The sequence below is a fragment of the Perognathus longimembris genome, chromosome 3 (assembly GCF_023159225.1).
Source record: "Perognathus longimembris pacificus isolate PPM17 chromosome 3, ASM2315922v1, whole genome shotgun sequence".
Taxonomy (NCBI): Eukaryota; Metazoa; Chordata; class Mammalia; order Rodentia; family Heteromyidae; genus Perognathus; species Perognathus longimembris.
In genome coordinates this window covers 58,830,560-58,962,678 of record NC_063163.1, presented here as the reverse complement: position 1 = coordinate 58,962,678, position 132,119 = coordinate 58,830,560, and the positions used below count along the sequence as shown (strand labels likewise).

The 132,119-nt window shown below is 35.9% G+C and overlaps 2 protein-coding genes across 5 annotated transcripts; one reads left to right on the top strand and one right to left on the bottom strand.

Moving 5' to 3' along the window:
* The first annotated feature begins 28,024 nt into the window (after positions 1-28,024).
* Cdk8 (cyclin dependent kinase 8) lies at positions 28,025-129,088 on the top strand. 4 transcript variants are annotated; one of them, XM_048341614.1, is made up of 13 exons: positions 28,025-28,152; positions 67,418-67,493; positions 73,561-73,671; positions 85,304-85,444; positions 110,418-110,475; positions 112,717-112,848; positions 117,793-117,906; positions 120,472-120,541; positions 121,233-121,305; positions 123,539-123,636; positions 124,316-124,394; positions 124,515-124,673; positions 127,232-129,088. In XM_048341614.1, exons 1-13 carry the CDS (start codon positions 28,025-28,027, stop codon positions 127,355-127,357), a joined length of 1,365 nt encoding a protein of 454 aa, XP_048197571.1. In that variant the 3' UTR covers positions 127,358-129,088. The 4 variants fall into 4 exon arrangements, with proteins under 4 accessions (XP_048197571.1, XP_048197570.1, XP_048197568.1 ...); XM_048341613.1 differs by having other exon boundaries at positions 117,763-117,906; positions 124,518-124,673; positions 127,232-129,087; XM_048341611.1 differs by having other exon boundaries at positions 117,763-117,906; positions 127,232-129,086.
* On the bottom strand, positions 85,817-86,085 carry LOC125348406 (60S ribosomal protein L39-like). The gene has a single exon (XM_048341616.1). It carries the CDS (start codon positions 86,027-86,029, stop codon positions 85,874-85,876), a length of 156 nt encoding a protein of 51 aa, XP_048197573.1. The 5' UTR covers positions 86,030-86,085; the 3' UTR covers positions 85,817-85,873.
* Positions 129,089-132,119: the final 3,031 nt, after the last annotated feature.

Here is a 132,119-nt window from a genome sequence, read left to right as displayed (position 1 = left end):
TACCTTCTTGCTGGAAATTAAGTCCCTTGGTCTGAGGCAGGACTGTGTGAAATCATGTGTCAATAGGTCAGGCATTCTTTGAGTCCTTCGGTATTGGGACTGGCTGAGGAAATGAGGGCCAGGATGGCAACCACATACTTGGAAAACATGTCAAAGCCAGTCATGATAAACTGTTACTCTCTGCAGGTTAGAAGCTGCCTGGTACAACTGATGTGCCACCCAGTGGCTGTTTGGCCTCTTGACAGTCCATTAACACTCCACTGTTGATGGGTCAGATGCTCAAAAGCAAGAGCTGCTATAACAGCTTTGGTGTAAGTTCAAGCTATTGGACCCATGCACAGTTTCAACCTCTGCCATGGATACTCTGTCCACAAGCCCAGTGTGTAAAAATTAGGGTAGCCTCCATAGGAGGAGCCTGCAATGTGCTAACCTAGTCAATTTGTCAATTGATTGGTTAATGCTTCTGCTACAATGGAAAGTCTTTGTGCCTTTTCCACAGGTAAACCCATCTGCTTATACACTAGTCTACTCCATACTTTCTTTTTCAAAACCCCTGACCAACAAGCTAGGCTAATATTTGCCATTGCCCATGAATATTTCTTCTTTTCTTTTTATTTTTTCCTTTTCTTCTAGTTCTAGAGCTTGAACTCAGGGCCTAGGCACTGTCCCTGAGTTTCTGTGCTGAAAATTAGTGTTCTACCACTTTCAGCCACAGCTCCACTTCCAGTTGTTTTGGTGGTTGACTAGAGGTAAGAATCTCATAGACTTTCCTGCCATGGCTGGCTTTGAACCATGATCTACACATCTCAGCCTCCTGAGTAAGCTAGGATCACAGGTGTGAGCTACCAGCCCCCGACTTCAGTTGTTCACTTCTTAACAGGACCCAATACCATGACAGGATCTGGTTTTCAGGTGGTATGTTATTCTCTGTAGCAGATGATGCATTTACTCCAGAGCCCTATAGCCTGAACAGTGGCTCACCAATTGGTGCCGTGTGATCTAAGTATCCCATTGTACCTTTCTCTAGTAACTTGGGATTCATAAAGTGGAAGGACTACTTGTATCCAAAGATCTACCTATTACAGAATCCTTTACTATCCCTGGCTTTACTAAAAGCCAATAGCTTTCCAATTTATTAAAGCCAATAGCTTACTAAAAGCCAGTAGTTTCCAATTCTACCAAGCATTATTCTTTTCTTCTTAGTTGTAGGAATGCAAGGTAAAAGAAATTGTCTTATACTTTGAAGAGGATGTTGCAGAAATCTTAGGCTCTTAAAAACCATTTGAAACTTCATTTATGTGTCAGTCTCCTATATCTTGAAAGCTTTGTTTCCTACTTTCTATAGTTCCTAGAGTATTTGACAACTCTGGGTCTTGAGATCTGACTAATATGATATCATCAATACAGCACACCAATGCAATATTCTGCTGGACATCCAGGTGAGTTAAGGCCCTGTGGATTATTAAGACAGAGGGCAGAACAGTTAACGTTTCCCAGGGAATGTAATACCATGTCCATGCCATTGGGTACACAGTTTCTTATCACCTTCCTAGTGAATATAGAAAGAACACAATGAAATCCCACTCCCACAAATGTGTACATTTGACAAATTTACAATTTTAACCTATTTTAATGTTTTAATGAATGTATAACTTACATTCAAATTTGTTTAACTTTTAAGTATATTGTTTGTCAGTTTTTTAAAGTGACCTACAACCATCAATAAGGACATGGAACATTTTAACATTGTAGGACACTTCAACTCCTGCTGTTTCCTAACCAATGCCCTCCAGTGTTAAACACTACTATGAGATGTTATTATAGCTTATTTTTATCTGATTCTGCACATCATGAAAATGTACTTATACAGTAGATAATGTATTCTTTTATGTCTTGATTCTTCACTCAATATTATGTCTATTTTATCTTCATTGCTTATTTTTCATTTTGTTTATTTTTCATCATATAGCATTTCATAATTTCCAGTTATACTGTGAGGGATATTTGAGGTGTTTTCTGTTTGGATTTATTATTTATAAACTACTATAAACATCTCAAAGAATGTGGTTTAGGGGTTAAAAAAGGAACATGAGCACATTTGCAAATCAATAGTTATATACATCTACCAATCCTGTATTAACATGCTCTAAGAAAGACATGAAATCAATCAAGGCAACTTCAAGAGACCTAATATTTGGTTATGTTTGTGGTTGTCATACATCTAAATCCATTTAGGTTCTGCAGAGTCAGATTGGTAACTTAAATAGGGTTATAATAAGAATCAGTAGGCCTATATTCTTTATGTCTTTGAGAGTGGTGCTGATCTTCCATCCTAGCCTGAAATTTTGTTCTTTTAAATTTTTTTGCTTTTGTTTTTTGCCAGTCCTGGGGCTTGGACTCAGGGCCTGAGCACTGTCCCTGGCTCCTTTTTGGGCAAGGCTAGCACTCTACCACTTGAGCCACAGCACCACTTCTGACTTTTTCTATATATGTGGTGCTGAAGAATTGAACCCAGGGCTTCATGTATATGAGATAAGCACTTTACCACTACGTCATATTCCCAGCTCCTGAAATACTGTTTTTGATCTACAATTTTGTGAGAGAGAAGTTTAAGGACCTCGACTTGAATTTTCACATTGAAATAATCTTTGGTCCGTTGCCCATTAAATCAATGTGATGAGATGAGGAGTCTTTCAACTGCTAAGTATCTCCCTTCTGTGAGGAAATAACCATCAGTTGGGTGCACAGACTCAGTAGATATTTTTTAGATGAATCTGGGCCAGAACTCCCGTTATTACCTGGCTCTTGTTAAATTGTAAAAATTGTAAAAATTAAGCTTCACTTTTAATACATTGCTTCTGAGTCTGGGAAATGACCCTAGATCAGGAACGTGGACAAGGGGTCATAAATTTCCATTTCGCCTTCTGCTAAATCATGATTTTTAATGATCAGTTACCCTGTATTTATATACATTGGGAACAGTTCTTTCTGGTTACCCATTGGTCATATTCCTAGAAGCCCTGAATCCTATTATTCCTCTTCCCAAAGGTTGGACCTCACAGATAACATTATGACATGGCTTCCCATTGTAGTAATTAAGTGATACTAATAGTTAAGTACCTCTGATAAATAATTGCTTTCATCTAGCTCCTGCTATTCTTGAATTCTCTAGTCCCCTTTGCTACCAGGAAGCTTGGATCTATGATAGAATTTCTGATAATAATCATCTTTGATGATAATCAGCCTTAGCTGCAGAGGATAGCTTCTTGGTTTTGCTAGAATCACTGCAACCTGTGAATTTCTTGCTACCTTAGTTTTCTTAGGACATCCTGAGAAACATAATCCCTGGTGTATTTTTCTGGTCATATCTAGAAATCCATTCTGACCTGTTTTTCTGAACTTTTAAAATGTTTGCTTGTTGTTTGTTTTTGTTTTGTGCCAGTTCTAGGGCTTGAACTCATGAGTTCAAGATCTGAACACTATCAGTTGTATCACAGCTCCCTTTTTTTACTTTTACTTTTATTATCTTTAAGTAGTTGTGCAAAGAAGTTACCATTTAACAAAGCAGTTTGTGAATAAAATGCACTGTGATCAATATCACCCTTCAACATTCTCTCCCATCCCTCCCCTACTCATACCTTCCCTCATTCTTCTTAATTTTATAAGATATACACTTCTTGACTTTTTGTGGTTAATTGGAAATAAGAGTCTCATGACTTTCCTGCCTGGGCTTTGAAATATGATTCTCAGATCTCAGCCTCCTGAATAGCTAGGATTAAAGATATGAGTCACTGGCACCCATCTCTTGCTGAGAGTTTTGATCCTATGTTAGTCATGTCTCTATTTCTGTAACAAAATACCTGAGATATTCAACTTATAAGAAGGAAAGACTAATTTTGGCTCACTGTTTTAGATGCTTCAGCCCATGATAACTTGGACCTGTTTGTTGCCCTCAAGCCTGTGGTGAGACAGCACAGCATGGTGAGGAGCACATGGTAGAGGAAACTCTTCACTTCATGGCAGCTGGAAGGTAAATAAAAAGAAACAAAGGAGCCAGGGTGGCAACGTCCCCTCCATGACCAAACCCCAATGACTGAATGACTTCCTGTTGTGCCCTATCACCTAAAGATTCCATCACACCCCAGTGGTACCCCACAAACTTATGGATAAGCTTTTAATACATGGCCCTTGAAGGACATTTAAAATCTAACCTATATCTGATCCTTTTCTCTCAGGCTGCCATAGTAATTCTGACTTCTATTTCCTTTAATGTATTGTAATAATGTAATGTAAGCATTCTTGGGGTGCTTTACAGATGATTAATTCCTGTACTATTAAAGCATGGCTCCATCTGTCAGTTGGTCCCTAACCCAGCCTTATGTTCTGCCCACCTTGGTTCAGCACTGTCATAGTTCCTTCCTACATCTTTTGCTGTTCTAAGTTATTTAGCTTCTATAATGCATTTGCTTATAGTACTCTTCCACTCTGCAAGGCAAGTACAACCACAACTGAGTCATAGTGAAATGTGACCCCAAGCTTTATATGGTATCCTACATTTGGAAATGGGAGGAATGCAAACATGGTCTTACAAAAGTCTTCTTCCATCACTTTTTAAAATTATTATTTTTTCTTTATTGTCAAAGTGTGATACAGAAGGGTTACAGGTTCATATGAAAGGCAGTGAGTACATTTCTTGTTCTACGTTCTACTTGTTACCTCCTCCCTCATTTCCCCCTTCCCCTCTCCCCCTTCCCCTCTCCCCCCCAAGAGTTGTGCAGTTGGTATGGTTTACACCAAGTGGTTTCTAAGTGTTGCTTTTTGAATGGTTTGTCTTTTTGTTCTTTTCCATCACCTTTATAATAAAATAATGTTAAAGACTTTTTTATTTGAGACTTTTGCATGCTGAACTATATTACTCTATTTTTGTTTAATAAGATAGAAAAAATACTCTAACTTTATAAAAGAGGTATATTTCTATCACAGTCTTAAAGTCCAAGAGTAGATAGTGTCCCAATCATATTATCTCTGGTGAAGGGCTAATGGTGGATAGCATCATACCAACAGAGATGTAGGTGGATGAAATATATCTGGAAACTCACAGAGATTCAGGAGTCAAGCTCAGGTTTTTATTTATTTTTTAATCACTCAAGAACTGGCTCCAGGAAATCATTATTCCCTTCATAAAGTAGCATCACCACCACCTACCCATGATGAACCTTTCCAGCTGTCCTCACCTCTTAAAGAGCCCACCACTTCCCACACTGCCACATTGAAGACAAAGCTTCTAACACATAAATCCTTGAGGGACAACCATGTCTGAGAGATAGCACATGAGAGGAAAGCATTATCTTCTAGCAAAGGAAGAGGACTATTTCTGAAGCACTATTTGTTTAGGCAAACAGGTAGGATCAAATGCTGAATCTTCTGCTATTGCTACCAGGGACCATTGCAATGCCATCATGATCTTCATGGTCAGTTCTCTAGAATATGATCCAACTTTTGTCTCCTGAATCTCTCTGTTTACCAATTATCTTGAATTAAACTCCCTAGACACATAGTCTGATCAGTGATTGAAGAGCAGGAAAATATTCCAATGTGAGGAAAGGACATAGAAGAGAAAGCAGAACAAGAGTTTGGCAAAGTCCAGCCCAGGTTTGGGCCTTTTATTTGGAAAATTTTATTCTGCCAACCTTGGCCTGATTAATACTTTTGAAAGTCATCAACCTCTTTCAGATGATTCACTGACCTTGGCCTTGGTTACATTTTTCTTCTGTGTGATTTTATAATCACTGGCAATAAAATTTTCTTTCTACTTTTTACTTACTTGAGAATAGGCAGGAAATAAAGAGCCCTAAAAACATTACACATATGTGGACACACATACACACATAAACTCTCCAAATGATTATTATATTTTCATAGCCCTACTCAAATATCCTTAATGTCCAATAGCCTAATGGTACTCAACTGTGGGTACACATTATAATTCTTTTTTTTTTTTTTTTTGGCCAGTCCTGGGCCTTGGACTCAGGGACTGAGCACTGTCCCTGGCTTCTTCCCGCTCAAGGCTAGCACTCTGCCACTTGAGCCACAGCGCTGCTTCTGGCCGTTTTCTGTATATGTGGTGCTGGGGAATCGAACCTAGGGCCTCGTGTATCCGAGGCAGGCACTCTTGCCACTAGGCTATATCCCCAGCCCTACACATTATAATTCTAATAACCTACCAAAAATACTGATGTATCCAGATTTAATGGGGATTTAAAATAAACCACTCAGATAATGCCGGTGTGCAAATGGGACTGAGAACCACTAGAGTAGACTATGACGTTCATATGACAAACCTCTAATATTATCCCTCTAGAAATATTTCCAGGGCCTGCCTCAGTATCTGCAGTAGGCATAAAGTAAATACTGGATACATTTATAAAAGAGGTAGACTGATCAGTGTAATTTATCTCTGCTTATGATCTGACATTTAACAGTAATAAATCACATTCATAATCAACCTGAGTTAGTTTTCCATTTCAAAGATTAAAATTCCCTCTAGAAGCATGACCCACAGAGAATCCTGTGTCAATTAGCTTTGATAATATCCACATAACTCCTTACCTTCCCTGGCTTCCAATCACCAAAAGCAGTTATCTCTGTCCTGTATGCATTAAATAGAGGCCAAGAGTTACCAGGCTGTACTCAGACTTACTTAAAAAAAACTGCTTTGGCAAAAGAGTTAGAGAATAAAGCATATCCATTTCACTAAAAGAGATGTCACAACAGGTTTGGACAAGTTCACATGAAGGTCAATGTCAGTTGAAAAAGGAAAGTAAATGTTTATACAGACCTACCACACAGCAGATATCAGAGCAGATTCAGAGAAACAAGTGGGGCATGGTATATCACATGAGCTCAGAAAGCATTATCAGTTGTTAGCAGAGTGGTCATGGAGTGAAGGACAGAGAAAGGGGAGCAGGTAGTCCATGAGAGCCAAGAGGGCCCAATCCTAAACATGAATGATAACATTTGGAAGAGACTAGAGCGAACTGGGCTGGGAATAGGAATAATAGGGGACAAAAACAAAAAGCTGGAAGTACAGAATGGCAAATAGGAAAATAAAGAACAAAAACAATGTTATGCAGTTCAGAAAGTTACACCTAGGACTGAGCAGCTGCCTAGTCCTAAGATTCAAAGTTTAAACCATTATACTGTCATGAACTACTATACTAGGTCTGTAAATAAATGTTATTCGATGTGCTATTTTTTAATAAATCCTCCTTTTTTTACTTCAGAAGAAGTCACTGATTCTAAGTGTCCTAAGCTAGACTCATCAAAACTCCTTCAGGGAATTATTATCATTATCATTACTAGTAAACATAACTTCCTAAACATTTAGCACTAAGCCCTTTAATTGCAACCTTCCAACCCTCATATCATCTTGGAAAATTCCCATTTAACCAATATGAAAACTAAAGCCAAGTGAGTTTGTGTAACTTGCACAGGACTCCACCAATTAGTGGGAAGCCATTACTCAATTTTGGATTTCAGGGTCAAAGAGCTAAGAAAAATAAATAAGTTCTGGTCTGCAATTTCTTTCTTCCTATAAACCATTCTAGGTAAGTAGGTAGGGAGAGAACAAGAGACAGACAGAGAGATAAAAGAGAGAGAGACAGAGACAGAGAGAGACAGAGAGACAGAGAGAATATGATTGATTGCTATAAAATTGAAACATTAAATGTAAGAACATAGAAATTGCCAGACATGGTGACTTGAACCTGTACCCAGGAGGCTGAAGCAGAGGAATGAGTCTGAGGTCAGTCTGGGGTATATAATGAGTTCAAGGCCAGTCTAAGGTACATAGTGAGATGTTGACTGACAGAGACAGAGACATATAAATTCATAATCTCCTTAAAATAAAGCTACTATGCAAAAGTTCTCCATTTCTACATAGTACACTTAATAAATTAATTCTTTTTTTTTTTTTTTTTTTGGCCAGTCCTGGGCCTTGGACTCAGGGCCTGAGCACCATCCCTGGCTTCTTCCCGCTCAAGGCTAGCACTCTGCCACCTGAGCCACAGCGCCCCTTCTGGCCGTTTTCCATATATGTGGTGCTGGGTAATCAAACAGAGAGCTTCATGTGTAGGAGGCAAGCTCTCTTGCCACTAGGCCATATTCCCAGCCCCAATAAATTAATTGTAATAGGAAGCATTTGTGCATTAGAACCTGTTCCAGAGGCTACTATGGCAGTTTTCAGGAAGTACAAATATACAAATTTAATCTGTAGTGTAGAAAAAATATCAGTTTCCTAAATATGGGTTTTTACTTCCAGGCATAAACCATAAATACTGTAAAGAAAGTACTGTGGTGGAAGAATGAAGCAGAAGACAAAAAGTAGAAGAGCAGAAAGAGAAAAGAAAGCATTGTGATTAAAATATAAAACATGCACACCTGAACTAAAACTAAAACCTGAGCTAAAACTAGTGCAATTACTATAAACTAAGAATTAATGACAGAAAAGTAAAACAGGCTCTGTTGGATTGAGATATCAATCGAAAGGATAGGGGGAATGGAGAGGGTAAATGAGGATGAATATAGTCTATGTACTTTATTTCCATATCTGAAAATTGAACAATAAGGCCTGGTAAAATTCCTTTAGAAGTGGAAAAGAGTTATGGCAGAGTGATCAGCTGATAAGTTTCATCAGATACATTGTATACATGTATGGAAATGACACAATGAACCCCCCTTGCATAAGTAGCTTATGCTAATAAAATTACACTAAACAAAGAATAGATAAATTTTCTAAGTCAACTGGAAACAGTAATCTTAACTATAAATTGGGTGTATAATCAAGGTCTATAAATTGCTTACTGCAATTCAAAAATCATTTTGTCAAAAAAGAAAAGAGACAGTATACATGATAGTTTCGTGGTTTTTCAAACGAGCCTATTAATTTGGTTGACATTTACTTTTTATGTCAATTGACCCCCTACTGTGCTTTCCATGTAGGTATTTTTTCCTCTTCATTTTTTATAGTTTTTCCTTGTTATTTGCATGACCTTGAACAAGTTACTTGTGCCCTATATGCTTCCATTTCCTTATCTAAAAATTGACCATAATCATAGTACCTATGTACCTAATCCTATGAGCAAAATGAGTTAATGACATACACATAAAAACATTCAATAACTAAAAGCTATTCCTGTTATTCTCACGCTAAAATCATATGTCACAGGTTGGTGCATTCGTCTGCTTAGTGTTGTCCACTATAATAGCTGATAATGAATATTTAAAAGAAAAGTGGTTTACTGAGTTCACATTTTTGGAGGCTGAATGTCCAATATGGGGTGGCCTATCTTGGCTGGGTGTGATGGTTTGGATCTTGAATGTCCTCTAGAGAGACATGAGCTAATGGCTTGGTCCAAGTGTACTACTATTGAGAGGCAGAAGACTCTGAGAAGTAGGACCTTGAAGGAGGTCCTTAGGTCGTTGGAGGCATGCCCTCAAAGGAAAGTGTAAGACCTTTGTCCTTTTAAAAATGCTTTTATTTCCTGACCATGAAAAGAATCATTTTATTGCCACATATATTCATCATGATGTGTGTCATAGCAAACAATCAGGACAGCCAATCATAGACTAGAGCCTTTAAATCTGTGAGCCTAAATGAAACTGTTTTTCACACTTCAAATATCTTGAGTATTTTGTTATAATGATACAAAGCTAACACAGAAATGGCAGAAGAACTAGCCATAAGCAGGAGAGGCTACTCATATACGTTGGCCTTGTTTTATAACAATCTGTCTGAGAAACTAGTGCACTCTTAGACTAGCAATAATACCTTCTGAGAAAGTATAGTGCTTCTATGACCTAATTACTTCCACCACATTTTACCTCTTAAACTTTCCTCCACCTCAATGTTGTCAAATTGGGGACTAACTTCTGAGAACACAATTTTTTTAAGCTTGTTAAGTCCAATTTTATCCCATTTTTGTGGTTAATTTTTCTTTTTTCTTTTTAATTGCTAGTATAAAGTGATGTACATAGGATACATTTGACTTTATATGTCAGATAATGAGTAAATTTCTTTTTTGGACGATGATACCCTTTTTTGCCTAGAATGTGAATCTTTAGGGAACACTCAGACTGTGTTCAAATGATCGCTAATCTAGTAGGCTAACATTCCCACCACCCTTCCCACCTCGCAGACTTTTGGGAACGATTAACCTAAAAATTATTTATTTAAGATGAGTTGCTTGGAAAAGCCAATATGGGAGTGGTAGGATGGAAAAAAGAAGTTAGAGAGCCTAAGCAAGGGTGCATTTTCCAGCTTTACTCAGGCTCAGAGGGGATACAGGAGACAGAGTTCTCCCAATCAGAGTTTATGAGAGATGAAAAATATTTTACCTGTAGTCATTTAGTTAAGGCGGGACAGGCTTAATTCCCAGGTACTTAATCTCCACCCACCCCCCGTGTGTGTGTGTGTGTGTGTGTGTGTGTGTGTGTGTGTGTGTGTGTGTGTAAAGTAATGTGAGTTCCAGAAGCTTCAGAGAAGTACCATAAAAAATAAAGAAATCTGAGGAGGTAAGTCAGAGTGCTAATGATATCTGCTACATTATTATCATCACGAACAACAACCATAAAACACATAAATGGAACATTATGTTATAGGCACTCTGGTAATTTCTATAGGAACAGTTGTAAAATTTAGCTCCTGCCCTTCTGCACCTTAGAATCTTACTAAAAAGCCAGGATAAACACCCAAATATAAAAGATGTGTGCTAAGTACCAAACAAGTACAAAGCACATGCTATAAGAGTATATCATTATTGTGCGGGAAGGAAAAGATCCTCTAAATACTGTAGGTAGAATTTAGAGAGGTAAATAAGAAAAGGGAATTGTTGATGGGCAATGCAATGGAATAATAAGTGTTGTAGGGAAAGTAATACTTGTTTTTACTAGGTCAGAGAGGTTCTCAACTCTGAATGCACATGAGAACAGTATGAGGAATATAAACATCCTACTCTTTACTTCCAACCAGAACATTTACATCAGGATTGCTGGTTTCAGATCTGACATTTAACTGTTTAATCCACTTTAAGTTAGTAATTGTATATAGCATAAAACAAGGGTCCAATTTTATTCTTTCTGAACCATTTGTTGAAGAGACTTTCCTTTCCTTGTGTATTTTCTTGGTGCTGTTATCAATTAGTTGGCCTATGTATGGGTTATTTCTGAGCTCTCTATTGTGTTTCATAGATCTATATCTATCCTCATGCTAGTACCATACTGACTTTATTGCCATAACTTTGCAATATAGCTAAAGTCAGTTTTATTCTAATGCCTTCAGGTTTATTCTTCTGTGTTAAGATTTCTTTGGGTCTGTATAAGAACTTACCACAATACAAAGCAGTAGTTTATCATCTGTAATAGGTTATGAACTCAAATGTCTTTACCCTTAGTGGAGAAGAGTCCCACGCCATAGTATCTCAAGCACCATAATCAAATATTTATCAGGTGAAAATTAGCTTGCCAACCCATATGCTATCACTCAATTACCACTCCATCTTACCAAGACAGTGGGAACTATTAGCTGAAAGTGCAAAGGAAATCGCAATCTTAGTAAATCCTGGACCTAGATGTGAACAAACAGGATGTAAGTGAGAATAAAGAAGGAAAAAGTCCAAAGAATGGGTCCACTAGAACAATCACAAGATTATTGAATGAAATCAAAGAACCGATGACTAAAATCTAGAAGAATTCAAAGAAAATTACAACAAACACCAAGAGAAATAGAACAATAAACCAGGGAAGTGAAACAAGCAACAAGAGATATAAACAGATGAATAAAATAAAAAAGGCAATAAAAAAGGATATTAAAGAAGAATCAATAAAGAGATGGAGACCTTGGGGAAAAACAAAGTGAAATGAAGAGCTCTGCTCAACTAAAACTTCAGTAGAAAATATGGTTAATAGAAGGGAAGAAATTGAAAAAAAGGTTGAAAAAGTTGAAGATAGAGGTGAAAACAAATACTTAGGAGATACAAAGAGGAATCTTTCCAAACTCAGGAGAGAAAATTTACAAGTTATTGGGATTGATAAGAAAGAAAACAAATTAAAAATAAAGGCCCTGGGAACTTATTCAACAAAAATAATTGCATGAATCTTCATCAAAAGAGAGTATCATCCATGTAACAGAGATGTACAGAATTCCATACAAGCACAATAAGAGAAGAAACAACCTAAGACACATTATATAAATCCACATACTAAAGAAAGAATATTGAATGCTGACTAAGAAAGTAGACAACTTCCAATGTGAAGGTCATTAGAATAATAGCAGGAAGGCATGCAAAGACTGAATGTCGGGAATATGGCCTAGTGTCAAGAGTGTTTCTTGCCTTGTATACATGAAGCCTTGGGTTCGATTCCCCACCATCACATATATAGAAAACGGCCAGAAGTGGCGCTGTGGCTCAAGTGGCAGAGTGCTAGCCTTGAGCAAAAAGAAGCCAGAGACAGTGCTCAGGCTCTGAGTCCAAGCCCCAGAACTGGCAAAAAATAAAATAAAATAAAATAAAAAAGACTGAATGTCTTTCCAAAGTTTTTTTCAAGACTGAATGTTGATTGAGTTTTCATTCAAACTCTGAATGACAATAATTACCAATCTAGACTGCTTTACCCAGTCAACTAGCTCATAAAGTTGATGGAAAAATAAAAACCTCTTTGATAAACAAAAGCTAAAGAAATATATTACTATTGAACAAGCACTGGAAAAGAAACAAGGGAATCCTGTCTACAGAAGAAAATTAACAGCAGAAGATGCCAGAAAGAATAAAGTATAAGTAATACAAAAACAATGAAATGACAGCAAATATGGTACACCTCAATATTAACATTGAATGTTCATGGTTTTAACTCTCCAGTTAAAATATACAACACAAACTTGGATCAAAAAAGCAAGATCTAGAGTAAAGGGGTGGAAGGAAGAAGGGTGAACAAATCCAGCAGTGGTACTCACTAGACACCATGCTAAAAATGAACTTGTAGGTGGGGATGAGGGGAAAAACTGAGAGTGAGGAAAAGGGTGACATTGTCCAAAAAGAAATGTACTCCTTACCTGACTTACATGACTATAACCCCTTTGTACATCACTTTCATAATAACAAGAAGATTTAATTCAAATAATTTATACAGACCAGGTGCCAGTGACTCATGCCTGTAATCCTGACTACTCAAGAGGCTGAGCGCTGAGGATCGCAGTTTGAAGCCAGCCTGGGCAGGAAAGTCTTTGAAACTCTGATCCCTAATAAACTACTCAGAAAAAGTCAGCAGTGGTGCTGTAGCACTATCCTTGAGTAAAAGAAGCTCAGGGATAACACTCGGGCCCTGAGTTTAAGCTCCAGGGCCAGCAAAACAAAACAACACAACAAAACAAACAGTTTATAGAGAAAGCAAAACAAGATCCAACCATTTGTTGTCTAAAATAAATACATTCAAGGAAAGGGAAAGAGATGTTCACAGGATTAGGCTGTTAAAGAATGGAAAGACCTTTCAAACAAATGGACCTCACAGATAAGAGTAGATATACTTACATATGATGAAATAGATATCAAGTTAAAAAAATCATTCAGAAAAGACAAAGAAAAGGGCATTACATATTAAAAAGTAAATAATGCATAAAGAAAATTGCAGTTACCAGTATATAGTTATCAAATAGCAATATGCCATGTTCATTAAATATTTGTGGACTTAAAAGTGTTGATAGACCTTAGCCCAATAATAATGAGAGAATTCAATACCGTACTCTCAGCAAAAGATAGATCATCCAAACAAAAATTTTTGAATTAAATGGAATCATAAATTGAATGGACTTAACAGGTTGTAGATACAACATATTTGACCCAGTGACAGAAAAATACACACTCTTCTCAGAATCTTAAGGAACTTTCCTCAAAATAAATCACCAGTCTAGGACATACAGCAAGTCTAAGTAAATACAGGAAACTTAAATAATTCCTTATATTCTACAAACCATGAGGAATTGAACTACAGCTCACAGCAAAGGGTATTACAGAAAATATTCAAGCACATAGGTGGAACAATATCTTGTTGAATGACCCATGGATCACTGAAAAAATAGAGAAATGAAAAAGTTCCTGGTAAGTAATGAAAATAAAAAACACATTCTACCAGAATCTCTCGGAAGCAGCAAAGAGAGTATTGAAAGGAAAATTCATAGCCATAAGTGCCCATTTCCAAAAAAAACAGGAAGCACCTAAATAGTCTTATGATGCAATTAAAACTTCTAGAAAATAAAAACAAACCCAAAACAAGTAGATGGAAATAAATAGCAAAACTCGGGGCAGAAATTAATGAATTGGAGGCTAAGAAACTATAAAAACAGTAAATTAAAAAATTGCTTCTGGCTAGGAATGTGGTAGAGTGCTTGCCTAGCATGGATGACTGGGTTTGATTCTTCAGTACCACATAAATAGAGAAAACCAGAAGCAGCCCTGTGGCTCCAGTGGTAGAGTCCTTGACTTGAGCAAAAAGAAGCCAGGGACAGTGCTCAAGTTCAAGCCCCAGGACTGGCAAAAACAACAACAGCAACAACAACAAAAATCTCGGGGAAAAATTGCTTCTTTGAAAAAGTAAATAAGATTAATAAACTTTAAGGTAGGTTTATGAAGAGTACAAAAGAGACTAATCAATAAACTGAGAGATGGAAAGAGGACTACTACAACATACCAAAGAAACTGAAAGGATTATGACAATGTTTAACGGCTGCACACAAATAAGCAAGAAAATGTAAAAGTAATGAATACATTCTTTAGATACAAAAAAATTGAGCCAAGAAGTTCTAAGCCACTTAAGCAGACCTGTAACAAGCAATGAAATTGAAGTAGCAATAAAATGTCTTCCAACAAAGAAGTGCCCATGGCTTTATAGAAAATTCTACTAGACCTTCAAGGAAGGACTAATACCAATTTTCCTCAAACTCTTTCATAAAATAGAAAAGAAGAAACACAACAGAAGCAAGCATTATACTCATTTGAAACCAGTCAGAAATGTAAAAATGGAGAAAAAGAAGCTATAGACATTAGAGAATTATAGACAGAACATTGACACTAAAGTTCTCAATAAAATTCCTGCAAACCAAATTCAAAACACATAAAAAATCATATACCATGAACAAGTTAGTGTCATCTGAGGATTGATGATTCATAAATCAGTTAAGGTATGTGATAATCATCATATTAATAAAACCAAAACTCACGTGATCATCACAATAAGTCCAGACTCTCTCTCTCTCTCTCTCTCTCTCTCTCTCTCTCTCTCTCTCTCTCACACACACACACACACACACACACACACACACACTATGGAATATTAAACCAAGGAGGTAATACCCAGCCAGCTGTCAGAGAAATAGAAAATAGCAGAAAGAAAGAAAAAACAAAGAACTAGAATAGAAAAAAAATCCAATCTGGAGCAAGGACATTAAGGAAGACAAGGAACACATGCAGGAAATGCTGGGGGCAGAAAGGTGTCTGTAAGGAAAACCATCCTTCTGATCTCTCCTGTGCCAGCCCAGGTGGAGGACTTGCCCAGTGTGGCAATCTCCCTGCATTTCTGAACCCCCTTTTACCTCCCCTAAAAAGAAAAGAGGGGCTGGGAATGTGGCCTAGTGGAAGAGTGCTTGCCTAGCATGGACGAAGCCCTGGGATCGATTCCTCAGCACCACATATACAGAAAAAGCTGGAAGTGGTGCTGTGGCTCAAGTGGTAGAGTGCTACCTTTGGACAAAAAGAAGCCAGGGACAGTGCTCAGGCACTGAGTCCAAGCCCCAGGATTGGCAAAACAACAACAACAACAAAGACAAAAGAGAAAAACAAAAACAACGAAAAACCCACCTGTGTTTCCATGTCTGGGTATCAATTTCAATAAATAGTATTTTAAATGTTCAGAGGAGTTACTGACTGTACATGAATGCCTAGAGTCCTGTATAAAGAGAAGCACCATTTTATTGACTAGGAAGCTGCTTATGAGAAACTGGTTAGGAGCTATATTGAGATGTAGAAGAACTCAGATTATGAAACACCTACTTGAGTTTATTATTTTTAATCTAGTTCAACATTTCTATTCAAATTACCTTGGATTATTTTCATAAGCTACAAGTAAGTAAACACAGGACCTGGTTTACTAACCAAAGGAGTTTGAATTTTATGCCGTTAGGTCATTGAAGCATTTTGAGCAAATGAATGATGTAAGTAAAACAACCTTTTAAAATTTAAACAGGATGCAGAGTTTCAGAGCCAGAAGGACAATATCTGATAGAAATTGATCTTAGCTGAGTTGGGGAAGAGCTACGAATAGAGTTAGTTCCAGAGGTTCTGGGCATGAGATGGCATAGAAGCAAATAGCCTGAGGTATCAAATAACAGGTCTTTGCAGAGATGACCTAACCATGTTTCTATGTGATAGGAAGAAAGCTATGTGGCTCACAAGAGAGAGAGATCATGTTTGCACAGGAACCAGCCAAAAAAGACTCCACTTTCTTGGTGGTGGACCTGACCAGTACAGTCCAACGAGATAGAAAGTGAAAAAAAAACAAAAACCAAAGTCAGAGAAATTCATGAATTCTTGAAGCTTAATTGTGTTCCTGTAGAATATTTTATACTCTCTGTAGTGAAATACAATTTGAATTTAAAATATAGAAAGTAATACAATTGGGCTGGGAATATGGCCTAGTGGCAAGAGTGCTTGCCTCGTATACATGAAGCCCTGGGTTCGATTCCCCAGCACCACATATATATAGAAAAGACCAGAAGTGTCTCTGTGGCTCAAGTGGTAGAGTGCTAGCCTTGAGCAAAAAGAAGTCAGGGACAGTGCTCAGGCCCTGAGTCCAAGCCCCAGGACTGGCAAAAAAAAAAAAAGAAAGAAAGTAATACAATTATTTCAAAAAGATATTTATTAGAGGAATGAAACCATTGTAGTACTGAATATAAATTTAAATTAAATATTAAATTAAATTTAAATTTCTTAATACTGTAGACCATGAGAACAGAATTCATCATTAACATACTTGAGAGATCTCAGCTGGGAATGTCTTTAGCAGACATAAACATGAGAATTTCTTAGTGAAGAAAAAGAGAAACTATTTTTAATCCATTACTTGTATTGTTTCAGCAAGCCTTACTTAGGATTTGTTTGATGAATTTGTCTTGCCATGGATATTAGGGATGTTAAGGAATACATTTAATTCTCTTGCAAAGTATTAAATGAAAAAATCCAACTAGTGTTATAATACAAAGGGGAAATCCTGTCCTCATTTCACTTCTTATCCAACTTAAATGTCACGGTCTGTCATTTTTACTACTCTCCTGCCAATAATCCTAACCTCCCTTGCTCTATTTCCCTTTCATCATATCCAGCTGGCAGGGCTTCAACCCTGGATGAATCCAACATCTGTCTTTTCCCAGTCTCCACCTGGACTGTTGAGTGCTAGTGATGAAAATCACACAACAGGGCAGATGGATATTGACAGAAATGCATGGCTGCACCTGCAAATGGGCCCTACACTTTGGCTAGAAGTCTTGAAATGATTTACTGACAGGCCTCTCTCTCATTCTGCCCAATAATTGTCTGAAACCTATATGTAGTCTTTTCAGATATGCCATCATTGTTTTCTCTTCCCATAATTCCCTTCATTCACAGCAGGTGAACATTTCTTCTACTTTACAAAGTAAATAACTATGTGAAAAGAACTGCTTCAATTGTAATCAGATGTATGTGTATCAAACTCTGGCATAGATTGAAAACCATAGCTATGAGATCTTGTACTTCTTAATATCAAGAAGTAGTTGTCAATTCCTTGAGTTGGTCTTGTGACTTACTTTAACAGGATGTGGTGGAAATGATATCACATTCATTCCTAATGAGCCCTTTCCACTTTCACCTTTGCCTTTTTCTATCGTGCTCATATGATAATAAGGAAGTGTGTTCGATTGTTGAATGAAGAAATACCAGATGCAAAGAGATACCCAGCACTAAAGCCACAGACTTGTAAATGAGGTCAGTTTAGACCCTCTAGCTTTAGCCTAGCTATTTCTCATAGGGTTATGGGTAATGTCCAGAGATGCAGCACCACTTACTGGACACAACCAACATATGGAATCATAGGAAAGAATAAATCATTGTTGTTGTATACTACTATATTTTGGGGTTGTTTGTATGACAGCAACTGATGTCAAAACATCGCTATACTTTTCTTCTTCGTGCCAGTTAAGGTTAGATGAGATCTATCTTCTGTTCAAGTTGATTCTTCCACTGTGCTCTGGAGCTCTTTTATTTCCCTATTTTTAGATATATGGGCTTATGCCAGTGGCTTACACTTGTATTCCTATCTACTCAGGAGGCCAAGGTCTGGAGATCATAGTTTAAAGCCAGCCCAGGCAGGAAAGTCTGTAACTTTCTCCTCCTCCCATCCCCCATTTCTCTCTCTCTCTCTCTCTCTCTCTCTCTCTCTCTCTCTCTCTCTCTCTCTCTCTCTCTCTCTCACACACACACACACACACACACACACACACACAGAGCTAACATTGAAGCTGTGGCTCAAGTGGTAGAGTGCCAGCCTTGAGCACAGGGACAAGTACCCAGGCCCTGAGCTCAAGCCTCTGTATATGCACAAAAAAAGGAAGAGAGAAAGAAAAAAGAAAAATGTAATTAATATACTAAATATCTCCCTTATACCTGGTTCCATTTAATTATGAATAAATAATCTCCAGTTTTCCCTGATTAATGTGTCTTTCCATCTCCAGTGATAGTCCCTTCTTTGGTGTTGAATAATATTCTGTAGGCCTTATTTTTCATCCACCCTTCACAGCTAATGCTGTGAATGAGAATAATAACAATAAACATACACAGAATATTTACCATGTGTTAGGCATAATTCTCAGTAGTTTACATATATTATTAACTCTGTTAATCTCAATGACCTTATGAGGTAATTACTGCTATTACAGTTTTATCGATAAGAAAACAGAGTCACAGAACATAAAGCAGCTTGCCCTGTTAAGACAGAGGCGTATCTGAATAACAAGGCCATCCACACGACATAGGCAGTTTTCTTAATCGCTCGGCTATGGATTTACCTACTCTCCTTGTTTCTTACTCCAAACTCACTCTATAATTGACCAACCTCTGCTTCCCCATCACAACACCAATGCTCTTGTAAGTGTTAAACATCATCTATGTATTGATAACATACACATTCTTAGGGTGACAAAAATTGATTCTCCAAAAATCTGAAGATGTTACAATGGTCTGTCACCATTCAAATGGCTACATACAAACAGACATACAGATTTTCTGTGCTATTAGCACTCCATGACGGTAGAAAAGTGGGGAGAAAAAAAAATCTAAAAATCTCCCTTAAAGAACTCTTGTCAGTAATGGGGTTTTGCACTTGCTAGGCAGGAGTTCTGCCTCATGAACAATAACCCTAGCCATTTTGCTCTTGTTATTTTTCTAATAGGGCTCACTCTTTGCTCTGGCTTGCTTGGACCACCAGTGCCTCCTACATATGTATCATTGCATGCAGATTTGTATTAATTAAGATAGGAGTATCACGAACTCTTTGCTGAGGCTGGCCTCAAACCAATATACTTTCCTATTCTCAGCATCCCTCTAAGCTAGGAAGACATACATGAGCCACCTCACCCAGCAGGAGTTCAAAAGTCCTAGGGCTTGAATTCAGGGCTTGGGCTCTATCGAGCTACTTTTGCTCAAGTGCTCTACTACCAGAGCCATAGCTCCACTTACAGCCTTTTTTGGCAGTTAGTGGAGATTAGAGTCTCACTCTCCCCAGGCTGGCTTCAAATGGCTATCCGCAGACCTCAGTCTCCTGAGTAGTTAGGATTACAGAAGTGAGTTGGTGCCTGGGTGGAAGAAAATGATTTTAAAAGGTACTATAAAGCACTGTGATACATTAACATTATTGTCTTTATCTTGATTGATATTTTTTAGTGTCATTCAACATTATGGACCATTCTTCCTTTCCAAAACATGTTCTTTCCTTGGCTTTTTGATATTCTATAGCTTTTCTATATATTCTATAGGTTTCCCAAATTGCCACTTGGCCTACTTCTCTCAATCTTCCCTTTAGGTTTTTTTTCTACTCAACTCATGAATGTTGGAGATGAAGGAGGACCTATTTCTTTTCTCACCTTGTGCAGGTGATCTCATTAATTTTGTTGCTGCTTATTTTTAAACTCAGTGTCAGCTATGATCTTTCCCTAGAGCTTCAAGGAAGCTCATATCCTCATATCCATATCCATACCCTCATATCCACCTGATCATTTAAATACGTTCTCTGAGATTGCCATTTCTCATTGACATTTTCAAAATGGAATTCTCACTGTTTCTCTTAAGCATGTTCCTCTCAGAGTAATACCCATCAACCACCATTGTACCAATACAGGAAGTGGTACCATTCTCAAAAATTGTTTTATTTTCTTTCCCTTTACTGCTCATCTATCAATAAGCCCTCCCTGCATCTCTATATTCATTCATATATTCATTATCAAGGTATCATGCCTCCTCTATTCTTCATGTAGCATCCAGGATATTATTTTCTTTTTTCTTCTTAAAAAAAACTTTTACCTGATGCATAATCATTCAGATACCATGTGGCAATTTGGTATATGTATGAGATGTGTAACCATCAAATTAATTAGCATTCTCATCTTCTTGAACATTTATCACTTTATTGTGTTGAGAACTTTCAAAATCCTATCTTCTTGTTTTTTGTTTTGCTTTATTTTGTTTTATTCCTGTGCCAGTCCTGGGGCTTGAACTCAGGGCCTGAGCACTGCTCATGAGCTTATTTTGCTCTAACACTTGGGCCATGGGACAACTTCTAGCCTTTTCTGAGTAGTTTACTGGAGATAAGAATCTTGAGGACTTTCCTGCCCAGGCTGGCTTCAAAGCTTCAAATGGCAATCCTCAGATCTCAGCCTCCTGAGTAGCTAGGATTAGAGGGGTGTGCCCCTGCCTGGCTTATCTTCTAATTCTTTATAAAATAGATGATTAATCACTTGGAACTTAAGTTATATCCGGAGCTATAAAAAATCAGAATACCTTCCTTTCATATAACTACATGCTGGTACCCATTACCTGATCTCCCTCTTTCATCAAGTGTATCTTTTAGAAGCATGAATTGTGTATGGTTATTCCTTTCTGAAGTTTCTTGACAATAAAATCTAAGTACAAAGGGTCCTGTATGATCTGAACCCAGTCTGCTTGCTTATTTTCCTCTCATATGACATCTCACCTCTTACTCATAATATTGTTGTTACACAAATGTGTGTGACACCCTTTCTATTCTTTCATTCCCAGATGAAGGCTTTTGTATTCACTATGTGTCGGCTCTGCTTGGATCACTCTGTTCCTTCATCTTAGCAGGTTTTGTTCCTCAACATTGAAGTTTCAGCTTATGCATAATTCCTTAGATAGCCTTTATCCATCTACTGATTTAATTGTCTATTGATCCCACTTTTAAAAATCACATTTCTCAGTTTTATTCCCTTTGTAAAACTTAGAGCTTGTTTCTTTTCCTGAAATCCCCTTTCCTAATCTTTCTGACAAAGGAGATCCCATTTTCTTTTATTTCCTTGTCTCTATGGCTACATTTGGTTGGGACAAGATGGGTGTGATCCAGTTGGACCTTAGGATTTTCAAAAGTAAAATGAAGAACTGAAGTAAAGTTCAGCAAAGGAGGAAATGCATCCACAAGAACTAATGATGCTCATATAAAAATTGAGAGCAAAGTAATTTAATTTTAAGAAGTGTTTTTTTTTGTTCCATATGTTTCTGAGCTCTATAGTCTATAAATATTAGAGGTTTAAGGTCTTTTACTCCAGATACCCAAAGAGTTAATTGGGAAACTCTGAACACCAGCATTTTCTCTGAAAAAATTTAAAAGGTTTGAATGTTTATTGAACTTGCCCTTTCTTGTGTCTAATGCTGTGCTCACATGTAGATGCATTGTATATGCTTTTTGATGAAAAACATGCTGGACATGATACTTACAGAGTGGGAAGTTAGATATTCTCTATTGAAACCATGCTATGATACTGAGTAGGAAAACGGAATTCAGTGATATAGAAACTATGAGAAAACCTACTTGAGCTTTTACATTAATATGATCATGAAGCACTAAGTCCTGCTGTAAATTTATGCATTCAGAGGCAGGATGTAAACTATTTTAAAATTACTATCTTTTTTTGTCTTGTTTGTTCATTTGTTTGTCTTTGGGGACTCAGGAGCCACAGAAATGGTGTGACAGGGTGAACAAACACAGTAGTGGTACCCACTAGATACTATACTAAAAATGAACTGTACAATTTGTGAATGGGGATAGGTGGGGGCTACTGGGAGAGAGTGAAAGAAGGGGTGACATTGTCAAAAAGAAATGTACTCACTGGCCTCTCTTATGAAATGATAACCCTTATCAACATCATCTATATCACTTTAATAACAATAAAAATTAAAAAAAACTGTCCCTCACTTTTGTTATTTATAGGCTTATTTCAACCTTTACAGAAATCAATGTAATGAAACAAATTCCAATCAAATATAATTTTGCAAACTATGTGGTTGGCACAATAGATGCAACAAAAATGATTAAGGAAGACTCAATCATTAAACTTATTAAGGGAAGATTCTTAAATGCATTTAAATGACTGACTAGAATATAAGGGAACTGTGTTGTCTCTTAGTGTCTTATGAATAAAATAGTGATATCAGGGCTGGTGTTGGACGTTCATGCTCAAAAAATTTTGCAAGAACCAGGAAAAGTTTCATGATCAAGTTAAGCATTTGACTTGTATCATGGAGGATTGGAAAGATGGCAAAGGTCAGAGAGGATACGAGGAAGCCTTTCAGTTCTCGAGAACAGGACAGAAAAAGGCAGCGCAGATAAGTAGAAAGGCTTAAACGAGTGGAGTTTGCAGTGAAATAAATGTATTATTATCCACTGACACCTCGAATCATAGAAATATGGTCTAAGAGATAGAATGGTGTATTCAGTTTCAGAAATTTTACTTGAAATGACAACAAAATATCCTTTCCCTTAACAGTTAATATATGGAGCTCATTTGGGGGAAGCATGTTAGCCAAGGGAATGTGAAGTTTAGTATTCGAGTAAAATCAAGTATTATGTAAAGAAGTCACAAGCATTATTTGGGTATTAGTTGGAACCTGGACCAGGGAAGTTTATAGATTCTACAATATGGTAGGAAGACATTATGGAGCAAAGAGACATCAGACACTAGTATGATCTGGGGTTGGTAAGTTAAGATGACAACTTCATGATTCTAACATGTTCAAAATAATGAAGTCCCAACTCCATATTACAAGAAGTCCATTTAAAACATAAATTCTACCCCAATTTTTAAATACTAATGTATGCCACAAAGCCCATCCTAGATCATTGCATTATGTCAGCATGCAACTATTTTTCATGGATTATTTAATCTCTGGCTTGTGCTTTCCCCTTCCCTCCAATCAAGGACACAAATTCCAGTGATAAGATCAGGTTGATAGTCTGAGGATCGCTGCTGGAAATTCCCATTATGGAAAAGAAACATTTTAAAGTGGGTGTTAGATATTACTTATCCTAAAGCATTTGTTCCTTTGAAAGGAAACCAGAGACTATCCTTTCTATAAATTCAGCTAATATCACCATATTGATCCAACCTGGAATCTAGGCTTTTGACTAGCTTCAGAGAGAAAAGCAGGCTTTTCTCTTGCCTAGTTAGGGGAAGTTTTCTTTCCTTCCAATGAGTACTCATAATCAGGATACTCAGTTCCTTCAGAAAAAATTTATGCTTTCATTTACAGAGCAGAATTAGCCTCCAAAACCATCAAACAAATTTAAAAAACCCTTATATCTTTAATATTCCAAAATGTCACATGTAGATGGTATAGTAAGTAGGGTATGGACACCCCTATAGGGCTGGCTCAAGCTGAGTCCCATACCTCTTTCACAACACTTTCTCCAGGTGGTGAGGTGATTTTTAAAGCTCTATGAGTAATACTTGGACAAAAAGATATAGCTCTCAAAAACATTGAAATCTTTTTTTTCTCTTTTTATTTTTGTTTGTTTGTGCCAGTCCTGGGGCTTGAACTTAGAGCCTGGACACTGTCCCTGAGCTTCTTTTGCTCAAGGTTAGTGCTCTATCACTTGTCACAGCTCTACTGGCAGCTTTTGGAATAGTTCATTGAGGATAAAAGTCTCCCAGATTTTCCTCCGTGGGCTGGCTTTGAGCTGTGATCCACAGACCTCAGACTCCGGAGTAGCTAGAAATACAGGGATGAGGGGCTGGGGATATGGCCTAGTGGCAAGAGTGCTTGCCTCGTATACATGAGGCCCTGGGTTCAATTCCCCAGCACCACATATACAGAAAAAAACGGCCAGAAGTGGCGCTGTGGCTCAAGTGGCAGAGTGCTAGCCTTGAGCAAAAAGAAGCCAGGGACAGTGCTCAGGCCCTGAGTCCAAGACCCAGGACTGGCCCAAAAAAAAAAAAAAAAAAAAGAAATACAGGGATGAACCACTGGTGTCTGGCTTGACATCATGTTTTTTAGAGCTGGAAGTGGATTTATGGCTCAAGTGCTACAATACCAGCCTCAAGCAACAAAGCCAAGGGAAAACATGAGATCCTTAATTCAAGTTCCAGAACATATATATGTATACATGTATATATATGTGCTCATATATACATAACTAATTTTTTCATGAAGTACATATTTTAAATCTATGTTTAGAAAAAATGTAATATAAATTGTTTTTATATGTTTATTTTCCTTCAAAAGCATGTCCCAGCAACCTAACTTCTCCTACTAGGCCCTACCTCTTAAGGGTTCTACTAGCTTCTAATAGTACCTTTGGCTGGAGAACAAGCCTTTAACTTGGCAGCTTTTGCAAAACACTAAGATCTACACACTCCAACCTTGCTCATTATACTGAGTCATGCTCATTATACTGGGAGGAAACATATTTGTCAGAGATGACCTGCTTCATAGACAACACAAGTGACATTAGCTGGATGAAATCACTTTGATCCCCACTAACATACTGTCACACCATCCTGCCCCCCCCCCCCCCAAATACTGATGGTGAAAGACTTGTGGAGTCTAGGAAGTAGAGAACAAGGTAACAGAGAAGGAAGGAGGCTTAAGTGAGGGGGGCAGTATTTCATTTAGAATGGAATAAATAGGAACACCACTAAAGCCTTCCTTTCTTGCTTGTATGTTTTTGTTGCCAGTTCTGGGGCTTGGACTCAGGGCTTGAGCGCTGTCCCTGGCTTCCTTTTGCTCAAGGCTAGCACTCTACCTCGAGCCATGGCGCCACTTCTAGCTTTTTCTGTTTATGTGGTGCTGAGGAATCAAACCCAGGGCTTCATGCATGCTAGGCAAGCACTCTACCTCTAAGCCACATTCCCAACCCAAGCCTTCCTTTCTTAAAGTAACAACTGTAAGCCTCTTCTTGATTCTAGTAGGTGTGTGACTGTTGGAAAAAGAACTTTGGAAAGAAGTTTGGGTGGTTACTCCTGTCTATTAGAAAGCTAACATTATTGGACCTCATGTAGCAAATGAGTTCATCAGCAAAATGAGTACACCTTTACTCAGAGTATCTCAAACATCAAGAAACTGACCTAGTGGGAGTTCAATAGATAGGATTGCTCTCAGCCAGGTGCCAGTGGCTCATGCTTATGTTCCTAACTATTCAGGAGGCTGAGATCTGAGGATTACAGTTCAAAGCCAGCTCAGGCAGGAGAGTTTCTAAGACTCTTACTTGCTATTAACTACCAAAAAGCCAGATGTGGAGCTGTGACGCAAGTGGCAGAGCACTAGCCTTGAGTAAAAAAAGCCCAGGTTCTTTGTTCAAGCCCCAGGACATGGCACATAAAACAAAAATCACAGTGCATGCACCGAGGATCTATTATCCAGCCTAAAATGTAATTCTTTTACTATGTAAAGAGGAAGTTCTGCTATCAAGTCATCTAATTTACTGGATGTAAACAAATGATATGCCATTTTGTACTTACTCTAATCTAAGGCCTTTTTTAACTTCATTTTGCTAAGAAAAATTCCTGAGACTTTCAGGATACAGTGCTAATAAATGGTAAAGTGGGATTAAAACAAAAAAAGCTTATCTAAACAGAGTCAGAATACTTAAATAATATTACACCAAATAATATAATACTATTATATTAAATAATATAATACTAAATAATATGTAGGTAAAAACATAAATCAGTGAAGTCACTCATTTTATCTAAGGAAAAGTACATATAATCAAAGACATTTGATAGTTTCATAAACTGGCATAATCATCACCATCATAATTACCAACATTATAGTAATATTATCTCTACCTGGATTCTTTTGGTGTAATGTGTTCACTTATTAATTTCACAAATGTTTACTACACATCATAATCAAATTAGGATCTATCTTGTGAAAGATGCAAAATTGGCTCCTATGAGAGTTTACAATGTTTCCAGGGTAAAAATTTAATAAGAACTACAACATAAGTGTGTATGTGTGAAGTGTCTGGAGGTTTTAAGTGAAAAAGGTCACCTTTAGAGAATGGGGCATTCTGGTGAAACTGGTAACAGGTGGAAACCAAAACTGAAAAATTATACACACAAATAAAAGAGGTAAAGCATAATGAGACTATTCCTTCTCCAATAAGGTATTTTAAATTTATTAACTATTTGCTACAGATTTAGATCTATCACTATAATCTTAGGTAAAAATTAGTATCCTTATAGGCAGAAATGCAGCAGATAGTAACAATGTTTAGGAATCACTGTACAGACCTTACTAGATTGTGCACGACAACAGCACGCCAATGGATATACCAAGAGTTATTTACAAATGCATAGATTTTCCCAATAATAATGCCTTTTAACATCTGGAGTCTGGAAATGGCGCAAAATGTGATTCTAATACCAACTGGCCTGCAAAATGTGATTCTAATACAAACTAGCCTGCAAAATGTGATCCTAATACGAACTAGCCTCCCTCACATGTAAATAGCTTTGCTCAAGTTTACACGACGCAAACCAGACTAGCTACAATTGACCGGGAGGGGGAAAAAAACAAATTCCCTAAGGAACCGAAACTCAGCGCAACGTGGACTACTAGTCCCATGATGCAACGCTCTACATACCCATCGCACGGGGTGGAGCGTGGCGAGACGGCAATGGCGAGAGCCGGAGCATTCTGGGCATTGTAGTTTAAGGCCCCGTCATCGATGGGGCGGGTCCACGTGGTGTGTTTGGCGGCAGCTTCGGGCAGTGGCTCTCAGGCAGCCTTCGCACGGCCCTTGGGGGTGAGGACGCCAGCGGACGCGGTCAGCCAGTCTCTTCAGGAGCCGGCTTAGAGGGAGGGCCGGAGGCGAGCCTGGGGCTTCGCGACGTTTTTGCGACAGCCGCGGCCGTGTTCCGCGAGTGCCTTCCCTCCTCCTCTCCGTGAGGAGGCACCGGCTGTTGTGCGGCGCTGCCTTTCTGTGGAGTATATGGGAGAGCGAGCGAGTGAGTGAGTGTGAGCGTGCGTGTGAGGAGTGTGAAGCGAGAGTGAGCCCGCGGGAGGAGGAGAGCCCGCCGTGGCCGCTCCCGCCGCCGTGGGAGCAGGACGCGCGGCCAGAGGGAGCAGCGGAGCCGGCGCCCGGGGAGCCGGCGGGGACCTGGGCCGAGACACCGCTCCCCACCCCCAGCCCTCGTCTCCCGGCTCGCGCGCGCCCGGGGAGCCTCTCGGTGCTCCTCTGGCCGGCGTCCGCCCCGCCGCTCCCCTGGATGTCCCCGGCGCTCTCCTGGGGCCTCCTCCCGCGCCTGCCGCCACAGTCGGGCTGGTGCTGCGGCCGGCGGGTGTAGAGCGGGCGGCTTCCCGGGGGCTGCGGCTGCCCGTGTTCCCCCGGTCCCCCGGCCCCCCGACCCAGCTCTCCGGCCTCGGAGACTGTGACAATGGACTATGACTTTAAAGTGAAGCTGAGCAGCGAGCGGGAGCGGGTCGAGGACCTGTTTGAATACGAGGGCTGCAAAGTTGGCCGAGGCACTTATGGTCACGTCTACAAAGCCAAGAGGAAAGATGGGTGAGTGTTTGTGTCTGGGCCGGGTGTCCGCGCCGGGCGGCACTTTGGCGGGGCAGAGAGGCAGGTAAGCCGTGCCGGGAGAGCGCGCCGCAGGGCTGCCGGGCTCCCACTTCCTCCAAGCTCGTGTTCGTCCCCGCCAGCCGGCTGGGTTCGGGGAGGAAGTGGTGACCCGGGGACCCAAACCGGTCAGAGATCCTGCGTGCTGCGGCTTGCTCTGCAGTGACGGCAGGAGGGTTAGGGGAGCCTCTCTGCTCTTACCTGCTGGTCTCCAGACTCTTCGAGAATATCTATTGGATTAAAGGAAAACAAATCAGATTTTCTCTAAAACGCTAGTCCAGGAAGATCTTTTAAATCGTTTTATTATAGTAATCTTTTAGGGGTGATTTCCTTATTCGACTCTGGACTGACATTCATCAGTCTGGAAGGGAAGCTGTGGTCCTTTCCCCTCACCAGTTTTTGGTCAATTTATTATCATATTGGGATTGGGGGGTGGGGCAGGAAAGAAAGAAGCAAGTGAATGTGGTTCTGGAGAGTTCCTCGTACTCATCGTCTGCAACATAAACGTAGCAGTTGCTATTTAGATACCATTAGCTGTGAGTTTTTACATAGAACAATGGGGGTTTGGTGCTGGGTGGGTGGTGAGAAAAAGCAAGTGACAAATGGGGGCTATATTGTTCAGACTGTTGCCCCAAATTTTAGCAGCTGCCAATAAACATTAAATCTTTTTGTTAAATGTTCTCCCCTAGAAATGATTAAATCTGTGGCTGGTAATGCTCCCAATTTAGTTTCTTAGCAAGCAGTCAAGTGAAGTGTTCATTTTTCCTTTGTCAGTAGATGAATGTATTGTAATATTGACAAAAGGGAAGGCAATTCTTAGTTGGGGAGGAAATATATTTTATTAGCGTCTTGTTTTCCTCTTGTCCAAATGGATGTTTTCTGTCGCTTTTGACACTATAAAAATTATTGGGAAGAAAAGGCCATAGCTTATTATATAATCTTTGAATTTTATTAGAAACAAAAGTAGCTTCACTTGAGTGTTCTGTTCCTTTGATTGGCTGCTGTTTTGATGTTTAAAATAATTACTGTTTTTTTTATATTACATAGGAGAGTATGTTCAGAACTACATTAGTACTAAAAAAATGAAACCATAAAGCTGAAGTAAATTCCCTCAGGTGTGGGGGGGGGGAGAAGGTCATATTTATAAATATTTTAGTATTCTGTATATTGGAAAAGGAAGTGCATGTTTATTGAACATTTTTTAGGGTTACTGAAATATATTTATAAAATACTTAAAAATAGGCTCATGGAGAAAATAATTTAGAATGTGTTTAAGTGCGTTTATGCAAAAGTAAAATTGTACAGATATGAGCAAAAAGGGATTTGAAAACTTTATACTTTGTGTGCGGCATGTATGTAAAAGTACTTTTAGCAGAATGGATAGTTTAGTGACATTTGAGAAATCAGTGTCTGGAATTATTGCTGATTCTGTTGTTTAATTTGACTTCTTATTGAAGTTTTACTCTGTAATGACATGGATTTAAAAATTATCCCTACCAACTTTGTATGTAATGTTTTTCAAAAGGTTTAAACCATCTGCCACTTTTCAGTAATAAGTAATTTTGAACATATTCATAAAATTTCCCGTGAGATTAGGTCTAGTAATATGTTTGGCCAAGCTGTCATCTGTTTTACAAAATTCAGTGACTTTATATTTAATTTCCTTGAAAGAAGCAAGTTTTCCATAAATTATCAATTTAAGCTAATGAACTGTGCAAATTTAGCTTTAATTTCATGTTTTTGTAATTTATAATTTGTATTCACAGGAGATAGTTTAAAACACATTTTATGTCTTGATCAGGTTTTAATTTAAACAATAATTTCAGAAGAACTATTCAATTTAAAAATTATACATATAGCTATATGTATAATATGTATTTCTTAGTTACTTGCAAATTAATACTGCATTTTGGAAAATTTTATTTGTAATCTTTTGGGCTTATTTTCCAGGAAACTAATGATTCTGTTTATATAATGAACTTTTTTGTAATGAATGAAATATCAAGCAAGTTTTAACATTACTTAAAACTTTTTTTCCCCCCACAGGGAAGTATTTTTTTTTAGTTTGGCTTTTTTATAACCTCATTCTGGTAGAATACTGAATTGTATTTTTGAGGTTCTTTTGATCTTATGTCAGTGAATGCAATTTAATGCATTTTAGTCCTGGTAAAATAAAATTTGTGGCAGTTTAATCTTTTATAATAGGATGATCAAATAATCTACCTCTCATATTGATTTACTTTCAAATTAAATTACATACTCTGCAGCTGAAATTTCATAGTACTTTAGTAACTTTAACCGTACACTTTCAAAGAGAATCCTACAATTTACAAAAGAATGAAATATAAGTTTTGTTGACATATTTGACTACTAAAGTGAGTCATGTAAATGATGTATCCATTCAGTTTTCTGGTGAGCATACAACATGAATAATTGGCAAAAGAGTAGACCAGAGGAATTAGCTTCTTAATTTATTAAGTTTTAGGAAATAAAGTAGCTTGATAGATCATTTCTTTTACTTAATAAATTAGTACTACTACCCTGCTAGCACACAACATTTAGAATAAATCAGCACAAGAAGGGTGAAATACTTTGAGGCATTATTATTTACGTAGAAAAAAAGCTTCTTGTAATTGCATTATTTCAGATTTTAATAGTTAAATGTACAATATATTTTGGAATTAATTTATTCTCACTATCACCACAAATAATGTTCTCTGTGTTTCAATGTGAAAATAGATGCATAGGGGTTTCATTTTTCTAAGTCACTTGTACCTCCTTTTTGCAAAATTTAGGAAACCAAACTAAGTGAAAAGTATAAGAAGACATAAAATTTGTCTTTAAATTCTAGAGTCAGTATAGGCACTGCCAATTTGTAGAATTAAAAAAATCGACTTGCCTTCAACTAATTGTTGTTAATAAAAAGATAGTGCTATATGTTATATACAAATATATATTAAATACATGACGTATACCATGTTATATATTCTATATTAACATGTAATCATATATATGTGTGTATATAAAATTTGTAAAAACCAGAATTTAGGAGGCTGTGGTAGGAAGATTAAGAGTTACAGACCAGGGGGCTGGGGATATAGCCTAGTGGCAAGAGTGCCTGCCTCAGATACACGAGGCCCTAGGTTCGATTCCCCAGCACCACATATACAGAAAGCGGCCAGAAGCGGCGCTGTGGCTCAAGTGGCAGAGTGCTAGCCTTGAGCGGGAAGAAGCCAGGGACACTGCTCAGGCCCTGAGTCCAAGGCCCAGGACTGGCCAAAAAAAAAAAAAAGTTACAGACCAGCTGTTGCATAGTAAAGTGAGTCTGTCCTCAGAAACAAACAAAACCGAACTAAAAAAATTAGTGTTATTTTTCAAAAAAGAAAGAAAGGTAAATGATTTTTTACTATGTTATATTGTTTTTTCAAAAGACCCATTGTTGGAATGGTGTGTGTGTATGTATATGTATTTGAGAGAGTGTGACAGGGGTAACAGAGGGGATTAGAAACAAAACTTTCTTTGGGACATTTTTGTAGAAAACCCAGAGATTAGTTTACAGTGATTATGATAGCAACTGAATTATTGAATATTTAGATATTGTGTCTGTGCAAAGCACTTGATGATTATCACCTATTTTAATTCCCACAAGAATAATAAAGCTTTTTAATTTTTGTTTATAGGTGAGGAAAAGGAGGCTTAAGAAAGGTTAAGTAGCTTTTTCTTTATGCCTAACTGGATCCATGTCAGCTAGGATTTCAGAGCTACCTGGGGGTATATTTTACTTGAGAGCCTGTGCTCTTAACCAACAAACCTGTAAACATAAAGCATGCAAGCAACTATTATTTTCAGTCTACTGGTGTAGTTTTTCTGTCCATTTCTGATCAGCCTTTGTGTGTGTGTGTGTGTGTGTGTGTGTGTGTGTGTGTGTGTGTGTATGTGTGTGTGTATGTATCTTTCCTGGGACTTGAACTCTGGGCTTGAGCACTGTCCCAGAGTTATTGTGCTCAAGGGTAGTATACTCTACCACCTTGAGCCACAGGGGCACCGATGGCTCACATCTGTAATTCTAGCTGGTCAGGAGGCTGAGATCTGAGGCTCAGGGTTCAAGGCTTGCCCAGACAATAAAGTTCATGAGAGTCTGTAGCTCAAGTGGTAGAATGCTACCTTTGAATACAAAAACTCTTGAACAGTGCCTGTGCCTTGAGTTCAAGCCCCAGGATCAGCACAAAAACAAAACAAAACAAAAAAACCCCAATGAGTTACATGAATATGTCTATATATCTTCAGGCATAATTACTTACACATAAATTTGTATGTGTGTTGTGTGTATACAACCTCACAATGAAAGGCATGTTAGACATGTTAAGATAAGAAAGTTACCCAGTTAAAAGAATTCTAAAGCCTGGCACTGGTGGATCACCCCTGCAGTTCTATGCAGTCCTAGCTACTCCGTAGGCTGAGATCTGAGGATTGTGGTTCCAAGCAAACCCCTGGCAGGAAACTTTGTGAGACTCTTATCTCCAATAAACTTAAGCTGGAAGTGGCACTGTGGCTCAAGTGGTAGAATGCTCTTCTTGAGCAAAAGCAGCTCAGGGACTGACTGCATCCAGGGGTGGGGGGAGGGAGGGAAGAAGGGAGAGAAGAAGGGGGGGGAGAGAGAGGGAGGGGGCAGGGAGAAAGGGAGAGAGAGTGAGCAAGAGAGCATGGCGCACAGCAGCTAAGTTAGGAAATCTGGAAAACTGGGTTTCACTTCAGACTCTGCTTCTGCTTGGACATTTGCCTTACAACCCCTGCTTTCTCTATTTTAAGGGCAAAGGGTTTCACTAGACCATTTTTAAGGGTCTTTCCTACTATTATGATTTGAAGAATTAAAAGTTACAAACATAAAATGTAATACATTTGCAAGACTATGCAAACTACTAAAACAAAAGTTTTATTTTAGACAGTTCATATTCTTTTAGCCTCATGCTTTAAAACTGGCTCTCATCAACTGCCAGGAAGTTAGGTAATTACTAAAGCATCATCAGCTACTCAACATGTCTGTGCTACCTTGGCATTGGCCTAGTACTGATACTAATGTGAACCATTCATTTGGTTTCTCAGGCTCTTTGGATACAGTCTGCATTAGAGATTTGATTCAATTCTAATTCTTTATGATCAGAACTTGCTTAGAATCTTTTATTTTCCTGAAGGAATAATAGGAGTAAGTCAGGATCCTGTCACCTTTTGCCCTTCTGTGCTGAATCCTGTATCTAAGTTCATTAAAAATTTTTTTCTTTACTTAACAGAAATGCCAGAGGTAGCATGTAATACATTACTTTCTGCTACTGGATAGTTTGTATGTGCAGTGAAGGAGTATTATAACCTTTGGGAACGTGGTAGGAAGGGAAAGCAGAATATATGACTGAAAGGATAGGCAGAGTATTTACTATGCACATCTTAAATGCTTGTATTTGATTATATCTTAGATATTCATTGCACTCAGATTCACTATTTAGGCCATTTTGAGGTTACAAGCTTAGTTTGTTTGTTTTTTGTAGCAAGACCTGGCAAATGAATTCATTTGGGATTTTTTTCTTATGAGTTATTACTTTTACTGTATCTTCCAACATTTGAAGAAATTCAGTCAGCAAATATTTATTGGACCTTTCTGTGTGCCAAGCACTGTCCAAGGTATTGGGGAGGTAAAAATTAATAAGCTATTCCAATATTTGAGAGAAAACATCTACTGGGGAAACAAACTTTGTAAGATTGTAGCAATTCCATAAACTCTATAATAATGTAAGATAATGATGGAATGCAGATCAGACTCTTTAGGGTTTTGAGGAAAATCCTCTCAAAGTTGGTAACATTTGATCTATATGAGAAGATAGGAGTTCTCATCAGAAAAGGCATTCCAAGATGGACAAGAAAAAGATGCTTTTTATTGTTTTCTGCAGACCCCAGTGAATTATGTGGACTTGAACATTTTCTTCCCATGTCTTTTCTCCCCCCTTATTTTTTCTTGGATTATCTTTTGGGTTCTTGCTGCATGTGTGGTAGTATATGCATACACTACAAATGTTCTATAGCAGTCACTGGACATGATGAGTTCTGTTGTAACAACAATGAGAATACATTTATCAGCATAAACCAAACATGTTAATAATGTGTGTGTGTGTGTATGTATGTATGTGTATGTATGTATCTTTCTACCACACTGATGCAACTAGATTCTGAAATTCAGGCATCTGATTTAAGAACTCTTCTCACAGTAAAACTGTCATGGCACAATTTTTGCTTGTAGCTCTGGATAGCAAACAATTTTATTTTAGCCTCACCTCCATAGGGAATAGGGAACCAGAATTTCCTATGTTGCTTAAGTGGTGCCGGCAACAAATTGGGGAGGGAAAGAAATTTCTCCCACAGTTAAGAGTTTAGGAAATAATGGAATTTCTCTTGTTGGAGCTCTGAGTATATGGAGAGATGAGAGAGACAAAGCTTCTGGAATACTCTTTCACTGAGGAAAATAGAAATAATGAAAATTGTAATAAGTTCCAGATCCTTTACAGACATAGCCATTTTGAAAAAAATTGAGTTCAGAAATCTAATTCTCCAACCTTTAGAATATGACCATTTGTTAATTGGGAACCATATATGCCAAATCATTATTGATGAACTTATTCCTGTGGCTGGTGTCATTTTTCTTGTGCCTGTTACCATTTAATCCAGTTCTCATGTTACTTTACTCATATTTTCTGTTCTTAGCTATTGCTAGAAAATGAATATCTTACTGTTCTTTCCTTCTTCAGAACTATTTATAAATTTTTTCCTTTATACCTGCTCAAGAAAGCCATGGTTACTTCTTGTTACTTAGAAGTAATATCAGAACAATATATAAATTTTTCCTTTATACCTGCTCAGGGAAGCCATGATTATTTCTTATTACTTAGAAGTTATTACATATTTTATCTCCTTACGTATTTTTTTGTCACTAAAAGGTGGCTTTTACCTGCTATTCCACCTTAATATTTGAGGACCTTTGGTATCATGATTTTCAATATTCTTTAATACAGTTCTCACAAGTCCAAAAATCAGTCCTGCTACATGGTAAGATGCCTTTACTGAACTCAGTGTTCTTCAGATACATTAAAGTAGAAAATAAGTGCTGAAAACTCCCTTATTAAAATTGAATTGGATGCTCAACTTAGCAGTAGAACACCTGTTTAGTAAGTGTAAGGCCTCTTGGCACTAGGGAGTGCCAAAAAAAATAAAAAAGAGGAAAATGATTGAGATATGTTATGCATCATAAATTCCTGTCAACCTAAATATTTAAGTTGTTTTTTAGTATATTCAGAATACTTACCACATTTTCATCATCTCCTGGAAACAAAACCAATCAACCAAACAAAAAAGCAAAAAAACCCATGAATCCACTTGCAGTCACTATCTAGCCACTAATAACCATTAATTAATTTGACTGTTCTGGACATCTCATATAAATGGGATCATACAATATGTAGCCTTTAAAAATTATCTTTAAGTAGTTGTACAAAGGAGTTGCCATAACAAAGCAGTTATGAATATACAATGCATCTTAAGTAGTGGTCACCCCTTAATATATATGTAGCCTTTTGTTTTTTTTTGCTGAAGGCTAGCGCTCTGCCACAAGCCACAGCGCCACCTCTTGCTGTTTTCTGTATATGTGGTGCTGAGGAATCCAACCCAGGGCTTCGTGTACACAAAGGCAAGCACTCTTGCCACTAGGCCATATTCCCAGCCCATATGTAGCCTTTTGTTTCTCTCTTTTCTTAGTGTACTGTTTTCAAGATTTATTTTCTTAGCACACTTATATGTTGGATTGTGTGGATACATAATCTTTTGTTTATCCATGCATCTGTTAGGCCTTAGAATTGTTTCTACCTTTGAGCTGTTATGAATAATTTTACAAACATTCATGGGTAAGTTAACTTCAGGTACATGTTTTCAATTGTCTTGGGTACCTGAGAGTATTATTTCTGGGTCATAGGCAAAGCAGATAGAACCAGTTTTATACTGACTTTATACTGACTGTGGTTTTAGAACACAATCCTTTTGTTCTTTGTGTACAAGACTTCAGTAGCCTGCCTTATTCTAGGACAGTGCTTATATTATCATGTATCTCAGTGATTCTGAAATACAGATTTATATCATTATACCTCCTCCATCAAATCACATCATTCTGACCATTATCTCATGCAGCACCTAGTTTTGGAACATTTTTTCCTTCAGCTGAATTAGGCCTCTACTATTTAAGCCTCAGATATCCTAACTACTTTGTCTTAATATTCCCTTTCAATCATTACCTCACCAAACATAGTTAGTCCTTCACTGATATGTAATTACCTTCATGTATATATGGTTAATGTTTATATGTTTCGGGTCTTTCTGGTGAGTGTTTATGGGTTAGAGATTATAGATTTATTTTTGGACAGTAATGGTGTTCCCTTCATTCCAAATAGTGATAGGTATACCTTAAAGTCATATTTGAAAGGTCACTCTAATAATCTTGCTGAAATTAAGAACTTGAGATACACTTAGGAGAGTAGAAATGAAAATACCAAGGGAAGCAAAGTTTGATAGGTTAGTAGTATCAGTACTCTCAATTGGCAAACTAATTGCTGAGTCCAATTAACATTTTTTGTTAATTGCCAAGTCCAAGTTTTTGAGAATTGAGTCACTATAAAGTATAACGTATTTTAGAGATACATTTTTCAAATAAATCTGCTTAATTTGGACTCAGGCTTGTAATTTTTTTTGGCTTGAATTTTTTTGTTTAACTTCTATAAATACTGGAAATAGAAAAACGAATTCTGCAGGATTTCACAAATAAGTCTTCCAGTTTTTACTAAGAGATTTATCACTTAATGCCTAAGCATTTATAATGTGATGAACATTTACCACAAATATATGCTGAAGTAGAAAACAAAGAAAAATTACTTTTAACAGCATGACTACAATATATTTTATTTAACATTCCAAATTGTATTTTATCACTTCAAAAGCATTTCCATTATAATGGGAATTATATCTCTTTAAAAATCTTGAAAGGGCTGGGAATATGGCTTAGCGGTAGAGTGCTCACCTTGCTTGCATGAAGCCCTTGGTTTGATTGAGTACCACAGAAACAGAAAAAGCCGAAAGTGGCTCTGTGGCTCAAGTAGTAGAGTGAGCAAAAAGGAAGCCAGGGACAATACTCAGGCCCTGGGTTCACGTCCCAGGACTGGCAAACAATAAAATAAAACAAAAAATCTTGAAAAAGTGTTAAGTAATCTAGAAAGCGCTTAGCAAAGCTCTAAGCCTACACAATGGAATATTATACACTCCAATATAAATTTTCACTTTAGGAGAAAGTGACTGTAAACACTTTAAAAAAAACTACACATGATACTAAGTTTTCTTCTGAACTGTAATGTTTCTGCCATTGTGTCAAGCCTGGGTTTCTAAAATCAATGAAAATAGAATTTATGAACTGTATTTGGCATTTAATTTGGCTAATCTCTTTGGCTTATGTATCATGATTGCTTCATATTTGTTATATGAATAAAAGATAATTTAGGTTAGGTCCATACTCAGCATAACTTAGTTACCTATCTCTTTAGGCAAGCTTTTTAAAATGCCTGACTTTTATTATAGCTAGTGAATTCTAACACATCATCATGAAAAGGAAGTCTGTAATCATGGTATAGGATCTTCACTGGGTCCTGTGCACCTGAAATTATAGTAAACTAAAAGATTTAATGAAAAGAAAACTTTTTAAGCAGTGTTACTGTTTCCATTAAGACATATTTTGAAGAAGATGAAGAATATTGAGGATATTTTTCATAATTATTTTTTTCTTTATCAGATTTTTTTATTTTTTGTAATTTATAAGACATAAGAAAGACAAATCATATGAAAAGCTAAGCTCATACAGAGCTTTATGAAAAAAAAAGTCCCTTTAAGCAAACTCTCCTAGGGCTTTATCATGTGACTCCGTTTGCAAAGCTTTAGTTTATATATAATTTCCAAGAACATGTCAAGCACCGAACATTTATACTTCTAATTGGTTTTGTAATCTGATTTTAACATGGGTGATTCTTTTTTTTTTTTAATTTTTTTTTATCAAACTGATGTACAGAGAGGTTACAGTTTCATACGTTAGGCATTGGATACATTTCCTGTGGATGATTCTTTTAAATGTAAAATTATGTCATTTAAAATTTTGGTTTTTCAGTTTGGTTTTTCAGTTTGGTTTGTCTTTAGTTCTAATTCCTTTTGTAACTTTATGTCCTTGCAATTTATTTGATAGCTGTTTACCAGATATCTGTTATGCTGAGTTTTGTTTATGTGCCAGATATAGGTAATGCATTGGTGAATAGGCCATCCTCTGTCTCTTTAGGGAACTTACACACCTTCACAGGTGTGTAAATAAACAAGTAATTAGAATATAGTAGGGTAAAGGTTGCAAAAAGGAACATTCTGGATTATCATAAAGTTAACTAAGCCCTTGGGGTCTCAAGAATGATATTTGAACTTTGACTTGAAAGATAATTAGAAGTTAACACAAGTGAGGCTATTGTAATTTAGGCTAGAGAGAAGGCTTCAGCTCTGACTCTAGAATTCATTCATTCCCTCTTTCCCTCCCTCCTTCCCTCCCTCCCGCCTACCCTCCCTTCCTTTCTTTTCCACTCTTTAAGGATAATCATTGCCCATGGTTTCATGTGTGTTTGCTTATTAGAACTTTTAAATTTTACCTTATTTTAGCAGATAATTTATGCATATGCAAAAAATTAAATATTCTGTGCTTTGCTCTTTCAGTTTGTATGTTTTAATAGTCTATATATCAGCATATGTAATTCATTTCATCAGCTCATTATTCTGTTTTGTGGATATAATGTATACTGTCCTTGTTTTTGGTTTCTTATGCTATTAAAACAACTGCCCTAAATGTCCTTTCCATCTAGCTTTGTGCATAACATCTTCTGAAATGAAGGTGGAAGCTTCACAGCTCCCAAAGTTCTCCATGTTTACATTTGTGGTGGGTGATACCACTGGCAAGAAGCAAGTTTCCATCAAGGAAGAAAGAGTTCTTGACTATATCAACAGTTTTATCGTTCCTGTCTTCTCTTAACTGTCTGATCACCATGTCCAAGTACCAGCTGGTAGTTTCAGTCGCAGCTCAGCACTTAAAACTGATGAAGTAAAGGTCAACATCACAGGAGTTTTTATTTTTATTTTTTGCCAGTCGTGGGCCTTGGACTCAGGGCCTGAGCACTGTCCCTGGCTTCTTTCTGCTCAAGGCTAGCACTCTGCCACTTGAGCCACAGCGCCACTTCTGGCTGGCTGTTTTCTATACATGTGGTGCTGGGGAATTGAACCCAGGACTTCATGTATACTAGGCAAGTACTCTTGCCACTAGGCCATATTCCTAGCCCAACATCACAGGAGTTTAATAGGCTCTTAGGGGTACTGCTTGTGTCTTCAAAAGGTTGTATCAGATATACTCACATCAAAACTTTACAGTCAAGCTTACCTAGAAAGAAGAAATAGGAATAATTTAAACACTGATATTATTATTATTATTATTATTATTATTATTGGCCAGTCCTGGGCCTTGGACTCAGGGCCTGAGCACCATCCCTGGCTTCTTCCCGCTCAAGGCTAGCACTCTGCCACCTGAGCCACAGCGCCCCTTCTGGCCATTTTCCATATATGTGGTGCTGGGGAATCGAACCAAGAGCTTCATGTGTAGGAGGCAAGCACTCTTGCCACTAGACCATATTCCCAGCCCCAAACACTGATATTATTAAGCCATGGGATTAAATACATTGTGAAATCAGAATTGTTAATAGATTATTCTTTTGCATATTTTTGCATTGTGGATGTCTTGCTTCTCATGGTCCTGAGTATTTTATATTATAGTTGGCCTGGGCACCAATGGCTCATGCTTATAATCCTAGTTGCTCAAAAGGCTGAGATCTGAGGATCACACTTTGAAGCCAGCCTAGGCAGACAAATCTGTGTTATATTTAAATCCAGTTAATCAGCAAAACGCCAGAAGTAGTGGTGTGGCACAGTGGTAGAATATTAGCCTTGAGAGAAAAAGCTGAATAAATGTTAAAGGCCTTGAGTTCAAGCCACGATACCAGCAAACACACTATACACATACATACAGAGCCATGTGCGTACATATAAAGAGCATGTGGATATTAAAATTGTAGTCATCTCATTATTTTTACATCTTACCATGTACTTACTTTTACCCCAGATCTCTTATTTCCTGTTGCTTGGCTTTGGTGCTCTTATTCTCTATCCATTGCCAATCTTCCTCCTCCTGTTTTGTTTTGTTTTTTGTTGTTGTTTATTATTAATTTTCTCCTGCTCTCTCCCTGTGTGGTACTGTTTTTGTTTCAGACTGATCTTGGCTTTGGCCTTGTTCCTTATCTCTTTTCTCAATTGTATTTATCTATGGCTTCCTCTATAGAACAGGAACCTGAGCCCCCACTGCTGCTGGTAGAATTGCTTAACTTTGTCTGCTCAGCAGAGGTAATCAACCATTCCTGGGAGGTAAGGAGATTTATGATTGTTTGTAATATTTGTAATTATTCATAATTTCAAAGAATTTTTTCAAAAGTTTTAAATACTGCTATAAACAAAATTCTTTCATTGTAGAAATAATTGCTGCTCATTAGAAGCTGGAGAGTACTTTGTAGTTAGGAAGCTGATTAAATAGACATTTTTATTTGAAAATCTATTTTAGTTATAAATGAGTTCAGGTTTCATTGGGAATTTAAACCAGATATCCTGGTGCATATAAGGTTACTATTCTCTTGTTTTAGGTGACCTCTGCATTTCTCTAAGTTTGTGATCTAAGTTTGTAAGCATTCAAGTGAAAAACAACATAAGAAGACCTATCAAAGAACACATACTGGGGCTGGTAATGTGGCCTAGTGGTAGAGTGCTTGCCCAGCATGCATGAAGCCCTGGTTTTGATTCCTCAGCACCACATATACAGAAAAAGCCAGAAGTGGTGCTATGGCTCAAGTGGTAGAGTGTTAACTTGAGCAAAAGGAAGCCAGGGACAGTGCTCAGGCCCTGAGTTTAAGCCCCAGGACTGGCAAAAAAAAAAAAAAAAGAACACTTCTCATACTTCCTTTATTTTTTTTTCTCTTTCTTCTTAAGAAGCTAGGACTATTCATTTCTTTTTTTTTCTCTTTTTTGTTTTCAAATTTTTATTATCAAACTGATGTGCAGAGAGGTTACAGTTTCATACGTTAGGCATTGGATACATTTCTTGTACTGTTTGTAGGACTATTCATTTCTAAAAGGTAATTCAGCCTGATAATCTTAAGTACTTGAGGTTTTCAGTACAATTAAAAATACTAATCAGGCTAGATGTATGACTTCAAATATCATTCTCATCTGACTTTGTTCAAAACATTCTCTGAAGTGGAGATGAAACTTCACAGGAATTCTCCATGAGGATATTTGTGGTGGATGATACCATTAGCATGGAACAAGTTTCCATCCTGTTGACTTTATCAACAGGGAGTAAGCAATATTAGCCAAGCAAAATTAAGGCCCGAAGTTCAAACCTAGTACCAGCAAAAGAAATAAGCAACAACAAAAAAACCTAGTCACATGTACTTTTAAAAGCTTCTTTTATATCATCCATTGTCTTTGCCTGATTTTATTGTAGTTTATAACTGACACTGAATTTAATAGACTTTCTAGTTTTCACATCAGAATATAATGTAATTATATTTTTCCTTAGTGAAATTCTGTCCTATAGTTATTTTGGAAAAGTTCTGAATGTAAGATAACATTTCCTATTAGTTGTTTATTTTATTTTATTATTATTATTTTTTTGGCCAGCCCTGGGGCTTGAACTCAGGGCCTGGGCACTGTTTCTGAGCTTCTTCTGCCCAAGGTGTGCACTCTACCACTTGAGCCGTATTACGACTTCTGGCTTTTTCTGTATATGTGGTGCTGAGGACTCGAACCCAGGGCTTCATGCATACAAGATGAACACTCCACCGCTAAACCAGATTCCCAGACCTTTAGTTGTTTATTTTAAAGTGTTTGAAAAGTAATTTTGCTTCAGTTGCAATCTATAAGTAGGGGATTAAATCTCAATTATCTTCATAGAAAAAGTATTAATACTTTTCAAGAAGTTTACAGATCGTAAAGCTTCTGTTATAGCTTTCTTGAGGTGTAATTCACACTGTAATTTACCTTGAAAGAATACTGTTTGATTGTTACAAAGTATTTTACTTTGTTTCATCCAAAGGTTTATTGGTTGTTCTCATGTAATATTTAGAACATACTACTAAAATTATCTTTGTTGTTCTTTATCTGAATTATAGATTTATCTGGTCTTCTTGTATTGCGTTTATTAAATATATAGAGTGAGTCTATATGTATATATTTATTATTCCATTTTGGTACTTGAGTGTTAGAAAAACCAGTGGTATTTGATAATTTTAAACTAACTTAATGGCTAGACGCTGTTGGCTCACACCTGTAATCCTAGCTATTCCGGAGACAGTGATCTAAGGATCATGGTTCAAAGCCAGTCTGGGCAGAAAAGTCTGTGAGACTCTTATTTCCAATAAACTACTCAGAAAAAACCAAAAGTGGCTCTGTGGTTCGAGTGGTAGAGTGCAAGCCTTGAGCACAAAGAGGCTCAAGGATAGTGTCCTAGTCCTGAGCTCAAGCCCCAGGACTGGCAAACCCCCCCCCCCCCATAACAACAACAACAACAGAACCACTTTTAATAGTTTTAAAATTACTTTCTTCTTTTGTGCCGGTACTGAGGCTTGAACTTGTGAGCTGTCAATTTGCTTTTTTCACTTAGGGCTGGTGCTTTATTACTTAAGCCATAGTTCCACTTCTTTTTAGTGGTTAATTGGAGATAAAAGCCTCAGACTTTCTTGTCTGGGCTGACTTGGAATCAAGATCCTCAGATCTCCTGAGTAGCTAGGATTACAGGCATGAGTCTATAAAATTGTGTCTGGCAATTTTACCTTTTTACTTCATTTTTAATTTTTAAAATGGGAATGTTTCTAGTGTTTCTCTGTTGTGTAACAGTTTGTATTAATTTTTATTCTCCTAAGATTGGATTTAAGATTGGCATCTTAGGTATCATATATTAGCCTCATGAATCCTAACAACATTTAAAAAATAATTTTTATTGTCAAGGTGATGTACAGAGGGGTTATAGTTACACTTGTAAAGTAGTAAGTACGTTTCTTGTCAAACTTGTTACTTCCTCCCTCATTTTTCTCCCACCTTTCCTCCTTCCAAATCCCCCCCAGTTGTACATTTAGTTTACAGCATATTATCTTGTAAGTATTGCTGTCTCACTATTTTGGTATTCCCCTTCACTTCCCTAGTTCAACATTTAGCCTTTCTGAGCATTTCGGATTTTTTATCTGTAAAATAAATTCAACCACAGTTCTTTTCTGTAATGTCCTAAGATAGTGCATGTAAAACAAGTTTTCAGAGTCTTACAAGGCCATCTATTACATATGTGTAACATTTATTACATTAATTTATTGTAATTATTTATTAAATTAGAAAATGTGTATTATACATTATATTCATTAAACTAAATGATGTAATATAGTTATTGATCTTATTTAGTCATTAGTGATAGCTATTTCTCCTTTACTAACCAATTAAGTTAGTTTATATTTTTCAAGAAAAGCTTAAGATGTTTATTAGTTGACAATTTTCCTAAACATATTTGTAGGTAACAACTTATAGTTGTTTCTGCTACAGGGTCATTGTTGTGTTTTTCAGAAATCTCTTACTATGCAAAATCTTTTGTGAAAACAGTAGTCCAAGAACCACAAGTTTTTTTTTTATAGGACTTGTAATAATTTCAGTATTTTTATAACTGTAATCTAAAAACAATCCATTGACCAAAATTAACAAAAGCAAACCTAATGCTGCTTTCTTTTTTATATACTCAGAAAATTTGTAGCTTCCCCTCTCATCTTTGTCCTTGACTACATACTTTTGCTTGAGATGTTTGAAGCTGTCAATAGTAATGAAAAGAATAAATGTATGCTTTAATAATAAAACAGTTTTATTCCATATTTGTATCCCAAACATTAAACTAAGAGTATGCCTATTTGCAAGCAACTATTATTTTTTCTATTTATGCTGTGCTCATTCCAGTTGGCACTAAAATGATTTCATGTGCTGATTTTTCTTCCCCGTAATTAACCTGTGATGTTATAGGCTACATTAGAATGCAAAAACCGGAGCTTTAAGAGTCTTGGTTATATTTGCCATGTACAGGTTGAGTAGTAAGTACAGTAAATACTTGATGATTGCAAATGGCCAGGTCACCCATTTCAAAAATTGACTTATTATTGATACTTGTTGTGTAAGTTTGACTTCACAAAATATACTTACTAGATGTTGGTAAAACAGCAATCTTACTATAAAATATAATTATAGGGCGGTTACTTATGACAGAGTTATTGCATTATTTGAAAACAAGAACTAGAACAAATGAGAAAGGAAAACAAAATAATTGAAGGAAAGTTACCACAGAATACAAGCTAACAGACTTTGTTTTTCAGCGTGGAAATTTAAGGCGTATATTTGGAGGATAGAAAACTAGTCATATAAGTGTAAGTTAGACTTGCAATAAATCTCAGTTGGGAGTTGCTGCTGCTGCTTTTTCCAATCTTAAAATAAAAGGGTACAAGATTTCTAGCACTTTATTTTAAAAACTAACAACTTACATAAAAGGTATGTTCATAAATATTTAGTTATATTCTCAACTACTAAATGAAAATAAGGTATTTTAAGGTTTTATCTTTAGTCTTCTGAGATTTAAATTAATGAATATTCCTAGTATCCATATGGGTGCTTTTTCACTTTGCCCTTAATGTGGAAGAGGGACAAATTTTTTTGTGACTCAAGATATAGGTCAGTAATCAAAAATTGGAAGCAAGAGGACACATTTTAATACTGTAATATATGGAGGAACTTTGTGACAGCTAAAAATCTAAACATGGAATGCAAAGTAGACATTGTGCTCTTTCTGCAAATGGTTTCAGCATATGTTGGAGGGACAATTTTTATGTCCTACCAGTTCTGAGATTTTTATATTAGCACACCAGGAACTATTACTAGTGTATACTAGGTAAAAGTTATGCCAGAACCTGAAGATGGTTATTTTAGTTTTAAGATGTTGATGAACCACAAACTTTCTAGCTTCTCTCTGTTGAGATAGAGTGTAGAGTACTTTTCTGCCTGGGCTATGATTTTTCCCAATATCTGCCTCCCATGTAACTTAGGATACAGGTACACACCACTGAGCTCAGGTATGGAGAAGGAAGTCTTGTGCGTCTTTTCTTAGTGGACTGGCCTTGAACTGTGATCCTTTTGTTTAGTCCCCTAAAAAGCTAGGATAACAGACATATGCTACTGGCACACAGCTTGTAACACAAACACATGATTAAAGTTTCTTTAAAAATGAATTTGTTTTGGAAGGTGTATAGATAGAATAGAAGTTTAGTAATAACGTTTGATTATTAATAAGATAGCAATAGCACCCCAATTCTCACTACTCTTCAGCTAGGAAAAAAAGCAAGGGAGGTGTTGCTAATTACTCCCATGTTTCTGATTTGAGTAGATGCATTGACAGTGTTATTAACTGACAGGGCAAGATTTGGAAGAATATGATGTTGTATGGAACAGTCTTACCAAATTTGAATTGTCTTAATTTTTTTGTCTAATAGAATTATTTAGGCTTTAAAATATTTTGTCCTCTACTGACAACTTGAAAAATGTTAGTATTTAAAAAAATGTAAGAGCTGACTGGAAGAAGTTTTTATTGACTAGATTTGGGACAATTTGAACATCAGAAGGAATATAAAAGTTGAGTGCTGGTGGCTCATGCCTGAAATTCTAGCTACTTTGGAGGCTGAGATCTGAGGATCACTGTTCAGAGCCAGCCATGATAGGGAAGTCCTTGCTCTTAACTCCAAGGAACCATCAGAAAACCGGAAGTGGTGTTATGGTTCCAAGTGGTAGAGTACTAGCCTTGAGTGGAAAAAACCCCCTCAGGGATATCACTCAAGCTCTTGAGTTCAAGCCCTATGACCTACCAAAAGAAAAAAATATATATATGGTAAGAAAAAAAATTCCTAGAATAGGTTCTTGAAAAAAAAAGTTTTAACTTAAACCTAATTATCAAGGAACAATCAGACAAATCTACAATGTGTGCTATTCCTAAAGAAAGTCAATATGATGGTGGAGGTAGTGGTGAGTTTAATTAAAAAAACCTCAAAACTAAGGAGGCGTATACAATGCATGGATCTTGGGTTTAACTATGAAAACATATAAAATACATTTTTGTAGCAGTAGAGCACATTAGAGTATAAGCTACACATGAGATGAATTAACATGAATGTTATTTTTTGAAAAGTATGTCAGTGATACTTAGGAAAATTATTCGCACAAGATGTACACCTGAAATATTAGGGATGAAGTAGTTTGTTATCTACAAATTATTTTCAGGTGGTTTAGAAAAACATGTTCATAAAAAGATGTGGTAAAATGTTAATTTAGAATAGATATAAAGTATATAGATGCTTATACAGCCTTCAGTTTTTCATTATGTTTGAACATTTCCAAATATTACATCTTTTATAAGTATGACTTAATTTTTTTTTTCCTTTTGGCAGTACTGGGGTTTGAACTTAAGGCCTACTGTTCTCTGGGCATTTTTTTGCTCAAGTACTGCTACCACACTTGTTGCCCAGTTTTTTGCTGTATAATTGGAGGAATCTCTTGAACTTTCTGCCTGGGCTGCCTTCAGATTACTATCCCCCAGATATCAGCCTCCTGACTAGCCACTGGCATCTGGCTGAGAGTATGATTTTAAGTGACTGCATGGTAAAACCATATGGCTGTATATGATTCATTAAATAAACTTTATATTGCGAATGCTTGAAAATTATTTTATAAATGGTGGGTCAGGATCCTTAAATAAGCTTTCAAATATTCATCATTTCTTTTTGTTGTTGTTGTGGGGCTTGAACTTAGGGCCTGGGTATTGTCCCTGAGCACTTCTACTCAAGGTTAGCACTCTACTACTTTGAGCCACATTGCCACTTTTGGTTTTCTGGTGGTGAATTGGACCCAAGAGTTTTGCAGACTTTCCTGCCTGGGCTGGCTTTGAATATTAACCCTCAGGTCTCAGCCTCTTGAGTGGCAGGGATTATAGGCATGAGCCATCAGTGCCTAGCACCTGGCTTCATAAATTTTTAAAATGCCAGAAAATAAGTATAACCTGGTTGACGTTTCATACACTGGTGAATATTTCAGTCAGGCTCCCTAGAGCCTCATAGTGTCCTTGAAACGTAATCTGTCTCCTGGAAATGGAATTGATACGGAGATTTAGGTATAATAGGGTAGAACTGGCAGTGGTACAGGTCTGGGTTCCATTTTACTAAGTAGCTCATTGTGACTCTCATTAAGATCATAGTAATAAGACTGTACTTTCAGGGATCATTTCTTTATTTTTAATGTACTATGTGAAATTCTTTTTTCTTTCGATTTTCTCTCCTATGGTTTATCCCCTGTTGCTACTGTATTTGACTTTGGTACACTGAATATTGTATATATGTTTATCTGAATTAGGGAAGGGAAGGGGAACATCAAAACGGCGAGACAAAGGACAAAGGGTGAGCCAATGCAATAGCGATACTCAGAAGACAATATGTTGGAAATTAACTGTACAACTTGGGGGGGTAGAATAGAAGGGAGTGAAAGTGGGTGAAAAATGGAGGAGGTAATAAGTTTGATAAGAAATGTGCTCACTTCCTTGTGTTTCCTGCCTATGGCTGAAGCTATTTTAGAGATGTATAATAGTACTTTAAGTGTGATAACTAGTAACTGACTGATAACTAATGAATATGAACATCTTTTCATGTGATTGATGGCTACTTAAATATTTTCGTAAAATATTTGAAATACCTATTTAAGCCTTTTCCCTTTTTTTCCTACTTAAGTGTCTTATCTTTTCTGATATTTATAAATTCCTGTTTTTTGAATTCCCTCTTCTCCCCTGTAAAAGTAGTGTTGGGTCTTTAACTCAGGACCTCTTGCATACTAGGCAGTTGCTCTACCACTGAGCTCAATTTCCAGACACACATTTTTTTTTTAATATCGAAGGTGTTTTCTGTCATTCATTCCATGGCTTGTGTTTTTAATCTTTAATTTTTGTCTGGACAAAGAGAAGTTCTTAATTTTATTGCAGTTTGATTTAATACTTTTTATCAACAGCATTTTTTTAAAAAAGAAATTGTTAGCTCCCTCAATACTGTTTTTCACATTTAGACTTACCATCCATTTTGGATTGCCATAGTGAAGGGATTGAACTCAGGTCATTATGCATGCTAGACAAGAGCTCTGCCACTGGACTACACACTAGTTATGGGGTTTATTTCTGCATATTTTTTTTAGATAGAAGTCAAACTTTATTGTACTTGATGTACACTTGGTGTATACCTAAACTCCCCAATGCATGGCGAACCAAAGGAAATGTTATGAAGTTAGAATGCTCAGCCTTGAGAGATATTTAAATAATTTATTGGTTACATTGAAATTAAACATAGCATACATAGATGCTGTTTGATGTATTCCATGTAATGTTTATACATAATTATCCATGCTCACATATAAGAAGTGCTCACCAAGGCCACCTGACCAATCCTAGACTATGAATTGGAAGAACATTTCTCAGACCATCTCTGTTCACACCTGTGACTTAGGACCTTTAATTATGCTTGCCTTCTTTACCTCTTGCCCCAAGATCTCTGTCAATTTAAGCATATTGCTCATGTTAATATTCTGAAGATGGTTGAAGATGTACCAAAGTGGACCTCCCTGTGGCTGCCATGTACTTTTACCTCACCATTCTCTATATTTTGTGTATAGGGGTGAGTTGCTGGACCTGACATGTGTACTACCTAGATTTGGGCTTGGAATCTAAAAGTCTGTTCTCTCTCCCTCCCCTCCCTCCTTCCCTCTCCCTCTCTCCTTCCCTCCCTCTCTCCTTTTCCTCCCTCCCAAAGTACTCTCTCTCTCTCTCTTATATAAAAGACTTACTGTTATAGCTGGCCGTATCAATCAATTAGAGTAGCAAAAATAAAATTACAACTGCTCAGAATTTTAAAAAGTCAAAACTGTGCTAACTTAAAAAGGTACAGTAGTAGCTATTCTTTGGTGGCTCAAGCCTTTAATCCTAGTTATTCAGGAGGCTGAGATCTGAGAGTCATGATTCCAAGCCAACCCAGGCAAGAAAGTCCATGAGACTCACATCCAGTTAAGCACCAAAAAACTGGAAGTGGAACTGTGGCTTACATGGTACAGTGCTAGCTATGAGCAATAAGGCTCAGGGAGAGTGCCCAGGCCCTGATTTCAAGCCCCAGGACCAGCACTAAAAAAGAAAAGTAAAATATCATTGCAGAGTTTACAATAATAATTTAAAACCTCAGATTTTTTGCCTTACACTTGACCAAGGGGAAAACACCTTTAAATTAAACATTTAAAATTTTCATAGTCATCTATTGGTTCCAAAAAATAGAATATAAAGGATTTAGTTTACATTTTTGTATCATACTCATATGTGCAGATTTCCTTCTCCATACTCATAGGATATCTTCTCTTTAAATTATCCTGTTGTAGAGTTTGATTTCTAGATCTCCATCATTTTTGTGGATTTATTACCTTTCTGAGAAAGGATGTGTTACATTTTTTTAAAAAACTTTACATGTTTCAAAAAACTGTTAGTTGAGGTCACAGATTCATTAGGTTTATATTGTTTATATAAACACAGGCGAAAAGAAGAAAGAAGTTGGGGGCAGTAGCTTTTGGGAATGATAGTTATTCCATATACTTTTTAAAAAGTCAATTTGAAAAGTAAAAAAATGTGTGGGTACATGAATGACTGAAACATTGAAGACATTTATTTCTCTGTCGAATCTAAGCAGTTGAAGGAAGTTTCTCTTGATTTGTATGTGGAATCACTAGGAACCAGGTGATTCCTACCTTATTAATAGTCTATACTTGGTCCTCATTGCCTTTTTAAAGTTTATTACCAGAAACAACTACAGCATCACTTGGGAGCTTCTCAGAAATGCAAAATATCAGGCCGAGGGCAGACCTACTGAATCAGAATCTACGTGTTTTTTCCCCCCCAAAATCTACGTTTATCAAGACTTTGAGTCATTCATAAGTATGTTAAGGACTCTAGAGTTTCCCATTTAGCTTTGTGCTTAACAGCTGTTTTTATCATTCTGTGTTCATAATCTCTAGCCAAGGAGAAAGGAAGGGGGTGTAAAGATTTGTTTTAAGGGCATGAACTAGAAGATACTCACATCATTTTTTTCAGACTTCATTGGTCAGAAGTTTGTCATAGATCTGCATACATTGAGTTACAAAAGAAGCAGGAAAATCTAGCACATTTGGCCCTTCATGTCTGTTGATTGAATATGTTTGGTAAAAGAAATTGCTTCTGTACTGAATGTGTGCAGACTTTTTTTTCTTATTCCCTAAAGAATACAGAACAACTATTTGCATAGCATTTATAGGTGTATTAGATATTTCAAGTAATCCTGAGATGATTTAAAGTATACAGGAACATGTTTTATGCAAATATTGTGCCATTTTATGTAAGGGCTTGAACATCTGTGTATTTTACTATCTTTTGGGTCTTAGAACAAATCTTCTGAGGGGAATTCTATTTCATTAGGTGGTTAAGTGCTCAGCTTTACTTGGAGGGACTCTTACTATAAAAGGAAGAAGAAAAAAATGGACATGATGGAACACTAGCATTGATACTGCTTTGGGGGAGGGTATGTAATTCCAGGTTGGACCTCCTCGCCCCTCCTTTTTTTCCTGGTGCTGGTACTAGGGTTTGAACCCAGGCTGGTGCTCTGTCACTTGAGCCACAGCTCCACTTCTGGCTTAAGAAAAATATTATTATTGTTAGTGCGTAATTGGAAGTAAGAGTCTTACAGACTTTCTTGCCCATGTTGTTAGCTTTGAGCCACAGTACTCAGATCTCAGCTTCCTAAATAGCTTGCATCAAAGGTTTGAGCCACTCACACGTGCCTCAGAAAGGCTTAATTTTTTTTAAATTTTTATTGTCAAACTGATGTACAGAGAGGTTACAGTTTCATACTTTAGGCATTGGATACATTTCTTGTACTGTTTGTTACTGCCTCCGTCCTCCCCCCTCCCCTTTTCCCGTTCCCCCCATGAGTTGTTGAGTTGATTTACACTAAACAGTTTTGCAAGTATTGCTTTTGTAGTATTTCGTCTTTTTACCCTGTGTCTCTCGATTTTGGTGTTCCCTTTCAGTTTCCTAGTTCTAATACCAGTATACACGGTTTCCAGTGTACTCAGATAAGATACAGAGATAGTGCAGGTACAACCACAGGAAGGGGATACAAGAGGATCATCAATAATAGAAGCCATGGTTTCACATCACATGTTGAAAGTAATTACAACAGTGATATAACAGTTGTTTCCAGAACATGGAGTTCCTTTCACTTAGCATCATCTTTTGTGTTCATAAGGGTATAGCTATTGGGCTCTTGTGATCCTCTGCTGTGACTAGCCTAAATCTGTGCTAATTATTCCCTATGAGGGAGACCATAGAGTCCATGTTTCTTTGGGTCTGGCTCACTTCACTTAGTATAATTTTTTTCAAGTCCATCCATTTCCTTATAAATTGGGCAATGCCATTCTTTCTGATAGAGGCATAAAATTCCATTGTATATGTATTTGTATATGTATGGCATCTGGGTTGGTTCCATATTCTAGCTGTGACAAATTGTGCTGCGATGAACATTGTTGTGCTCTTGCCTTTAGTGTGTTCTTGTTTGTGGTCTTTTGGGTAGATGACCAAAAGTGGGGATGCTGGGTCATAGGGTAGCTCTCTCTGTTTAGCCTTCTGAGGAATCTCCATACCACTTTGATCCAAATAGGAAAAGATGGACTTAAACTTTCTCTCTTCACAGATGACATGATCCTATACCTAAAGAACCCCATAAACTCTACTCCCAAGCTACTAGAGCTGATCCAAAACTTTGGCAAAGTTGCAGGATATAAAATAAACCCTCAAAAATCAATGGCATTTCTTTGTGCTTATGACCCAAAGACCGAGGCTGAAATCAGGAAAGCAACTCCTTTTGCAATAGCCTGAAAAAACATAAAACACCTAGGAATAACCTTAACGAAAGCAGTGAAAGACCTCTCTGATGAGAACTTTAAAAACATGAAAAACGAAATTAAGGCAGAACTAAGGAAATGGAAAAACCTCTCATGCTCCTGGATTGGGAGGATTAATATAATAAAAATGGCAATATTGCCAAAGGCTATCTACAAATTCAATGCAATACCCATTAATATCCCAACACCATTTTTTAATGAAATAGAGGAAGCAATCCAGAAATTCATATGGAACAATAAAAGACCCAGAATAGCAAAAACAATCCTAAGCAGAAAGAACAGTGCTGGAGGAATTACAATACACAACTTCAAGCTGTATTATAAAGCTATAGTAATAAAAACAGCTTGGTATTGGCACCGGAACAGGCCTGAAGACCAATGGAACAGAATTGAAGACCCAGAAAACCCACAGAACTATGCCTAGTTAATTTTTGATAAAGGAGCTAAAAAAATAGTCTGGAAGAAAGATAGCCTCTTTAACAAATGGTGCTGACAAAACACATGCAACAAACTAAAACTAGGTCCTTATATATCCCCCTGCACCAAAATCAATTCCAAATGGATCAAAGACCTCAAAATTAAAACAGATACCCTTAAAACACTAAAGAAAGGAGAAGGAGAAACACTTGGACTCCTTGGCACAGGACGGAACTTCCTTCACAAAGACCCAGAAAGGCTACAAATCAAAGAAAGGTTGGACAAATGGGACTGCATCAAACTGCAGAGCTTCTGCAGGGTAAAGAACATAGCTTGTAAGATAAACAGAAAACCCACAGATTGGGAAAAGATCTTTACCGGCCATACAATGGACAAAATATATGCAGAACTAAAACAATTACCTTCATCCAAAACAAAACTGCAAAGAACCAATAGCCCCCTCATCAAGTGGGCTAAAGACTTAAAAAGAGACTTCTCTGATGAGGAAATGAGAATGTCCAAGAGACATATGAAAAAGTGCCCTACATCACTGGCCATAAAAGAAATGCAAATCAAAACAACATTGAGATTCCATCTCACCCCAGAAAGAATGTCCTATATCAAGAAAATTAATAACAATTGTTGGAGGGGGTGTGGCCAAAAGGGAACCCTACTTCATTGTTGGTGGGAATGTAAACTGGTTCAGCTACTCTGGAAGGCTTAATTTTTTTAACCATAGAATTTTGAGTATATTGTTATGTTGTTGTCTAATTTCAGTATTGTTGAAACCTGATGCCATGCATAATCCTGGTCATTTGTTTTTCTTTCTGAAAGCTTTTGAAATCTTGGTCTTCTTTGTAAATTTTCACCTTTCTGAATTTTCATTGTTATGTACATTTTGGGTTTTTATGTATTCTGAGTTCTATATGGATTGAGCTTTCAATTTGAGAACACAGTCCTTCATTTTTAAGAAATGTTCTTATATGGTGTTTTTTTTACATTGTTTGTTATCTTTCTCTAGATTTGTTCAATTCTTTTTAATTTTTTATTTCTGCTTTTGTATATGTTTACTTGTTATCTAAATGTTCTTTTTCTTTAACCTCATTGATATTTTATGGATGAATATAACATCTTCTGCTATGATATATTTGTTTATTTGCCAGTCCTGGGGCTTAAACTCAGGGCCTGAGCACTATTCGCAGCTTCTTTTTTGCTCAAGGCTAGCACTCTACCACTTGAGCCACAGCATCACTTCTGGGTTTTTCTATGTATGTGGTGCTGAGGAATCGAACCCAGGGCTTCATGTATACAAGACAAACACTCTACCTCTAGGCCATATTCCCAGCTCCACATATTGTAATTTTTAAATTGACAAAAATATATTTATGATATATGACATGTTTTAAAACATATTTATATTGTGGAATGGCTAAATCAAGCTAAACCACATTTTTTGTGGTAATAATAAATCTAGTTTTTGATTTTCAGGTATGGTATACATGCTGATTAACTATAGTTGCATTGTTGCATATTAAATTTCTTGGAACACATTACTATTTTCTAACTGAAATTTTGTGTCCATTGACCGACCATCTTCCTAATATTCACATGTATCCCTAATACCCACCAATCTATTTTCTACTTAGTTCAGCTTGACACTTTTAGATTCACCACATTAGATCGGTGGTATTTATTTCTCTGCCTGGTATATTTCACTTAACATAATTTCCTCCAGGTTTATCCATGACAAGATTTCTTTGTGTGTGTATATGCACATGTCACTCTTGGGGTTTAGACTGATTCCTAGATGCTGTTCCTGAGCTTTTTTGCCCCAAACTAGTGTTCTACCACTGAGCCACAGCTCTACTTCTGGCTTTTTGCTGGTTAATTGGAAATGAGCCTTACAGACCACCCAGTCTGGCTTTGAACTGTAATCCTTAGCTCTTAGTCTCCTGAGTAGCTAAAGTTACAGGTGTGAATGTGTCACTAGTACCAGGCAGTATTTCTTTTCTTTCTTTTTCTTTTTTCTTTTTTTAAGGCCAAATATGTGTGTGTGTATGTGGGTGTACACACATGTGCAAATAATTTTCACATATGTTTGCCACTTTATCCATTGGCAGACACTTAGTTTGATCCTAGTCTTGATTGTCATGAATAATGCTTCAGTGAATATGAAGTACATTTATCTCTTTGACACATTGGTTTCATTTCTTTGGGATATATGGTTAGAACTGGGATTGGTTCTGTTTGGTTTTTGAGGAACATTCATGCTGTTTTCCATAATGGCTATTGTAATTGAGATTCCAAGCAACAATGTGTGGGTTTCCCTTTCTGCATTCTTATCATCATTTGTTACTTTTTCTCCTTTCTATAATAGCTAGTGTAACTAGGATGATGATATTTTAATGTGCGTTAATTTGCATTTTCCTGATGATGAATGATACGGTACACATTATTATCATCGTTATGTGACATGGTTTCATTATGGAATCAATTTGATAGTCCTCCTGCCACAATATCTCCAGTGCTGGGATTACAGGTATGTGCCACCACACTTGGCAATATGCAGATTTTTTTATGTATCAATCATATACATATGAATAGAGAGATGTCTATTTAGGTCATTTGCCTGTGATACAGTTGTTTTAAATGCTCATTTCATCTTGGAGGACTGTCTCTGTTCTTCTAAATTATTTTCCTTGTTGGAGGCTTTCCTTAAATGTGCTAATTCCCAGCAGTTTATTAATACTTAAGAATAAAACACTAGTACATTGACTGCTTTAACTTTATTGGTAGATCTTTGCTTATCGGGAGATTAAGTGGGGAACCAGGTGTAAATCTCCTAGATTTTGTTATCTGTACATCTTTTAATTTGGGTTTTCCCAAAAGATGACCAATACATCTTACGACTAAAGCAAAACCTAGCTTATTGCATACTATAAGGGGGGCCTTGTGTCTTTAAAGAATCTTAGTAGTTTCTCAGAGAGAAAAGCAAAAGAGGGATATTAATGAGGTGTGAGGGTTGAATTTAATGTATTACTTTTCCTGAGTGACCTGATTGAGACAGGCAGAGTCATGACACAAAGGACAGGTTTTAAATGAGTTTCAGTAAAGAATCTTGGGTAAGCTTATTTGGATATTGCATTGGTCAGAGGATAGTGACTAGTCTTTTCCAGGTAGGTATATTTTGGAAGTTTCCTGAATCAAACTTATTTGCAACTTTCTCTTGCTGGGTAGGGTTCCTGGAATAGTAGTAATGTTAACCTGAATGGTAAAGCCTAAACGTTAATATAGATATTATATGGTGATATATGGTTTTGGTTCTCTATCCACCACCCCCTCAAACGTTAGCATCTGGGAATATAACCCATCTAATTGTTTATCATTGTCAAGTTTCATTATAGATAACAAGCTAGGGAAGGAGAAAAAGAGATGATTGCTCCAGTTTATGTAAGCATCATGGTTTTCTTACCTTCTGCTGCATGGTTATTGGACAATTTTACTGGACAACAGTTACATAGCGGCATTCAGTGCTCTTAGGTACACACCTGAGCACATCACATATAAATAACTTACGAAAAAGATTATGTTTACAGCCTGTACTCCACTTCTTAACCAGGAGTCACAAAATTAAGCAAGGTAACAAGTTTGACCTCACCCAAAGAGCCAATGAAATCCAATGTTACTGGCACAATCACCCAGTTCTATATATTCTTCTAGCTTTTGCCTGCAGCCTTTAGTAAGGATATCAGAAATATATTAGATATCAGTTTAAGAGGTTTCAAGCACATCCTCCCCTACTATCTAAAGTGGCACATTCTGAACTCCTACCTACCTTCCTATCTACCTGCCTACCTGGTTTAATTAACCTCTTGGGCCTTTTTGGGTTTGTTCACATTATCTAGTTTCTTTGCTGGTCTCTAAACCTTAGCACATAGAATTCTCCTTATTTTCTTGGCCTCTTGCAAAGCTGGAAGTGAAGAAGCTTGCTGTGAGAAGAATGCAATTCAGATCCCATTTAGTGGTTGGGAAATTTGATTCTCAAATTGTTTCCGAGCTGGCAGAAAAACTGATGAGTCAGAAAGGTCTTGGTGATTTTCAGGAACTTCTAAAGGGAGTTGTTGGCTTACTAGGATTAAAAAAAAAATCCCTAGTTTGCAAATAGTAGCCAATAGACTTTTATGCCACAAATTAAATAACTTTTGTGTTACAAGTTTAATACTAGGAACCATCTGATAGTCTGTTAAGAGTAAACACCTGTATTAGGATTGTCCCAAGAGCATTGCAACATGATGTCACTAAGAGTCATCTGGTACCAGTTAATGAAATTTTAGTATTAGTTATCATTAGGTAACTATAAATTTGAAGTGCATAGATTTGAAGTCTAGTGGTCTGTTTTTGCTGTTTGAGGTCTGAGAAACAGCTTGCAAATATATAACTCTTATTCTCTAGTCTTCTTTTGAGGTTTTTGTTTTTTAAATGACACTTAGGTTACAAAAGCTAGTTCCTATGAAAGAGCCATGTGTTATGGTGAAGATAAGAACCACCTTTACTATGAATGACAGATTTGTCAATTAAAAAGATATTGAACAATTGAGTCTAGTTACTAATTACTAGTTACTATTTACAAATCAATTACAAGGAACCAGAAGAACCAAGAGAAGCTTGAGAACTCCTTTAAAGAAAAATGTATATGAGGGCTGGGGATATGGCCTAGTGGCAAGAGTGCTTGCCTCGTATACACGAGGCCCTGGGTTCAATTCCCCAGCACCACATATACAGAAAATGGCCAGAAGTGGTGCTGTGGCTCAAGTGGCAGAGTGCTAGCCTTGAGCAAGAAGAAGCCAGGGACAGTGCTCAGGCCCTGAGTCCAAGCCCCAAGACTGGCAAAAAAAAAAAAAAAAAAGAAAAGAAAAGAAAAGAAAAATGTATATGAAGCTGGAAGGTCAAACTGACTGTATGCTTTCGTCAGATCGTTAAGTGAATTTTAATCAGGTATTAGGCTCATGTTAAAAAGTGGCCAAAAATGAAAAAAAAATCTGTATTGAGAAAAGAAGCTTTTGAAGTAACATAACTAAAAAGATAATCTTAGAAACAAAAAAGAAAAAGAAAAGAGATTAAAGCATGATCATCACTAATCTTGGTCTACAGGTCTGTAGCTGAAGTGTTCTTTTTCCAAAGACATGCTTCTAGAAAACATAGAATCCTCAGCTGAGATCTCTTTGGTTGGGACAATTTTTCTGTGATTCAAGGCCTTTTAAGTTGAGAGACATAAGTCCAAAGAATTCCACTGCTGTATTAGTTGTTAATACTATCTGGTAGGTAAATTTCTATCAGGTTCAAAGACTGTCTTGGTGTTTTACAAAAGAACATGTCTCCAGCTGTTAGATTCAAAGGAGTTGTTAGGATGATCATGAAGACTACTTTACCCACTTTTATGTTGTATATTTGCTTTGTTTGGACTGCTGTAGATGGGGTGGCTTATGAACAATATAAACTTATTTCTAAGTTTCGAATGCTGCAATTCTGAGGTTAGTGTGCCAACCTGGTTGAAATCTAGTGAGCTTCTTGGGGTTGCAGACAGTTGCATTTTATAGAGTTTGGGGTAGGGAAAGTATTTTACTCTAGGGTACTAATTTCATTCATGATTGTCCTAAAACTCCATAACATATGACATTGGGTATTATATCAGCAGTTCTGTGATTCATATATGATTTGACTATCCATCAAATTCACTCCCCATTGTGAGGCTTTTCAAAGGTGGAAATTTAGCTAGGTATGATATTTAGAGTTGGGACTTTGGGAGATACATAGGATTCCATAAAATTGTAAGGATAGAATCATGACAATACTAATGGCTTTCTAAGAAGAGGAAGAGAGACTAGAAGGCACTGTCTTTTGCTTTGATTCCTTGCACTGCTTTGAGACTGGCAATAAAAAGACCATTAACACGTATACATCCTTGAACCTCCAGAAGTTTGGACTAAATAAACTTGAATTTCCAGAACTCTGTACTAAATAAAGCCCTCTCCTTTACAAAAGTTACCCAGCCTCAAATATTTTATATGTAACACAGAACAGACTCAATTAAACAGGCTATCCAAGCATTCAGTATAACACATTCCATATAACAGCAGACAGTATATGTCTGCTCACATTCTGTGTAATCTGTAACTTAAAATATTATTCCTAGGTGTATGGCCTCGCCTACCAGCTCATGAGTAGGAAATGACTGAGCTTATCTTTGTCACTGAGTCATTATCTTAAATCACAGGAGTTCAAAATACTTTAATACTTTTAATAGATTTCAGAATTCTCTTTGCTCTTAATTATTGCACATGATATGGACTTAAGTTTCTGAGTAAGCACTAGGGCTTTTTAAAACTCTTAGTTACAGTTTAAGCAAAATGAGTGTTCTGTGGAGAGAGGTTGGTAAACAAAAAAAATGAATACTTTCCTTTCCCTTTGTGAGAGTCTTGTTATGTTGCTAAGACTGTCCTCATGATCCTCCTGCCTCAGCCTCCAAGTGTTGGTGTTACGGGCATTCAGTGTAACTCCTAGTGAATAAGGTTTTTACTGTTTGAGATGTTGATTTTCAATAAAGAAAATCTTATGTCTGATGTAAGAATTAGCACACAGCAAACAGGTTGTGTTCAAAATACACTGCAGGGGAGCAATTGAATGCAAACCATTAAGTAGTGTTCAAATAGATCTTGAGGTTTAAGTCTGCTTCAATTTTGACTATTTCAGAAAAGGATTATTCTTGAAATGAGAAATAGACCATCACACCCTAACCAATTTTAGTTGTTTTTCTATTATATTAATGTTTATAGACATTACCTACCAATTTGTCCTTACCAGGATATATAATTTCATGCAGCTAGTTTTTTTATTTTATTTCAGGACCATTTATGCCACAAAGAGATTCAGACATTAGAAGTTAACTAAGATTATTTACATCACTATTTCTTAGATACTTTTAAGTGCCAAATACATTAACCTCTCATCTGTAGCTAACTGGCTAGTTCTCGTGAATGAATTGCCTTCATCAGAGTTGAGTATATCACTTCTTGCAAAGGAGCTCATTCTAGGTGTGAGATGAGACTTATTTGAGCATATCCTGGCTCATATTTTCTGGTTTCATTTTTAAAATATGACCTGTTAACAACCAAGAAAATCTGAATTTTTCAGAAGAGTCTTTAGAGCATAGTTTACAAAGATGGATTTCTGCCTTTTCAGGGGATAGAGATGAAGCAGGGATGAGCAAAGTTTCTTGTAAAGGGCTGTAAATGTTTTAGGATAGGCATGCCAGTTGTAGTATGTATCTTTTTGTATATATTATATAAATAAAATAATCCATGTTGTAAATATCTTTCTTTAAAACAACCTTCAAAAATAGAAGCTAGTCTTCATTAGTGTGGTCACTGTGACTCTCTTAGAAAACATAAGGTAATCTTTTGTCACTATGTCCTGACAGCTGTAGTAAACTTTTGATGCCTTATTCCCATGAAGTTAAGTCAGAACACATAGAGCTTGCTCAAATCTCTCATGGATAAATAGGTATAAAAGTTTATGATAATTAGATAAGCTTAGTAAAGAAAAATTCTAAAGTGCTCATTTAAAATTACAAAAAAGTCTATTTCTGTTTATATTCCTGGGGGAAAAGTTTGGTTATTGAGGACTTGGTTAAGTTCTTTAACCATTCATTAGTCTGTTCAGAGTAAATGATACTTAGGATGAATCATGAGTTTCTGGGTGGTGTACTTTCCACATTTTTTCATTTATTTTGGAAGTTTTTTCTGAGTTAAAATAAAAAAAATTTTTAAACACAGCAAAAGCTCCATACTACATTTGAGAAGAAATTGCAGGGAATTGGGTCCTTGATGTTGAAAAATTAGAGTATGCCTCAGTAAACTCCAGGGATATATGTCTTGGTGAATTGTTGAATTTCCCAAAGGGAATTAAGTATTGATTATTTTTATCTAAACCAACAATAAAGAAAGGCATGCATTCACTAGTATGAAATAGCACTGGAGGCAGGGAAGATAAAATGTTTGTGTTTGGTTCTTTAGGTCAGCAGTGGTAAAGAGGTGTTATTGTCTGTTATTGGTACTGAGCAAATCAGGACTATAAACCCATAAATTTTGTTTCCATTTTCCATTTAGTTCTTCTTTCACACAAATACTTCTGTGTATAAACATACCCAAACACCTATACATATAAATGGCATTTCTTTCTTTGATTTTTTTTTTTTTTGGTGCCAGTGCTATGGCTTGAACTCAGGGCCTCGAACTCTGTGCCTATGGCTTGTTTCATTCATGGCTGGCATTTTACCACTTGAGCCACACCTCCAACCAGTATTTATGCTGGTTAATTGGAGATAAGAGTCTCTTCTGCCTGGGCTGGCTGGCTCCAGCCACTGTGATCTTGTGATCCTAATCTCGTCAATAGCTGGAATTGCAAGGATGAGCCACTGGCACCTGCCTCTAATTTCACTCTTTAAAGCTGGATAGTACTCCATCATAAATGTCTACATTGTCGTCATCTTCTTCTTTTTCTTTTCTTTTTTTTTGCCAGTCCTGGGCCTTAAACTCAAGGCCTGAGCTGTCCCTGGCTCCTTTTGTGCTCAAAGCTAGCACTCTGCCACTTGAGCCACAGTGTCATTTCTAGCCATTTTCTACATATGTGGTGCTGAGGAATTGAACCCAGGGCTTCATGTATACGAGGCGAGCACTATTGCCACTAGGCCATATTCCCAGCCCACTACATTGTCTTTATCCAGTCATTGGTTGTTGAGCATCTAAGCTGGTCTATCTTGGCTCTTGTAAATAGTGTTGTTATAAACATGAGTGTGCAGGTATTTTTCCTTATTTCTTTTTGATTTTATGCAAATATACTGTATACATGCATGTATATTGTGTTTCTTTTCTGTGTGCATACATGTTTATCTTTGGATTTTATACTTTTTTCTACGACCTTTTTTTTCAAATTATAGCATATCATTGTGCATCTGTTGTAGTTTCAGTGTATTTTTGTTGTGGTTTTTTTTTTTTTTTTTTTTTTTTGCCGGGAAACAAATGTAGGGCATCACAAATGGCAGGCAACTTCTGTGTTTATTGTCATTTCTTTGTAAAAAAAAAAATTCATTGTAAAAGTGTGATGTACAGAGGGGTTACAGTTACCTAAGTAAGGTAATGAGTACATTTCTTTTTGAACAGTGTTACCTCCTCCCATATTTTCTCCTGTTTCCCTTCCCCCAACTCTCTTCTTCTCCAAGTTGTATAGCTCATTTTCTTTATTTCAAAGTTTTTTAAGTTGCCATTTCAATGCCTTCATTAACATCTGATTTACCTAGACATATATTTCTCTTTAATTTCTCTTCATTGTTGAAGAGCTTAATTTCACTTCAGCTTGAGAACATTTGTTTTATGATTTCAGTTTCTATAAATTTGTTAACTTCTTTTTGTGATTGAGTATATGGACAATTTGCATGTTTTTAGATGTTCAAAAAGCATGTAGTGGCTGAGAATCTGGCTTAGCTGTAGAGTGCTTGCCTCGCATGCATGAAGCCCTGGGTTTGATACCTCAGTACCACATAAACAGAAAAAGCCAGAAGTGGTGCTGTGGCTCAAGAGGTAGAGTGCTAGCCTTGAGCAAAAGAAGCTCAGGGACTGTGGCCAGGCCCAGAGTTCTCGCCCAGGACTGGCAAAAATAGAAAAAAAAATCTTGCATAAAAACCATCTTTTGCAGGCGTAAAACTATAACTTCTCCAGGAAGCCTCATTTCCGTTTCCATGTATGTATGGGTACTGAACATATTTATACAAATAAAGAAATGTGGGAACTGAAGTTTGTGATGTTCATGGAGAGGTTTAGAGCACTAGAAAATGCCATTAACCTAGTTTCTACCTGCTCTCAATCCAGTATATGTAGGTAACTTTCTAATTTTGGAACAAGTTCTATATGTTTATAAGAGTATATTCTGTCCAAAGATAGACTTATCTGTGTCCTTTTTCTTTTTTCCCTTCTTTTTGTTGGTTGTAGGGAATTCCCTTCTTTTTGTTGGTTGTAGGGCTTGAACTCAGGGCCCAGTCAATGTCCCTGAGCCTTTGTGCTCAGGACTGTTGCTCCAGGTTTCTGGTGGTTAACTGAAGATAAAGAGTTTCATATGGACTTGCCTGCTTCGATTAGCTTTGAACAGTGATCCTCAGATTTTAGGCTCCTGAGAAGTAGATATTTTTTAAGTTCATTTGTTCTATACTATAATAAGCAGTCTAGCAAGAGAAAGACTTAAAAAAAAATCCAACTAGGAAAAAAGTAGAATTACCTGTGTTTTGGTCTTATATGTAGAAAACTAAAGATTCTACACACATTTGAAAATTGGTTCAAACTAATGAATTCAACACACCAGCAAATCAGCCCTCAAAAATTAGTTGCATTTCCATACATTAGCCAAGAAGAATCTGAAAAGCAAGTTATAAAAACAGTACCATTTGCAAAAGGAATACATATTGAGGCATTAACTGTGCAGGCAAAAGATTGTTCACTACAAACTGCAAAACATTGAAAGAAAACACAATTGATAGAAACACATTCTATGTCCATTTATTGGAGTTTTGATTTTGTTAAAATATTATAGTATCCAAAGTAATTTACAGATTCAATACAATATCAATATTCAACTGGCAATTTTTTTCAGAAGTAGAAAATCCCATCCTGAAATTTATGTGAAATGTCTACTGACCCTAAATAGTCACAACAGTCTTCAAGTGAGCATGATAAATAAATATCATCAACATCTTCTGGGACACCACTTCTGATTTTCTGCCAAGATACCCCAGCAATTGAGTATTTACTTTAGAGAAATGGGCTTTTTGGTATAGTGAAATATTGAAAGCAGATATACAATTCTGACCTTGGGAAATCAGGCAGAATTGGTGTATAAGTCTATCTTTTACTGAATAGTATGAAATTCAGAGATATAAAAGCTTAATATTACTGATGTAAATTGCTTTAATCTGACATGATACTGTCTTCTGAAAACTTGTTGGCAGTTGCTCTCATTTAGCTCCCAGGAAATTATGCATCATTTTCTATTCTATGAGGCTGCATCATTTTTGATTAAGATATTACATATTTTTCTAAAGACCTTAGTTCCTTTATCTTATTGATGAGGGGTGATAATAAGTGGAAGAAAACAGAAAGCAAGTCAGGCTTCTTCTCCCTAGTTTTTCATTCATGTGAAACTCTGCTCCTGCATCTGGAGCTATTAGTGGTCAGCTGGTGTGAGTTAGTCACTCCTTATTTTTATTTTGAAAATAGTGACATTTATAGTGATGTTTATTACTTAACTAGCTATTGACACTTGCTTCTAAATAGCCTAAAGCTGGAATTTAATTAGGTTTTATTAATTTTGAGTCTTATCCTATTAAAATCCTTATTGAAATTTGGATACATTTTACACAGCTTTGGCATTTGTTACATTTAACTATCCTTTCACTATAATACACTCATCAGAATTTTATTAGGGGAGAGTTCATATTCAGATTACTGTGAGATATCCCAATATTAGGAGAGCAAGTTTTCTGATAAGGTATGGGCTTGGAATAAGTTAATTATAGAGAGACCAAGGTAATAAAAGCATCTCTGAATTGGATAGTAACAGGAAGTGAGTTCAGTTTGATAAAACTGATGTCCTTAGTGTTTAGGTCAGGAGCAGGAGGTTCAAAGCAGACCTGAGACTTTGGGGCTGTGATATAGACTTGGGCAAAACTTTATTTTCTATTGGCCTTGCTACTGGCCTTTCTATCAGTCTGTTTGAGATATCACAATCTGATTATCAGTGGGGCTCATTTTCACTTTCTCAGTCTTTTTTTTTGGGGGGGGGTGTCATTTAGGTCATTGTATAAAATTCCAGTCTTTTCCATTGTTGGAATTCATTGATCAGGAGATTATTCATAGAACCATTGTTGTACAGTTCTTCCTGTATTTTTTATTGTTTGTTAATTGATCATCTAAAGCAAAAATGACTGTGCCTATTTAAGACTAGAGGTTACATTTAAGCATCATAATACTGGCAAATGCTAAGAGGCAGCTAACAGAGTTTATAGTCTGCTTCTAAGCCAAGAGCGTAGTACAAACTTTCCCAGATATGACATCATGGGGGCTATCTGTCCCTTTATTACTGTTATCTCACTATATGAAAAATTGTTTAGAAGTTAGAGAACCTAGAGAAAGTTGAAATTAAAGGAAAGTGGCTACAATTTCAACCATTCAGTGAGCAAAAATTGTATCTTGACGTATTAGATTTACACAGGGAATGATTAGAGATCAATAAAACAATCATTATGAGTATTATATAATAAAATCTTAAAAGATAACAAATGTCTCAACAGTTCTTACATTTAAAGGAGGAAAAAATGAAGAAAATAGTTTGGAATTAAAATAGCATGCAAATCAAAACATAATCTTTGGCCATTTAGATCTTGTTCCATGGGACCTTGGTGGAAATTGTCTCTTTGATGCTTCTTAACTCAAAGGTTACAAACGGTATCTTTCTCTAAGATCATCTGGAAGATCCTTTAAGAATTGTCCTGAGGTCTCTGACTGGGACAGTCTTCCAGGAAATTTGACAGTGTGTTTTGCTGGTATAATTAGGAGCCATTGATCCCCAAGGAGTTTTACTGTTGTAAAGTTAAAAACAGCATATGTCAAAGTTAATTCTATGTAGTGTTCAAATTTAGTCTTTGTAATGATGACTTATAATAGCCAGTCTCTCACCCTCAGAGCATATGTGTAAGTAACTAGGAAGAGAAGATTTCTATTTCCATCTGTGCTATCTCTTGAATTCTGGAAAAATCAAATGTTAACTAGAACCATTAAAATGGAAAAGAATGGATCCTCTCTTGACCTGTAATAATATACAATTGATTAACGAAGATTCGGTCACTGATAACTCATCAAGTTGGAATACATTTTGAATAGTACAGACTTCAACAAACAAGAACAGCCTTGGCCTTTCTGTCTTGTGCTGATTGTCCTTTCTTGACATGAAATCGGAAACCTGCAAACAAATTAATGTGAAACAGTAATTGTACCAGCTTCTTTTATAAGAACAGTCTACTTTTTAATTTACTAAACATGTTCATTGATATGATGTTTGTATATAATGGCTTTATAGAACCATTTAAGTCTCTTAAAAGTTTCTTCTGCCATAATTTTAACAGAATTTTAGGAGCTAGTAAGGTTTCATAGGAGTGTTCAGTACTGTGTTTTATCAAAACCATTCAAATTTGTAGCTACTTCTATATAGTTACTTTATATTTTCACATTGCTACTATAATCTCTTAAAGGCAAGATCATGGTTCACTTACTCCTTTTGGTTTTCTCACCAAACACACTTGCCTTCTGTTTTATTATTGTTATTATTTTAAATGTAATATGTTAGCTTTCTGTTTCTGTAATAGATACCTGATTTAAATCAACTTACAAGAGATATGGTTTATTTTAGCTTACAGTTTTGCAAGTTTTGGTTGATGACCAAGTTTGCAAATTTGGTTGATGGAAAAATGCTTTGGGTCTGTGGCTTCATATATTATTGTGTGAGCACATGGTAGAGCAGCCTGTTCACCCTAGATAAAAGAAAAGGGACAAGAAGAGTTCCCAGGGCACACTCCCTCAGTGACTGGAAAACTTTCCATTAGGCCCCACTTAAAGGTTCTACTATATTCCAGTAGCTCCATAGGCCAAGGACCAAGGCTTATGACTCATGAGACTTTGGGGAGTATTTAACATCCAAGTTGTAACATATTTTTTGTCATACTTGTTTGTTATTAACAGATGTTGAAGTGGAACACACACACACACACACACACACACCACACACACACACACCACACACACACACACACACACACACACACACACACACACACACACACACACACACACGGTTCCTCTTTGGAGATAAGCAGAAAAGACCACTTAGAAGTCTGTCTTGGTATTCCTAAACTCGTTTGTTCCTAGTCTTGCCTCACAGTAGCCATTTCTTTTGTGCTTGTTTCATTGACATTAAACCATTTGTTGCTACTTTGATGTCCATAGCATATTATTTCCAAGCCCTGTAGATAATAGATATGTGCTGTTTTCTTCTTTGTATAATAATTGTACAAATAAGTTGCATTGTAGTATTTCCATACATTCATAGATTATAATTTGGTTAAATATCTCCTCTATTACACTTACTTAGAAGTATTACAGAAGTCAAGTTCTATCTGAATCTGTCCTTCACAAGTAATGTGGAACATTAGACAAATCCTTTGAGACTCTTCTGTCTCTTTTTGAGCTAATCTCTTGAGACTAGCTTCCTTCATTAAATAATAGCACTGACTTAAGAGTATCTAAAAAATTTCTGCATGACATTTTGTGGTTTTATGAAAGTTACAAAATATGATTTGGTAAGTTTAAAAGCGTGGTTTATTTTTAAAGTGCATGTAAACAGATTTATTTGGATTTTATTTTTACAGGAAGGACGATAAAGATTATGCTTTGAAACAAATAGAAGGAACTGGGATCTCTATGTCGGCATGTAGAGAAATAGCAGTAAGTAAAACACTTTCTATTATCATTATTACCAGCTGCCTTATGAGTGTTACTTACATAGGTCTCTTTTATATTGCCATATTAGTTGATACTGATTAATATTTTGTTTGCTTGTTTTTGTTTTGCCAGTTCTGTGGCTTGAACTCAGGGCCTGAGCACTACTGTCCCTGGCTTCCTTTTGCTCAAAGCTAGACACTCTACCACTTGAGCCACAGTACCACTTCCAGCCTTTTCTGTATATGTGGTGCTGAGGAATCAAACTCAGGGCTTCATAGATGCAAGGCAAGCACTCCACTACTAGGCCACATCCCAGCCCCCTGATAATATCAGATATTTATAGAAAATATACTTAAGAGGCAAAGATGACATGTAATTCTGTCAAAAATTCTGTATAAATTCATTTTGGGAAAAATTAATTTTAGTTTATATGAATATGTATGTATAATTTTCAATACATGTCACTAACAGTTATGTTTTCAGTTTTTATGTAAAAATGATTAGTCAGATAAAATACTTCCATTTCAGTAAAGTGGGATTAATTTGCTACTTAGATAAAATTAAAATGAGATCCCATTATTTGATTTCATTTTTACATGTTCATTAGAAGATACAGTTTTCTCAACAGTATTTTATAGTTTTTAATGTCATGATTTTGCACTTTGTTGTTGTATGCATTTATTTTCTCACACTAAACTGGAATTATTTTCAAAATTTTACTATTTGTTCTTGACATTTCTCAGAAATAGAATTTATTTTCTATATTATTGGCGTATTGTATATCTTGATACATCGTTAAGCTCACTATTACTTTTTGGTGATTTTGCATATAAATAATTATGTCATTTATAAATAGTTTTTATTTATCCCTATACCTTCTGTTTCTTTGTTTTTCCCCTTAAGTAATGTTAACCAATTTATATAAAGTTGGAGAGTGGTAACAGTAGGTATCTTTGAATTACTCCCCACTTAGGGAAGGGTGTTTTCAATACTGCCATTCAGTATCATGTTGGCTTCTCATAGACGCTATCACTCGGTTTTAGGAAATTTTATTTAATTCCTGTTTCCTAAGACAATTTTTCATAAATAGTATTGAATTTTTATGGCATACTTTTCTACATATATTTACATGGTATGCTTTTCTATATAATTTCCTTAAATCAGTAAATTTTGTTTATTTTTAATGTTTATTACAGTTTGCATTCCTAAAAGATTCCACATTTGGAGTTGTGTGAAGTGAATCTCACCTGTAATCCTAGCTACTAAGGGAGCAGAGATGAAGAGGATTATAGTTAAAGGCTAGCCCAGATAAAAAATTCAGGAGACGCTTATTTCAACTAATAAAAGTTAGTCATGGTAGTGATATGCCTGTCATCCCAGATACACAGGAAGAATGGATAGGAAGATCAAAGGTTAGGCCAGCCTGAGCATAAAAATGAGACCATATCTGAAAAATAACTAAAGCAAAAAGAGATAAGGGAGTGCCTCAGATTATGATAGAGTTATCTGCCTAATAAGAGCAAGGCCCTGAGTTTAGATACCAGGACCCTCCCCAAGTTAAATTTATGTAATTTGCCCATTTCTTTTAACTTGTTTAATTTGTTAGCACAAAGCTGTTTATAACATTCCTTTACTATCTTTCCTTATGTGTAGATTCTGTCCTGGTATTTCCACTCCGTTATTTTTTTTTCTCACTTTGGATTTATTTTTCTTTATAAAGTGGAACATTAGTTGGGGACCTGTGGTTCACACCTGTAATCCTAGTTACTCAGGAAGCTGAGATCTGAGGATTGTGGTTCAAAACCAGCACAGTCAGGAAAGTCTGTGGGACTCTTAACCTTCAATTAACCACCAAAAATCTGGAATTGAACCTGTAGTTCAAGTGATAGAGTGCTATTGAGCACTCAGGGACAATACCCAGGCCCTGAGTTCAAGGCCCAGGACCAGCACAAAAACAAACAAAAAAAGCAGAACTTCAGTGCATTCAATTTTAGATTTTTTTTTCCAGTATAAGCATCTAAATTTCTCTATACCCCATGTTTTACCTACATTTCACAGATCTTATCATGTTACACTTTAAATTATCATTGAGTCCACATTCTCTTATCCATGTATTACTTAAAAAGGTATTACTTAATTTTTAAATATCAGGCTTCTTTAGGTAAATTACTGTTATTTAGTATTAATTTATTTTCATTCTGGTCAGAGAAAACAGACTATTTTAGGAAATACTCTGTGAAATATCGATAAAATGATACAGTATTTGTAAAGTGATACAATTATTTACTTCATAATTCAGAAGGGAAGGGATAGGTATTGATGTAGATAAATAAAATTGGGTGAATAATGGTATATGTGGGGATTTTGTACTACAAAAGTTACAGGAACTCTCATATTTTCTAGCATATTTTACTAGATTTTCTCTGTCCCTACCATCTACATCTTTTTTTTTTTTTTTGCCACTCCTGGGGTTTGCCTGAGCATTGACCTTTTTTTTTTTTTTTTTTTGCCACTCTACCATCTGCCTCACAGTGCCACTTCCCGCTTTTTCTGGTACTGAGGAATCAAACCCAGGGTTTCATGCATGCTAGTCCCAGCTTTCCATCTAAAGCTGATGACTCACACCCTGTAATCCTAGATACTTAGGAGGATGAATCAAGGTCAAAGCTAAGTAACCTAGGCAGTAAAGTGTATGAGACTATTATCTCCAATTAGCTAGCAAAATGCTGGAAGTGGAGTTATGGCTCAGGTTGGTAGAATGCCAGCCTTGAGTGAAAAAACTCAAAGACAGTGCCCAGGTCCTGAGTTCCCAGCTGGCACCAAAAGAGGGAGGGAAGAAAAAGAAATTTGCTTCCTAGGAATGTAATTTGAGCAAATTATGCCCTCTAAAACCACTGGGCCTTCGGGTTATATAGATATTTCATGAGACTATTCATGATTAAATGTGGTAATACTTACTATATGTTTAATACTGTACTTGGCAGTACTAGGGCTTGAATTCAAGGCCTCATGCTTGCTAGGCAAGCCCTCTACTACTGGACCCTCAGTCCTGCTGATTTTTATTTTAAACATAGAAAGAAAACTTCATATTGGATCTGAAATTTGAAAGACATCTTAAAGTAAACTGTATATAGATTTCTAATTATTGGATCTTTTTTTTTTTAATTAACTGTATTTTTTTTTTTTTGTCTTTTCTTTTTTGGTACTGGGGATCGAACCCAGGATGTTGCACTTGCTAGGCAAGCGCTTTGCCACTGAGCTACATCCCAGCCCTTAATTATTGGATCTTTCATTACAGTTTTTGTGTGTTATAATTTATACCCTGACGTTTTCCAGAAAGGATTTGAAATAGATGTTTAACTTAGGAGAATGTTTTAATTTTGGTGTAGTAGAAACACTGAACTAGAATTAAGATTACCTTAACATCTGTTTTCTCTTTCCCAACCATCTGGAAGATTGTGAGTGACCCTGTGGAGTTGAGGGTCACTCAGGATTATTTTCCTGGTTTATTAAATAATAAATGATGAGTTTTAAATATCGGACTTTAAGTTCCTGAGGATAAGCATATCAGTTCCAAAGTTTACTAAGGTTATTTAAAGTAGAAATATATAACCTGAACTTAACCTTGCTCTTGAAGAAAATAATTATTACTCCTCCAGCATGTAATAATTTATGTAATATTTAATCATTTAATACTTAGTCTATAGACTTTATTGAAGTTTATTTCACAGCCCCCAGGACAGTGTTAACACTATTATTATATTGATTCTTGTTTTGGTGGCAGAATTCTTATAAATGATACTTAAATTTTAAAATCTAAAAATTTTAAGTTCTTGGCTTTCTCACTTGGCTACCCTGAATTTGTAGCAGGGTTGGAAGACAGCTTGTCTGTTTTAAACTGATAAGTACATGCTGTTATCCTTCCTGATGAGCCTTTCTTTAACAATTGCTATTTTTGGTTCTGCTCAACAGGTTAGTGAGGGTGTTTTTCAGTGAGATGGATTATTTTATGACTACTTTGGTTATCGTTAGGAGATAAAAGATTTTAAATAAAAGAACATCCTTTTAGGAAATAAAATGTTAAGTCCATCAGAATATTCTATTTGGATGCTTTTATCTGTATAGGTTTTTAAATTATTTTGTTAGAAAGATTATAAAATTTTAATCAACTGTTCTATGTAATTTAAATGCCTGAAATTTAGTAAAGTACCTGAGTTAAATGTTACTTCTTATCTAATATGTTGTGATTGCAGCTAATTATAATATTTTTATTGATTTTTTTTTTTTTTTTTTTTTTTTTTTTGCCAGTTGTGGGGCTTGAACTCAGGGCTTGAGCACTGACTGTCCCTGGCTTCTTTTTGCTCAAGGCTAGTATTCTGCCACTTGAGCCACAGCGCCACTTCTGGCCGTTTTCTATATATGTGGTGCTGAGGAATCAAACCCAGGGTTTCATGTATAAGAGGCAAGCACTCTTGCCACTAGGCCATATCCCCAGCCCCTTAATTATAATATTTTAAAAAATGACTGCACACCTAAGATTTGTCTTATTTGTTTTGTGATATGAAAACAGTAACTCAGAATATGAGAAAATATTTCTAGATCATATCTGACTATAAAAATATAGACCATAAAAAAATCTGCCACTCAACAGCAAAACAAATAACCTGATTTATAATGGGCAAAGAACTTGAATAGACATTTCTCTCCAGGGAACTATACAAGCGGCCAGTTATCATAGGAAAAAAGATATTTTTAGTTGGTAGGGAAATGTAAGACCACAATTGGTATTACTTCTTACCCATTAGCATTAGAGTGACTTTTTTTTTTTTCCTTTGATGCTGGCTCTGGGCTTGAACTCAGGGCCAGAAAGCTCTCCTTGAACTTTTTTGCTCAAATCTAGCACTTTACCATTTGAGCCATAGCTCCATTTCCAGCTTTTTTGGTAGTTACATACTTTCCTGCCCTGGCTGGCTTCAAATCTCTGATACTCAGATCTCAGCCTCCTGAATATCTCAGGCACGAGTCTTTAGTGCCCAGCTTTAGAGTGACTTTATTAAAAGACAGGTATCAGGGGAAGATTTGGGCCTGTCAATACATGTCTTCAATTCTATGCTTGGGAGATTTAGGCTAGAGTATTAAGACTTTGAGGCCTCTCTGTACTACGCGATTGTTTCAAAAACAGCCACAACAACAAAGGGCAAATAAATGTTGGCAAGGATATGGATAAATAGGAATCATATTATAGATGGAAAAGTTAAATAATACAGCTGCTGAAAACCAGTTTGGTGATGTATCACCAAGTTGAACATACAACAGTCATGATCCAGCAGAGACTCAACATTATTCTTTAGAAGCATTATTCACAATAATCAAAAGGTTATAATAACTGTACTAATTGACCATTCAGGTGAATGGACACCAAGAACAGAATTGTGGGAATCTCCTGAAGTTTGTTTACAATAGGGGAATTCTAAAAGATAGGAAATAGAATAGAGATAGCTAAGGGCTAGAGGATTGTGGTTTAATGGGTACAGAATTTCTGTTTGGTTTGGTGAAAATAATGTTAAATAGTAGTGATTGTTATACAATACTGAATATGTTTAAAAACATGAACTTGTTCATTGAAAAATTGTTAAAATATACTTTTTATGTCATACGACCACAATAAGAAAGTAAAGCAAAGTAGCCAACCAAACAGCCAGATATTTACTTGGCCATTCTTTTTCAGTATCTTTTTCCCCTATATCTTTTTCATTTGTCACTAAAACACAAGGATAGGTATTTCAATCGTATGCATGTTTAATAAGTGCTTAATATCAGTTATCACTGATTTTGTTTTTTTAGAATTAAAAATAGTTGGGTTTGTTTACTGAATGGCTTTTCTTTGAAAGTGAATCTGTCTTTATTGCACAGGGTGCCCTCAAACTTGTAGTCTCAAGTAATCTTTCTGCCTCAGCCTCCCCCTGGGTAGTTGTGACTATAAGCATGTACCATCACACTTACCTGGTGTGTTTTTTTTTTAACATTCTTGTGGTTAAGAAACAATTAACAAATCTCCTTTATCTTGTAGTTACTTCGAGAGCTGAAGCATCCAAATGTCATCTCTCTTCAAAAAGTGTTTCTGTCTCATGCTGACCGGAAAGTATGGCTTCTGTTTGACTATGCTGAACATGACCTCTGGGTAAGGTGAATTGCTTCTAGATATGACCATTGGTTTCAGTTAGGTGGATTTAAAAGTTACTGAAAACAATATGAGATTTATATTTATAAAAGTCATCCCATAGAAGGTAGTTGATTAATTACCAGGGAGAGAATACTTTCCTTGTTAGGACAGGTTGAATATCTTTTACCCAAAATTGTTGGGGCCACAAGTTTCCCCTTTTTTTTTTTTTTTTTTCTCCCCGGATTTGGAGATATTTAGGTTGGTGAAATATATTTGGAGATTTTGGGGTTGATGAATATGTCCTAAAATGGGTAGTAGTGATTGATGTACAACACAGAATATGTTTAAAGCCATGAACTTGTTTCCCACAAAATTGTTAAAATAATAATTTACTAATTGTGTTAAAATGTGTGTATGCATATATGTTGACAATAAAAAGCAAAATAGCTTACCATATAACAAACAAACGTAAAAGTATTTCAATGATATACAATTTCCTGAGTCCTGAGGATGGGTCCTGGACTCAAATCTAAACAGGAAATTGATTTGTTTACATTTCATATACATCCCAAACACAGAGCTCGAAGTTAATTCTGTGTGACATATGGAATAAGTTTACACATTAAACAAAGTTTATGGTTTGGAATTTGCCAATTGTGACATCATGTTGGTCCCAAAAGTTTAAATTTCACATGTTTTTAATAGTCTCTTTTTTTGATTAACTTACATTAGTTATACAGAGGAGGGTATCACAGTTCCACACGTTTACAATATATTCTATTCAATTTCACTTCCTCTGATTGTCCCTTGTTTCTGTTTTTATAATTGCAAAAAGTCCATACCAACCATATTTATTCTTTCTCAATGTATTTTAAAAGTTACAATTTTTTCATTTTCCTTTTTTCCATCTCCTCCTAAGTAGTATCTTAGATTTATGTTCTGTTTATCCACTTATATACTTATATAAATGTATATGCGTGTGTATGTACGTGTTTATGAATGTGTATATGTTGTAGTTCTAACTTCCTCATATGAGTGAGAACTCATATTTGGGGAGGTTTTTAGCTTGACCTGTCCTCAAACTGCATCCATTTTTCTGAAAACCATATGATTCCTTTTTTTAAAATGGTTGTAAGTGGTTGTACAGCATTGAATATACTTAATGCCATAGATTTGTTTACTTAAAAATTGTTAAAATGAAGTTGGGCATTGGTGGCTTGTACGGTAACTTAGCTACTCATGAGGCTGAGATGTGAGTAATTCAAAGCCAACCAGGCAGATAACTTTTACCTCCAATTAACCACCAAAAAGCTAGAACTGGAACTTTGGTTTACATGGTAGACAGCATTGAACAAGAAAAGCTCCAGCAGTCATCAAAACAACTACAAATTGATAGATTTACTTGGTTATTCCTTTTGAGTGTCGTTTCTCCATCATCTCTTTTTCACTTGTTACTGAAGCATGGAGATGGGTGTCTCAGTTGGGACTGTGCTTAAATGTTTAATATTGGTTGTCACTGTTTTTTTTTTTTATGTTCTTACAATAACAAATAGTATGGGATTATTTGGTTGGCTGAATGGGGACTATTGTGAATATAGTTTTTTCTGATTTCTTTCTTAATCCTGTTCATTGTTTGATATGGAAAAGGTATGAACTTTTGATTATTGATTTTGTTGTATTCCACTACCATTTTATTTTTCAGTTCTAGACATCTTGTTGCTCTATTCAGTAATTCTTGTACTATATTTAATAAAACTAGGAAGAGTGGATGCCCTTTACTTGCTTGCTTCTGACTTTAAGGGAAGCAGTTTTAGTTTTTTCCCATTTAATATATTGTTAGTTATAGGCTTGTCTTATTTATATTTTATGACGGTATTTTCTGTGTTCTGTTTTTTTCAGAGATTTTGCAATAAAAGTATGTTTAATTTTCTTAAAATAGATTTTTCTGCTCTGATTGAGATTATGTTCTCAGATTTTGTTCTCAGTACTGTTTGTGTGATACATTTATTGACTTATGTATGTTGAGCCATGCTGGCATCCTTTGAATGAAAGCAACTTGATCGTGGTATATTGTCTTTTTGATGTTGGATTCTGTTTTTAATAATTGTATTGAGAAATTTTGCTTAGTGTTCATCACTGAAATTGCTCTATAATTCTTTGTTTCTTATTACATTCTCTGACTAGTTTTAACTGAGTATAATCACTATGAAATTATTCATAGAACAATTTCAGTAACGTTCTTTCTTTTTCTGTTTCATGGAAAAACTTGAGGACTCTTGGTGTTTTGCGAACTTGCTAAAATTGTGCCATGAATCTATCTTGCCCTGGGCCTCAGTTTCATAAATTATTTTAGATTTGGATTATAATTGTTTCATTTCATTTTGATAGGTCATCTGTAACTAAAAATTTATCCATTTCTTCTAAACTTTCCAGCTTAGTTGAGTGGAGGTTTTAAAATTATTCATTGAAGGTCTTCTGGATTTCTTTGGTATCTGTTGTGATATTCTCTTTGTCATCTCTAATTTGATTGATTTAAATTTCTTCCATTTTTGGTAAAATTACCTAGGGGTACGTCAATCTTTTTTTTTTGGCCAGTCCTGGGCCTTGAACTCAGGGCCTGAGCACTGTCCCTGGCTTCTTTTTGCTCAAGGCTAGCACTCTGCCACTTGAGCCACAGTGCCACTTCTGGCCATTTTCTGTATATGTGGTGCTGGGGAATCGAACCCAGGGCCTCATGTGTACAAGGCAAGCACTCTTGCCACTAGGCCATATCCCCAGCCCCAAATGTCAATCTTACTCTTTAAAAGAATCGACTTTGTTTCATTGGTTTGTTTAGTTTTTTTTTTGTTGTTGTTGTTTTCCAATTCTTTATTCTCTGCCCTCATTTTTAGCATTTCTATCTAGAGTTTTCGAATTTGGAGCAGTTGGTTCCTGCTGTACTAGAAGTTTGTGTTGTATCATAAGGCTATTTGTTTGAGTGCTTTCTAATTTTTAGACATAGGCACTCATGGCTGTCAGTTTTCCTCTCAATACTGTCTTTGTTATTTCCAAGAATTTCTAGAGGGAAGTATTTCATCTTCATTAGTTCCCAGAGATGTTATTATTTCTCCCTTTATTTCTGTCTTTTTTTTTTTTTTTGCTGGTCCTGAGGCTTGAACTCTGGGCTTGAGTGCTGTCCATAAGCTCCTTTTGCTCAAGGCTAGCATTCTATTACTTAAGCCACAGCCTTGCTTTCAGCAGTGATTTAATTGGAGATAAGAGTCTCACAGACTTTTTTGCTGGGCTGGCTTGGAACCTCAATCCTCAGATATCAACCTCCTAAGTAATTAGGATTACAGTCATGGGCCACAGGCACCCAGCTCCTTTATTTCTTCAGTGTGCCACCTGTCATTCGTCAGCATGTTGTTCAGTCTCTACGTGTTTGAGTATTTTCTGTAATATCTTGTGCTGATGAACTCTAGCTTAATTTTATTATAATCTGATAGACTATAAGGAATAATTTCTGTTTTCCTATATTTGCAATGTTTTGCTAATATGTCCTAGGATATGATCTGTTCGAGAGAAATTTTTTTGACAGATGAGACTATGTAGTGTGCTACTACCTACTCTGTAGATTTCTGTTAATTCCATTTGATTGTGGTGTGATTTAACCCTGAGGTTTCTTTATGGGTTTTCACTTGAATGACCTGTTTATTGGTATGATTTTGGTATTGATGCCTCCCACTATTATTGTACTGGGTTGTATGAATGCGTTTCAGCGTTTGTTTAATGAACGTAGGCATGCTCCTATTTGTGCATACACATTGAAAAGAGTGAATTCCTCTTCATGGATTGTGTTCTTTTTATTAATATGAAATTAACTTGTCCCTTTTCTTTTGAAGCTTTCAGTACATTTTCTTTTTTTTCTGTATATTTAGTATTTTTTACTTTAGAATGTCTAGGGGTACTTCTCTAATCTTGCTTGTTCAGAGTTCTGCAAGCTTCTCTCATGTAGGTACCACTTGTCTCAAAAGTTGGTGAACTTTTTGCCATTATCTTTTAAAAAATAGATTCTCAATGTCTTTAATTTTTACTTTTTCTTCCTGTCTATCCATAATTTGTAGGTTTGATCTTTTGACAATACCTAAATATTTCTAAGTACCTTTTCATTTCCTATGTGTTTTTTCCAGTGATTGCTTGCTATAATTCCTTTGTTTTACCTTCAGTTTCTGATAATCTTGTTTTCAGTTTTTGCTGCATTGCCTAAACTTTCGACTATTTGTTAAGCTCTTCATTTTCACCATTTCAGTTTGAAATATTTTGCATTGGTTTTGTTCACCTGTTGTATTTTCTTGTGCTCTTGATTTCTCGTTTGTGCATTTTCTCTTATTGTTTGATCCTGTTTATATCTATACACTTTTTTTTAACAACATATGCTACTTTATTTTGTTAACCATTCTTACTTCTATTTTATTGAACTTAGGTTAGGACTTTTTTCTTCAATCTCATTTAAGTCCTTTACTGTGGGGTATTGGTTTTTTCAAGGAGACATGTTCCATTGTTTGTTAAAGAATTTATTATCTTTCTTTGGGAATTATCTATCTGGCTCTAGAATTTGTTGACATTTCAATCTCCTGTAAAAATTTCAGGTACTGGTTTCTTGTAGCTTTGTTAAGATAGGGTGATGACTGGTTGTATGGATTGGCATATTAGATATTAGTTGGCAGTCTTGCACAAGACACTGATCATGGGATTCTTCTCCACCCAAACTGAGGAAGCTTGGTTTTATAGATTCTTTCATGTATAAGCCACAGCTTTCTGCTTTCAAATGTACACCAGTCACTGCTATTTCTCTCATCATTTTATCGTATTTTATTATATTTCATGCTTTTGAAAGACTTTCATCAACCTAGGGTGGTAGTAGGAAAGCAAAAGTGAGGAATTATAGTCTTATTGGATTAATACTAGATATTTACCTGTACAGGGTGGCAAAGATTATGGGAAAGAAAGGCTGATTGGAAAGTGGACTGAAGTACAGAAATTTATTTAATGTTTGTTGGATTAAGGAGCGGACTAGGTGAAGTGAGAAGAGTTAAATAGGTATGTAAGTACAAAGAAATTCATGGTGCACAAAAATGAGTTATCTCTATACACTAGTGAAATATAGCATGAGATAATAAAAACCTTCCAAATTTGAACAGCTGTTTACCAACCAGTAATCAGTCTCAGACCTTTAGAAACCTAGTATCTAAAGTCTTCAGTTAACTCTAGTTCTTTTGTGCTGGTTTTGAATAAACCAGGAGCCTATATAGGGTACTATACCCTATAAGGGCTTGTACAACAGCTCAAAAATTTAACAAATTTCAATGTTCTCCAAATTTTCAATGTCTTTTCTAGACAAGCTATCAGTTTATCAAACCATAAGGAAACTTCCTTACAGAAAATTTATACTGTTTTATATAAATATTAATATGTAAAGCAATCATATACAAAATTGTTTCTTCATTATTATAGCTAAACTGAAAACAAGAAAGCAAGTAAGAAAGTGAAGGAGAAACTCTCAGACAATGCTTCTCTCAGTTTCATTGATGAGCATCAACAGACTGTTAAAATCAGTATTCTTTCGATCTTACCTAGTGATTCTGAACTCTGGATGAAACCCAGGAACATGCACAGTCTACTTCTCAACATGACTCTGACAGTACAGGTTGACAGTCACTATTTGAGAGTGATTTCTTAATTAACATTAAGCTTTCTTAATACTTCCAACAATGTCTTTCAAAATTTATCTTAGAAAATGTATCAATATTAGGACAGGTGCATCTACTATGTCTGCCTCAATTCCAAAAGAATGTAACTTATTCTATGTATTCTATAATATTATACTTCAGTGCCCTGAGGACTCCAATAAATGATTGTGTATAGTTGGGTCCTGGGGTTTGAACTCAGAGCCTGGGTGCTATCCCTGTGGTTTTGTGCTTAAGGGTAGTTCTCTACCACTTGTGCTATATACAACTCCACTTCCAGCTTTTTGGAGTCAAGAGTCTTATGGACTTTCCTGCGTGGGCTGTTTGAGATGCTTTCCTTAGATCTCATTCTTCCTGAGTAGCCACTGACTCCTGGCTTGTATTTTTAAATGACTGTAATCATAAGCAGATCTTACTAATTCATGATTCATGTTATACCTTATCAATAACATCCTTAAAATCTACACAGTTGTGTTTTCCAAGTGGCTTTCCATGTGGAGGTAATGACTATTCCATGGTTCCCTTGCTCCTAAATTATGTCAGGCTCCCCATGTAACATCCAACCTATGTATAGAAATGAAAGATACTTTTGTTTTACACGAGAAAATCAGATAAGTTCACATAATTATAAAGAAAAAACTAGACCACCCCAATGCTTAATAAAGAGAAAAGAAAGACAAGAAAAAAAAGAAAGAGAAAAGCCAACAAATAAAATATAGTAAGCCAAAAGCATGAAAACAAGCAATTTTCAGGTAATTTAGTTGCTAGCCATAAGTTGGGTAATTAGAAATAATTCAAGTAACAGAAGTAGGAAAGAATATGAATAAGATGTAGGGAAGGTATAAATGAAAGGGCTATGGACAGGGGATGAAGCTATGATTTGAAAGAGAAGAAAAGTAATGGGATTCAAAAGCAAAATATGAGTTTAGTTGGGAAAGGATAGCAGGTAATGCTAAAATGTAGAAATTAAAAGTAAAATTGCCTTTATCTGATTTAAAAAAACAGATTTAAAACATTCAGTTAAACAAATTACAACCCTCAAAACAACTGAGCCAAAATCAGAAGATCAGTCTCATAAACAACACATAGATTACCTGAGGATGTAAAAGTCTACTTTAGGTCTGCGTTTAAGGGATTTGCTTCTCCCAGATCATCTCATAGTGGAATTGGATCTTTGGACTTGAAGCTGATTCCTCTGAAACAGCAGGGAGTCCTGAGGCTGCTAAGTTACTAGTTACCTAGAGTGCTAAGCTTGTCTTTATTTAATAGTGGGCTATGCCAGACTTTTTTTGGAGCTTCTGTAGCCTAGTGATGTGGCCCATGTGTGTGCCATATTTTTGAGAAACTGCGGTTTTTTTCCAGTGTGGTACTTAACAATTACTCCCAGGTCCCTCTCTGCTCGGTGGTCCAGTGGGAATTCCCAGAATGTCTTAGTTCCCCCAAAGTCCCAGTTTCTCACATCAGATTGGTCCCAACTTTCAGCTCCCCGAGCTAGCTGTATTTCTTTCAGGTTGTATTTACTTTTCCTTTAGCTGAATTTGGTAATCCCTGGTGGGACCATCTGCTTTTACTGTTACTGCAAACTTTAGATTCTTCTCCCCCAGCCAAGAACTCTAGATACTGGTGCAGAATGCCTTATTCCTTTTCTTGCAATGTTTTCTTTTCTATAAATTCTTTGATCTCCTTGAACACTTTGTAGTTTATCTTTTCTTTTACCCTTCCTCTTCTGAATCTGTTTACTTGTGCATCACTGCATTTTTGTCATTTACAAAGTATAAATGGTGTAACTCCTTTTAACCTGCTACCTTGCTCCTTCCCAGTATTACTTTTTGATTCTGACAGTTTGACCTTTGATAGCAAAGAAAACAAGACTCTGAATAATATCGACAACTATAAAATATAGTTTCATAGAAATTTTGAATTAATGAAAGAAAAACCATAAGCAACATTTCCTTTGATTTTTGTGGTATAATGGGATTTGAAATGAGACTGTAGCATACTTACATAGGAAGGTGAATGTGTTATAAAAGTCTAGACTCTGATCTAATACTGTCTGTGTTGTGATGCCAGGAAAGTCTCTTAATGATGCTGAGCTGTGGTTTTTCCATTTGTAAAATGTAATACTTTGTCTTTTAAAATAGGGCTTTTCTGAGGAATAATTTTGCAGTTGGAAAGTTTTGTAGACAAATGATACAATACAAATGTAAAATCTATTACTAATCTAAGTATCATTCATGAAAGATGTTTGATGTTCTAATGTATTTTTCAGTTACTAATGTATCAGCAGCAGTAATTGAATGTTTTATTATTTGAATTGGTTTACTCTTGCAGAGGAAATTTTTTTTAATAGATAAAAGCCCTACCGCAAATGAAATCAGTGTGCAAATCGATTCTAATGATTTCTGTGGCTTTTAGTTATTTTTTGTCTGGCCTCTAATAAGAATATTTTTTTAGGAATTCAAACCCAACTACATATTAAAGATTTCTCAGAATTAAGTGATAAGAACTATTTGGTTTAGCAACATGATGATTAAAAACCTTTACAAAGTAAATTTATCTTGTCCAAATAGCTGAAATACAATCACTACTACATTTCATTAACTCTTTAGTAATTATTTTACTCCTGTAAACTAGTTTATTTCAGTCTTATACATACTGATCCACAGTTCATATATTAGCACAGCTAAATTTTTATTACGTCAAAGAAAGTAATAGATATTTGGAACTGAAATTTACCTAGGTTTTATTTGCTTTAAGATTTGTAAGAATTATTTTCATTTACTAATTTTCTTGACTAATTGGATTTAGAGTCACATTCTTTTAGAAATTATCTCAAAGAATAGAAACTTTTATCTGTTTTATGAAGTTATTGTCCATGATTTGTGGTTGTTATACATTCTCTTCTTTTGGTGGGGTGGGGGCATTAACCTGTATTAACAAGTGCTTACCTAAGAAGTGTATATACTAATTCAAACCCCAAGCTTACCAAAAGTGAAAAATGAACAAAAAAAAACAAAAAAAAAACAAGCTAGGCACCAGTGGATCAAACCTATATTACTATCAGCTCAGGAGACTGAGATCTGATGATTGCACTTTGAAGCCAGTTGGGCAGGAAAGTCTGTGAGATTCCAATAAAAACTGTCAAATAAGCAAGAAGTAGAACTGCGGCTCAAGTTGTATTGCAGAAAGTCTCAAGGACAGTGCCCAGGCCCTGCATTTAAATCCCCAAGGTAGGTTAGATAGTTAGATAAATAGATAGATAAAATAAATGAATAAATGGAAAATTTGAGAACATTTTTATTTTAAAAGAAATATATTAAACAAGTTGGGCTGCTGTTGAAATATTTGTTAAGTCAGGTGGCCACTGTTGAATTGCACCCTCACTATATTGACATCTAACATAAATACAATCATAAAATCCAAACTTAAAACAAATTGTCTTGTCTGAAAGATTTATAATAAGCCAGGTTAGAGCACAAGAGATAACTGCATTCAATATGACTTCTAGCAGGATAATACGTGATGTTTACTTTCATATATAGGTTCAGTGATTTTACTTTGAGAAACTATATTGCACTTAGGTTTTTTGCACTATCTTTTTGCTGAGATATCTTTTGCTTTATTGCCATCTTACAAATTCACATTGAAGCTAAATAAGTTTTCTTTTGTTTGTATAACACAATAATTCACTTTATAAGGACCTACACCTTTATTTATTATGTAATTAATTATCTTTCCATACACGAATGTCTCTTTTGTTCTTTCTAATGGAATCTTTTGTGTGAGTGTGTGTGTTACACACATACTCTACAGTCCAGTAGTTTTGTTATGGTTCACAGACTTGATTATGTCATTATACTTTAAGACAGGTTTAAAAAAATCTAGATTATCAAGTCACTGCAGCTCTATTAAATATCTTAAAGGAAAAGACTGAAAAGAGCCTAGTATGGTGGTTCATGCCTGTAATCTGGGTGTGCTAGGAGCATGCTTCAAGTGATAAAATGATTGTCGTACAAGTGTGACACCCTGATACCAACCCCAGTACTAGCAAAAGTAATAAAATAAATAAAGGAAAATCTTGAGAAGAAAAATTAAAGTAGCATATTGCTATTAAAATATAATTATGCATCATACTATGTTCACTGACTGATAACACTTTACCTCCTCACTAGGTATTTTCTACAATTTTTCCCCTTAGAAAATAAATCTTCTTTATTTTTGAGTGGTTTATTTTTTAACTATTTGGCATTCTATAAAGAAAAATGTTAACCTATATCATTAAATACCTCTTATTTTTATGTTCATTAATTTCAAGAATATGCATAAATAGACACTTTATAAATATTGGTCAAGTCTGCTCAGTTCAGCTTTTAGTGTCAGATGTGTGTATGTGTGTGTGTGTGTGTGTGTGTGTGTGTGTATGTGTATGTGTATGGTGTAATATACAAGGCTTAGTTAACGTGAAGATTTTCCAGCAAGTTAAGAGTGCTTTAATTAAGATACAGAAGCCTGTCAGGAAAGTTTGAAACTTTGAATATTTTTATGTACATTTATTTGTAAAGTATTTTTTTCATTTTTGTAATTCAGCAAAAGTTTATTTCTGAATCATAATACGTATCCAAATTGGTTCCTTGGCTTCTAAACACATGCAAATTATATACTGAGAAAAGAATATGGTATGCATCATACGGCTTTTAAAGATTCTACCCAGGTTGTAGTTCAAGTGGTAGAGTGCTAGCCTAGCCCAGAGCACAAAGAAGCTCAGGGACAGTGCCCAGGCCCTGTGTTCAAGCCCCAGGACTGACAAAATTAATAAACAACTAAATAAATAAAACAAATAAAAAAAAGAAGATTCTACCCAGAAGTGACTGAGATAAGTTCACTCACTGATTGGGGGGGGGGGGGCGGGGGGGCGGGAATACAATCCCATCAAGTCCCTGGCAAGAGTGGAAAAAAGGCCCAAGACATTAGAATACAAGGGCTGACCACTGTTGTTGCTATTTGTTATTGTCATTGTCATCATCAACATCATTATGGACTGTCAGAAGTGAAAAGAACCTCAAGATCCCTACTGTCCCATTTGCTTATTAGCAATGTTTACAACTCAAAATCATTCCGTGTGTGTGCGTGTGTGCACGCGCATGTGTGCATGTTTGTGTGCGCATGCACGTGTTCTGGGGCTTGAACTCAGGACTTGTGCTCTTTCTTAAGCTACTTTTAGTCAAGACTACCACTTGAGCCACAGATCCATATCTGCTTTTCTTATAATTTAGTGGACATAAGAATCTCATAGACTTTACTGCTCAGGCTGGGTTCAAACCACAATCCTCATATCTCAGCCTCCTGAGTAGGTAGGATTGCAGGAGTGAGAAGCCAACTCCATTTTGTAAAGTAATTTTTAAAAATAATTTTGTGCTTGGTTTTATCAGATGTACAGTGACAACATACAGATAGAGCTTTGGTGAATGATACCAACTTAAATTTTCTTTGAATCTTTGACATTTTTAAATATACACAGGAGAATTGATCATTTTGCTTGTTAAAATGTTTTTGTGTATTTTATGGAAGTATTTCTTGTGCTAGCCAGCCAGAAGTTTCTCTTTTACTTTGGGTTTTTTTTTCCCCCTTTCATGTTAGAATTGAAAATTATTCTGTTCCTGAAAATCCTTATGTAAAAAACCGATCAAGTATACTCTGAAAGTAATTAAGCTTATATTAAAAACACTATTTCCTGTGATTTTATTTTCACCTTTTATTTTCTGAAACACTGTAGGTTCAGTTATTACAGAATTCTAAACTTACATTATTCAGAACAATGAAATAACACATCACCTCTGGGATCCTTGCATATTTGTGTGTATATGTTTCCTGTTAAAATATTCAGATTATCTTTTCTTTAATTCTTGTAATATTTTCTCTTTCAGCATATAATCAAGTTTCACAGAGCCTCTAAAGCAAACAAAAAGCCAGTTCAGTTACCTCGGGGAATGGTGAAGTCACTATTATATCAGATCCTAGATGGGATTCACTATCTACATGCTAACTGGGTGTTGCACAGGGATTTGGTAAGTTGACCTATACCTCTGTTCAAATTAGAAAAAAGCATTTACTTTTGTACATTTTCCTAGTTGTCTGTAGGCATTGGTACCATAAGTAGTTGCCTATAGACCTTATTATGTAGGGAATTTTGAGTTCTATAATTTTGAACATGGCATATCACTTTGTCTTTTATATAATGTACTTTATTTCTCTCACATGCACTAGCTGGTCATTACTGCAAGGTGAAAGAAGACACATTTATTTCCCTTTCTGATTCTTTTTTATTTTTCAAATAAATGTAAGGTTTCACATATTTATTACTGCGCCCATTCTTAAAGTAACCAAAGAAATATCAGTTTAAAATGCCCAACTGTCAGTCCAGGCAGGCAGTATTGACGTTTCGGCTTGACTGGTTCATGGAAGAGCATAAATATGTGGGCATCTGGTGCAATTCCTTACAGACCCAGCTTGGTTCTCCTCCAGTGTCTTCTCTTGGAGTTGTGCCTGATTTTGTTACCAGTTTTCATCCAAATCCACTGGGGAATGGGGCGATTTTCCTTTTGTTTCCTGGCCAGAAACCGCTTGATTCTGAAAGTCTTGGGAGAAGACATGATTAGAAGCACAGATAGGCGCAGTTACCACGATGGCGAACAAAAGCTGAAGAGCCCCTTTCTAATTCTTTTTTTTTTGCCAGTCCTGGGCCTTGGACTCAGGGCCTGAGCACTGTCCCTGGCTTCCTTTTGCTCAAGGCTAGCACTCTGCCACTTGAGCCACAGCGCCACTTCTGGTCGTTTTCTATATATGTGGTGCTGGGGAATCGAACCCAGGGCTTCATGTATAGGAGGCAAGCACTCTTGCCACTAGGCCATATCCCCAGCCCCCCCTTTCTAATTCTTAAAAGAAGCATTGGCTTATTTAAAGTTGGTTATTAGGTGCCAGAAAGACACTAAAAATTAATATTTATAAATAACTTGAAAATAAGTTTGGCACCTATTACATACTAACAAGGTAGAAAAGGAAACTATTCATTTGATCTGCTTGTTTTCTAAACCTGATTTTATTAGTAATAACCTGTCAGCCAATAAGCCTTTGCTAATATAATTGAAATATTTTGTTAGGAATTTTGCCATGTTCAGGTACATTGTATTTTTGAAAATTTAGAGACTTCAGAAGTTGGCTTTGTTATTTTTAAGTGACAAAATAGTAAGACCAAGTTTGCTTTCTTATTGCATAATTATTTTGTGTTTTTATAGTTTTCTTTATAAAGGTAGTAACTACAATAAGGTTTATAACATCACTTGTACTTTAAAAGATTAGATACTCTATGCCAGGAATATCAACAATCTTGTCTCTAGCCACATGTGCACATAGAAAAATCCTGTAGACTTGATGAGGAGCTGATCTGAGCCATCCCACATCATATTCTTCCTAAGCTGCACTGTGTCTAATGTTCAGTCTGTTACCTTCAAATAAGTTGTTCCAGTTACTACCGCCAATCTAGTTTCAGTGAGTCTTCTTGTAATGAATGTCATAGTAACTATCTCATATCTAATCTTCATACCTATAAAGTATGTAGATTAGGATTAGTAATAGAAATTTGGATGAATCATTTTTATTTTTAACAGAAGTAGAATATTTTACATACAGATTTACAAAACATAAATAAGACAAATATTTTGACTTTTTATGAAAAGCTGAAAATAAATTTTAATGTTTATAGTAATATTAAGTAAAACATTTCTACTTTTGAGCTACCAGCCTTTTTTATGATTTCTAAAAGAATAAAAACCCCAGGATAGGGATGGAAAATGGGGATGGGGGGGGGATGAAGGAAAGAGTAACATTCACCAAGAAGCATTGTACTTATAACTTACGAAATTATAACCCCTTTGTTACAAGTAAATAATAATAGAGAAAGAATTAAAAGGGCTGGGATGTAGCTCAGTGGCAAAGCTCTTGTCTATCAAGTGCAATGTTTTGGGTTCGATCTCCAGTACCAAAAAAGAAAAGACAAAAAAAAAAACCAAAACAACCCTACAGTTAAAAGAAAACAAACAACAACAAAAAAAACCAGGGGCTGGGCTGGGGATATGGCCTAGTGGCAAGAGTGCTTGCCTCCTATACATGAGGCCCTGGGTTCAATTCCCCAGCACCACATATACGGAAAATGGCCAGAAGTGGCGCTGTGGCTCAAGTGGCAGAGTGCTAGCCTTGAGCAAAAAGAAGCTAGGGACAGTGCTCAGGCCCTGAGTCTAAGGCCCAGGACTGGCAAAAAAAAAACAAACAAAAAAAACAAACCAGGGGCTGGGAATGTGGCATAGTGGTAAAGTGCTTGCCTAGCATGTATGAAGTCCTAGGTTCGATTCCTCAGCACCACATATACAGGAAAAGCCAGAAGTGGTGCTGTGGCTCAAGTTGAGCAGAAAGAAGCCAAGGACAGTGCTCAGGCCCTGAGTTCAAGCTCCAGGACTGACAAAAGAGAAGAAAAAACAAACAAACAAACCCCCAAACACAGCAATTCTTTTTGCAGCAGTGGTACTCACTGGACACCAATTGGAAAATGAACTGGATGTGTTGTGGGTAGGATGGGAGGGAGAAACTGGGAGAGAGCAACAGAAGGGGAGACATGGTTCAAAACAAAGTGTAGTAATTATTCATTACCTGATTCATGTAACTGTAACCCCTCTATAGACCAGCTCTACAATAACAAAAAAGGAAAAAATAAATGAAAAATAAAAATTAAACAAATTCATCAGTGGAAAAAAAAAGAATAAAAACTCTGGCTAATAAAGGACATCCTCCCCTTTTTATGCATTCAGTTGTGCTAAGATAGTGCTGAGTTTTTCTTTTTGTGTAATTTTTTTTTCATTTAAAATATACAAATGTCTAGTCAGTAAAAATAGGCTTTTTTTTTTCTCTTTGAATGAAGCTCTTTATATTGGTATAGCTCACATTTTCTTTGACATTGGGATAATAGAGAATATTGAAGCCTCCTAGAGCATAAGTGCCCCTTAAGTATAGGTAATAAAAATCCATTCTCTTTGGATGCTTTTTAAAAAATAACAAAGCATACTAAAAATTACTACTTTCATTGTCACTGTGTTGGCCATTCTAAAAGATTTGTCCCATGCCACTATTTCTCTTATTGTGCCATGCTATCTGGCTAATTCTCTATCTGAAACATTTTCTAAATAATAATAATGTAATGTCTATTCCTTTGATTTATCTAGTTGAAATCATATATCCTGTATTTTTGTGTGTGTCTTTGTAGTGTCCTTTCTAAGCACCTAACCTTTCTGTTTCTCAGTCATTATTTCATAAGAATGATAGACTCTGTCTGTAGTGCTGTTACTGGTTCTGATTGTCCTTTCAAATCTTGTTTGTTTCTGTCTCTTGGTTTTGGTTTTAGTGCTGGACGTAGGGCTTGAACCCAAGGCTTCAGCTGTCCCGGAGCTTTTTACTCAAGGCTAACACTCCATCATTTGAGCCATAGTTCCACTTCCAACTTTTTGGTAGTTAATTGGAGATAAGAGTCTCATGGACTTTCCTGCCCAGGATTAGATATCAACCAAGATTCTCATATCTCAGCCTCTGAGTAGCTAGGATTACAGGCATGATCCACCTGAACCTGGCTTGTTTTTGTTTTTTGATGCAGGTATTGGGGCTTAAACTCAAGAGTTTGGGCACTGTCGGGCTAGATTTACCTCCCCTGGTGTGGGGATGCTAAGCTTACTACCTTATCAGTGCTCCCCTTTTCACCCTTTCCCCTGGACACCTGACCAGCAGGCGGCCGAGGTGGAGCGAGGGACACGGGCTAGCCTAAGGTGCATGTGGCCGAACGAGATCCCCTTTTCCTCCCTCCTTACCCACCAAGGAAGCCAGGCGCAGACGGATCTCAGAGACGCTTCGGAGAGCAATCCAGTTCATTCTGAAGGGGCTTACAGTAATATAGTAGTGATGACGAGGATTGAGCATGAGCTGCGATAGGCTGGCGAGCTTGTCTGTCCAAGAGCAGCTCCCAAGGACCTCCCTCATGGGCTAATGTCACTTCCTATAGTACCGCCCTGTGTGCTCCCTGGCGCAAGGTGGGGGATGGTCTCAAAGCTACCCCTTCTGGTTCTGGACCCAGAAGGAGATAGGGGTGGCTCACTTCCACACTGCCCCAGGGCTGGGGGAGGGCGGTGTCTCAGGAGCGCTCTCCTCGCCTTTCCCCCCCTTAAGGCCAAGATGAATCCCCAACATGGGCACAATCCTTTAGTTTTTTTGCCCAAGGCTGGTGTTCTGCCACTTGAGCCACAGCTTCAATTCCAGCTATTTAGTAGTTATATGGAGAAAAGAATTCTCACAGTTTCTTGCCTAGGCTGGCTTTGAACTGTGATGATCAAATCTCATTCTCCTGAGTAGGTAGAATTAGAGGTGTGAGCTACAAGTGCCAAGAATTTGTCTCTAAAGGAAAGACTCATTTTTTAAAAAATGAATGTCTTTCTGCCAGTTAAAAATTATACTTTTCAGTTTTATATTACATAGATTTTTAAAACTATACATAATACAAATGCATGTGGTAATATGATATTTACTATCAGCAATATTATCTAAGATCTATGTAAGTTTTAAAATTTATCTTGTCAAATATATTTGAGACGAAACTTACCTAATCAGAATAAATAAACTTAATAGTTCATTATATTATCTGCAAGTTTAAATGTAAATTGTGGCAAAGATGACCTTAACTGATTTTCGTAGGTTTCTTGTGTTCTGAATTTGATCAATTGGTTGAAGTCCTGACTTGCCACAAGAAACTGATTTATTATGGTAGCTAATTGGTACACACATATTTTGAAAACATTTAATAATATCCCAGGATGTCACCGAACTTTTTAATAAAATCATGTTTCTTAAATTAAAAATACTAATAAATATATTCTTTTTTTAATATATTCTTTTTTTATAAAACTGATGTACAGAGAGTTTACAGTTTCATACGTTAGGCATTGGATACTTTTCTTGTACTGTTTGTTACCTTGTCCCTCATACCCCTTTCCCTCCTACCCCTTTCCCCCCCTGCAGTGTTCAGTTCACTTACACCAAACAGTTTTGCAAGTATTACTTTTGTTGTTGTTTCTCTTATTTTATCCTTTGTCTCTCTATTTTGGTATTCCCTTTGAATTTCCTAATTCAAATATCAGTACACACTGTTTCACATTCACTCAGATATGATTACATAGATAGTGTAGATACAATCACAAGAAGGTGATACAAGAACATCATCAATAGTAGAAACTACAGATACACATGGGCTGTTGAAAGTAGTTACAACTGTGATATAACAATCATTTCCATAAAATGGAGTTCATTTCACTTAGCATCATCTTATGTGATCATAAGGGTATAGCTATTGGGCCTTGTGATCCTCTGCTGTGACTTGCCTAAACCTGTGCTAATTATTCCCAGTAAGGGAGACCATAGAGTCCATGTTTCTTTGAGTCTGGCTCACTTCACTTAGTATAATTTTTTCCAAGTCCTTCCATTTCCTTACAAATGGGGCAATGTCATTCTTTCTGATAGAGGCATAAAATTCCATTGTGTATATTACCACATTTTCCTGATCCATTCGTCTACGGAGGGGCATCTGGGTTGGTTCCAGATTCTCGCTATGACAAATTGCGCTGCAATGAACATTGTTGTGCTGGTGGCTTTACTTTGATTTTGTTTGTAGTTTTTTGGATAAATACCCAAAAGTGGGGTTGCTGGGTCATAGGGGAGTTCTACATAAAAATACTAATAAATATATTCTTTAACATATGTAGTTGAGCTTTTTATATTAGTCAATTGAATAAAGATTTATCTAGTCACTATTAGCATCAAATAGTATCAGATCAGGAAATGAAATTTGTTATTCATGGTGGGAAACAAATTTATTAATTCTGGAAGTATTTTTAGTCCCAGAGTGGTAATCAGGACATAAGTATAAGTGTTTTCTTGTTTACTTTTTTTTAAAGTATGTGTTCCATTGTTTTTACACTTCCCTTTTGTTTGCCTCTTTTTTTTTCTTTTACTTTTGTCCTTAGGCAGTGGAAACAGTCTGACTAACAGTCTAGAACCAACTGGATATGTATGTGTAGAGATAGCAGTTTATTTTAAGAAATTGGCTCATATCACTTGGGGGGACTTGGTTAATCCAAAATCCAGATTAGACTCCCTGCTAGAGACCTAGGTAAAAGCTTGAATCCAAAGTTCAAGTCCAAATTCTTTTACCTGTGGAAAGTTAGTCTTTGTTCTTTTAGGTCCTTCAATCAATTGGATGAGGCCTACTCACACTAACCAGGTATATTAGTCAGCTTAGAACTATTATAAAGTACATGAGGTCATTGACTTCTTAATTGAAAAAGGCTTATGATTTGGGAGCTTCTAGTCTGTGATTGATGGCCTTACTACTTTGAGCCTCACTTTGAGCCTCTGATGGCAGAGGCATTGGATGTCAATGATACCTAATGAATGGTTAGATATCTATACCACAAGTTGGGCAGCAAAAGAGGAAGGAGATATGGATATACTGGCCCCAAGATCACATTCATAGGCCTGTCTTCAATGACCTAATGACCTTCTACTCCTCACCCCCCCCCTTTCTAAAAATATCACCTATTTCAAAGTTGTACCCTGGGGGCTGATCCTTTAACATACAGACCTTTGGGTCTGAAATGGGTGGAGAGCAATCTTTGGTCCTCAGAAGTTCACTGATTTAAATGTAAATTTTGTTCAAAAATAGCTTCATAAGGGGCTGGGGATATGGCCTAGTGGCGAAGAGAGCTTGCCTCATATACATGAGGCCCTGGGTTCGATTCCCCAGCACCACATATACAGAAAACGGCCAGAAGTGGCACTGTGGCTTAAGTGGCAGAATGCTAGCCTTGAGCAAAAAGGAAGCCAGGGACAGTGCTCAGGCCCTGAGTCCACGGCCCAGGACTGGCCCCCCCCAAAAAAAAATAGCTTCATAAAAATATCCAGAATGATATTTTATCAACAATAGCAAGGAGGTAAAAGCAGCCCTAATGTCCATTGACTGATGGATGAATAAAATGTTTTGTATTTATAATAAAATATTAGCCTTAAAAGAAGAAGATTCTGTCCTACCTACAGTGTCAGTGAAATAATAAGCCTATATAAGGAGAAGACAAATATTGTATGATTTTATTATGAGATACTTGAAATAGTCATGATCATAGAGACAGAAAGTAGAGTGGTTGTCAGGGCTATGTGGAAGAAGCAATGGGAAGCTATTTAGTGGGTACGGAGTTTTAGTTTATAAGATAAATTATGGAGATGTTGTGATTATTGTATAGCATATTAATGTAATACCACTGAACTATACATTTAAAATACTTAAGATGGTAAAGTTATATCATGCATATTTTATCAAACTACATTGGGGTAAAAGTATGTTTAAGTGGTCCAAAGTAAGATTTGAAGTCTGTTAGCCTGTGGTGGTTTTTCTGAGCATAGTTAAATAAAAAGACAGACCCTGCCAGGCACCAGTGGCTCACACCTGTAGTCCTTGGTTGAGATCTGAGGATCTTCGTTCAAAGCCAGCTTGGACAGGAAAGCCCCTGAAAACATTTATCTCAAATTAATCACCAAAAAGCTATAAGTGGAGCATTGGCTCAAGCAATAGAGCATTAACCTTGAGTGGAAAAACTCAGGGACAAGCGCCCAAGCCTGGAGCTCAACCCCCCGGACTTGCCCCCCCCCCCAAAAAAAAAGACATGAAATGCCCTAAAATTTTACACTTTCTGTGAAGCAGCCCAGGTTTGATTTATTAGTGATATCTTGTTATCTAGAAAATATGGTTTTCTAGGGTAGAGTTGAAACATGACAAGGGTATGAAAGGATTTTTATTAACATTAGTGGTGGCCATTTTGAGAGCAACCAAAGTTAATTTTTTTTAAAGAAAAAATCCTGTGGTAAATTAAAATTTTGAAACATGCTGTCAAGTATGGTAGTATTTATGAATTCCAGTGAAAACTAATTCTGTAGTGTGCTTTAGATTTCTTTTTGCTTTCCCTCTGTCATTCTTTAAACTTACTTTTTAGCAACCTCTTTGAGTTTGCCCTGCCTGCTTAAATTTCCTCCTCCTCCCCCCTTCACCTCCATATTTCAAATTCTTTTCATCTTTTTGGGAGCTGGCTTCGAATCATGATCCTTAGATATCAGCTTCTTGAGAAGCTAGGATTATTGACATGAGCCGTGAGCACTCAGCTCTTCATCTTTTAAGGCCTATACTTCTTTCAAGTAAGCCAGTTGTATTTATACTTACTGGAAGTAAAAATGTTTTCATCTAAAATCTTACTTGATACTTTGAGCTTCCCACAGGAAATTGAACTTGCTTTGGTAAAACGTTCTCCACTTATAAACTCCAGGAGATAATAACTATGGTTTACTATATATTTGAATCCCATTCAGTACCTTGCATCAATGCCTAGTCTGAGCATACAATTTTGCTTATGTTTGTTGGATGAATGAAGTAGATCACTTTATAACAGGAGATAATGTGACTTTCAAAGCTTCTTGTATAGGCTATTTTCTAGTCTTTTATATCTGTAGACATTGTATATATCATTGCATTTCTTTTTATACCCCTTTTATCTCTGATTTGACTTACTGCAGTGATTTGGTGTACAATGTTGTTTCTTTTCCATTTCTACTGCATTTAAATCCTTTCAACCAATAAATACCTTCTTACCACCTAAGATAATTCAGTTCTTTCAATTCTGTTTAGATCATTCAGTTAATAATATTGTTCTACTGATCTCTTTTTATCACTCTACCTAGTATTTTTGTTTCCCCAAGTGAAACTTATTTGCTTTGCCTTTTCCCATTTGTCTTGTTATTCTCTCATGTCCTTTATTTTTCCCATTTTTAACATTTAATCTTAATAATTGAAACATTGCCATCATAGTTAACATACATCCTTTACTTGAAACAAAAGAATCATATGGTCTTTTTTGTGTAAATTGTTCTTTAATTGCAGTGCCTGTCTTTAAAATGTAGGAGGTGCTCTGAATTTTTTTTTTTTTTCCAGTGCTGGGGCTTGGACTCAGGGCCTGAGCACTGTCCTTGGCTTCTTTTTGCTCAAGGCTAGCTCTCTGCCATTTGAGACACAGCACCAGTTCTGGCTTTCCCTATATTTGTGGTGCTGAGGAATCGAACCCAGGGTTCCATGTACACGAGACAAGCACTCTATCACTAGGCCATATTCCCAGCCCCTGGTGCTCTGAATTTTCAGCTCTCTTATTTAACTCTTACAATACATATTTCTAACCAAGTTTGTTATGGGTCATAATATACTTTAATTTTCAGCTCAGTGTTGCTAATTTTTCAGGGTATTTTCTTTAAAATTATTAAATTCTATTATTTGTCTTATTTTGCTTTTTAAATACAGTTCATATTTAAAGTCTAAATATTAGAGATGTAGCCTTTTGATTTGTTTTCTAAGAAGTTATTTGCAAGTCAAATAGTAATTACATGATTGGCTTATTATTAATTTTAGGTAACTATCATTGTTAACCAGGGTTTTCTAGGGGAATAGAGCCAATAAAATGAATGGATGAATGGATGGGTTGGGTAGGTGGGTGGGTGGATGGATGGATGGATGGATGGGATTGTAAGGGCTTTACTTAAAAGGATTTGACTCATACAGTTATGGAGGCTGAGAAGTCCCACCATATGCCACTTGAATGCTAGAGAAACAGGAAATCTGGCCTCATGGCTCAGTCCAGTTTCAAAGGCCTACAAAAGAGGAGCTAGTTGTATGACTCTTTTTTTTTTTTTATTTTTTGGCCAGTCCTGGGCCTTGGACTCAGGGCCTGAGCACTGTCCCTGGCTTCTTCCCGCTCAAGGCTAGCACTCTGCCACTTGAGCCACAGCGCCGCTTCTGGCCGTTTTCTGTATATGCGGTGCTGGGGAATCTAACCTAGGGCCTCATGTATCCGAGGCAGGCACTCTTGCCACTAGGCCATATCCCCAGCCCAGTTGTATGACTCTTAGTCTAAGCGTTAAGTGCTGAGGACCTGGGAAAGCTGCTTATGCAAATTCTGGATATCAAAGGCTGGAGAACCTGGAGTAGTAAGTATAGATGGTCAAGGATGAGAGAAGGGCATTCCAACAACAAAGAATTTGCCTTTCCTCATCTTTTAGTATTGTTTGGACCATCATCTCATTGAATAATAACCATCCAATTATATGAGGGTCTGATCTTCCTAATTCAGATGATAGTCTCTTCTGGAAATACTCTTGTCATATCAGAATTCATATGTTACCAATCGGTTAACTATCTTTATTCAGTCAAACTAAAACCTAAAATCAACCACCACAGTATTTATAAAGTTCTCTTACAGTTATTAATGTGTTTTACTTTTTGTTTTTTTTGCCAGCCCTGGAGCTTGGACTCAGGGCCTGAGCACTGTCCCTGGCTTTGTTTTGCTCAAGGCTAGCACTCTACCACTTGAGCCACAGCACCACTTTGGGCTTTTTCGATTTATGTGGAACTGAGGAATCGAACCCAGGGCTTCATGCATGCTAGGCTACCTTTAAGCCATATTCCCAGCCCCATGTTTTAGTTCTTAAAATACCCAATATCAAAATTGTATTTGAATGATTTTCTTAATGGTTTTATCATAGTGGTAATTACTTCTAAGTAAGACACATAAGATTGTTTTTGACCTTGTATTTAATGGTGTTTAACATTATATAGCTATATATAGAGAGATGTACTTACACATATAGTTACATATTTATTTACATATACTTACTATGTATACATATGTATGTGTATATATAAATATATATATAATCACCTGTTGCATCTATCTCAACCAATTGTTAATACTTTTTTTAATGTTATAATGGAAATTTATAGAAGGAAGTTTTTACAGAGATTTCCTTGAATAGTACAGAATGTGAAATTGACCACTTCACCCCTACATAAGCATATCTAAAAGATTCTAACATCTTCAGGATCTGACACATTTAAAAAAATCTTGTGGTGCTACTGTCCTATAGATTATTTTAATTATACTGGCTAACTTGAAATCACGTGGTTGGGCTTTAGCTATCCTCGGTGAAGGATATGATATGTTGGTTTCCTAGCAATCATTAAGTAATATCAAAATCTCAGAGTAAGCCAGGAACCCAACCTCAGTTTCATGTGAACACACATTATCAAGACATCTTATTATGAATTGATGATAGCATGATGAATTATTGAGGAGGTTTGAATCTGATTCTCCCGAGAGTTTGGCAGAGTAAAAACTTTTATTTTATTTGCTAATACTAATATTTAATACTTCGTTTTTGCTTGGAGTTCTTTTTTTTTTTTTTTAACTGTTCAGCCTTATCACTGACAGAGAAGCAAAGAGTGTGACAACTGATTAAATCCGGTAGTCCAGCTTTGCTACAATTTTTTCAATCATTTTTGAACTGCAGGCTGAAGGTGTAATCTAGTTAGGAAAGCAAACAGAAAAAAAACAGCTTTTGTGCTTTTTTTTTTTAAATGAAGTAAAACAGAATGCATTATTGCTACTAAGGGAAGTTACTGTTTCATGAAATTTTTATCTCACTTGTATATATTGTCTTGGGATAAAATATTTTGTCCCTATGGGCTTAAAAGGATTTGAAAGCCACTGTAATAGTTTTCAGAAGACATTTGAGAGTTAGAGAAAAAGAACATCAAGGAAGAAAGTCAAATCTTTGAAAATACTTTATTTGAAATATTAGTACTTTAACATTTTATGCAATTATCTTTATAGCAATAAAGTTATTTAGAATGCCAATAGTTTTTTAGAGAATAAATTTTTCTAAATAGGTTATATTAAATATGGGTAGTATTATATGAGTAGTTTTATACTTAATATACATTATTGTTACAGTTAGGGGAAAATTTGTTTCCATCTAAACCAGAAAACTGAGGAAAATGTTGATGTAGTCTCTTAACCTTTGCACATAAAATATTCAATGTAGTTTAGTGTACATTAGGTTGGAAAAGAAAAATTGTTAGTGCTAGGCACTAACAGCAGATTCACACCTGTCACCCTTATTATTGAGATCTGGAGGATAAAGGTTTGAGGCCAGTGTGGGCAGAAGAGTTCTCTAGATTCCATTTCCAAAATAACTAACAAAAAACCAGGGCAAGTGGTAGAGTGCCAGTGTACCTGTACCAACAAGAGAAACAAAAGGAATAATTATCACTTAAGCATGCTGGTCCTGGGGCTTCAACTATGAGCCTGGGCACTGTCCCTGAGGTTTGTTACTCAAAGCTAGCACTCTACCACTTGAGCCACAGCTCTACTTCTGGCTTTTAGAGTATTAAACTGGAGATAAGAGTCTCATGACTTTCTTGCTGGGGCTGACTATGAACACAAGCCTGTCATATCAGCCTCCTGAGTAGCTAGGATTACAGGTCTGAGCCACTGGTACCCATCTCAAATAGCTGAGTACTTGTAGTTTTGAATTTATAGTCTTCTCAGATCACAAATACACATGTACTTCAAGTACAGTTTAAGATGTCAATTAAGCAGAAATATAGAAGGTAGAAGAAGGTTAATTTGCCTTACTCCAAACTAAAAATCATTACATAAACATCTTACATCATTTGGATTAAAGGCTAGTTTTATCTCCCTTGATTTCCTGTACTTGAAGTGGAAGGCATCTTACTTAGATGTGACCATTCTAGTCTTATTTGGTGGTGGTTCTTGGAATAAAATACCTTCAGCAAATAACAATGCCTAAACATTTCTGCTATGGCTAAGTTTCTGTCTTGTGAGAGTGGACTTAGTGTTAACAGCTTTTTAGTCTTTTAGAAGATAAGAGTTCAAAATTTGTAATCTGGGGCTGGGAATGTGGCCTAGTGGCAAGAGTGCTTGCCTTGTATAAATGAAGCCCTGGGTTCGATTACCAAGCACCACATATATAGGAAACGGTCAGAAGTGGCACTGTGGCTCAAGTGACAGAGTGCTAGCCTTGAGTAAAAAGAAACTGGGACAGTGCTCAGGCCCTGAGTCCAAGCCCCAGGACTGGCAAAAAAAAAAAAAAAAAAAAAAAAATCTGCAGCACTCATCATTTGAGCCTGGTCTTTTATTGGTCTGCCCTTTTATTCTTTTCCCATCTGATTAACACCAGCTGGGATAATCAGGTATCAGTTGAGTCTTCATTTTAAATATAAGGAAATGTAGGTGAAAAGTAGGGAGATATAATAAATAACAAATGGAAAAATTCTAAGAAGAAAAATGATTGCATATGGTAGGGAGCAATAGACAACCTTGGATTTTCAGTCGCCATGGGAAAAATTAAACCCTTACTATACTGGGCCTGAGCTTTGTTGGGAAATTCTACAACTTTACTATGCAACCTTGGGTTAACCTTTCAAGCTTTTTTTTAAAATTGTGTGTGTGTGCATGCATACATGCGTGTGTTGCTGAGTCAAACTCAGAACCTTGTGCATAGACAGTCACTCTGCCACGAACTGCATCCATAACCCTTAAATAGAATAGTAGGGTATGGGTGGTATTGGTAGTTGCTGTGCTAGGGATTAAACCCAGGGTCTTCCACATCCTAGGCAAGTAATCTGCCACTGAGCTACACTCTGCACCTGAGGGGTTTAGCCTCTGTATATTAAGCATTGTAATTATGCAGACTTACCTTGTTCATTTCATTAAGCTGCTCATTTAACTGCACATACCTGGCACATTCTTTGCAGGTGAACTTCTTGGACTGGTTGATGAAAGCATTCCCTTTATCAAGTTTTATATGTTCTTTCTTTCTGTTCTTTCTTATTAAGGGAATTTTCTTTTATACTTCTAAAAGTTTCAACAGTGTAAGATTATCTGTTTTTTTTTTCTTTCTTAAAGAATCTGTGTACCAAACCATTTGAACTTGCCCCTTTTTATGACAGATATGTTTATTTCTACAGCAGTTACTCATCCTGTTTAGTTTTTCTCTGATAGAGCCAGTTAGGGTAATTTGTATTCATTTTTAGAATGCTTATTTAATCCAGAGTCTTATAAAATACCCAGATAAGTAACTAACCCTTAGGAGATCAAATCATCATCCATTCTTACTCCAGTGTATCAGAGGTAAGATTCTTCCAGTTGTGTGTGTGTGTGTGTGTGTGTGTGTGTGTGTGTGTGTGTGTGTGTGTTTCATTTTTTGAGCAGGATCTTTTTATAAGCCAGGCTAACCGGGAACTCACTAGAACTCTCAAGTACTGGGGTTACAGATATGCATCATGTTAAGTGGCACAGATGTCTTTTACCAATCTTCCAAAGAACAAACAATTCCTATAGTTTGCAAATCATAAAAATCATATTTTGAGGCTTTATACCCATGACAACAAAGCAGGACAAAGACAGTATAAAACAGATTACTGGCTAATCTCATTTGAGAATATACATAAAATAAAATATTACCAGAGTATATCCAATAGTGACTAAAAGAAGAAAATATGATAAATCACACTAAATCAAGTATAGGTCAACATAAAAAAACCTTAGAAATATAATTTACTGTTACCATATTACAAAAAAAATCATTTCAAATTATTCAGCAGAAGTATATACTAAAAGATATTCTTAAATTTGAAGCACAAAAGCGGACATCTCCAACTTAATTTTTAGCCAAAAACTTATAAAAAGCTTACATAAAGTAAAAATATTTAAAACCAAGCATGGTGATACGCACACCTGAAACTCCAGCACTGGTGAAGCAAAGGCAAGAAGATTAAAGTCCAAAGCTAGCTTGAGCTACATAAGAAGACCCATGATGGGAATGGGTGTGGTGGGGTGGGGTATGAAACCTTACTAAAGACAAAATAATGGTTTCTATAACTTACCACTGTATTAATGAAAAGATCTTAGCTTTTGAAAATGCATTTCATGGAATCCAATCTTTGGTTTTAATCTAACTATTTAATTATTTTGAACTTTAATGTATTTTAGTATACTGTGTATTCACAGATGTACAAATTCCACATTTGTCGATTAGAATACAACAAAACTGGCAAACTTGTTTATAAAAGCATAAAAAGTATGTTAACTACTAGATATCGTCAGTTTAAAATATACCAAGTGGGGCTAGGAATATGGCCTAGTGGTAAAGTGTTCGCCTCGTATACACGAAGCCCTGGATTCAATTCCTTAGCACCACATATATAGAAAAAGCCAGAAGTGGCGCTGTGGCTCAAGTGGTTGAGTGCTAGCCTTGAACAAAATGAAGCCAAGGACAGTGCTCAGGACCTGAGTTTAAGCCCCAGGACTGGCAGAAAACAAAACAAAAAAATATACCAAGTGAAGTTGCTTGAAAGTGTAAGAGTATCTTTTTTTAGTTAAATGTATCCTATTATGATATTTTTTTCTAAGTCATGTAAGTAGGCAGAAATATACAGCTTCAAATCACCTACTTGAAAGGCATATTAGAAACCTGAAAAACATTTGAAAAATAATAGACATAATTATAGAATCCTATCAGTTGTGAGGAAAACATACATAACCAAAAGTCAGACTACAGATAACATACAAAGATAATTGAATGTACATAAATACACACTTTTGTGTATAAAATGTTTTTAAGATCTAGTTTCACTAGTTAAGTAATGTAATGTTTGAACGATGCTATTTTGTTCAATTAGGTAGCATTATCAATTATTGACATCTGTCTGGCCATGTAACTCAGTTAAGAGTGGATTCTGGAACCAACCACCAGGTATTTGATCTTAGCTCCATTACTTACCAGCCATAATGAAATGACAAATGTGAGTCAACTCAGTCGAGCTGAAGCCTTTTTAGTTTTGGTTATCTTTATATTAACGGCAATACCCCTTAGAAAGTTATTGTGACGAGTAGTAGACTGTATAGAAACCTTGGAGCATGACTAACATTCAGGTCACCATTTGTCACACTGTCACTTCTCTACTTAAACCTCTTGAGTGAAATTTCATTTAAAATCAAAGGGAACATTTTATCTGTAAAATGGACTATGCTTTATCTGGCCCCTACATCTGGCAGCAGTATTTACTGCATTGTAACTCTGTGAGGTATATACTACAGCCACAAAAGCCTTCTTGAAAAAAGCAAACTATTTTCCACTTCAGAGATTGCTTGTTTTTTCTTTCTCCCCGAAAAGTTACCCTGCCTGAACCCACTTCATAAACATGTATACAACATAGAGATGGTAGATTAAATGTCACCTCAGTGAAGCCTTCTCTTACCACTCTCCTAAGTAGTACTCCTGTTCTCTCTAATGAAGTTCTTGAAAAATTAGTAGCATTTATTAGGTTATAGTTTTGAAAACTACATATTTTGTATCTAGCTTCTCTGTGTAATAGTGACCATGTCTGTTTCGCAACTCATTATCACATGCCCAGACCAGTGCTTGATACATAATGTACCCACTGTGTTGAATGAACACTAACTGCTTTGATGTAACAGGAAAGCCTTTCTAGAAAGCAAGAACTTTAAAAAATACTTATTACTTCTGATCTAGCTATCTTTTAACAAACTCTTGAGAGATTATTTAAAAATGGAAAAGGCTATCACAATGATGGGATGATAAGTGGAAAAACATTTCCTTATCCAGAAATTGAGAAATTATTGAGCAAAATGACACATAGAAAGATAAACTGTTGTCATTTGAAATTATTTTTATGGTAAGTTAAATAATGTTAAAATGAATATGTAAAAAAAGGCAATCACCAAATAGTAGAAATAAAATGCCATGTAAAAATAAGATTAAAAGAAAGAAAATATACCCTAAAAATGAAGTTTTAAAAGCTGGATAGGTAATTATGTATTTCCCTAATTGTATTGGAAAAAAAACAAGTTTTCTACAAAAGCATGTTTATATATACTAGAAGAAAAAATATTTATGTGTTTGAATCTATTCCTCCATTCTTGTTCCTGCCCTGACTTTTGCTTCTTTTAGGGGATAAGGTCTCCCTTCCTATCCCAGCTTGCACCTGGGCTTGATCCACTTATGTTAGGGTTCCTGGTGGCTGGCTAGGACAACAGGTATGTGCCATGGCTTCCAGCTCTTTATTGAGAAGAGGTCTTGAGAACTTTTTTATGTCTGGATGGTCCTCAAACTTCAGTCCTAACAATCTCAGCCTCACAAGTAGCTAGGATTAATGCATAAGCCAGGAACTCCCAGCAAGTGTATGTTTTTAAAAGAGCTAAATAAACATAAGAATTTATTATATGGTAAGCGCGCAGTTATTGCTCAGTAAGAAGGGCATGCATGGTTCTTTATTGTCAGTAAAGAAAAGACATTTTGGTGGTACTGGGTTATTTTAACAGAGAGCCTTGTACTTTCTATATAAGTGCTCTATCACCTGAGCCACATCCCTAAGCCTTTTGGTTTTTACTATTTTTTGATCAAGTTTTCATGTTATTTCATGGGCACTCCTAGATCATAATTCTTGTATTTATTTCCCATGTAACCTTGATGACAGGCCCATCCTTCTACATCCAGTTTATTGGTTGAGATCTGAGGGTATTGTAAACTTTTGCCCAGTCAGGCCCTGAATTGTTGACCTCCTACTCTTGTTTTCAGAGTAGCTGATATTTCAGGTATGAGCTACTGTGCCCTGCTGGGTGAAGACCTTTTGTATCTATAATTTTTTTTACTGTTATTTACATCTTAAATTACATTAAATTTTGCATGGATCACATCGTATAAAAGATATATATGGAAATTAGCATGATCAGTGCAGCTAGTGAACTGGTAACTGGCATTAAACATATGATAAATAGAATATGGATTAATATACCAGAAGAATATCCTCACAGCCTGAAATGTAAAATTTGCAAAGGAAAAGTAACATGTTAGAAAGTGGCAAAAGTAATTGAATGTATTTTTACTATATGGAATATAGAGAATTAAGAGAATATAAGCTCAATAATCACTGTATTTCAAAGAAAACCTACAAAATCGATACTATAATTAGTGTTTAAAAGATATGAGCATTAAAATATTAAACTTTAGTGTCAAAGTCACGAAAAAGTATACAGTGTTAAAATGTAAGCTAAATAGGTGCATATTGCTTTTGGTTTTGTAGACTGGTTTTAACCATATTTTATGGTATTTATATAATATAAGGTAAGATACTATAAAGTGAATATTTCTTGAGCTGATCGCTGCAATAGTAATATAAAATGTAAAATATGGTATAGCATAAATATAATAAGTAGTATAAATACAATAATAAGATGTTGAATTTACCAATTTATACTTAATTTTTAATTAAATAGACACTTAAAATATAATCTACCTGACATTTCGATTTCTTGGAATTTATAAGTATATACAAAAGTGTTATGAGATAGTTTCATTAAGAATCAAAATTGTTTAATATGAGATCAAATTTTATAATTTGCTGATAACATGAAAAATAATTTCATTAAGTTCATACCAGAATAGTAATTTCCATATTAAAAAGAATCATCCTAAAGTTGGATATAGTGGCTCATGTCTATTGTCATAGCTATTCTGGAGGTGAAAATAGGAAGATGTCTGTGTGCAACCAGGTAGCACAAAAGTTAGTAAGACCTTATCTCAAAAAAAAAAAAAAAAGAAGAAGCTGGGCAGGGTGGCTCATGCCTGTAATCCTAGCCATTGTGAAGAGGCTGAGATTGTAGGATCATGGTCTGAAGCCAGCAGGGGCAAGAAAGTCTGTGAGACTCTTAACCTTCTGTTAATTACACCAAAAGCAGGAAGTGGCTTTCAAGTGATAGAGCACTAGCCTTGAGCAAAAGGAGCCCAGGGATTATGACCAGACCCAGAGTTACCCACAACCAGCAAAAAACCAAAACAAAATTAAAAACAAGTAAGACATAGTTACATGTTTGTAATCCCTGTTACTCAGAAGGTAGAAGTAGCAAGCTAGTGGTCCAAGGCCATGCTGTACAAAAGCAAGACTCAATTTAAAAAAGGCAAAATGGCTTGTGGGCATTGTCAAGCGGTTGCAAAGCCTTGAATTCCACTTCAGTAGCAGCAATTTTTTTTAAATTTATGTTTAATAACTGATAAAAAAGCTACAGGCAGTATATTTAATCTCATACAGAGGGAAAAACAGATATACTCTAAAATGTTTATAATGTCCATCTGTTAGATATTATTGATTTGTTTGCATTGTACTTTACATATCAAAACTTATTTACTGGGCTGGGGATATAGCCTAGTGGCAAGAGTGCCTGCCTCGGATACACGAGGCCCTAGGTTCGATTCCCCAGCACCACATATACAGAAAACGGCCAGAAGCGGCGCTGTGGCTCAAGTGGCAGAGTGCTAGCCTTGAGCGGGAAGAAGCCAGGGACAGTGCTCAGGCCCTGAGTCCAAGGCCCAGGACTGGCCAAAAAAAAAAAAAAAAAAACTTATTTACTAAGCATGTATTTTAAAATTTAGAAAACAGAACAAAATGTAAATTTATAACAGTAATTCTATTGATACTAGTTTGTTAATTTTACTTTTAAGATTCTTTTTCATATTAGGTAATTCATTAATTTTTTATTATCTTTAAATTTGTACAAAGGAGTTGCTATTTTAGAAGGCAGTTTATGAATACAATACATCTTGATTATCCCAGGAAATTACCTGGTGTATGTGCCAGGGGCTTGAGAGTGGGAGAGGTATAATTTAACAAGCAGTATCAATGGAGCATTATTAGAATTAGTGCCAAAGTTTCGGGCCTGGGATCGTACAACTGTTAATGGAGAAATTCAGTACAGTTAATAAAGTGCCAAGGAAATAGTACTTCAAGAGACAATGCAAAAACATGTTATTGCTCACTGTTACAACTGCCTGATATGTAAATTACTATTTATAATGATGTTTGTACTTGTAGTGATTTTTCACTTATAACAAGTTTTTTTTTCTAAATTAGGCTAAACATATACTAAATAGAACTACTTTGAAAACCAAAAACTTGTTTATATTCTGTCTGCTCATTAATGATTTTCCTTTCATATGTACTTGGGTCTCAACATTTGCAGTCTATAAGCTATTGCTTATTTCTAACTAGACTCCTTAGTAGCTTTTGCTTAAACTGTGTTCTAAAATTTTATAGCTCTGTAAAAGATAATAAATTTATTTTGAAAACAATTTTTGTCTTCATGAAGTTTAAAATATGTATACTGAAAAGTACACACATTATTAGGAACAAATGAGTTATATCTGTGCCTGAACATTTAAAGATATTTTATGACTGTTGTGCAACTTTGGTTGTATGTATCCATGTTCCCTAGTTAATGACATGAATATTGCCAGTGCTGGTTTCTGCAATAGTAAATTAATGATTTTTGCATTAGTGAAAATAAGAAGTTAATTTCATATCAGTCTCTTAGCACTTACATGCGTGTACTTTACTTAGTTGCTTGAAATAAGTTTTTGAATTTTCAAAGTTTCGATCTTAAGCTGAAAACATTTTAAGTACCAGTTTTAAACAAATAATTTATGGAAGTTATAGAATTATCAGTCACATCCATGTTCTTAGCATGAAGCAGACGGAATTGACTAAGAATTCTCAAATACTTTGTTGTTTTCAAATTGAAGTGAAAGATAAGAAACAGTTGGAAGTAAATAATTTCTGTTTTGGCTTAAAGGTCTTCAGATATGTCACCAGTAAAATGTTTAGTACTGTAAGTAGGATTTGACAGCCTTGGAGAAAAAGCAAAAAACAAAAAAAGCCTATTGTAAAAGTGTATCCTATTCACGTTCACTAGATTTCTAGGTTTTTGTTTGGGACCTCTTTTAAAATATTTCATTAAAATAATTTTTATTTAGAAAATTAGTTTATTTAAGACTTTGCTTCCTGTTAAAGCTCACAACTTTTTACATAGAAAGTATGTCAAAATTAGAACTTTTTACATATAAAGTATTTCAGAATTAGTTCTTTCAATATGTATTTTAGTCGAGATTAAGCCTTATTACTCTAAAGATCTGAGAATGAAATGCATAAAATCCCAAAATATTTTTGTGTATGTCTTTTGCCATAATAGAGTTTGAACTAAGAACTTATGCTTGCTATGCAAGCGCTTTACAGCTTGAGCCATTCCCTTTTTACTCTGGTCATTTTTGAGATAGGATCTCACCTTTTGCCTTGACTGGCATGGATAAAGATCATCCTATTTATACTTCCCTCCATAGCTAGGATAACAGGTATATGCCACTACACCCCAGCATTTTCTATTGAGGTGAGATCTCAAAACTTTTTTTTTTTACCCAGGGTGACCTGGAAAAGCAGTCCTCCATGTCTTGGCCTCCTGAATAGTTGGGATGATGGACATGTGCTGCCCCGCCCAGCTACTGGTTTAGATGGATCTTAAGAATCTCTTTGCTGAGCTGACATCCTTCTGAGCTCCAGTTTCCAAGTACCCTAGGATTATGAGAGTGAGCCACCAGTATCTAACCCAACTGCAAAACTTTTTGAGTGCCCACATGATATCACTAGTGGAAAAGTTCACACTATGAAGCCTTGTCTCTTACTCCAAGTTCTTACAAATACTATATAAAATTACTTGCATGCTCTTTCCTGTTAAGATTAAATCCCATCCGCAAAATACCTCTTTACAGTTGTCACACACACATATTCCAATGATCAGTAGAAATTCAAAATCTGAAGTATGGTTCCAAGAAGTAGGATAAATGATACCCAACTTGGGCAAAATGATCTCATCTTTGAGTAGAGAGCTCACTATCAGATTGTATTATTGACAGAATTTAAGAATTTGTTTTATTCTGAACAATCTTGAAGTGCTGATTTTAAGATTTTATGGGATCCCTCTTTTTCATAGACAGATCTATGGTAAACTGACATTTTCTGTTGATTGAATGTCTTTACACTATTATTAAACATATGAAGATTCCCATTACATCCTAGAATAAAGTTCTTCCATTTAACTTGACAGGCTTGTCATCATTCTTCACTTCTGCACAAATGTCAGATAGCTATGATAATGATCAGTTTGATCTCAGTCTTTTTTCAGTCACTCAGCTCCCTCTACAGTCATTTTTGCATGAGAGCTGTCTCCTAAAATGATGTTAGGATAATCAGAACAGTCTTCCCAGCATGACAAACCTGGGGAAGAAAGCTTCTACAAAAATGGTTTTCTACAAATATTTGCTTTAGGAGATATCAGTGAAGGTTTTGTTTTGGTTTCATTTGGATTTTTTTTGTGTGTGGGGAGGGAGTAGAGGGAAGCACAGCAATAAAGATAAAAGAAAAGCCAACAAATTGTAAACAAAGGTCTTTTCGTTACAATCAGTTATATGTTCCTTTGTGAGCAATGAACGGAAGACACCAATAGCTTCAAACATTCATGTATCATGGATTTATACTCTTGTCCAGGAGGCAGTAATGCATGTTCTATAACCACTTCTGTGGTTACCTAACTGTTAGGTCCTCTCCCTGAGGGCTCCATGTAGCTGCCCCCACCTCATTAAGTCTCCACCCAGTTACCTGGGTAACCTGCAGACCTGGAGGCAGTTACCTCCCCTTTCCCTGAAGTCACCTCCTAATCCACCTGGCCACACCCCTTGCCCCTGGCCTAAATAAAGCAGGGCTGGGTGGGGGTCTCTCTCTCTCTCTCCCTTCTCTCCGGCCATGGATCATCTTGGCCACAGGCCAGCAGTTCCGTAATAAACTTTCTCTCCTGCCTGAATACCGCGTGGCGTTCTCCTTTACCGGCTACCTACTTTAAAAACCTAACACTAACTACATTTGAAGATCCTGCCATAGGTCCTATTAAACTTTGATCCTTCATAGCAACAAACAATTAAGTGGAGTATATGTCTCCTCTTAAGGTCATCAGCAAAGTTCTATATATCCTTTCAAGGTTATTTTATTTGATAGCAAGTAGAAGATCAGAGATTATTTACTAAGTTAGGGTTACAAATAGATGTTTCATACAGAACTTGGAAATTTTGGCTTATAAATTCTGCCACTGAAAAGGAAAGAAATCCATATCAAGGCAGCAGATATTTGTTTGTTTGTTTTGCCAGTCCTGGGGCTTGGTACTCAGGGTCTGAGCAATGTCCCTAGCTTCTTTTGCTCAAGGCTAGTACTGTACCTCTTGAGCCACAGCTCCATTTCTGGATTATGTGGTGCTGAGGAATCGAACCCAGAGCTTCATGCATGCAGGGCAAGCACTACTGATAAACCACATTCCCAGCCATAAGACAGCAAGCAGTTTCTTAAATAGAATTTTGTTTCAATAAAGTTTGAAGTTCTTAAATGATTATTCATCAAGTCTTTGGAAGCCCTTCTTCAGTACTAAGCAATGACAAAGAAACAGACAGCATTTAAGAGGGATTTAGGGAGTCTGTTCTGAAACACCAAGAAAAGACAGTTCTATCATGAATATGAATGTGCTTTGTTGAACTTGCATTATGTGTTGGGAGCAAGCCTCTTCTCTAGCCAAATAGAAATTCTGCTTAACTCTTCTTGGAAAGTCCTTTTCCACCAATAGCTTATTAGGTTATCTCATTTATCTAGCTTTGGGCGTGGTCTGGACCCTAAGAGAGAACAGAGGCTAACCTGTGATGGTTGATTAACACACTACACAAAAGCAATTCTGTCTATTCCAGGCAGCCCCTACATATAGCTCACTGAGAATATTGTTTGTTCTCTGCTACCTTCTGGCCCTTAGCAAACTATCCCATTGGTTGGTGTGTGGTAATGGCAAATTCTAGAATTTCTTCTTTAAATAAAACATTATTATTATTATTATTATTATTAGAGCAATACACATTAACTCAAAAGCTTGCTACATAAAATTACTTTCGGAATGATATATTAGGAAGGGAGCACTAAGCTATTCAGAGACAGGTTAGATTGTACCACTCCCCAGTCTTAATGGGTATACCTACTGAATAGTCATTTGAATTCTCTGCTGCTAATAAGTTTCCTCACCTTAAACATTGTAAGAATTTTTAACTTCTAAAATCTACATTCTGCCATTCTAGCAACATCTTTTCTTTTCATCTGGTTATAATAATTTGCTTCTTTGGTAGTTGGCACACTAGTAGACCATAGTAATGTATAGGAACCATAGGAGCTAAATATTGTTGGGGAGGCCTATGGAGTAGTTAACACTGTAAGTACCCTTTATCAAAATCTTTAAAGTTGTTTTGAATTTGAAGAAGCATTCTAATCTAGTTTGACCTTTATTTAAGAGACTGGTAGAATTAGAATCAAATCAATAGTTGGATAACAGGGTAAGATATGAGGAAGAAGCCAAATGATTCTTCCCTTCTCTTCCCACACCACTTGATCTTGCTCCTCCCCTTTCTCCTCCTTGAATAGGATAACACTTACATGCTACACTACTGTGTACTGCTCTTAACAGATTTTGACAGTTAATATGGTCTGTTTTTTAGAACTTGTGAAACTAAAAAACTACTTCAGTAAGCGCCTTAGTAAGTTTTAGCTTTCTTCTTAATTTAAAAATTAAAACCTCAAGGCTTCCTGTCAGGAAAAGTTCTTCCTATTTACTTGTTTAGAAAAATATTTTATTAAATTTCTCAGTATTTATTTAAACACATATGCATGGCTTCCAAAAGAGGGTTATCAGATGACTCCTTGCTTATGTAATTAATTTACTACTTTGTATTAAATGGTGTTCACAGGTTTATTTTTCCTAAAGATCACAGAACCTTCTATGTTGAAAGAGTAAAAGGAACCTCAACATTGTAAATCTTGTATCAGGTGTTTCACAATTGTGAAAGCAGACTGATGAGAGGGCCGAGGAAGGCTTTAACTCTGTAGAAAAGTGCCACTGTATTGGGCCTTCATGAAATTTGCATATTGTTTTTCATATACACACACAGCTTTTTGGTGACTTTTTGTGTTTGGTTTTAATTTTTTGAGGTTTTTAAAAGGTGGATTTATGTTATATTGGCATATTGTCTATTTAAAAGAAACCACTACTGTCTACTGAAAAAAACACTATTTTGTTTCCACAGAAACCTGCTAATATTTTAGTTATGGGTGAAGGTCCTGAGCGAGGAAGAGTAAAAATTGGTATGTTATATCTTTGATAAGTCACAGTGTAGCACTCTTTTAAAACTTTTCCAGGCAGCCATATCACTTCTAGTTTTTGCTATAATAATATGCATATATTCATTTAGTTCCATCTGATCCAAACCATTTTAAAGTCTATACATAACAGTAAAATAATGTTTCACTCGCTTGAGAGGTGCCAGGCATTTCATAGAGACAAAAATGTTCTAATTCCATAACAAGCTGTACAATTTTCTTACAGACCTCTGCCTTTATTAAACACTGTCTATGGAGGTAAATGGCTTCTATTCTTGTTAAGGGCCAGCCTCACTTTGAATTACTAGGGTGCTGATTATTCTACCATCAGTCCACTTTACTTCATCTAGATTAGCTGAGAACATGCCTCTTTTGATCTTGTCTAGATTAGGAGTTACATACTCTAGGGGAAACCGTGAAAACAGATAAGATAGGTATAGAACCAAAGTTCTCACATTACTGTGTTGTAGTAGTCCTTTGCCTGATGGCGGGAAAATGTATTTCATAGGTGTTTTGTACTTTGACATGTTTTCAGACAGCTCATTTTTTCTTGTATATCAAAGCAACATTTTACCTGGTGACTTCTGGTCAGATAATCTATAAGGGTAGTGCTAATAAGATTATCCTAAGTGGTAATTTATTTTATTGCCATTTATGTTTGTCACTTGCATTTAGTTTTGTGTGGGGGGTTGAAGAAATGTAATTAATTCTGTTAATTGCAAAACAAAAGAATTGTGAGTATATAACAAAGTTTAGAGTAATTCCTGGTGGTTGCAGGATTTAATATGAATTGAAGGCATCATTTGATTTGTACTGCTTCACCAACAAAGAAAAACCTGGGTGTTCTTAACCCTTCTCCTTATCTGTTCTTTATAAATCTCCCCAAACCTCACTTTTCACTTCTAATTAGGATTTGAAATGCTCTCTTATGGTAAAAACTTGGCAGGATTTAGTTGTAAGAACAGTTGGTGTACTTCAAGGTACTCCATGCCATTGAGCTTTTTGATAAGACACTGGCAGTACTCATCTTGGTGCCATGGAATGCTTAAGTCCATAGATGGGCTTTTAAAGGAATCTGAACAATTTTATTAGGTGGCATCAAATTCAGTTATAAGCTCAAGACATGCAAAATAGAAAAGGCCACGCTCAAGAGTATTTACAAATGTGTTCCTTACTATATGATTTGGGGAAATTTTATGTAATATTTTTAAAGTAATCGAGTTTAAAATTATACGTCTATGTGGTGCATATATTGTTGGCAGGTTTCAGTGTCTTCATGTATTCACATTTAAGAAGAAATATTAGTTCTTCTATAAACCAATATTAATTAATCTGACCCATGTTTAATTCTCTGTTAAACTTTGGATTTTTTTCCATTTGTAATTAAGTTGGTTAGAGGAGAGTCTACTTCATTAAAAATAGTTAGAGAATGAAACTAAATTTACCCAACAATGAGTGAATCTTGACATTTCTAAATAGATTATGTGAATAGTAATCAACATGTGCTAGGCACAAGCTATGCATAATTACATTGCATGTGATAATATTAGGGATTAAAAAGTTGGGATGGTATCTGTTTTTGTCTTTTTGAGATTTTGGTTTAGCCAGATAAAAATTTATGTCCAAATAGCTACAATTACATGTTCAACTACCTCTAAGGTTTGAGTTCTTAACTTCTTGAACCTCTGTTTCCTCATCTTAAAAATGCTATGATTTTAACATTCTTTAGTCTTTTCCAGCTTTTTTTTTCGTGAAAAGTACTATGATCCTTAAAATTACATTAGTGAAATTCAACCCAAATAAATGGGGAATATAGTATTTAAATACTGTCTAGTCAACATCTGACTATACCAATGAATAGATACTTGATGTAAATAATGGGAAGCCTTACTCTAAACAGTGTGTGAAGCCAGTATATAGAATGGAAATACAGCTCATCACCACCTCTATTCCCAATGGTGATATGACACATGGAAAGAAACCTCCCAGAGGAATAGGGTCATCCTTGACTCTGAGTTGAAGAACTAGGTGACTATAGTTCAAAGAGAATGAAGATCTGAAGCCTGTTATATATTTAGACTTCTAAAAAGGGTAAGATGCACTTAACCTCAAGATTATATCACATTCTTCATATCTTACTAAATAACAGTGGTAAAATTAGACTCGGATTTATAAAAATTTATTTACTTAGCTGTTTATTATTATTGTTATGTTATTATTTTACAGCTGATATGGGCTTTGCTCGATTATTTAACTCACCTTTGAAGCCTTTAGCAGACTTGGATCCAGTGGTTGTAACATTCTGGTACCGAGCCCCAGAACTGCTTCTTGGAGCAAGACATTATACCAAAGCAATTGGTGAGTAATAGAGCTAATTAAATTCTATAGCTTTTTAAAAGTTTCCTTTAATAAAGGATACATATTACTATGTATTCTAAAATTAAGTCATTTAACAAATTATAAAAGATCAAAAGTGAACACAAAATTCCCCTACCTAGGAATGAATCCTATCAGCATTAAAAACATTTCACAGATCCCTACAAAGAAAGATACTTAAACATATTTTTAATATATAATATCATACTATACATTTTGTTTTAAGAAAAAGGTTTATAGTTAATTTACTTGAAAAGAGAATAAAACAGCAAAATTTTTAAATTCTTGAACAAATGTTTTGTTCACCCAAAGAAATATTAGCTTCTAAAACACTCTAAAAAATTACATGAGAAAGATAATGAAAAAATTTCAGGAGGTTAGGGCATTTTAATCTGATTCTCCACTTTTAGTGGTATTATCTCCCTATTATAAAGAATTAGGAAATTAATACTTACATGTTTCTCCTCTGTACCATTCTCTCAATTTGTAAGATATATTAGTAATATCATTTACAGTCGTCATCATCATCACTTTGTTAATGTTTACTGTTTGCTAACCATAATTCTCGTAATTTATACTTGGTTATACTTGTGGTAAACAGTAGTGATTCATTATAATACATAACTACCTCAGTACCTTTACTACTGCTTTTCTACTAATGACATCTTTATTTTACTTTAGTTGATTTGATTGAACTTTATTATTAACTAGTTGTTGTTTTTTTCCCCTAAATGTGCTTTGTCTCTCTATTCCCCTTTAGTGTTTAATTCTATCATGGGGTCTTTTGTTCTGATCGGTTGCACTCAAGCCTAAAATACCATCTCATTCCAACATTTTCCTCATTTTATTAATTTGGGTTGGGTCTCTTGCTTTCTGGAGCCCATGATTTCATCTCTTATTTTGCTATTATTTATTCTCATGTAACTTTCTATGGAAGGATATCTTAGAGGTAATTTTCTAATTCTGATATTTCTGAAAATGGCCTTTATCATACATAATAGTTCAAATTGTAGCTATAAAGTTACATTTCCTCAGAAATTTAATGAAACTTCTTCTGTCCTCTAGCATCAGTATTGATAATGAAGTTTCCTGACAGTCTTGTACCCAGTCACTGATGGCTCACATGGACTTTTTTCCTTTCTGAAAACAAGTAGGATTTCCCATCACCACAAGTGATTTGCCCATCACTTGCTGGACACATTCAATCTGAAGTTTATATCCTGTGTCTTTGGAAATTTCTCTTATTTATTCCTTTGATTTCCTCCTCAATGTTTTCTGGTCTTCTTTTCTTAAATTTAGTATAGTCAGATGTTGGAAGTCTTGGATTGGTTCTTTGTACCATGTTTTTCTTCTCATATTTTTCTGTCTCTTTTCTAGGAACTCCTTCTTATCTGATTATTACTATTTCATGGCATCTTCTGTTGTTTTATGGAGAAAATCTCAAGTATCTGTGAGGACAGTGATAACAATGTTTGTAATTTAAACTATAGAATAATTGCCTCGGTTTTCTTTGTAGGCTTTCTTTTCATTTGTGTGTCTTGATCATGTTTCAGTGTGGCAAATGTTCTTTTAACTATTTGTTGACCCTCTGTTTGTCTCTGTATTTAAGAATCAGGTAACTGCCTCTCCTTCCCACCTACCTCTCTTTAAAAAAAAAAAAAGCTACTTGAAGACTTTGTCCTTACATGATGGGGTATGTAGATTGGTGACTATACCTTAGAATTGTTCAACAGAAAACCACCATCCTAGGGGAAATCCCAAAATTCCATAAAGCAAGCAAGAGTCTTTGCTCTGAGACTCAAGTCTTCAGCAAAGACTTACAGGTCTTACCTGTAAAATGTTTGTAATCTTGTTGAGAAGATAGTACAAATATATGCATAAAATGACTTGTTGTCTTTGAAAAATGGACATAACAAATATCCGAGTATGAGTTGTAGTATCAGCTCTGTTACTCTGGGGAATGTGTTCAGAATCCTTTAGCTTTGTTTTTAGAAAAGGAGAATTTAGCCAGTCAGCTCTTAGATCTCCTTTAACTCAGATAACTACATTTTTTTTTGCAGTGTAAACTTACTGTTAAAAAAAAGTGAAACCAAGATCAATGCTATTTCTTTACCAATGATGATCCCTATTTTTACCCTACTTACCTTTTGATGCTGACTGTGTACATCTGATTTGGCCAAGATCACTTTTGGAGAACACTTCTAAGAGAAATCATAAGCATACCATTTTAATGTAAGTTTTAAAAAGGAGAATAGGGTAGTATAAAATGAAACTTCCTCCTCAACTCCAGTGTCTACCACACAAGCTGTTCCTCTCATCACATACTCAGGTTACCTGAAGGTTTGTTTCATAAAACATTTAATTTAGCAAATTCCTCACACTACCATTAATGCTTCCTGCTAATATTTTTCTACCATTTTGACTTCTCTGTCTGATAACAGTAGTATGAGCAGCTAATAGAACTATTATAGTTGAACATGCATATAATTTGTTAAATGCATCTAAGCATTACTTTGGATAACATTATTAAGAAGGATTACATCTGTTACTTAATTTTGGTAGTTTAAAAGAGGTAAAATGCTGGCTGGATACATCAGTCCTAAGGTGTTTTTGCCCTCTACAGCAGTTTGTATTACTGTGGACATGCATTCAGTTGTAGAAGCTGAATCATTAAACCAGAAAGGAAACAGTAGGCAATATAACATGGTTATCCCATAGTCAAACTTTAATTCTGCTTTGAGTGTTTTGTCATTTGCTTTTGTTGAATTGACTGAGAAGTATGAAGGAACTATGCATTCGGTCTGAAATTGTCCTCAAAGTAGTAGCACGTTTTCCTAAAGTGTGGAATTTTAAGCTTAAATCCATCCTGAAATGTTCACTGAATGTGTGACTTTCTACTAAACAGTAAAATAGTAAAAATGAGAATCAACTCACTCTTGTCAAGATAAAAACTTCCTATTAGAATACCTATTTATTAAAATATTTTGACAAATCTCTTGCCAATTTGGGTATAATTGTTTAGTTCCTAGAAGTAGTTAGGTAGGTAAGACTTGTCCATGAATTTTGCACAATCCGAAAAATATAGGCAAGGTAAGGAGAGACTGACTTATAAAGAATTAGGGATTTACGAGCTTGATCAACTAATAAAACAAAGTTCATTATTTATATGAGTCAGAAATTTGAAAAGAGAAAGGAGGTGAAATTGATAACGGTAAGACCTAATAGAAGACATAAGGAAAGAGGTTATTGAGGTAGGCTTAAACAAGATTCAGTAAATGAATTTTTCCTGCTTAATCTGAGTTTATTTTAAGAGCAGAATAGCTTTAATGATAACTAAACTACTTCCCTTTCAATTTCCTTCACATAATACATTTTCTTCTTTGGAATTTTTCTCAATCATCCAGATGAATCCGTTACAGTCTGCCTTGGGTGTGCTCTAAGTAGTTGTAAACATGTAAAACAGTTTGTAATATGTTATTAAAATTTTGTTAACTTGCCTATCTGGCCATTGATTAAGATTGCTAAGGGTCAGCATTATATAAGGTAGATAAGGACAAAAAATAGTTTATCCTCTTTCTTTCTTGATTAGGCTTTTTTTCATGTTGGATATTGGTTCTCTGGAATAGTGTTGTCATTTACAAAATGATTTTCTTGTGGTTGGAGTGTGAATCTTTTATGTACATATACAATTAACTTGTTACTCAAAGTGTATATATAATTTTGCACTAAATGAAATATGTATATTCTAGTTGTGAACTTCAGGAATTTCCATTTAAAAATAACATTTTTCTCATTTCTTTACTTAAGTGATAGTTACTAGTATATCTGAATAATACACTTTGATATGATAGTAGTATGTAAAAGTTTGTTTGTATGGTACTGTTTACCACATAGTATAGTATTTGATCAGTAAGAAATTGCTTATTAAATGTCTGCTATGTGCATAATACTGTACTGAGTGTAGGGGAAGTAATATCCACTGGTGGATTTGTTACAGTGTAGAGGTTGACATTTTTTAGTGTTAAGTTCTCAATTGACATATAGGTTAGTAGTTATTTTTAATACAACTTTGATACAGATAAAAGTAAACCCGTATCTTGTGAATAAAGGAAATTCATGTTATTGAAGACAGAGAAATATATTGCCTGGCTATTGTAAGCCTTCATGCCATTTAAAAAAGGTAGTGTTTGACTTTGCTTTCTTATTAAATACTTTAAAGTTGCAGAAGCAGATACTGCTATAGCTATAAGAAAACACTTTGACAAAAAAAAAAACTGCTGAAGAAGAATTATTGCTTCAGGTCAAATGTTTTTCTTGTTGGAATTAGCACCTTGCTATTTAAGGCCAACATGAGAGGATAATTGCTAGATTTTACAAATTAGCAAGTAAATATAAAAGGTAAAGAAAAACTTTTGCAGTAAGAATTGTGCTGGTTGTTTCTGGCAGGTGCCCAGTTTCAGACATTGTTTGAGTTTTCTGTTTATTTCTTATTTAGTTTTATTTGTTTGTGGTTCCCAAGTTCCATGTACGGTCTTATGTGTATTCGATAGGTGAGGTAATGTTTGAGGCATTTAAATCTCACCGAAAGTCCAGCTAACTAATTTGATCAGGTTTAGAATAAAGCCAGTGGGTAGGACTGAAAAATTTGGGTGTGTAGATGGAAGTATATATTAAAAAGCAATGTTCTATGTATTATTGATTATATTTGCTTAGGAATTAATGTGACTTATTAGGGAAGAAAAGAAAAAAAGAAAAACAAACACTCCCCGTCAAAATAAAAAATGCATTTTCTTTTGGAAAGAACCACTTTATTTTCCTCCTTTCTTTTTTCTTTTTTCCTTTCCTGTTTTATTTTACCTTTTCTTTTCTTTCCTTTTCTTTTTTTTTATTTTTAAGATATTTGGGCTATAGGGTGTATATTTGCAGAACTACTAACGTCAGAACCAATATTTCACTGTCGACAAGAGGACATCAAAACTAGTAATCCTTATCACCATGACCAGCTGGACAGAATATTCAATGTAATGGGATTTCCTGCAGGTACACATTATGTTTTGTTCGTGTTTTAAAATCACTGTTGTTTGAACTTAGATATTTTCATTGGAAAGGTGTATCTTTTTGGCCAGTGAAAGATACTTTTACTCAATTCTTGGTTCTTATGACTTGCAATTATCAAAGATTTATAGACATAGCAAATTTTGTAGGCTTCTTCACATGTTAGCATGAAAATATTTATTTGTTTCCTGAACTTAAGAAGTGTTCTTTTATTTCATTTTGGTTTGGTTTTTTTTTCTGTTTGATATTTGAAGTGAAATATTTGCAATATCTATACTTAAAAAAATATATCTTTAACTCTTGATAGTATAAACTATAAAGTCAGTAGTATAATTTTTTTCTGTCAGCACATTTCATTCTGCCACTACTTGACATTTGAATGCAAATTTTGAACATTATGTCTATGTGAGGCACTGTACAGAATCTCATTATATTGAATAATAGCACTTCTACTCTCTAACCTTTGTCAGTAAGAACATTCTTCAAAGAAAGTCACAGTATTCAGTTAGCTTGCTGTCTTAAAACAGAGAGAATATTTGGTATTACATTACTCCAGCCATGTCCTAACCCCTAGTTCTTACCACAAAATGGTAGTTCCATCAATCACTGCAAACCTCCTAGAACTTCACAATAATGAATTTGAGTAAAACACTTAAAGAATTGCAACTAGTCAATAGAAGCTGTGTCTTGTTAGGAATGTTTCTCAGCCACTGTGACTCAGGACTAATATAGAAATATCTTTGAGATTTTTTTCTTTTTTGCCAGCCCTGTAGCTTGAACTCAGGGCCTGGGTGCTGTCTTGGAGCTTTTGTGCTCAAGGTACTCTACCACTTGAACTACAGCTCCACTTCGAGTTTTTCAAAGTAGTTTTTAGAGATAAAAGTCTCATAGACTTCCCTGCTCAAAGCTGGCTTTGAACCATGATCTTCAGATCTCAACCCCCTGAGTAGCTAGGATTATAGGCATGAGCCCCAGTGTCCCATCATATCTTGGGTTTTAATTCCATATTACTTTCTTTGAGGTATTATCAGTAAATAAAAATAAATACCCAGATATTAACCTTTCTCCAAAATTGGTTAATGGTTTAGAGAAGACCACTTCGTTGTGTTGAGAATTTCATTTATGTTTACTGAGAACCTACCACGTACCAGACACCATCTTGAGTAAAATATATTGAAATAACATAGATATGATTCTTGCCTGCTTAAGAGTTTATATTGTCCTGCCATAAGTGGAATTTGAAAAATAAGTGTTATTTGAGTCGTTAGAGCAATAGCCTTTTTTCCCCATGCTTCTGAATTTGTCTACTATTTCTGAGTCCCACAGAGAAAGTGGCATGGAAATTGCTTGGGAGTGATGAGGGCTGCCCATCAGGGATGATTCTTAATGAGGGTTCAACAGTTTGGGTAAGCTGAGCTTATAAGAAACTGAAAAGCAAGCTCCAGAATGCAAATCTACAATAAATTCTTGAGTACAAGAGAAATGATTTATATGGTTTTAGAAAGATTAGTATGACATTGGGGTATGTAAAAATCAATTAAAGAGAGCTAACTGAAGCCAAAAAAACAACTGCTCACTATATTAGTACTGCAGCCATAAAGTATTAGTATGATGGAGACTATAGAACAAATATATAATTTTTATAGTAAGTATGTTATTAAGGGAAGACTAACAGATTACATTATAATATCTACCTTGTGAAATTGGCAAAGTAGATAAATTGAAGCAAAGAAAAATAGTTGAGGAAAAAATTCTAATTGGGAGCCAAAGTTTATATTTAGTCTGCACTATGTGATATCTGTGGAGGACTTGTAGAAAGTAAGAGCTAGTAAGATGAAAGTCAAGAAAATTTCTAAGGTCATTGAAAAGCCAAAGGTGCTATTAAGCTGCTTGTTCAAGGCTGTACATCTAGTATACTTCCAGTAACAGCCCACTAACAGTGATGATGGAGAAGATGAGTTAGGCAACATGTATTGTTGGAGCAACTCTAACGCCAACAAAACTGACTGAAATAGTGTATTTCACAGTTCAAGTTGTGACTTATTAACATATTGGTTATATTTTACCCTATTCTACTGCAAACGGTCACTAATGCTTTTTGATAATGTAAAGGAATATGCAGGTAAAAGGAAGGCTATATCATAAAGAAGTAGCTTAAAGCCACTGAGACTTTCCATTTCTTACTGAAGATACAGGTTGCTGATTTAGTCAAGAAATTTGCTGGAAAAGGGAAACCAGGTAGTTTTATTAGTAGAAATAGAACTTTTTAATAATACAAATGTGTATAATTTATTCCCTTTCAGTGATAAAATTGAAGCAGCTAATAGTAAAACAAAAAAGTAAGCACTTTAAAATTAAAAGGATAAAAAGGAGTATGAAGTTATAATTGAATTGTATTTATAGTTCTTAAACTATAGATGAAATTTATTTGAAACCTGGGTTTTCATTAATATGTAAAAGTAAGAAATATAAAAAATAAAGTGGTAACCTTTGTTAAAATTCTTGAGACGAGGAACTTAGGTAACAAAAATTTATCAATGTATTTCACAGATAAAGATTGGGAAGATATAAAAAAGATGCCTGAACATTCAACATTAATGAAAGATTTCAGAAGAAATACGTAAGTCGGAAAGAAAATGGACCTTTGTTGTTTTAAGTTTTCCAGAATACTCAGTATAGAATTGAGTTTTCTACATAGAGTACTCAACATAAGATTACTCTGATAAGTAATTTTACTTCCTACCAAATAGTTTCCATGATGTCAGTCGTTTCTTAAGCTACTTAATTAATGACTTAGAGAAGGTGACTAATTTAGTAGCTGATTTGAATGAGAGAAAAATTTAAATCAATTCTTTTCTTTCCATATTTACTCATTTCTGAAGTTAGACAATGATGAAAAATACCAAGTGAAAAAATAAACTAAACATACTTTGCTAATAGCCACTTGTCCACCCACCTAGGTCATACAATAATTTTAATAAGAGAAGAAATATTTCACTTATCACAAATATGTTTCGAGCCCACTGAGTTAAACTTCTGACCCAGATATCATTTAATTGTTAAGATATAGTCATTCATGTAGGGAAAACAGGGCTATTCCCGAAGTTGTTTTGCACGTATCATTGATGTTCATTCAAAAATAACTAATGTGTATATTAAATAAAATATAAAATTGAGTTAATGCTACTCTATGCTGATTCAATTTCTGTGTGTGTATGTATGTGTGTGTTATCAGTTATAATCAAAATAATTATTTGGGGAACACATTAAACCAAATCTAATGTAGATATGTCATAGTGTTTCTCTTTCAGGTATACCAACTGCAGCCTTATCAAGTATATGGAAAAACATAAAGTTAAACCAGATAGTAAAGCATTCCACTTGGTAAGTGTTAGATAACGGTACTAAAACCAGTGCATTTCCCCTAATCCAAAAGTTTAAGGCTTTTTGGTCAATTTATTGATTTAGCATTCTCAGAGTACTTAAATATTCAGAGATCTTTTGCATACTAATAAATATGTGTTTTTCCAAACTTACTTTCCAAAATATGTGTTTTTCCAAACTTACATCATAGCTCTGTTGACTGTTCAGCCATTTATTAAGTGTACTAATTGTAACAAATTTGTCAAGAACACTCTTTTAACTACATTCATTTTTTTTCTATCAGCCATTTAAGAAGTTCAAAATATTCAGAAAAATACCAAGAGAAAACAATCCCACAAATCAAAAATAATTTCTACAAATTATTTTACATTTTAACTGGTAATGGAACCCAGGGCTCTGTGCATACAAAACAGCATAACCACCACTGAGCAACATCCTAAGCCTTATATTTCAACTCTTAAAGGATTGTTTGTGACACAAGTTTTTTACTCCCAAACACCACTATAAACTTGAATAGAAGTCCCTTAGTGGCAGTACACATTATTTCCTTTTTCTGGAAGACTGCAAAGTATTTATCAACATGTAATGGAGAGATACTTAGAATCTAGGTCATTTGAAACTAAAGGAATTAACGTAGTAATAACTTAATGGTGAGATTATATTCAGTTTGTTTAAGATTCCTATACTGTAATAATTTAAATTTTTTTAGTTTTATGTTAAAGAGTTATGACATATAAAAATGGGTTTGAGGAAGCAAACTGTTTTGCTTAAAATTCTTTTAATCCTTATTTTCAGTTATTTGACTTTAGAAGGGTTTAACTTCCACTAGTGCAACCTAATCATTTGGCAAATGTTTTTCTTTTTCTTTTGCCCTCTTAGTATTATATATTTACTAATTTGTCGGCAGTTTTAAAAAAGAAATACTTAATTTCACGTTACCTTACCACCCAAAGTTCAAATTATCAATTTATTCTGATGTACTTGTAACAGAACCCAAAAGGGAAAGTTAAATTAAATCTTCAAAAAATGATTTATTCTCTTAAAATAGTGATAGACTAAAAGTAATGATTTAAGGGGGATTACTCATATTTCTACTAATTCCCCACTGTTCATAATCTGAGATGGCTCTTATTACCATTATCTGTAAACTTCAAGAGAGATACACATTTCTTGTAGCTTATATAGTTTGGTTCAGTTTGGTTTTACTTCACTTGTCTTTGTTTTGTTTCTGTTTTAATTGTGTACACTTGGGGCCACATGCAAATTAGACAGTCACTTTACCATTGAGCCAGACCTACTTTCTTTTCTTGGGATGACCTGTTTTAGTTGTTGGTGACCTCAAGTAGTCCTTAAAGCTCTTATTTTAATGCCATCAAAACTGTTGAGCATTTTAACCAGAAAGTTAAAGACTTTACTCTCAACTCTTAAAAACAAAATTATACCCCTACTGAATTATTGGATCATTAAAATGAAATGTGAATCTCACCAACTCAGCATTTTACCTGTGTTTTAAAACATTTTATGCCTCTTTGTTCTCTACAATATGTCATGTCCCATTAAATCTCAATGTGTCTTTAGTTCATTATTTTTCAAAGTATGGTTCAACAACACAAGTATCACTTAGGAACTTGCTGCCAGTGCAGGTTCTTGAGCACCTAACTAGAACTGTCAGAAGCTCTGAACACCTAGGCAAGTTTTCCAGGTGATTTTGCTATACATTGAAGTCTGAAAATGCTGCATTATTAGATCAAAGGATATAAACCAGGACAGTGCAGTTTATATCACATATTAGAATCAAAAATTTAAGTTTATAGGGCCTTCAGTTGCTGTTTCAACTAAAAATACAGTTTTCAAGTTAGTTTGATATTCTATATTTAATCTAGTTATTCAATAGTAAGTTTAAAACACTTAAGTGATATATCACCATATTATTTAAACTTTCTGTCCAATATAGTAACCACAAATTCAACTCCGTTTTACTTAATTTGGACCTAAATTTATATGGCTGTGTGTGGCTAGTGTATCACTTTACAACAATTTTTTTCTCAGAAAAATAATTTTAAAAAATAAGAAATTTAGTCTTGTTTTAAATTGGGTAAAGCAACTTAAATTATGAAGGGAGAAAGATCATTTGAAGTCAGAAAATGTCAATATGGTTATTGTTTGTATGGGAATCAAGCGCTGTAATACTGGAATTACTATAATGTGACTTACTCCTAATTTATGGTTTCAGCTTCAGAAATTGCTTACTATGGACCCAATAAAGCGAATTACCTCAGAACAGGCTATGCAGGATCCCTACTTCTTAGAAGATCCACTTCCTACATCAGAGTAAGTGGTCAGTTTCTTAATACACCAGCATGATGCATTTTGGAATGTTGTTTTCTTAGTTGTCACTCTTAAGTTGTTATTCTTCTTATGGTAACTCATAGATATTTTTATGGCAAGAAAAATTGAGGTCCCTGATTGAAGTGTCACTTAGGGGTTTTACAGTTAGGAGGCATTTCTGTTCATCTCTTGCTTTGTGAAACGTTGATTGTATTCATTTCAGCAGTAATCCAGTTAGTCAGTGCCAGGTTGATTATGAATGCTGTAGCTCCTTTGGAATCACTGTGATTGCTTTCTGCCTGCAATTACAGTTTCATATTCTAAAATGTCATTCCCAGAGAAATGTATTCCCTTTATCCGCTTTTGTTTCAAATGTAAAACTAAGTTAAAGCAAAAATTGTCTTTAAATGGTGACACACATTTCACTTGGACTGTGTACTTTGGTTGTAATAAAAGAGCAATGCTAAGATAGAAGAAGAAAAGTTTTGAGTCATAGTAGATGGATATTGATTATCTTCCTACAAGGAAAAACCTTCAAGTGATCTGCTATAATGTCGTCACTGCTTAAAAAGATGGATTACTTTACCACTTACATTAAAGGTGAAAAGCTTACATGAAAGCTACCTAAATCATTGAAGTATCAATATTTCAGAAATCATTTTTCTTTTTTTCTTGTGGTCAGCGTTTTTGCCGGTTGTCAAATCCCTTACCCAAAAAGAGAATTTTTAACAGAAGAAGAACCAGATGACAAAGGAGACAAAGTAAGTATTAAAGTACAGTTGGCAGTATCTTGTTCATGACTGCCCAAGTGACATTTCTGCTGTGGCTGCATTTTGTTCTGCTTCTGAGTTGAACTTTGTTTTTCTCTTTAACCAATTGAGAAGAACCAGCAGCAGCAGCAGGGCAATAACCACACTAATGGAACTGGCCACCCAGGGAACCAAGACAGCAGCCACACACAGGGACCCCCATTGAAAAAAGTGAGAGTTGTTCCTCCTACCACTACCTCAGGTGGACTAATCATGACCTCAGACTATCAGGTATTTCAAGTTTGTTTCAAATTGACCTGCCATGTTCGTGATTGCAAAGGGGCTCATGACCATTGGGAAATAAGATGTAATTGAGAAACTCTGACCTCAGTGAACTTGGGAAAATATACAGAATGTTACTGACAGCAAAGAGCTCTTGTAGTTTTATAGTAGGATGGGGTCAAAACTTTGAACCAAAACAGAATTGGAATGATAAATTCCATTTATCCCATTTATTGACTCTGTGATCTATATAATAAGTAAAAGAACATCTCCTGACATTTAATTTCTCATCATCTGTAAAATGAGACTTGTAAAACCTAACTTAAGTTGCTATCAGCCTAGACCTGATATGGCTAAGCACTTATAGTAGGGGATTCAAGTGATAGGTTAATTCAAAACAATGCTATAGTGATTAAGAGCATAGGCTTTCACACCCTAGCTTTGTCATTTACTTCTATGTAGCCCTGAATAAAATGATCCAGATCTTCTCTGTGTCCTTATTATAGAATAAGTGAAGTTGGAATGAGGATTACTTGGAATGATGGATGCCTGAATATAATGGCTAGCCTGACATTGCACTTAACAAATGATAGCAATGATTTTTTAATTACCATTATCATTAACATTCTTAGCGGTATTCATAATATACTGTAAATACCGAAGTGGTGGTGGTGCTGGTGATACAGGAACGACACTTGTTTGACAGGTGTACTAAGGATGAAATGTACATGGTTTCCATTGATCAGTGTAAGTCATGAGAGATGGTGTATTATTGCCATTTCATAAAATTGAGACTTACAGAGTTTAATAACTTCAGGATCAATGGTGAGATATCGAAAATTGTAGACTCAAGCTTAGAACTGGTCACATAGGCTGCTTCCAGGACTGTGTATGGATCCTGTCAAGTGACATTTTCAGTTCCTTTGTGGAAAGACTTGTTTCTCCTCTGCTCATTTTTACATTTCCCAATTAAACGGTTTCACTCTAAGAAGGTTACTGAAAATGTGACCAGTTAGGAATTATTTACATACCCAAAAGAGACATAGGTCTTAGTCAACTGGTAAGGTTTATCATTTATTGCCGCTTGGGATAAACAAAAGACCCAACCTCTGAAACATGGACATCCTTGTCTGCTTGAGTTGTCACTCTTTTCTTATGTAAACAAAGAGACATCTTTAAGGGGTGTTCCAGCATCTTTTCTCCATTTTTCCCAGAAGGAGATAACCTTCCCTCTTAGCTGAAGGATGTACTTACAGACTAAACACACCAATGTGTGCTTCTGTGATCTAGAAAATAGTGCTACTTTGTAGATGTTATTGCTGCTGTTGATTTAGGGTGGTGATTTCTGACCCTTAAGACATTATTTTAGAAAGACTTGCAGAATTATATGACTTCCTGAATTCACATTAAAACAGAAGCAATAAAGTACAAATAATCTGTTGAGTATTTGTTTCGGTATTAATAGCCTTTGAGGAGCAAAAAAAGGATAAAGCTTCAAAATTAGAGCACACTGTATCACTATTTCCTTGTTGCCTGGTTTAAAATTGAAAATATCACTCATACATTTCAGTGATGATATTTTCCTTGTTCTATATAACATTAAAGAAGAAAATAAGAATCAGTAGTTTAAATGGCATTAATTTTGTGTGTCTAGGCTGTTACTGAGGCTTGAATTCTGAGTCTTAACTGTTGCTTGGCTTTTTTCCTCAAGACCAGAGTTCTATCACTTCAGCCATGCTTTTGGTTCCTACAAATATTTTAGTATAAAAGAAATTGAAGCCAGGGGCCAGTGGCTCATGCCTGCAATATTACTCAGGAGGCTGTGATCTGAGGATGACAGAGACAGTCTTGGCAGGAAAGGCCTTGAACTCTTACCTCCAATTAACCACTAAAAAGCCGGAAGTGGGCTATGGCTCAAGTGGTAAGAGTGCTAGCCTTGAGCAAAAAAATAAAAAAAAACTAGCCTTGAGCAAAGAAAAGCTCAAGTACAGCACCCAGGCCTTGAGTTAAAGGCCTTGGACTGGCGCACCTACAAACATACACAAATGTACATGCACACACATCCGCACTAATGAAAAAGAAAGGAATGGATGCTCTGGTTACTTTTCTTGTGTCAAATTCATTTTCATTCTTTATTTATATATGAATTCTGAAGTTCTATTAAATGAATGAGCCTCTACATAAACTAAATTTATTAATGACTGCATTCTATAAACATCATAAATTACTTAATAGGCATAAAGGGGACTGCTGCTGTAGAATAAAATCATTTGTATAACACAGTAATAATACCTTAGCTTTTTAATGAAATACTTCTGGGAGGGGGGGCTAGAACTCAAGGTTTCTTCTTGATTTACTTGAGAATTTAGTACTTCTGACTTCCTAAAGAAAAGCTGTTGTTAAAATGTTTGAGTTTTGTTTGTCTTGTCCTTTTAATTCTAAAAGCACAAACCTTTAAATCCTGCTTCCTTGAAATAGGAAAGGCCTTCCTACTCAGCATGTTTGTCTTGGGACCAGGCTGCTCCTTGAAATAACCGAGTCACATTTTGCCCTCATCTCTTTTCCAGCGTTCCAATCCACATGCTGCCTATCCTAACCCTGGACCAAGCACATCACAGCCCCAGAGCAGCATGGGATACTCAGCTACCTCCCAGCAGCCTCCACAGTACTCACATCAGACACATCGGTACTGAGCTGCATCAGAACCTTGTCAATGCACTGTTGCTAATGCTGCAGGGCTGACTTGTGCAGCTCTCCGAGGGAACCTGGTATCGGCCATGAGAATGTACTGTACAACCACATCTTCAAAATGTCCAGTAGCCAAGTTCCACCACTTTTCACAGATTGGGGTAGTGGCTTCCAAGTTGTACCTATTTTGGAGTTAGACTTGAAAAGAAAGTGCTAGCACAGTTTGTGTTGTGGATTTGCTACTTCCATAGTTTACTTGACATGGTTCAGACTGACCAATGCATTTTTTTCAGTGACAGTCTGTAGCAGTTGAAGCTGTGAAATGTGCTAGGGGCAAGCATTTGTTGTTGTATGTGGTGATTTCTTTCAGTGTAACAACATTATCTGACCAATACAATAGTACACCGACGCAAAGTTTAACTGGTACTTGAAACATACAGTTTATTTTAACTTAACAAAATAACCAAGACTCAAAATGATATTATTTTGGTACACCTTTCTTTTTAGTGTCTTATCAATGGGTTGATTCATTTTCTGCTTTTAATCAGTGTTTATTGACAAGAATCTTGCTTGGATTTTTTTGAAAGTACAAAAAGCCACATAGGTTTTCCAGAAAGGTTTCAAAACTTCCAAAGATTAATTTCCAACTTTTAAGTTTGTTTTTATTTTCAATCTATGACTTGACTGGTATTAAAGCTGCTATTTGATAGTAATTAAAAATGTTGTCATTGATATAAACCTGTTTGGTTCAGCAAACAAACTAAAAGGGTTGTCATAGACAGTGTTTTATTTTTCCTGTTGGTGTTGCTGATTTGTGAGCATGCTTTAAAATGAGAAAAGCATGAATGATGACTTCCTTAAAAAAGGTGCGGCATCCAGTTCAGATACTTTGTCCTGATTTTAAAGCTGGTTGGTGTAGTACTATTAAAATTTTTTTCAGTTAATTTTCTTTTTAAAAACTTGTTCGCACGTTGTTTAGGATGCCCTTACTTCAGCAAAGGAGGAGGAATAGGAGAGCCTTAGAATTTTTGAGGAAAAAGAAAAACCTATAACATACAATGTACTGTATCAAACTATTTTACATGAATGACACAAGTATTCTGAATAAAAAATAATTGAACATTGTTAAAAACAAGGTGTTATGTAATAAATTTATTTTTCATAAATCAAAATATGGAGTCAGCTGTATTTTATATGTACCAAGGACTTTTTTTGTTTAATAACTGGCCTGAATAAATCTCTTCCATTGATCATTATGTTCTACTTAAATAATTGAGTAATGACTCTTTGATATGGATTCTTTTCTATTCTCTTAGGGCTGTGATGTAAGCAGACACCTCCAATTCACTGTCTGTAATAATATCTATCTGGAATAATATTCTGAGGAGGATTTGGCTTTAGTCCCAGAATTTTTCTCCTCCTTTAGTATAAAATACAGACAAATTTTAAACTAACACTTTTCTCAAAATCTTAACTCATTCACCCAAAAGCATTTTAAAACATTTGAAGAACTGAGAACTCTCAGTACTGATAGACCCAACTGTAAGGATTAAGAGTCATTTTTAGGCATTGGATATGTGTCTTATTTGATGTCTTCCCATCTCAGTCCACTCATTCCCTACATAGATCTGATGATGGGGTGTCCCAACTTAACTTTCAGATACTCCCTGTAACCACAAAATAGAGTAAAAGCCCTCTAAGGTTGGCCTCTTAGTCTTGCTTTTGCCTTATATCCCGTCTACTAATTGGTTTCTCGTGGTCTCACTGCCTTACTGCAGCACTTTTCACAGCAGTGAATGTTAGTATCCTCTGGACCCACTCAGGACCTAGTCCTAGAAGTTCATTGGATAGAAATGCAACTTTTTAAAAACCAAACTCCCTCACTTGGTCCTGAGGCATCAGTATGAAGAACGTATGTAGGAAAAACGGTTAAGACCACTTACCTCCAAGCTGGTCTCTTGGACCACTTAATGATGGGTTTATCCTGAAGTGTCTCTTGGACACTTCAATAGATCTACTGACAGTCCATCTTCTCTCCCAACTTGAATTTCCCAAACCAGAGTCCCTTATATAAGTTCCTCACTAAATGTCTTCTCTCTACACACCCACTCCCTGAGTGATTCAGATTTCTTGGTGTTTAACGTTGCCAAGTCACCAGACTTCCATATCCAGCCTACTTTCTCCTTGAGCTCCAAACTTCCTCTAGTTAGTAGCATCGTTGACACATGATACCCACGTGTTTATGCCCACCAGCATTCTCTATTTTATTCTCTAAATTTATTTTGTTCTGCACAGCACTTGACACCTAACCACTAACAACCTTTGTCAGCCTTGTTTTTCTTTCCTAGAGAATGGAAGTTCCTGAGAGCATGGGTCTAGTTCTCAGACCTTCCTTACCTATCCACATTTCTTCCTATGTAATCATATCTAGACTTGATAGGCTGGTGATTCCTAGATGTGGAATCCAGACCTGCCTATCATATCTTACTCCCTATATACTGAGTATACCCACACCAAGACTGGCCATTCCACCACCCCCCCCAGGCTACCATGTCTGTGGGCATCCATCCTGCCACAGGTCTAGGCCACACAGCACCTTGACATTATCCTCTTTTTATCCATTCTACAGGCACCCCAGATGCAAAACCTGCCTGCTCTCCTTTTAAAATACAAACTAGGTGCTGGGCACCAGTGGCTCATGCCTTTAATCCTAGCTACTCAGGAGACTGAGATCTGAGGATCACGGTCCAAAGCCAGCCCAAGCAGGAAAGTGTGAGACACTTAAGTCCAATTAACCACCAGAAAACCAGAAGTGGCACTGTGGCTCAAGTGGTAGAGCATTAGCCTTAAGCTGAAGAGCTCAAGAACAGTGCCCAGGCCCAGAGTTCAAGCCCCATGACTGACGACAACAACAACAAGAACCAGTTTCTTGCAGTATTTGAGTTTATGATGATGTGAAAGCCATCATCATTCATTAGAAACTGAATCTGGAATTTCAAGCTTGGATCTTTTCTCCAGATACAGTTGGGATAGCCTAGGGAAGGAATGACTTAAAAAAATAATAAAAGATCAAACTCAGGTGCCAGTGGCTCATGCCTATAATCCTAGTATCATTTCATTTGGAGACTATAAAGCCTGATAAACTACCAAAAAGCCAAAAGTGAAGCTGTGGCTTAGGTAGTAGAGCACTAGCCTTGAGCAGGAAAAAACCCAAAAACTTAGGGACAGTACCAGTCCCTGAGTTCAAGCCCCAGCATGGCACCAAAACCACAAACAGAAGTGTGTACCAGATGCTTCTCAATGTACCATAGGGTTATATAAGGATAAACTCATCATTAAGTGAGAAATACTTTGAATACATGTAACCTACTGAACATTTAACAGCAGCACACTGAACTCCCCTTAAGTGTGATAGCCCATGATTTCTTCTTAGGTTTACGTAAGAACATTCTCTTTCCCCATGCCTTTGATCTCCCATGCAACACATAGCAGTAAAAAGCACACCTGGACTTATTTCCCACTGGAAGAGCAACTCCAGTAGGGCAGCATTCCTTTATCAGAGTTCTAACAACTAAAGACCTTACAATAATGTTCATATTCATAGTAAATGAGTGAGCAGCTCTCTATTTGGATGTCAAACAACCTACCCATGAAATTAAGTTATATTTTGTTCCACATCTATGTTCTCCTAGAACCAGAGACACTTGATCATACAATAATTGTTAAACCTGGAAATTAGGTCACATTTTCTAAAATACTTGCAATCTACTTGTAGTAGCCCCTGCTTTGAACTGATTTCACTTACAGTTATCAGTGCTACTACTTTTTCTATTATACACTGCACCTATTTTTCTTTCAACTTAAATTCCTCAAATATAGAACCCATATTCACTATTCTTGCAAAATATAAAAGCAAACAAGTTGAGGATCATGGTGCTAAACCAAATTTTTTGCTTAAAACCAATCCAGGTCCACAGCCTCTGGAAACACAGAAATTACTCATTTAATAATGATTATTTAAATATGTTGACTTTACAGAAAAAGAAACGATGGGCTGGGGATATGGCCTAATGGCAAGAGTGCCTGCCTCATATACATGAGGCCCTGGGTTCGATTCCCCAGCACCACATATACAGAAAATGGCCAGAAGTGGCGCTGTGGCTCAAGAGGCAGAGTGCTAGCCTTGAGCAAAAAGAAGCCAGGAACAGTGCTCAGGCCCTGAGTCCAAGCCCCAGGACTGGCCAAAAAAAAAAAAAAAAAAGAAATGAGACAGCTGAAGTCTACTTTGCTTACCAGGCTTAGATGTCTCCTTAAAAAGAATTACACACAACTTGGTGCCAGTGGCTAACACCTGTAATCCTAAGTATTCAGGAGGCTGAGATCTGAGAAGTGGTGTTTGAAGGCAGCTGGGCTGGAAAAGTCCAGGAGACTCTTCTCTCTAATTAACCAGCAAAATTCTGGAGTAGAATTATATGGCTTAACTAGTACTGTGTCAGCTTTGAGCAAAAAAGTTAAGGGACAGCACCCAGTCCCTGAGTTCAAGCCCCAGCATCACCACAACAACCGAAACACATGACCTTCCTTTTTTGTGTGTGGAAAGAATTCTGCAGTATAATACAATGGAGACATTTGGGTGAGGGGAAGCACAGTTGCCATTGCACAAAAAGTGTGAGTTGTAAAATTTGCGGCAGTTACAACACAAGTCTTGCTAATACTAATACCATGGGAATGTGGAAGGATAAATGAAAGAGGCCATGGTCAGGTTCA

Excerpts from the sequence above, each read along its gene's own strand:
- LOC125348406 (XM_048341616.1), bottom strand. The coding sequence starts at position 86,029 with ATGTCTTCTCCCAAGACTTTCAGAATCAAGCGGTTTCTGGCCAGGAAA.
- Cdk8 (XM_048341611.1), top strand. The coding sequence starts at position 28,025 with ATGGACTATGACTTTAAAGTGAAGCTGAGCAGCGAGCGGGAGCGGGTC. Across the intron at positions 117,907-120,471 it reads TGTAATGGGATTTCCTGCAG|ATAAAGATTGGGAAGATATA; the intron begins GTACACATTATG and ends TGTATTTCACAG. Across the intron at positions 124,395-124,514 it reads CAGATGACAAAGGAGACAAA|AAGAACCAGCAGCAGCAGCA; the intron begins GTAAGTATTAAA and ends TAACCAATTGAG.